The following is a 144,179-nucleotide window of genomic DNA, read 5'->3' as shown; positions in this document are numbered from 1 at the left end:
GCTAGGTGAAAGGTGTAAGTCTGGGTTGGCCCATGTTAACAGTTTACACTGTTTTGGATTTAGGCTTCAGGTTGAATTCATTAAATTTTTGACAAAACCCCAACGTTAATCCGCAAAGGTTGCACTAGATTAGGGTTAGGGATTGTTATGAGGAACCATCAAAATAGTTAACTGAATCTCGAGCTTGGCGGGTGAGTTGGGTTTATCTCACATTGCGTGGAAAGAGATTGTTGATAGGAATTTTGAACCGGGGATTCATGGAAAAAAAAAATAAAAAAGCCCATCGGATATATTTTTTTCAAGAGTAAGCCCTCGTTTGGTTTACAGGAACAGGGGTTCGGAGTTGGAGTTGGAATGGGCTATTCTGATTCCAACTGTTTGGTTGGATGGAATTGAAATCCCATTCCCATTCCTGCTGGAATGGCATTCTCCCATTTGAGGGAATAGCCATTCCCTGCCCCTCTCTTGGGAATGAAATCCTATTCCTGTTGAGTCCAATTCCTATTTCCATTCATGTCTGAACCAAACAGACTATCGGAATAGACTATTCTGGTTCCGATTCCCACTGCAAACCAAACACGGACCCTAAGGTAAAAATTTTATTACTAAAAATAAAAGGTGTACAAGAAGTACATGATAGACAGAATACAAGCTAAGCCAGCCAACTTCCCCGCCGGCCAACAAAACTAAAGTGAAGGAAGACCACCAAACTTCCTTCCGAACAGCTGGAACAAAACCACCCTACAAACTGCTTACAACAGCTAAGGTCGTGTTTGGTTCACTGCTTTGGGCCTTCAAATATAGTGGGTGGAGTTATGGGTGTCAATGACCGGGTTTGGGTTGGACTCTGTCCAAATCAAAATCTATTTAGACAGATTGGATGGACCAATAAGACATTAAATTTGGATGGACCAATATGACATATTGGATTGGACCTGGTCCGTATATTGGATTGAGCCAATATCTGGTCCATTGATGAAAGATAAGAACATAGGTGTCAATGGACCAGGTTTGAATTGAAACTAATCTAAATTAATAGGAATTTGAACAAATATGGATAGTCCCTGAACCGTTCCAAAATAGTTCAAAATAATCATTGGACTGGATTGGACCAAGTCCATTTATAATGGATTCATATTAGACTGGATCGGATTAGACCAAATCCAGTCCAATTGACACCCTTAGGTGGAGTTATGTACTAATTTAAGTAGTCCAATAGGCAAGTATTCATTTTGTTGATTGCAATCCAAAATGCCTAGCAATTTGTTAGTCTGAATTTTAGGGTGAATAAAAGAGTAAGTTCAATCCCCTTTTCACAGCTAGACTCTTACAACATATTCATTTCCCATAAATCCCTACAATTAACATTATGTTCGCAATACTACTCTTTATGTAATACCATGTTTCTACTACCACTCTTGATATTTCTAATTTATATCTTACAAGAGTCCCCTTAATGTTAGCGGTAATTGGAATAGTGTATGCTACTATTCATGGTTTTTAAAACTGACTTGAAGATCGAACTGGTCAGGGTCCGGTTACCGGGTCGAACGGTCCGACTGTTCGGTTGTTCATTCTGACAAAAAAAAAGAAAATGGTCAAAACCGTTCGAATGGTTAACCGCCCGGGTCAGCGATTTGCTGACCAAAATCAATGATTTTTTTGAGAAATCTCAGTTTTGGAGAAAAATGAAACCAATCATCTGACTGGTTTCTGGTTTTTTCGTCCGACCGTCCAGTCTGGTCCGTTTTTGAAAACCATGCTATTATTAACGAAGTATGACTGCTTACAAAAATTGGTTTGAAACTCCTCGAGTTGGACTCACTTTGGACTCAACTACTTATCTAGAAATACCTATCTCAAAATAACTTTTGAACAGCTCCATCATACTAAAGATTCTCTCATTGATTTGGAAAGGTGTTCTAGATTGTAGAAAATATCTTTAACATGGGCCATGCTGTATTATTGGTGATAGGGTCCTTCCAAGTTTTGAACCTCATAATACAATAGACACACTTCCAAGGTTTATCATGGTGGGTTTCATTGATGTTTAACTAAAGACAATGGACTGTACCTAAACTAAGAGGTTTCTTTGATCCAATTATAGGGAAAATATATAATGCAGGAAAGATATCATACTGCAAAGGCTTTTACCAATCACAACCCCCATAGTTTTGGTGAAACCCCATTTAATTGGTTCAACTTTTAATGCCGATTGATTGGTGTAAGTCTTTCTGGCATCATAGTTGAACCCCATTTGCAATTAATGTAATTCTCAATATCTATTTCACTCAACTTGATCTATATATTCTGGATTTTTTTCTTGTGCTTAAGAAAAAAGTCTAGACAAATTTTGGGGTAGCCTGTTCCCAATAGTCTAGACAAATTTTATTTTCCGTTTTGTGTTGGTATCATATTGCTTTACTAGCCAATTAGCTGCTTGGTTGCTTCTCTATAGATATGTTTGTAGTTGATATGAAGACCCTCTTTGCATACTATTCTTAGGCATTCTTATTTAAGGATTTCTATATTCCAAGGAAGTTGAACTTTTTGTTAAAAACTTAGGTCCTGTTTGGAAAATTTCCCACCTGTTCATGTTCTTTTATAAATTCTTTTTCTAGAACAAGAATTTTATTTCTTACTCTTTATGAATAATAGGTACGTTTGGCAAATTGTTCTTCAAGAACAAGTTTTTGTTTTACAAGAACAGACTTAGTGATGAGCTACTTGGTGGTGAACTGCCTACTGGCGAACTGCTTGGTGGAGAACTACCTGGGGGCGAACTCCTGGTGGCGAACTGCTTGGTGGCGAACTGCCTGGTAGCGAACTGCCTGGTGGCGAACTGCCTGGTGGCGAACTGCCTGGTGGTGAACTGCCTGGTGGTGAACTGCCTGGTGGCGAACTGCCTGGTGGCAAACTGCGTGGCGGAGAGCTACCTGGTGGAAACTCCCTACTAGGCGGCCAGTGACTTAGAGAATGGTGGAGCTCCCTGGTGCAGTGCAATTTGACTGCCCTCAGCATGAGGTGGTCTTCTTTCCTTTGTAGGTAGTGGGAGCTGAGGGACCTGCGAGAACTCCATCTTTTCCTCCTCTTTGTAGGTGGCGGGAGCTGAGGGACCTGCGAGAACTCCATCTTTTCCACCTCTTTGTAGGCAGCGGGAGCTAAGGGACCTACGAGAACTGAATCAGAGGTCTTGGGGGTATTTTCTCGGTGGGGGCTCTCCGACGCTTAAGTTAGCACTCTTATTGTAGAGAGCTTTGAAGATAATATGAGAGAGCTAGAGAGCAGGGGTTACTTCCCTTTTTTCATCCTCCTCCCCTTTGGGGGTGAGGTCTTTATATACCGGAGTCCTCGCGGGTTAGGTGGGTGAAAAGCCTCCAAACGGTAAGACTCGTCACATCCTATCAGAACCGGGGTACGGTGGTGAACTCCTCGAGGTCGTCAGGCTGGCGCTTGTGTCAGGCGGCCAAGTCGGTGCTTGGGTCAGGTTGTCAGGGCGGCGTCTGCGTCAGTTGGCGGGTCGGTGTCTGGGCCAGGTCGTCAGGTTGGTGCCTGTGTCAGTCGGCGGGTCAGTGTCTAGGCCAGGTAATCAGGCAGGAGATCTTCCTGCGAAACGCCAAACTACTCTTGTACCGAACTTCTCTACAAGTGGCGAGCTGCCTATAGCGAGCTGTCTGGGGGCAAACTACCTGGGGGCGAACTCCCTGTGGTGAGTTGCCTATGGCGAGCTGCCTGTGGCGATCTCTGTCGAACTGTTTTTGGCGAGCTCTGTCAAGCTGCTTGGCTCTTTGGTGAACTCCTTGGTGAGCTACCGAGCTCGTGGGCTATGTATGCCGCCGAGTTTATCGATGGGCGTCTTATGGGCGGCTTGGCCAGATCATGTGCTAGGCTGGTCCAGGTCGGCCAGGTCGCGCAGGCCGTGCGCAGGTCGTGTAGGCCATGCGTCAGGCTGCGCGCAGGTCGCGCAGGCCGCGCGTTAGGCCACGCACAGGTCGCGCTAGGCCGGCCAAACTGGTGCTCGGGTGGGTCACCAACTTCGTAAGTTTATCGGCTAGGCATTTGCCTAGTTGTCACGAGGTGCCACGTGTCACAATTCCACTTGAGGGCCAAATCTGCCCTCATCAATAGCCCCCCACTCTCGAGCTGATAGTAACTCAGCGAAGGGAGTATATTTCTTTTGGCCCGTAAGTCGATGAGCTAGTAAGTGCTGATCCAATTACTAGTGTGGCCCGTAGGCTTTGGTAGCGACTCGTAGTCTACTCTTCTTTGACTTTTGCCCGTGCCAGAGAGGCGACCGGGTCTTAAGTAGTAATGTGGCCCGAAGGCTTTGGGAGTGACCAGTGGTCTACTCTTTTCTAACTTTGCCCATGCCGGAGAGGCGACCGGGTCTTAAGTAGTAATGTGACCCGTAGGCTTTGGGAGTGACTAGTGGTCTACTCTTCTTTGACTTTTGCCCGTGCCGGAGAGGCGATCGGGTCTTAAGTAGTAATGTGGCCCGTCGGCTTTGGGAGTGACTAGTGGTCTACTCTTCTTTGACTTTTGCCTGTGCCGGAGAGGCGACCGGGTCTTAAGTAGTAATGTGGCCCGTAGGCTTTGGGAGTGACTAGTGGTCTACTCTTTTCTGACTTTGCCCATGCCGGAGAGGCGACCGGGTTTTAAGTAGTAATGTAGCCTGTAGGCTTTGGGAGTGACTAGTGGTCTACTCTTTTCTGATTTTGCCCGTGCTGGAGAGGCGACCGGGTCTTAAGTAGTAATGTGGCCCGTAGGCTTGGCCTGTGAGGTGCCGAGCTATGATGGTGCTGCATCAGCTTCGTAATGCCGGTCACCTACTCCTACAAGAAGCTACTAGGAGCTCGACCTTCGGGGGCAGCACTACTAACTTTAGGTTGCCAGCTCACATGGGAGCCTTGGAAGGCTCGACCGGTGAGGGCGCCTATGTAGTCAGTTGGTTGCCAACTCCCACGGAAGCCATGAAGAGCTCATCTTTGTAGGGGGGACCTTGCGGAGAGGACTGATGTGGCATTATCTGAATTGAAAGTAAGGTTGGTAGAGCTACTTAGTCCGTTAGCTCCCTGCATAGTTTTTGAGTTCATAAAAAATGTAAACTATAAAGCGATAGCTTCAATTTATAAAAAGTGAGGACTTAGTTTTGGTAAGATGAGAACTTAACTTTTGTAGGGTGAGAACTTAGTTTTTTGTAGCGTGTTCCCACAGACGGTGCCAATTGATGTAGCTGTTTTCGGCCATGTACCAATGTTTTGTGATGTAAAATTTTTTGGCTAAGTACCTCGTCATTTGACCCGGTGGTGGCGTGCCTTAGTGATGAGCTACTTGGTGGTGAACTACCTACTGGCGAACTGCTTGGTGGAGAACTGCCTGGGGGCGAACTTCCTGGTGGCGAACTGCCCGGTGGTGAACTGCCTGGTGGCGAAATGCCTGGTGGTGAACTGCCTGGTGGCGAACTGCCTGGTGGCGAACTGCCTAGTGGTGAACTGCTCGGTGGCGAACTGCCTGGTGGCGAATTGCCCGGTGGCGAACTGCCTAGCGGAGAGCTACCTAGTGGCGAACTCTCTACTAGGCGGTCGGTGACTTAGAGAATGGTGGAGCTCCTTGGTGCGGCGCAATCCGACTGCCCTCAACCTGAGGTGGTCTTCTTTCCTTTGTAGGCAGTGGGAGCTGAGGGACCTGCGAGAACTCCATCTTTTCCTCCTCTTTGTAGGTGGCGGGAGCTGAGGGAGCTGTGAGAACTCCATCTTTTCCTCCTCTTTGTAGGCAGTGGGAGCTAAGGGACCTGCGAGAACTGAATCAGAGGTCCTGGGGGTATTTTCCCGGTGGGGGCTCTCCGACACTTAAGTTAGCACTCTGATTGTAGAGAGCTTTGAAGATAATATAAGAGAGCTAGAGAGCAGGGGTTACTTCCTTTTTTTCATCCTCCTCCCCTTTGGGGGTGAGGTCTTTATATACCGGAGTCCTCGCGGGTTAGGTGGGTGACAAGCCTCCAAATGGTAAGACTCATCACATCCTATCAGAACCGGGGTACGATGGTGAACTCCTCGAGGTCGTCAGGCTGGCGCTTGTGTCAGGGGGCCAGGTCGGTGCCTGGGCCAGGTTGTCAGGGCGGTGCCTGCGTTAGTTGGCGGGTCGGTGTCTGGGCCAGGTCGTCAGGTTGGCGCCTGTGTTAGTCGGCGGGTCAGTGTCTAGGCCAAGTCGTCAGGCAGGAGATCTTCCTGCGATACGCTAAACTACTCCTGTACCGAACTTCTCTACAAGTGGCAAGCTGCCTATAGCGAGCTGTCTGGGGCGAACTGCCTAGGGGCGAACTTCCTTGGGGCGAACTCCCTATGGCGAGCTACCTATGGCGAGCTGCCTGTGGCAAGCTCTGCCGAACTGTTTGTGGCGTGCTCTGCCGAGATGCCTGGCTCTTTGGCAAGCTCCCTAGTGAGCTACCGAGCTCGTGGGCTATGTATGCCACCGAGTTTATCGGTGGGCGTCTTATGGGCGGCTTGGCCGGATCATGTGCTAGGCTGGTCCAGGTCGGCCAGGTCGCGCAAGCTGCGCGCAGGTCGCGCAGGTCGTGCCAGGCCGGCAGATTGGTGCCCGGGTGGGTCACCAACTTTGTAAGTTTGTTGGTTGGGTGTTTGCCTAGTTGTCACGAGGTGCCACATGTCACAATTCCACTGGAGGGCCAAATCTGCTCTCATCAATATTCAACATATAATAAAAGACATAACAAAACACAACGATGGGATTAGAGAAGAAGCCCCACCCATTCAGCATAACATATAACCATCGATGGGATTAGAGAAGAAACCACACCCGTTCGGCATAACATATGACCATCGATAGGATAAGAGAAGAAACCACACCCGTTCAGCGTAACATATAACAAATGCAAACAAAATAATATTAGAAAAACGATTTTAGATCGCATTAGTTAGAGATTGTTTAAAACTCATCTTTGTTGTGGGAACAAAAAAGAATTTATGTGAATCTAGCTGGAGAAAAGGTGAGTTTAAAACAGAGCACACAATACAAAACTAGGTATAGTGACGTGACGACATACCGATTGACGTGTTCCTGGCCGGAAATGTCGGTGGTGCTTTCTACCCTTCGCTTACCATCCAGTTGGAGCCAAAGGAGTTCCTCCTTCCTCTGATATTTGCAACGGCAAGTTGGATGAGTTTACTGTCGAACGAAAATGTTTGGTAGGGCTTCTTTCTAGTATTTAGTGTGAAATACCCAAAATACCCCTTCTCTCACATGGGAGTCATTAACATATATTCGTTAATAGGGGTTAACGTCGTGGGAACCGCACGTTCCTTGGGAACGTGTTCTTTGGGAGAGTTGATTTTTCACTCCCAAAGAATACGTCCTTTGGGTGTTGTTCTCATGCGAGAACACCTTGTTTTTTTTTTTTTTTTTGTATTTCTTGTACCAAATGTTTTCTGCTCCGTGAGAACACTAGGAACGTGTAGATTATTGAGCTACTTCTCTTAGCCATTTCATGAGCTTCCAATAAGGCAGCCAAAGCTTAAATTACATTAATGGTTGTCTTGAAAACAAGGTTCAAAGTATCGATACACCCAATACGCATGAACATGTGTATATCAGGTACTTTGGTACTATAAAAAACATTTTTTTTATGGTTTTTGTATTTTGAAGAGGGGTCAATTTAAATGTTATTTAACATTTAAAACTGACTGTTTTGAAAAATAACTTCAAAATAGCATATCACCACTTGGTGATACAATACAATACGGGACATATCTCATAGATACTTTGAACCTTGCTTGCAAATAACTTTTTAGTATCTATTATTTGTCCTTCCCTATTCCTCCAAATACACCCAAGTTGATCTATGATGGGGAAATTATCTATCTTGGGTAGGGGTTAGCAAATGGGTAGGTTCTACCTGGACTCAAATGGAATCGACCTTGAATCGGCCTTGAACCAATCCTACCCAATCTGTTATAGGGGCAGGTTTTGGTTTTAAATTCTTGAAACCGGTCCCCACCTAGGTTGGTTCTAGAGTCTAGGGGTTTATCCTACCTGAACTGGCCTTAGTTGGCATTGGTGGATCCAAACTTACCTTGAAATAAACTCCAAAATACTTTTTGGGATGTGAAGATCTGAACCCGAGCACTCATGGTTACAAAGGACATGGTCTCACTTGACTATTGAGTTATTCAAGTGATTTGATCATTTATTTTCATTTTAATATTTGAATCTGTACAATAAGTAATGTAAAAGGTAATATTTACAAAATTTAAATTTAAATTATAAGTTTTGAATAATGATAATCTACATATTAAGTTACTCAATTTAATCAATAAAGATAATATAAGTTTTAAACTATATATTATATTTATTGAAAATCAAGTTTTAAAAAACATGATTCTTTTCTTTTCTTTTTTTTTTAAAGGGAGAGAGTAAAGAAAAAATAGGTTCCATGGGTACACCTTGGAACCAACTCCGGAACCATCAAGGTTAAAACCAACCTTCACAGGATAGGTTCTGATTCCAAAAACATAGATCTGACCCTATAGGATAGGTTTCAAGTTCTGTCATGAAACCAAACCAAACTAAGCCCTGCTCACACCTAATCTTGGGTATTGACCAAACACGAAACATGGATGATTTATCAATTAATCTCTACTGAAACTCCCAACTTACTCAAAACATGGATTCAACTCATAACTTGCCTCTATGGAGCTATCACAAAGATCCAACATTAAATCATATATGATATAACATTTATTTGGTGATGTTTATCCAATGCTTTACCTTGATGTCATTTTTGCAAAACTACTAATTTCAAAGGATGCATCTTATCCCATATGCAATCTTAAGAAGTAAGAACACTTCTCCTATTGTAAATTCTCTCTTTCCAAATTTGGTTAGTCTCTAGATTGATTTATTCATGGATGAATACACTAATTCATACATTTATTTTGCAAGGTACAGATATAATCGATTCATACTTACAAAAAACATTGATAATTTATTCAATAATAATGACACATTTGTTCACATTTCTAATTAAGTTTTATATAAATTGTGTTTATTCTATCTCTAGATTGATTTATTCATGGATCAATGTACACTAATTCATACATTTTTTTTTTTTGCAAGCAAGGTATAGATATAATTGATTCATACTTATAGAAAACATTGATAATTCATGGATCAATAGACTAATTCAAACATTTTTTTAGCAAGCTAGGTATAGATATTAATTGCTTCATACTTATAAAAAACATTGACAATTTAATCAATAATAGTGACACTTTTGGCTACATTTCTATTTAAGTTGTATACAAATTCTGTTTCTTCTGTTACCTCTTTGGATCTCTCAGATATTTCATAAAATGGGCTTTCTAGAGACCCCCAATGACCAATCCTTGCATGAATTTACTTTACAAATTGTTTCCTACATGCACATGTGCATGTGTATACACAAATTTACTTGAACAGCCCTAACTACCCACATGTATATTTAATTCTATAATGCTAACTCTCAGTAATAGAATATTAGAATATTTAATCCCCTTGCTTGATTAATTTTGTTATACTACTCTAAGAAGTTGTTCATCACTCTGATAAGGATAAGCTTTTGACTTGTCTTTATACAACATCTAATGGGAAAAAAAAGTCTCTTGATCAAGTGTTAATCAACTCATCAAAGTCATTCTATGGGGGGCTTTGGAAGCTTGAATCCAGATTCTCAACCATAATATCCTTTTATTAGCACATTGGTTGGAATGTTGATTACAGATTAATTATGGGATATCCTAATCCCCTCTCTCACTTGTCTACTATATTTCTCTATCTTTTTCAATATCTTTCCCTTAAAAATGAAGAAGAATTGGTCTCACTGTGATCCTTGCATTAGTCATCCAGGTTGCTAGAAGCCTAGAACCTTGTTTTTCTAATCCTACAGCGTGCTTATTAATTTTTAGGTGATTACTTAGACACCCCCAGTGGTTTCTTGTATTTACTAGAACCTATTCTATAGTTTGGAACAACTTTACTTATCACTGCTTTTCCCTATATGGGGAAAATCTATGGTGCGGCAAATCATAGGGAGTGTTTTAGTAATATGCAAACCATTAGGTAGGTTTTAATAAATCCGTGAAACTATAGGGGGTATCTAAGACCCTTAATTTTAATATGAGATATTTTAATTGCATCAATTAGGTTATCTGAAAACCAAATTTCCAGAATATTCTTTGAATATACCTAAATATTCTTATTAATTTTGTTAGGATTTTGCAAAAATGAATGTAACCAAAATATGACTACTCATGAAAAAATGTTGCTGAAATACTAAAAAAAATGAAGAAAAAGTGTTATTTAAGGCTGTGTTTGGTTTGATAGAAAATATGAGAGAAACACAAAGCAGAGGCAAAGTTACTTGAAAAAAATTGTGAAATTTCTTAAGAACTTTACCTCAACCTTTTGTGTCTCTCTTATTTTATTTATTTTGTCAAGCCAAACATACCCTAAAAGGAACTAAGGGTGTTTAATACAAGGTTGACCTCTAAGAATGTTTCAAATATAATAGTTTCCAATGAAAGCTTGTATCAACTCAAGCGTGCAATAAGCACTTAATTAATCCAACTTGTTCATTCCTTGAAGTGCTAGTTTTACCTTCAAGTGTTGTCATTAACAAACCTTGATTCCATTTAAAATCCAACCAAATATCCGGATCCGGATATTCGATCCGACAACAAAGAAGGTCTGAATTACCGAGAACGATTCTGGTATTTGCATGCCATTAGACCTGTTCATGGGCCGGGTGGCCCGACAGGCTGGCTCGGCCCCCGGACAGGCTTGAACAGGTACAAAGGCCAGTGGGCTTAACCTCGGACTAAAAAGTCCGGCCTGCAATAAATTCGAGTTGAGCTCGGGATTTGTCAAAATAGCCCAGCCCAACCCGACCTATAACTAAACCTAAAAACCCTAGTTGAATACCCCTCTTTTTTTCACCTCTTTCCTTTCTTTTTCCAACCGAATTCTTATTCTCCACATCCTCTTTCCCTTTTTTATATTCATTTTTTAATATAAATAAATTTTGAATTTATATTTTTTAATGTAAATAAATTCTGATTTATATTGATTATTGAATAGGGAAAATTTCAATTTTTTTTTATTAGGTCGGGTTTCGGGCTCGGGCTCGGGCCTAACATATTTCTGTTAATGAAGAATAAAAACCCGGCCCGAGCCCGGCCCATGAATAGGTCTACATGCCATGCAAGTCGGATGGATTGGGCTAGATTTATGGTGAATTCAAGCCCAATCCTAAGATTTGGGTAAATATTGAGCCCGAGGTCCGATTCTCTCAATCTAAGCTTAGCCCGTACTATAATTTGATGCATTCAAGTTGGGTTTGGGTCCAGGTTAGGCTTAGGTTGGTTAATCAATCTATTCTAAAATTACACATGTATGTATGCATGTATGTGTATGAATGTGTATAGTTAGACCTAGGGGTGGCCACGAGCCGAACTCTTCACGAGCTACTCAAGCTCGGATATATATGTAGATAGAGAGAGAGAGAATAAAATATATAATAAAAATATTATAACTATAATTATTGTAATTCTTATTTTTTTAAAATATTAAATAAAAAATATTTTTATATATAATTTTTTCTCAAATCGAACTCGAGCCGAGTTCGAGTTCAAGGTTCTAATTCGAACTGAACTCGAGCTTGAGCTCGAGCCCTGTAATACATTGGCAAACTGAGCTCGAGCCTCATACTATTTGATTCGGCTCGGGTTGGGATAAAATTGGAATAGGTGTGGGCTGAGTTTGGACTACCTAAGGGCTAGGCATGAAACCCAGCCTGAAAAATAAAAAGCTCAAAATCTTAGGCCTAAACCCTAAAATCCAAACCCAATTCATAAAAAATTTCGGACTGGATCGGTCCGAGTTCAGGTTCGGCCCGCCCAAGTTTCACCCAGTTGGATTTAACTTGTTGGACTGCCGGACGGGGTCGTGGGTCCTCTCTGACATCAAGCCCGACAAGCTCCGCTCCCGATGCCGAGGCGCTCAAATCATACCAATATATATGCCTTATGGCCCTTATCCATTCAGAGCCTTATCTATTCTTCTTCTTAACCAACACGCATTATTGTTTTCTTGTTAAACAAAGCGTGATTCTCCTCGGAGACTTTACAATTGACATAGACCCATCAGATTGGAACAGGGCGAAGCCAAACTTACCACGTGGCAAACTATCACATGCAGAGGGTGGGACCCACGGAAACTCAGTTTGGACGGTGCAGAGAAGTTTTTACTGTGTACTAAGATGGGTAAATTATAGTTATCTTGATCGTCTATACTTATTTGTGTGGGACCCACATAAGGCATGGCCCTGATCATATTCTACACGTGGCTCGTAATGAGATCTCCAGGGAACAATGTCACAATGACGATAGGTACGCGATGGGAATGCTCTGCCTGCCTTTGCGAATTGCGAGTTTGCGACTCATGCCGTCTTGGTCCCTCCCCTTTAAAGAGTTAGATCTGAGATAATTCATCTGGTGGACCCTATCCATTTGAAGATCTTAATACTGCGAGATTCCAATCTAACAGTTGTAACATGGGATGTACGCAGGTCGTTTATCTATTGTTGCTATATAAGTGAGTGAGTGGTGATGACTGGTGACTCATCCCATCACCAGACACCAGTTCCCACCACCTTCATCCCTCTTTGCGCTGTCTGCTCGAAACTTGGAAGGAGAGAGAGAGAGAGAGAGAGAGAGTGAGAGGGAAAAAAACTCTGTAAATTTCTCTTATCTTTGTTTGATTCTTCTGGGTATGCCTGGCAGAACCAGTAGAAGGCTAATGGTTTGGGGCTTACCCAGTGTATCGGGGGTTTTCGGGGTCTCGGCCATGGACGATGGTTTCGATGACATCTTGTTGAACCACATTTCCTTTGCTACTTCTTCGTCACATCCATCTGTGTACTTGATTGAAGCAACTGGTTCTGCGAAGCTTAAGATCGTTACTTTCAACAAGGCCTCTCCCGAGCCCCCTGCTGCCGTTGTCTCTGCTTCCGACAAAGAAGACGCGTGATTCTTCTTCCTTCTCTTATCTTCCTCTGTTTCTTGACTCCTTCTCCCTTTTGTTTTTCTTGATTCTTCTATTAAAGGAATTCTGCGTCATTTTCCTCTTATCATTTTGAAATCGTCATCGCCCCTGGTCTCTCACTCGGCAACGATGGCAACAATGAATGTGGTTGCTACTTGTTTAATTGTATCCTCCGACTCTTCCCGCCTTGACGGTTGTAAAGATCGCTTCTCTCTCAGGTAAAACAAAAGAAAGCAACTGAAACTCTCTTGTGGGTGTTTCTTTATTTTCTTTGTTCTTTCTCTCTGCCAATTCTTTTTGTGAGCACTTCTACTGTTTGAGTTTATGTTTCTGTATGTAAATTTCTTGTCTGTTATAGTTTTACTAGTAGAGGTCGGACAAGGTTTTTTTGTGCTACCCCCCTTTCTTCTTACGATCAGGTATGATCGTCGATGGAATGGGAAGAAGACGCACAGGAGCCTTTCCCCGCTGGCTGCTGCCGCTACCCTTTTTAGCAGTCAGAGGAGGGCTTATTCGTCCCGCTCTGATATTTACCAGGAGGTCTGTTTCAGTTCCCCCTACCCATCGTTACAAATTCCGTTCTCGCGATTCCACACTTTACCATACAATTGTAGCATTCATTCATCTTAAGACCAGAATCAGAATCTCGCTCGGTGGTCACGATGATACGATGCGCCAGTCGAGAATTCGAGAGCTAATCGGCAGATTCTTCCTCTACCTCAATTTAAAATTTTTAATCTTTCTCATCCATCATCTCTGATTCCTTTGCTTGTCTGTGTAAAACTGTTGCAGGTCCTCGAGGCCGCCAGGGAGAAATTTACCCAGGAAATCTCCTTCCAGTCCAAGGATAAAGACGTTTCTATTGCTAAGGTATACCCTACTTTCTCTCTATTAGCGTCGGCAATTCTCTGGGGACCACTTTCTCTTTGACTTATTCGTCCATTTTCACTTGCAAGTTCTGACTTATCATACACACTTGCATTTCTGCTACTGGCTTTCTTTGATTCTAAAATCTTCCTGCATTGCGAACAATTACTTGGAATTCTACTCCAAATTTTCTTTCTTATGCTCTTTTTGAGATGACTGCGAGGCTTTGATTATCAACTGAAAATTGCGATTCACTTATAAAAAATATAAAATCAATATTTTGATCAATTCCACGCAGGTTTTTTCCTGAATCTTGATTTTCTAAATCAAACTTTGAAGATATTTTGGAATTTCAAGTTTCAATTGGAGAATGTTGTTCCTGTTAAGTGTACATATTTGTCTGTACTGAAGTTCCTCCTCCATTCCTTTAGGCTTTACTGTATGTTGCTACGGAAGATGAAGCATTTATGGGTTTAAATCGAGAAAAGGATGCCAAGTCATTCATGAATGAAAGAACGGATGCCCCAGTCCCATTTGAAGCACAAGAGTGGGATTGCTTGGAAGCTGTTTCTTTAGCTGGTAGGAGCATATATGACTGCTTGGATGAGCTGGATTCTATTGCCAAAGAAGTCGAAGCAGAGTTGGTTTCAAGGGATATAGGTTGTCATTTGGTGGAAGTTTTGGAGGCTGTGAATTTAGTTCTTTTCGAATCAAGAGGCTTCAAAAGGTTTCCCGTACTTCAAGACCCGAAGTATTCTTACTTGCCTTCGGTGCTAAGCTCTGGGGGTGGCAGTGGTAAAGCATTATGCTACATGTCCTTAAATATTGCCAGCTTGTGCACTTGTTCTCCTTACCATAATTGAATTCTCTCAAGGGCATATTCCATGATTTTCTCTTGGATAATTACATCATTCCTCTTTATGTGAAATATATTATCTTTTTCCTCAAGTGAACAAGAAATTTCATCTGATGTCATAATTACTCTGTTGGCACCGCAGCAATTTTGCTCAGTGTCATCTATATTGAAGTTTGTCGAAAGCTTGGTGTGACTATTGTTGGTTCTCGAGTTGGGGAAGATTTTTTGATTTGGCCCCAAACTGGTAACCCAGAGGTGTGCTAATTTTGCAAGTTTTATCCTTATATTGTCTCTATGTTCCTGTTTATTACAGTGAAAGTGGTTTATTTGGTTGAGTTTCACATTATCCCTTCGTGACTAACATATGTACCCATTTCTGTGGTTTATACATTTCAAACCATCCCTAATTACATTAATTTTAACAGGTTAACATCTTAATATTGCCTTCTCTTTCCTGCAGGAGCTTTTCAGGGTTTCATCAGGACATAGCATGTTTGCCACGGTTAATGGAAGGTGTGTGGAGGATCCTAGATCAAAGGCTTCTGACTTGACCAGCAATTCACTTTTAGGGCTTGATATTGCAACCAATAGAGACATCATTGGGATAGCTTTGGCTAACCTGATTGTAAGTTGTATTATTGTGATTTATAAAGGCATTTTATCTCTGTCAAAGTGTGAATATCTTTTGAAGATAATACCTCATATTGTATTTTTCATTATTGCATTCAATTATTTTGTTCCATTTGCAGAGGCTTCATTGGAAACGGGCCTCAAGGATGAACCGTGGATTGATGCTGACTTCTCCACTCAGGCCTGTTTATGATAAGAATGGAAAATCAGGCAATATTGATGGTTCAAAGGTTCTTTTGTTGCGCCCTCAAGATTTGAGGTAATTATTCTTCTGTTCTTTATCTTCTATTTATATTTTCAAAGTTTATTTTGAAAGACTTCACTGAGGTAATATTTTCATAGTTAAATAAATGTATGCAAGACTGAAATAACAATAGATGGGAACATGGAATTTGGATTCTACAGGTCATTTTTGTGCCTCAAATCTGAAGGGATGCCTAAAAATATTATCTTGTGGTTATCTATTGCATAATCTTTAGGCAACTGAGCAAGCTTACCTGTCTTTCTTGTGATATCATAGGCCATCCATGGTAGATAGTTGCATCTTTGTATAGATTTTCTGAAAGTCATTGGGTCATGCTCCTTTCTCTGTGTTCTAATCAGTTCTTCCAAGGACTCACCAAATGGATGAATTATCCATGTTGCGTTGTTTCTTTTGTGGTATCTCCCTTTTCTTTTTCTATTTTATTCTTACACTGCTTGTATACATCTAGCATATATGATGAGATCTATCAATCATTATTGATACTTTTTAAGTGTCAAATAAAGTTATTGTTAATTTATGACATTTTCTATCTAAATATCTGATTATTACCTTGTGCAAAAAGCAATATCAAGCAATTAATTGTGACAACAGTTTTGCTCTTCTAATTCAAGAGCTTTGTAATTGATTCCCCTTATAAATTTGTTTTTGTGATTATTCTATTGAAGTAAATGGTACATGCATTAAAATGCTAGTATCTATAACTTCTTCCTGTCTGTCCCAAAAATGAGTGGCAGAAATGCATATGCTGAGATGGACAAGTGGAAAAACTAGAAAGGATAGGATCAGAAATGAAGTGATTTGTAGGAACTTAGGAGTAGCTCCAATAGGTGATAAAATGAGAGGAAGTATACTAAGATGGTTTAGTCATGTGCATAGAAGACCATCAACATCATCTGTAAGAAAAAGTGAATTTGTTACAAGTTGAAAGGGTTAGAAGGACAAGGGGTAGACCGAAAAGGACTAACATTAAATAGAATGGACTGGTGAAACAGGATTCATGTAGCCATAGCCATAGTGAGGCTATGGTTAAAGATTATGCAACACAGGCGTTCCTTTTCTCTGTTCCCTCTGGGCTCCTGGTTCTATCCATGCCTCTGCAAAATCTGTTCCTGATTCCACCACAACACCCCCCCTCCCCAAAGAAAAGAAAAAGTGGAAAAAAGAGAAAAGTAACTATTCTCTCAATCAAAAGAAAGAAGGATATAGGTAAGCTTTGACCAAGAGCTGGTTTGAGTTTCTACTCTTAATCATTGACCACTGAGGCACAAAGATCAATTCCATATGAGAGTCTGGGATGCTCTTCTACTTAATATGGTGTACTACCTTATGATTTGGCGATCTCCAACCAAACTTGACTGGTGAAGTTATGGCAATTCAATGATTTAAGTGCATGCCCCTGGGGGTATTTGAGGATGTGTAATGAGGAATTCCTATGTTTGCTTAATTTGAACTATATATAATTTATCTGAGTTTTGAGGACTACCGACTTGGTAAACCTGCATTATCTTATATTTGAGGGTCAGTTGGATCCTTAATGTGGCAACGTGGTTATGGAATTAATAAGCTACAAGCCTTTTTCCAGTAAGAAGGCATTCCTAATTGATGAATCTTTAGATTGAGAAGCATAACAACTGGTAGAATTTATCCTTGTTAGTCAGGGTTTAGTCAGTAGCAGATTGTGGGACAGATGCGAGTAAGTGAGGGCACCTTCTACAAACCTTTTTCCAGTAAGAAGGCATTCCTAATTGGTGAATCTTTAGATAGAGAAGCATAACAACTGGTAGAATTTATCCTTGTTAATCAGGGGTTTAGTCAGTAGCAGATTGTGGGACAGATGAGAGGAACTGAGGGCACCTTCTTACACAAGTGAATCATTGTTGGTGGAAATGTCAGTCACACAAGTCTACCTTTTTCTCCTAGTAAAATTCTGTGTTGGTGTTTGTAGAACCATAAATATGTAAGCATTTTTGAACATGAGTGCGGATGGATGGGGTGGACCTTTTTGAGTGGCTTTGTGACTAAATGGATTTTGGTAAGATGTGATGACTGTACAAATTGGCCCTAACTGCCTTATGAATGGTTCTCTAGATATTTGGATGCAACTAGATGGAGTACACTGGCTTTGGTGATGACTGCTATCGATAATAGCTTATGGTCTTATGCTGCATTTGATTAGACATGCTCCACAATAAATGCAGTAGGGCATATTAGCCATAATTGCCTCTCATGTTTGCACTCAGCATTGCAATGTAGATAATGGATTATGTGGACCATGTTCCAGGGATTTTCTGATAAATGAGTTGACAAGGGCGCACTACTCCTTCAGTAAAGTCATGTCCCCACCTGCCAAGTTTGTCTAGCCCGGAGAAAAAGAAAATAACCTACAGTCAAGTCATGTATTGGCTTTTCTTTTTTCATATAGTAATATCCTAATTTTATAATAACTTTATCCATGATGAGTTTTACCACTACTTTTTTAGATGGCTGCCTAAAATATCCATGTTAGTTAATGCTTTTACCACTAACCTACAGTCAAGTTGTGGGACGTGACATTTGTTGTCATTCCTTGAGCAAGAACAAAGGGTAAAAAAGAGGCATTTGTTTGCTATGCCATATCTGCAGGGTTGATTTTGTGTTTGAAGGAAAAGAAAATAATACTTCTATCTTCTATTCATTCAATCTGCATATAAAAATGGTGATGACATTTGTTGTAGAATTTCTAATTCTTTCTTTTTATTTATCTGTTTCCCAAAAAAAAAAATGTTTTCTTCCTTTTTATGTTCTCATGTTCTCATGTAATGTAATTTTTTTTCTTATATATTTCTATAATGCAGGTTGGCTATAATGGCATCAGAAAGATTGTTGATTCTGCAGCCACATAATTGGGCTTTGAGGAGAGACCATGGCATGCTTTTATACTACAGCAGGTGTGTACATATCTCTAGTCTTGTATTGTAACTTTTAAAATTGGTTATATTGATTTCTCTGAAGGTCTTTAATTAACTCTAATAAATTGTGGTCGATGTAGGGACTATGGAGAGGCAGTCCAAGAGCTTAGCATATGCATGGCATTTGCACCTGTAGAGGAGGCAGAAATTCTCGAGTCATTTGTTGAGAAATTGCATTTGTTGCGGCTTGAGTCATCATGGAAGTCTTTGGATCACACTAACCGATTGGCAGTTCCTTGACTTCTTGTACACCAACTTTTTTTCTTTTCCTCTTTTCTTTTGAGTTTTTGTCATAGATATGCTAGAAGAAAAAGTGGAAAAACGAAGAGCTATATCATATATGTAATGGTCTCTGTAATTTTGGTATCAGTGAGTGAGTTGAGAATCGGCAGATTAAAATATAGGTCTTTCTTTCAATTACTCTAGAGACATGTAGTACAATGTTTTCGACACTTGAACCTAGACACCTTTAGTTGAGTCAAGAGAAGATGCTTCCCACTTTCCAGAACCAGAGAAATACGAGATTGAATCAGATTGCATGATGGATGGATGGCGCATACCAATCCTTGTCCTTTTTGACCATTGACGAGAGGCGAGAGCAATTAATAAATCCTATTCCAAGACACAAGGGGAGGCGGTTGCATTACAGTGAGCGTTAAAGTCAATTTATTATGCAAGCACACTTTCCGTCTGTCTGTGTTTAGATATCCGTCCTGCTGCCTTCACGAGTGCTTGGTCAATGACTCAATGGTCCAGACTCCAGGCCTCCAGGGGGGATGTATCTCTGTATATCCAATCTAACAGCCTTAAATAAAGGTAGGCATCCAATTCTGATTTCTGATGTAGACAATAGCCTATTGATTCACATTCCCCCAGTCCCTACCTACCCTTTGCTGGCCCTATGTTTCTCAAGTCCTTCACAGTTCAGAAGATCACATCACATCCAATGCTGGACTGTCGGGTAGAGGATTGTGTACAATTACAAATATGAATCATTGGAGCATGATTCATGCTCCCTGTGGTCGATACCCAATACTTTGACTTCTTCTGGCACTTGCTAAAATTTGTTAGAATCTGCAATTTATGTATCTCAGAGCTTCCTCAATCTTTCTCTCTCTTAGATCTATATAAAACTCTATTATTCTTCAATTAATCCCAACTTCTAAACCCATACTTTGATATCAGCGAGTAGGGTTTGGTTTGGTCTACAACTACAATCGTGAAATCAGAGCCTGGACTCTGTTTCATCGTGGGATTTGATGGGTGCATGAATCCAATCCAAGCCATGGGTCAGACTGTTGGACCATTAATTTAATTCATTAAAAGAGTCTTTTAAAGCTAGTTCACATCAAAACAGGCTTTTAAAGCTCGTTCACAAGATGTCCCCAGTCAAGAATTTTTGAAACATTAGGTAGCCGATGTCAGGACAAGTCCGGATCTGCTATCCACTAGAAAATTACCCACAAGACATTAGCCGAACATCAGGAACATCTCCCATGTAGGTAGTGTAGATCCGAGCAACTACACTCATCTGGTCCAACATCGATTAGATATGGCCAGGTGGAGATGGCTTCTCAAGTCAATCTATGCTGTGGGAACAAACAAATTGAAGTTGAATTCCAAATTGTGATGTTGCAAGTTGCAAAAACAAAACAAAACCAACCGGTTTGAAAGAAAATTGATTCTTAAAACAAAAACACATAAAACATGTGCAAGGGCACGACCATGCACGTGCAAATAGAGTTTACATTGGCACCTCACAGGGCCCAATTACCGTGTATTGGGAACATCTCCCAATGACTTCCTAATGTATGCTGAGATGTGTATGTGGGCAGTCTGTGAGGCGTTGATGTGATCTCGTGCAAATAAGTTTACATTATATAATCAAGTTTAACTTTATGACCTACGGGGAAACTCAGGCAAGTATCCTTTATATAATATATAGATGTTTTCATATGTTATTTAATATAATATGCTACAAATTATATAATTTCTACACTATAAAAATTGTTTAGTTTTAAAAATAATTATTTTGATGACTTTAAGAACATGTATTGTTTTTTAAAATAAATCAGCTTGTTTTATTTTTGAAAACAAAAACATGGTTCAAAAACATATTTATTGTTTTTCTTTTTTTTTTTTTCTAATGCGGCAATTTTTACAAAAATATGAAATAAAAAGCATTTATATCCTAAAACATGACCTCTACCTATACATCACTAGCTTTCTTCACAAATCTTTCAATTTGCACGAGTTTGTTGTGTTTGTCAACTTGCATTCTTCCCCTTCAGGATTGGCTTGAACCTAATCAGGGTGAAAATAATCAAGGTAAATGTGGAATTCAGTCCACTTTCAGACTCTAACCAAGCTGTCAATTGTACTGCAACATTAAGGTTGTATTTGGTGACTTCAAATCAGCCCCCCACGATGTCTCACAGCACATCCCCGCTGTGTATTGGAAACATCTTCCGATGATATACCAAAAATAATGATGTCATCATTGGAAGATGTTCCCAATACACAGCGGGGATGTGCTGTGGGACGTTGTGGGGGGCTGATTTGATCTCGTATTTGATACCATTGCTGATTTTAACTGAAACATTTTAGGTTGATCGATATAAATTTGCATATAATTGTTATTTGAAATTATTTATGATTGAAATAGACATACCTTAAAAATGCATATGTGAAAGGCTGTTTGTAGAAACATCAAATTGGTGTTTCAACCCAAATTGTTTTAGTTTTGGTACTTTTGGTGTTCCAACCTACATTGTTCTTAGTTGAAACATCGTTCATACTTGACACACAAATGCCACTGTTTGTAGTTGAATTCTATTTGGTGAAAACTGTGTATTTTTTATCCATGTCAGCACCATATTGTTGCCACATCAAGCAAAAAAAAACATCAAATTGATGTTTCTTAAAGCACCCCTAATTTATGTTTCAAATAAAAACATTTTATGACTAGTTTAACTTAAAATACTTGTAACCAAACAGAAAATTGACCATTAAACTCAAAACACATAAATGGCACACAATGTATATTACAAAGTACAAACCTCCCTTAATTCAAGAGTGGATAATTATGTGGATGGTTTTATAATTAATAAGTCCAGTCAGTTTTCTCATTTTTCTTTTCATGGGCAAGGAATTTGCAATCAAAGATTTGGGCTCATTACATTGTTTTTTAGGTGAAGGTGATGTTTTGGGACCAATGTGCCGTGTAAATGTTGGGTTCAAAATGCTACACAACATCATAACCATTAAACTTCAAATGGTGAGGCTTTTGAAACAGCCTATATGGCATGTTTCAATATAGGCTCTATGTACAATATATAGGCCATGTTTGATACCATATTGACCATTTTCTCAGATAACATTTACATGTTAGAGATGGTAAAATGGCTCTATGTACAATTTAGCCAGATAGGTACCACTAGGTGCCAGATAGACTAAAATGTAGAAAATGTTGATACCATTGTAAGAAGCTTTATTTTAGTGTTTTTTTTTTCCAATGATATATTTCACATAATCTAAGGTATTTAAAGGTACTTGAAATGCTTCAACCACACAATAAAGGTAAGTGATGGAACTACATGTCTACATGGCATTGATGTGATGCAATAATAAAAATATTCCACCACCTTGGTTGTTAGGAGTGCAACTTGGGCGGGCCCAGCCTAAGCCCAAACAAACTCAACCCGAAATTTTACATGGACTGGGCTTGGATTTTTTGTCCTTAGGTTGGGCTTGGGCCCAAGAAGTTGGGCTTTTTTATTTTTTAGGCCAGACCTATGCCTAGCTCTTAGGTAGCCTGAATTTGGCCTGAGCCTGGCCCAACTATACACATTCATACATATATATGTATATATTTAAAATTTTCATACATATTTACATATATACATAAATATGTGATACATATTTACATATATGCATAATTTTAGAGTGGGTTCATTGAATAACCTAAATGCATCAAATTACAATGCAGGTTGGGAAGATTGGGCTCGACCTCAGGCTCGGTCTAGGCTTGGGCCTTAAGCCAAAATTTTAGGGCAAAGCCCAGGTTGACCATAAATCCTGGCCCAACCTGCCCGAATTGCACCCCTAGTGACTGTTGCTCTCCCGATTTTGAAGTAAAAAAATTAAAGAAAACTCTTTGTCATCTTGCTGACCACTAGGAGTCCAGGACTGGAAAAGCTTCCATAATTCTAACTAGTAGTTGTTACTAATGTATTGTTGTCCACTCCACTGTACATCTATTGATTTTGGTGTTTTGTTGCTTGCATCCAACTAATACAAAACCCATGAGAGCATGAACTATTGCTGGTTTTGCACCATTATTATCCATTGTTTTTGGGCCATTGGCATATGTAAGTATGTTTCCCTCTTAGAAGTTAGAACTCTCCTTCTTGGATTTATAGATTGATATTGATATTCTTACATTGTAGTGAACTCTCCTTTTTGGAAACTAAAGGGAAATGTATAAAGAAAAGAAACAAGAGTGTCAAAGCAACTTAATAAATAGCCACAAGCCATTACATTTTAGAATTTTAATTTTTTAATGCCAAAAAAGTAAAAACATAAATACATAAACACAGAGATGACAAAGAGAAGAAACTTAGGATCATTGATTTCGATATCTAGGATTATGTGGTTCAAATGAAATCTTTGGTTCATTGCTTTTTCCAGAATGAACTCAAGGAATCATTTGAACTAAGAATACTTATTAATCTCTGTTTCTTCACCAAAAATATATTAATCTCTGACATGATTCGACTTAATCTCATTTTTTAAGCTTTCTTATCTTGTAGAAGAATAATTCAGATTCCAAACCAGAATTGTTTTATATTCATCTTTCCAATTAAAAAAATGTCCAAAAACCATAGGTTCTATAACTTAGATCCTCAATGCATCTCTGATTTGAAGGAGTAGAGTTTTTACATTTTCCATATTGAGATATCTTTTACAATTGTTTGATATTAGTAATAAAATTTCTTACAGTTTAAAACAAGTAGAGATGTTGTATGTTAGATATGCTAGAATTCCTTTTATCTTATGTAGATTCCGTGGATTAATTGCTCTGTTCCTAACATAAAAACAATGAAGATCTAAAATTTTTTCAAACAAATATTGAAGATCCATGGAGACATGGAGAAATCATGGATTTGTTGGGGCGCTAGCTATCTATAATATATGCTAGCTTCCGTTTTATGTGAAATGACATTAAAGTTTTATATTTTTTGTTGCAAATTAAATTTTTGTATTTCATAGAATTGAATATGTGTTAATGCCATTTTCTTGTTCATGGTTGGTGTGCAAATATTGTTTACTATTGATGATTAAATGCGGCACTGTGGCAGTTTTTATGTAAACTTTTAATTTTAGGTTATTCTAAATATGACATCACACTATGATGAGGGAGAGAAATCGTCACATCATATCACATCATAAAACAGGGAAATCTTCACACCAAGAGATGGAAACGTTGAACCATGGTGAACATAAAACCATTCCGTCCCAAAATGAGGATTGTAATCACATACCCACTTCATTATGTCCTTTTACACAACATTCAAGTGCAACTATAGGTCATGTACCTCCTCTACCAAGCTACACCTCTAGTATACTTTTAGGTCTTACAACTATTTAGTAAAATTTGGTAATTATTGTAAGACTTATCTTAAGGCTACTATTAACCATGAGACCAAGAGTTTGCATAATCACTTATCCTATTGCTCGAAAAAAAACAATGAAGATATTGAAACTTGTTTAAAGTAACAAAAACAAATTGTGGTAGATAAGAAAAATGATAGGAATGCGCAATTTGGTAACTTTACTTTTGACCCAAAAGTATTTAGGAAGGAATTTACATATGCCATTATCTCACATGAGTATCTTCTTTCTATTGTTAACCACATTGGTTTTATGAGATTTGTTACTAGCCTTCAGGCTCTCTTTAAAATGGTTTCTTGCAATACCATCAAGAAGGATATCATTTGAATTTATGACATTGAGAAGGAAAAGTTGCAAAATATTTTATGAAAAAATGTAAGGCAAATACTAGTGACAACTAATATGTGGACTTCTAACTAGAAAAATGGTTGTATCAACATCACGACTCACTTTGTTGATGATAATTGGGTGTTGCAAAGCCGTATTTTGAGGTAACACACTTCCTATATTATTTAATATTCATGGTATACTATTTTTTTATTCTTTTCACATTCAAGCCTTATTTTCTTTATAACTGAATATGCAATTTATTTTGTTTATGTTACAAAACTTAGGTTTGTGCACATTCCTATACATCACACAATGGTGGGACTTGTTGATAAGTTAATTAATGGTGGGCTTAACATCATGGCATATAAAGACAAAATTGTCAACCATTACTATAGATAATTGCATTTCAAATGATGAGATGATTAACATAATTGTTGACTAACTATTTCGGCATTGTTTGCTTAATGGAAGTGTTGTTCACATGTGATTTTGTGCCCACACTATTAATCTAGTTGTGAAGGATGGGTTGGTAGTTATAGAAGATGCCATTGAGAAAATTCGTGATAGTGTTGCATATTAGTTAGTTACTCTATCTAGGGTTAAAATTTTTGAGGAAATAATATGTCAAATGAAATTTAGTTGTTTAAGAAGTTGATTCTTGATTGTAAAATTTGTTAAAACTCCACTTATTTGATATTTTCAATAGCCTTAGAGTATAACGATGTTTTCTCTAGATTAAAGCTTAGGGAGAGACATTACTCTTGTATGCCTTTTAAAGAAAATTGGAACATGGCTAAGAATATTTGTGAGAAATTATAGTTTTTTTATAATGTTATTGAGTTTTTTTTTTGTTCAAAATATTTTACTTCAAATATTTACTTTGTTAAAATTTATGAGGTTATGGAGGCTTTGTATAAGTGGATGGCATCTTTAAATGAAGTGATCAATTAAACGACAAGAAAAATGTTTGAAAAGTTTGACAAATATCGGAGTGTTGTACACGTTGTTACAACAATTGTAGTTATTTTGGACCCTAAGTATAAATTAAAGGTTGTGGGTTTCTAATTCCCTCAATTATGGTAATTTTGCAACACAAGAGATTAAAAATGTTAGACATATTATGGCTTGATTCAAGAGTATCAATCTAAAGCTAATGAGGCGCATGCTATCCATCCACTTGATGGATCAACTTTGAATTTGAAAAGAAGGGAGTTGGATGGTGATGAGGAGGAAGAGTGATAATCCTATATCTGTACATATTTTCATACCTCTAACTTGATGATTTTGGGTAATAATGTTTTTGGAATTAGCATGGTATTGCTCTAATTATCATGAAATTGTCTTGCAAGATAATTTGGAGCTTAATTGTGCAATTTTAAGGAGGTGTTTGATTTAATTGATCAAGATAATCATAGAGGAAGGACCATGCAACAATGATACTCCATGATGTAGCCATGAAGGAGAGAATTCATTGAAATCGGATCTGGTATGTATGCACAAAATCGGGAAATTTTCTGTTTTGTTATAGTTCTCGTATTTTGGGCATAACTTTCTTCCTACAACTCGGATTAAGGTGATTAAAACGGATAATTAAAGATAAGAGATAGGGCTAAAACTCATGTGTTTATCACTCAACCTAATTCCGCCTCCAACAAAGTGCAATTCAAGCTTCAAGTTTCGGGTCTAGCAGTTGGCAGTGCAGAAGAGATAGAAATTCAATTGAGATAAAGACTAAGAGACATTATTTGTGTTGAATTAGGAGTTTACATTGATAAGCAATTGAGGGGAGGCTTCACTATAAAAATAACCATAGAATCAAGGCAAAGGGGCACATCATTAGAGAGAATTCAGTAGAGAAGAGAAGATAAAGCAGTCTCAGCACATCAAAAGAGAAGATGAAGCAATTTCAGCACGCCAAAGAGGAGAGGAAGAATCCAAATTCAAGAGGGACAAAGGCTTAGTTGATGCACTTGTCTTCTACTTTCAAAGGCTAAATTTTTTTTTTGTTATTCTATTCATTCTTTGATGTATTCTTTTTGTATTTCTCCTTTAATTTTCTTGAGTATGTTGAATTTAATGATGTTTAGTTAAAATCTCGTAGCTAGGGTTTAGATGGATTTTGATCTTAAGATCATATAGTTATTTGTTTAATTCAATTCAAGACCTTTATTATTTGTATGTAAAATTTTTATTGCTATGCTTAATGCTTTAAAATAATTGGTCAATCTTTTAATGATTTGATGATTCATGCATGACTGACCAAATGATTGTTATGAATTAGATCCCTAGGCAATAAAAATCGCATGATAGACTATGATATCGAAAGATGATTAGTTCATGTGTGGGAATCAATGAAGCTCAGTGAGTCAAATCTCCTTTTACGATTAGAGGTTTCCAAAGAAATTAATGCTTATTTTTTCCTTTTGACAACTACTTAGAAATTTGATGGTAGAATTGGATTAATAAAGGATTAATATGATTTGAGAAAGCTTATTAATTAATTTAGGGAAATCCACCATCACATGCAAATAACTTTAATATACCTTAGGGTAATTTCGGTCTTGAGTTGGATTAAATAGGTAATTATGTAACCTTGATTCAATGAAATCTAAACCCTAGCTGCATTCATCAATCAATTTAGTTTTTATTAAGTTCTTGGATTTGCATGAATTCTTTTAGTTTTTATTTAATTGATTCACGAGTTCAACTTAGGTTAGTTTAAAATTGATTTGGTACTATGATCTAGTCTCTGTGTGATCGACACTTTTTTCATCATTATACACACATTTAATTAAGGTACACTTGCTTGAACTAACTATGCATAAATGACACAACAAAGAGGAATGAGGCATAGCAAGGTTGGTTCAATTTCGTAAAACTAACTCTTCCTGTATGAATGTAAAATCTGAATTAGATCATTATTTAGAGGAGCTTCTGTTGCCATGGACCAAAAAAATTGACATTGTTAATTGGTGGAAGACAAATGGAATAAAATATCTCACTTTACAAAAGATTTCTCGAGACTTCCTAGCTATCTTAGTTTTTATGGTGGTATTTGAATCAACTTTTAGTATTCATAGGAGGGTAGTTTGTTTATATCAAAGTAGGCTTCACCCAGATACTTTGGAGGCTTTGATGTGCTCACAAAATTGATTATGGAGTGAAATGGAAGGTAACAATTATATCTTATTCTTATTCTTAAAAGAAAATATATGCAATAATATAAAACATTTAACTTTTTTTTTTCTTTCTTATTATAAAATATCTATATATGTAGGCTCTTCTTCAGTAGTTGATTCAATGTACATATCTTCAATTGAGGATGATATTCCAATGAAGGATTAGGAAGCAACAAGAGTTATTGAAAGAAAATTTTCATTCTTTTATATGGAAGGGTTCTATGTAATGTTAGTTCTTGTTGAATGTTGTTGGTTGATAATGAATATTGAAAAACTTTTGTTTATATACTTAATATTAAACTTAAAGAAAAGTTTAAATTGATCATATGATAATCAGGTGGGGTGAATCGAGATGGGTTTAACGAGTTTGGGACAGGAGGGGCTTAGGAAATTGAGAAGAAAAGTTAGATGGGTTTGAGATCAAGGGTACATAGGCGGATTTGAGAATGAGTAGGAAAATTTGCATGGGTACCTTACCTGTTGCCATTCCTATAAATGATAGCATTAAATTGTGTAGTAATTTGAGCCTAAAAAAACTTAAAAATTGGAAAACACCTTTGAGTTCTTACAAAGAAAATAAACCTAAGCATAACAAGTTGAGTCATCAATAAAACTCACAAAGTATTTAAAATCCAATCGCGAGAGAATTGAAGATGACCAAACATTAATGTGTATTAATTGAAAAGGCACATAAGCATGTTTAGAAGTAGGAAAGGGCAAAATATGATTCTTACTAAAGCAAAGCATTTGATGAGGGTGAACAAACAAAAGCAAACAAGTAATCCAGTTTCTTGGTAAAGGTTGACCAATGCACTAATATCATAAGTTCCAAACATTATTGCAGTTAGTGAAATCAAACTAGAATAAGTAGAAAATAAACATGTGTTGGAATAGAATGAAGCCTATTTATTTTCAAATTCTAGACCAAATAATTATCCCATCTTTAATAAGTTGACTAATAGAAATTAAGTTTGTAATTAGGTTAGGAACAAACGAGGTTTTGGGAAGATTGAAACATGATGATTTGGAAGTGGCAAAAAAAAAAAAAAAAGATCATCACAATAGAGGATATCAAAATTATCACCATTATTAGTAACAATATGGCTTATCCAAAGGACAAGGTTTAGGGATTAACCATAGAAGGCCCACCAGAGTCTATAATCCAAAGATGAGTAAGAGAAAAACAAAAATAGGAAGACTCACCAGACATGTCAATAGTAGAAAATGTAGGAGAGATAGTAGACAAAATCATTTCCTGTCATAACACCTGAATTATTACCTTTGGTAGCATAGTTTTCAAGGCGACGCCTATCACTTTTGTCATAACACCTGAAGTATTTGCTTGGATCGTGTAGGAGACTATTGCTTGTCCAAAAAAAATCTGAAACAACCATGCCAAAATGGTTCCTAATTATCACACCAAAACCTAAGGGTGTACAACCGGTCAATTCAGTTCGGTTTGGTTAGAACCGAAGACCTAACCGACTATTCAGTTTGACCATTTTCTCCAACCGAACCAAACTGAACTGATCCTATCCGAATTTGGTTTGGCTTGGTTTGGTTGGGCCCTAATTCCACATAAATGACAAACATTGATCAACAATTAATAAATAATTTATAATTAATAACTGTTATTAATTAAAAATTAAAATGGCTCCAAAACCCAATGGTTTTAATTAATTAACTATTATTAATTAAAAGCTATGCCTAAAGCCCTATGCCAATGGGGAATTGGCAAATTGGACATTTTTCAAAAATAATTAATAATTAATAAACTACTAAAGATTAGTCTAGGTTTTAATTAACAATTATTAATTAAAAGTTATTCACAAATAATTAAATCCCAATGGCAAATTGCCAAATTGGTTATTGGGAAATATAATAATTAATTAGCATAAAGTATTAAATATATCACAATAAATATTTAATATATTTCATCAAGTAAACACTAATTTGGTTTTTTGTTCAGTTCGGTTGAAAAGCCAAACTGAACCAAACCCAAAAATCAAATCGAACCGATATCCAAACTAACCAAACTGAACTTGCTTATTCGGTTTGGTTCAATTTGGCTTTTGATTTATCAACCGAATTTGAACACCCCTTACCAAAACCGGCTTTTCCCACTCCTAAAAAGCTTCCATCCACATTGATTTTCGGGTATCCCTGCTCTGGCTTTTTCCAAAAAAACCTTGTTTGCTTACTTCTTCAGCTAAGTGGGAAGAAGGCCACCAACCTTGAGGGGAAATCAGATTCCTCTTCTTCATCTTCCTACTAGCACGAACTGAGGTTGACAAAGGGTTAGGATTAATATCCTCAAATATTCTGCTGTTTCTATTTTTCTATATCATCCATAGCAGATAAACTGAGAAACAAAGGATCTCCTCTTTTCTATTACCCATATTACAATAGAAGCCATACCATGATCTAAACCATGCAACAAAGTTATTTGAAGCATAAAACATTTATGTTCTAATGTTTAAGTAGCTAGCAAACCATGCAGTTTTGGCATGGTCACAGAAAAGCAAAGCATGGAGCTTAGTCTCACCACTCATGTTACATATTGGACAAACTGGGGATTCTGCTATACCTCTCTTAGCAAGATTCCTTCACTAGTAGGGCATTCCAACAACATTTCCATAGAAAAGATTTGACTTTGGGATCAATTAGGGACCACAACTACTTCCAATGCTTTCTCTCTAGGTTGCACCCCGCATTTATATTTTGGGATTGGGCATCACATTGTGCTTCCCCTAAAGCTTTTGCAACAAAATATGTTGATTTGACCAAAAACATAGTATTACCTATTAGTCTCCAACTCAGTTTATCAGGCCAACTTTCAGCTGCTAAGGGGATATTAAGGATGTTTTGGGCAGAATTGTTAATAAAATTTTGTCTAATTAAAATTTCATTCCATCTTCTTCCATACTCCATCATGATATCCTTTACCTTGTTTTAAACTTACATTATTTGGTTTTTGCCCCTTGGATCTTAAAACCTGGAATTTTTAGAAGCTACAGGATTTCCCATATTTTGATATTATCTCTAGTGTTTACACTCCAGCAACAACCTTGTTCCAAGATTCTTCGAGTTTAAAGAATTCTTTATCATCCCCATGAACCTCTTGGGGTAGATTTGGATTAAAAAAAAAAAAAACTTATGTTTACTTCCCTATAATCACTCTAACCCATAGGTTTTCCTTTTTTTGTGTATAACCTCTAGGATTGCTTGCATAGCAATGCCAAATTAACATAATAAGGGTCTTTGAATCCTAAGCCCCCACTTGTCTTATTTTTGCTAATTATTTCCCATTTGACCCAGTGATTTTTTTTAGAACTATTTGAGTTGTTCCACCAAAATTTTCTTTGAAGTCTTTTTAGCTTCATGCACACTGATTTTGGTAATAAAAAGCAAGACATAGTATAGGTCGGTAGGGAGGAAGTGACTGCCTTCAAGAGGACTTCTTTTCCTGTAGGAGACAGGAGAGGTCATACCAATTTTTAGTTTTCCTCTCTGTTCTTTTCACCAAATAATTAAATAAATCTTTTTTTGATCCCCCCAGTTTCTATAGGAAGTCCAAGGTAAATAGATGGGTGTTCTACTTTTGTCATTTTTATTATTCTGGCCATCAATTTTTAAAGCTTGTAATGAAGATTTTTACTAAAGAAAATCTCAGATTTTGCAATTTACCTTTTTGTCCTAAGGCTCTCTCATAGGCCTGAATAGTGTCCAGTATGACTTGCTCTTTTCTTGGATCAGCTTTAGTGAATAGGTAACTGTCATCTGCAAAAAAAAGTTGTGAGATAGTGGGGCGCTCACTATTTATTTTAACACCCGTTAGCTGCTTCCATTCCACTAATCTATTTAGCCTTCCTAACAGAGATTTAAAGATGATGAGAAACAGGTATGGGGATAGGGGTCACCCTATCTTAAACCCTTTAAGATTTGAAAGAATCACAAGGGGCTCCATTCACTAGAATTCTATAAAAACAGTGGTAACACACTCCATTACCCAATTTATCAATTTCTCTCCAAACCCTAAGCATTGGAGCACTTGTCTTAGAAAAATCCATTCCATCCTATCATAAGCTTTACTCATGTTTAACTTCACAGCCATCCACTTCTTTTTGCCTTTTGTTTTTTTCATATAATCTATAACCTCATGGGCCACCAAAAATCATATTGAATGAATCTTCTTGGAGTAAAAGCACTCTCATGCTCACCAATTAAGTTTTTTAACAATGGTTTCATCCTGTTTACCAAAATTTTTGAAATTATTTTATACACTGTTACAAAGACTTGTTGGCTTGAAATGTGATGGAGACTCTAGAGTTTTCACTTTCGGAATTAGAGAAGTGAAGGTGTTGTTCAACTCTTTCAGAAGGTGACCCCTTTCGAAAAATTGCCTCATATTGCATTCATCACATCCGGACCAACAATGTCCCAAAATTTCTAAAAGAAGAAATTTGGAAGTCCATTTGGTCTAGGGGCTTTTTTTTGGGGCCATTTGGAATAAGCTGCCTTCTTCCTCTATGACTGCTCTCTCTAGATCCTCCATTTCCTCTTCATCTATTTTGGTTTCTAGACAGTTGAGGAACACTTCCATATTTGTTGGGTTTGAGCTCTTGAAAATTTTCACAAAATACTGATTTATAATTTGGTTTATTTCCTCTTCTTTCTCATGCCAAATTCCATTTTCATCTTTTAGCTTCAAGATTCTGTTCCTTGCCCTTCTCTTCATTGTAACAGCATGAAAAAAATTTGTGTTCTTATCCCCATGATTCAGCCAATTGATTCTGGCTTTCTGGGCCCACATAATCTCTTCTTTTTTTAGGAGGTCTCTCAATTCTTCCTCTAATTTTTTTTCCTCATATGGTCAATTAGGTTTTTCTGCTTCTTTTCTTCCTTTTTCTAACTGAGTTTTCAAAATCTGAATTTTCTTTTGGATGTTTCCAAAGACCTTTCGGTTCCAATTAATGAAATTAGTTGTACTTTTTTTTTTTTGTTTTTTTGACATAATTGGAACTAGAAAGATCCTTGGAAAAATTTTGTCCAATTGTTCTTTATCACCCTTCACACTGGTCATGTTTTAACCACATTTCTTCAAAACTGAAGGGCATTTTTCTCCATTTTGCTTCTCTCTCAGTACTAACTATGATTGGCAAATGATCTAATCCTAAAGTGTACACCACTCTATTTGATGCTTCTTCAAACATATCCCCCACTCCTTACTGCATAGAGCTCTATTTAATTTTGCTCTAATCAGATTGGTTCCTTCCCTTTTGTATGACCATGTAAACCAAGGCCCATGACAAACTCATTTTTGTAGCCTGCAATCCAATAGGAAATTTCTGTTTCTTTGTAAATTTGTCTGGTTGCTTATTCTCCCTCCCTTTTCATTTTGATAAAATATTAAATTCAAGTCTCCCATACACAACCATGGTTCCTTTGTTTTTTCTACAATTCTTTTCCATTTCAACCAAAAAATATTTCTCTTCTCATTTTTTTTTGGCTCCCTATAAATAAATGGGCAACACCATTTCCTTGTGGCCTCATCTTCCACTCTTACATGTATGAAGTTTTCATCAGCATAAAGAATATCCATTCTAAAATCCGGATTCTAGAAAAGAGCAAGACCTCCACTTAATCCTTTGGAATCCACTCTCCAACAACTCCAGGATCTCAGATTTCTTAAGGTCTTACTACAATTTATTAAATTCATTTTGGTTTCCATAAGAAAAAGGGCATCAATTTTTTCTTTGTTGAGGGTCTCTCTCAGGGCCTGAACTGTCAGGGAGGACCCAATCCCTTGATAGTCCCAGCCCATAAGCCTTATTTGGCACCTGGGCCCTAATACGGGTTAGGACCCTGAACCCACTTATTTTGAATTGGGTAGATTGGTATGGTGTTGTTTTGACTAGCACTGTATAAATGCCAAAAATACAAATATTTTCTTTTCCTATTTTTATTAGAGACAAGGACTGAATTTTTCACTCCTTTTTTTATTATTTTACTTTCCCCTTTTATTCCAAAATTATTTCAAAAGCCCATATTTCCTCTCCGCTTTTTTCCTTCTTTTCTTTACACACACACACACACTATATTCCTCCATTTTCCTCATTTTTTAACATTACTCTAAAATTTATACTAGTTTTATACTTTGGACTCTTGTTTAGTATTCTTTCCATCTGAGTTCTCAACATATTTGGGCAATGATAACTAAGATTAACAGAGACAACATTGTATTTCAAATCATGTTTATTGAATTCCTTCGGGTCTGGGTTCCCGTTCATTCTGACCCGCTTTGCTGGTCCTGCCCCATCAGTCCATGTCTCCCCCTTATTTCTTCGATTATTATACCTTTTGGCCTTTTCCTTCCGCTTATCCATTCTTCATTAAACTTCCTGTCATGTCCTCCTCCCCTGGCAATATCTTTCCCTTTATTTTTCCTCACCAGATTTTCTATATCTTCCCCTTCATCCGAATCTATAACCGTAACCTTTTGTTTCTTTGTACTTCACTTTGGTTCATACCTAGACTTTCAGTTACACCTGTCTCGTGATTCATGAACTGATGGTGTCCCTTCTCTGACGAGATTATCACCCAAAATTCTCTTTCTCTGGAAAGGAGGTTGCAGAAACTCGGATTTAGGCTACTAGAGTCTTCTCTGTGTCTGGCTTTGCACTTGTCGGAAATATTGCCTGTATTCTAGCCTTTTTGGTGAGTGGGCATCTTCTTCTCCATCAGGTCAACCACATTGAGTTGGAAACTTTGGTCCCATCAGAGTTTTCCTTGAAGATTCAGATGCTGAATTTCTTCAAGTTCATCTGTGTTTTCCTTTCTATTGATGAATTTGAAAAGATCTCTATCCACCTCCGCTCTCAGATTTGAACTATACAGTCCTTTCATTGACTGGCACCCTAAACTCCTATAACACTTGGCTATCAGTAACACTAGAGTAACTCCTTTCTTTTGTTAAAGGATTACCCACTTTAGTTCTGGTTCTGATGCTGAAAACTCGATTCCACATTGGTTCTGTACTATCTTCATCTTCTTGCTTTTTTGTATCCTTCACCGGTTCTCCCGCTATGCTAAGCATTTTTTTCTCCCCAATCCCAGGACAATTTTTTTCTGGGAGGACTCCCAATATTCTTATGGTTATGCCAAGGTTAGTAAACTAGATTGATTTTGTGTCTGCTCCAGGGAACCATCTGTAAAGCAGTAGCGGATACCCCTTAATAAGCCAAGGTTCTTGGCTTTTGAAAACTATACGGATAGACACATTTTAAAGTTTAGCAAAATCCGTTGATGCCAAATCCCTTTGAATCAAAGCCAAACCCCGCTTATCCATTGACATGGAGAAAGAAGAATCCGTTGATGCCAATTACAAGAGTTTGGCAAAATTTGAAATACCTTAGGATTCCATTGGAATTTTGATTTTTGAAATGTGTATCCTCATGGATTGGGTTACATAAGTAATGCCCAATTTGCTACCCGTTTATGTTGGGTCGGAATAGAAAATAAAGTTGGTATTACATTAGTACCCAAACTTCCAAATGTGTGACTGTAATATCTAAACTTTCAAAAAGTATCAAGTTGGTCGCTACCATTAATTATTTTTTGAAAATGTCAAAACTACCATTCAAAAGAAAACACTATTCTTCTATCTTAAGACTAAACAGGTGAATAGAGCAACAACTAACAACTGAATCTTTCTTTTTTTAAATAAGCAACACTCATTAAAAAACACCAATTGTTTTATCAAGGATGAAGAAGGATATCGCTGCACATTTGAAAAAGGTTGGAGAAACACCCAATTTGAAACGGTGAAAGTGCGTTTATTTTTATTTTTTTCAATGCGATAAAAAGAAAGTTATTTAAAAAAACAATAATATTGTATAAGCAACGGAATAAATTTAGCTTAGGAGAGAGATCATATCCAATGGCATTAGTCCCCACCCCAGACAAAAGCAACAAGGGGTGATTTCTTGGAGGTGCCTATTGACGAACACAAACCAAAAATTCCAGAATCAAAACAAAAGTACTACGAAAATACGAAACAGAAAATGTTAAGGCTGTGTTTGGTTGCAATCCAAACACAAATATATACACTACATATTTACTATTTTTTTCTGTTTATGAATGCAAATATGGTTCACATTTTAAAACTTTTTTGCACTCATCTTGTTTGTTTGAAATCAGTGCAAAGTGTGGATTCATCATTAAATTCTCCAACTATCTTCTTTAGTATCCAAAAATTATGTACAATAATGCTCTCTTCTCAGAGTACAAAATTGTTACAAAATACATTTTTGATAATCATTACTTTTTTACATATCAAATGAACACAAATCAAGGTACATAAATACTCTGGTTCACGCTTATATTACAAACAAACAAAATCTAAAGGAATCGAAGCAATGACAAGACTGACCTTAGGTGAAGGAATGTAGCGCCAAGAGAGCGAGCTTCCACTCAGGGTTTGGGGTAGTGGTGTAGCGAAGTTGAAATCAGCCCCCCACAACATAATTTTCCACAACGTCCCACAGCTTAGCCCCGTTGTGTATTGGGAACATCTTTCGGTGATGTCTCATCATTTTTGATACTATCATCGGGAGATGTTCCCAATACATGGCAGGGATGTGCTACGGGATGTTGTGGGGGTCTGATTTGAACTCAGTTGTAGTGAAGCTCGTCAGCTATATATATGGGCGGTTTGGTGGTCCTATGGGCGAGTACCTCTCTTCCAACTAGGGCTGTTCATAACAAGATCCAAACCGACCAAATCGACCAACCCGGTTTGGTCCAACTTGAGTTGGCCGGTTTATCTTCAGCATTGATTGGTTTTGGGTTACAAAAAACATAAACCGATGGTTCGGTTTGGTTTCGGTTTTGTGTATGAAAACCGAAACCAAACCAACCTGAATCGACTTATATATATATATATGATATATTTCAGTTTTAATATATATTTCAACTTTATTTCAGAAATATACATATTATATATAAAATTTCTGATAAATAAAATATCAATTTTAATTCATCAAATTATTTTTAATTTCTAGACATCCAGCCTTTGCTTTCTTAGACTTGAATCTTTTATCGTTGACACCAAAAGAATCATTTACAAAACCGATCCAAACAATTCAAACCGACTAAATCGATTTTACTTAGTACTGGGTCGGTTTAGTTTTATTTCTAGGTAAACCAATCAAATCGAATCGATTGGAAAAACGCTAGTAAACCAATCTAACCCGACCCATGAACTGCCCTACTTCCAACAAAAGAGAAAGCCTTTACCCTCAGCCCTAATCTCAACCTCAACGACTCCACATGAGTTGCATTTCCTTCGTATGAGTTGCATTTCCTCCGTACATGGAAATGCGGGACTCAGGCTTCGAGCTCAAGGGAATCGGGTTAAGGTAACGAAAATTGGAGGCAATTTGTAGTACCAACCGGAGGTCTGACTGAACCATAGTCATTGATCCTTCCATCTTCTGACTTCCTTATTTCAAATTGCTCTTTTTATCTTATTTTGAGAGTTCAGACATGAACCATCATTTGGTCCATTTCATTCCGTGTTGTTCTTGAACAAGACAAAGCTGAGGAAGTTGAGTTTAAAAAGCAATTCAATTTGGGGAGTTCGAGGGTAGTCTTTATTTTTAAAGGATAGTTTTGACATTTTCAATAGGTGGAAACTTGCTAAGATCAATTTAACATTTTTTTGAAAATTTGGATACAACATTGACATATTTGAAATTTCGGGTACTAACTTAATGCTACCGCAAAGTTCAGGGTATAAAATAGAATTTTCTTTAAAATTTTATACACTAATCAGAGTATTTATGTACTTCCATTCACGTTTGCAAATTTTTGTATAATATGTTAAAAAGTAATAATTATCAGATAAAAATGTATTTTTTACACTTATAAATGAGCATTAATATAATATAATTTTATATTTTTTTAATAATTAATTTTTTGATCAAAGTTAAAATATTGGATTATAAGATAATTGGAGCATGTAATGATAGACCCACACTTTCCACCATTCCAAAAAAAAAAAAGATGAGTGCAAAAACGATTTAAACACATATATTTGCATTCATGAGCAAAAAAAAGGTAAATATGTACATATTTGCCTTTAGATTGAAATCAAACGCAGCCTTAAATAAAATAAATGGCGAGGTAACGGAGCAGGAGAAGCACTTGGAGAGAGAGAGAACAGAGGTATGGCCCCTTGGTCGTTCTCCATTTGGAGTGGGGGATTTGCTGGTACAACTGTTACCATCTCTTTTACTTGCGCGCCATCTCAGAACTCTCGCTGCTGCTACTGCTATGGAAATGGCAAAGCACTCTTACCGGTACCAAGAATAAGAGGTTCTTCTATCTGTCGACTCTCTCTGAATTTACCCCTCCAACCTCCTTCACTTCCCCCTAAGGATTCCGAGTCCAAATTTCTTTTCCATGGAGTTTGGACGCCCACAACCATTACTGCACCATTTTTCTCCACTCCCACCAACACAGACTCCTTTGTATATCGTTTTCTCCTTCTGGCGCTGCCTCAACTAGGCGGCGATGGCACCGGTGGTGGTGGCGGCAGCAGCAACAACAACAACGGTCATGGGTGGAACTTTTTCAATTTTGATGGATGGTGGGATTGGTCCTCTTTCGCTCCCTTATACCTTTTCTGCTCCCGTGTGCTGGACCGCCAGAGCGACAGAATGAGTTTGGCTTCGATTCAAAGGGAGATATTCCTCTTTCTTCTGACAGCGTTGGGTTCCTTCTGGTACTTCCAATTGGGTTCATTTGCATTTGCAAGAGCTTCTCCAGAGGTCGTCTGGGAAATAAGAGGTGGCAAGTGGACGAGGCTCGTTCCTGATTCCGATCCTTCAAAGGATTCCTTTGTCGTGTCTGGAACATCGTCATCCACGTCTCCGTCCATCCAACTCGGTGACCCCAAGTCGTCCTTGTCTCTTGGACCCAAGTTGTGGATGCAGTGCAGGGATCTTTTCCTTCAGTTAATGCTTCCGGAGGGATATCCCCAGAGCGTTAGCAGCGATTATTTGGAGTATTCTCTCTGGAGAGGGGTCCAAGGTATCGCTAGTCAAATCAGTGGGGTCCTTGCCACCCAGGTATTTGATATATATCCTCCTTATCTATTTCTATTTCATTCCTGGAGTTGCTTGCTCCAGCATTAACATTTCCATGTTGGGAACGCATGGTGGTAGGCTGTTATTCACACAGATTATTCCTGGGATATGACCTGTAAAGAAAATGGGTTTTTACCATTCAAGCGTTTAATTTCTATAACACATGCTGCTGTATCTTCTGTTGTATAGGCATTACTTTATGCTGTTGGGTTGGGAAAAGGTGCTATTCCAACTGCAGCTGCTGTTAACTGGGTGCTTAAGGATGGAATTGGGTACCTCAGCAAAATTATGTTGTCAAAGTATGGCCGCCATTTTGATGTGCACCCTAAGGGATGGAGGTTATTTGCAGATCTTCTGGAAAATGCTGCTTTTGGGATGGAGTTATTAACTCCTGCATTTCCTCATCTCTTTATTTTAGTAGGTGCAGTTGCTGGAGCTGGTCGTTCAGCTGCTGCTTTGATTCAGGTACTTGGTTCTTGGAAACTGTATTTTTAATCACCTATCCCTAGGTAGTGGTCATCTTTCTGGCTCAATTTGTTACTGTTTTCATAGTGTTGTCTTTGATCACAAACATTATTGTTTCATCAGTAACTACTGATGCTTCTCAGATTAAAATTTTTCTAATTAAATTTCTGTTTATGCTAAATAATATTATCTTTCATCTAATAAATACTCCTTGGCACCGTAAACTATGCTAACATGGTGGACTCCTAAGTTCTGTTAATGATATAAAAATATAGTTATCTCTGGACCATATACAGAACTCATATTGCCAATGAATCAGAGGTAAATGGGTTCCTTCGGAGAAGGGGTTAACCACATGAAGTGTATTGGTGTCAGCTATTCCTTGAAAGGCTGTGACCATTAAAAGTTTAAACATTTGGGCTAGGGGGATCCAAGTAGCTCTTTGTATTTGATGCAAGAAATCTGAGAAAAGAAGAGAGAAGAAAGGAAGAAAAATTAGAGAGAATGGGCTGAGCTTGTCTTACTCCACTGCCGGTTCTAAGCCTGGGTAAAGGAGGAGGGTGCGTCAAGTTGGCAGCTGGTACTAAAACTTTTGCCAAACTCTCACGATATGGATCTTGATTTGTTTTTCCATGTTCATATTAGGGCGTTTTCCAAAAACAATGTGCTGCACTCTAACCTGAGTAGTGTTAAGTGGGCAAAGGTTTGCTAGGATGGTCCCTGTACATGACTCACTATGGCAACACCTAGTTGTAATGTCAAATAGGCAAGGGTTTCTACATTCTTTTGGATGGGGGCGGGTAAAGAACCTAGTCCAAGAAACATAACTTCGCTTAGCCACTTGGTTGACATTATGAAGAGGAGAAGGGTTGATTTTGCATTCCTACAAGAAACTAAATGGAAGGGTAAAAAGCCAAAGAAGTTGATGGCTACAAATTAGGGTACATAAGAGAGGTAAATAGTAGAAATTGTGTAGTGTTGATAGTAGATAAGGATTTAAAAAATGGAATTATAAGTATTAAAATATTGGGGATGGAATATTTTAGTTAGACATGTTTTAGGTGAGGAAATCATTAACATAATTAGTGCTTATGCGTCTCAAGTGGGTCTTGAAGAAAACATTAAAAGATTGCAAATGTAGAGAAGATTTTTATAGGGGGAGACTTAAATGGACATGTAGGAAAAAGAAGTGTAGGATATGATATGATGCATGGAGGATTTGGGTTTGGGGAGAGGAATGAATTAGGAGGTACAATATTAGATTTTGTAGTAGCTTATGATATGGAAATTATAAACACGTTTTTTTACAAGAATGATGAACACTTAATAGTTAATACCATTTAAAAGTGGGTCAGACATAAGCCAAATAGATTTTTTTTTTCTTATTAGCGGAATAGAACGAATGATGTGTAAAGATTGCAAAGTTATCCTGAGAAAGCTTAACAACACAACATAGACTAGTGGTGGCAGATGTGTGCATTCGGAAATGGAAGAGAAATGGGAAAGAAAATAGGTGTCCAAGAATTAGGTGGGAAAACCTGAAAAGAGAAAAACTAGCTCAATTTAGAAACATATTGATAATAGAAGGGAATTAGAAAGACTTTCTGATTTATCTGAAGCCATCTAAAAAAATATCAACAACAGAATTTTTTTTTATTTCCTTCTTCCGACGAGTAAACCTGGTTAAACCAGCCTCTACACACACTTGAGCACTGCAGAGCTTTTGAAAAATCAACTCCTTTGACCATGGCTCTGATATGATGTCAAGTTCATGCACTCAATGGCTTTAGATGTAGAACAGTAAAGAAACTGAGGATGTTGTGGACACCTTAATGGCTGTACCTGAAGTTAGGCTGAATACTATATCCTTAAATATTTTTATATCTAATTATTTTATTCACTAAAGGACAAAGTGGTAAGTCATTACGTTTAGCCACTTCAGCCATTATCAAATGACTCCTAGCTCTGGGAAGCCTCTATATTATTCTTATTTGTACTCTTATAATAATGTACAGTTGTTAAAAGACCCCTGAGGGGGCTAAACAGGAAAACAGAGAAGTAATATTTACATAAAGATACATGTGAATGATCCTATGCAGCACACCGTAAATACTGTTCTATTACCATGAATCATCAGATTTGATTTCTCTACATATATAACCATTTATAGGACCGCTTTCCTATGGTTAACTTTACATGACATCTTTACCATTTTGTGATTCTAAGAGGCTGTTTGCAGCATTCTAAATTATGCCACAAAAATGTGATTATTAATTTCACCCCTGCCAGTGCATATCATTATCCTATAACCTAAAATTTGAAAATCATGATTTTTTGCAGGCTGCAACCAGGAGTTGTTTCTATGCAGGCTTTGCTGCTCAAAGGAATTTTGCTGAGGTAAAGCTTGAGTCCATTTAGCTATTGTAAGTTCTAACTTTTAAGAGTTGTAGAAGGTGATTGTTTCCATGCCATAGGAGGCACAAGGGCCTCTTGGACATGGCATGGAAACTAATGCACTTTTTATGGTTAATTTCAATTTCAATTCAATTTCATTGCTCTTTTAGCTTTGTAAAGTTAAGCCTTTACACTCCTAAAGGAATTTTCTATGTCAGGTGATTGCAAAAGGTGAAGCTCAAGGAATGATGAGCAAGTCTATTGGTATCATGCTTGGTATAGGATTAGCAAACTGTGTTGGATCCTCCACATTGCTAGCTATTGCTGCTTTCCCTGTAATATCTGGAGTGCACATGTTTTGCAATCTCAAGTCGTATCAATCTATTCAATTGAGGACTTTAAATCCTTATCGTGCAAGTAATTCCTTTTATCTCTTTATTCACTCCCTATGTTTTGAGGAATAGAAGTTATTCCCCAAATTTTTTATAAATGATTTTTTGTATTGCTTACAGATCAAGCAGATTTAATTGATTGGTAGAAAAAATGAGATATTCACAAGTATGCCAAGCACTAAAGACATAGGAAATAAAGCTTTAAGAGACACAAAAGACAAATGACTAAATCTATTGTGCCAACACATTATTAGAGACCTTTTATAAAAAGACAAAGTAAGACTTGGACTATTACTACTATCCTGACATGACGCCAGGTGTTCATTTGTATCTTTTAAAAAATATACCCCATTTGTTTCATGACCACTTCCAATTGTCCCTAACTAGATCCTAGAAAACATGGTGTTACGAAAGAATGTTACACAATTATTTGGTTATAGTTAATGGGTTTGGAGAGAGGTGGTGTGGTTGGATAGAAGGTTGCTTGAAAACCTGGCATTATCTGGTTATAGTTAATGGAGTTGTGAGGGATTTCTTTCCGGCCTTTAGAGGTTTGAGACAAGGGAATCCCATCTCTCTCCTCCTCTTCACTTTTATAGCAGATGTCTTTAGTATGCTTATCTTGAAAGTTGATAGCTTGGGTTTGATTAGAGGTTGGAGGGTAGGTAGAGAGGGTACAATGGCTGCACATTTGCAGTTTGTGGATGACATGATCATTTTTTGTGAATTTGGAGATCCACAGAAAGCAAGAAACCTGAAACAAGTGATCAAGCTATTTGAATGTATTTCGAAGTTGAAGATTAAGTTTGAAAAGAGTTGTGTAGTGGGGCTAAATTTGGAGAAAGAGGAGCTGAACCGGGTAGAAGATTTTGGAATCCAGTGGTAAAAAGGTGTACAAAGAAGTTAGTAGCTTGGAAGAGAAATTGCATCTCTCTTGGGGGTTGTATTACTTTAATAAAGGCTGCTCTAGCTAGTCTTCCAGTTTACTTCCTCTTGATCTTTAGGATGCCCCAAGGGGAGGTTCTAAAGATAGAGAAAATTATGAGGGGTTTCTTGTGGGAACCTTGGGAAGGAAGGAAGGATCATGTAATAAGGTGGGAACGAGTTTGCAGGAGGAAGGACAAGGGGGGTTTGGGTTTAGGCAATTTAAGGAAGAAGAACACAACTTTGTTGGGCAAATGGTTGTGGAGATGGCCTCTGGAGAGGGAAAGACTTTGGCACAAGGTTGTGACTTGTGAGAAGTTGGTGTATCTCGGCATGCTACATTGAACTCCCCTTGGAAGGCTATTCATAGTATTCTTCCTCTCTTCTTGAGCCTGATCAAGTATGATGCTTGTATTGGAAATAAGGTTTTGTTTTGGAAGGATATTTGGGTTGGTAACTTGACCCTCAAGGACCTTTTCCCTTCCTTGTATGCCCTCTCATGTTTTAAAAATGAGGCAGTTCAGAAGTTTGCATCATTTTCTTCTTCCTTCGGTCTTAACTGGAACTTGGGCTTTAGAAGAAACTTGAGAGATTTTGAGCTTGACCAGGTTGCCTTGCCCCTTAGAACTCTTGAACTTGTTTGCTTGGATTCCCCCTCCCTTGATAGTTGCATTTGGGTGCTGTTAGAATGCTCGAGTCAAGGGTATTTTGGTCATTCTGATGTATCTTATTGAAAGTGAAATGTCTATTGTATCTGAGTTTAAGTTATGTGTCCCATCTTCTATGAGGGACAAAATTGTCTTTCTTGTAACTCAAGTTTTATGAATAAAAGTCATGTGGGTCAGCTAGGAGAGTGACTTTTGAACATCCTCTCTTCTAGTCTGGCCGAACACTCTTCTCCTCTCCTTCTTCTTTCTCTTTTCTTTCTTCTTTCTTCTTCTCTACTTTGACCTAGAATCAACTAGGGTTTATTCACATGGTATCAGAGCATTAAGGTCACGTGTTTTTTTTTCTTGCTGCTGTCTTCTTCCTGGGTTCGCCGCCAGCTTCACGGTAGGTTTCATCATCCTACAGCTGACCTGATTGAAGACTCGATAAAGGGCTGAAAAGGAGTTGCCGTTTTGAGGGCCTGGAGGTGAGAATGCCTCTGGCCGGTGTTGTGGTGGTCGTTGAAGTGGTATACTAGATCCTCTATTCAGTGTACGAAGAGGGCTGGACGTATACAGGTATGGACACTGCTGTCGTGTGTTCAGAAATGGACTGTGAATGCTGATTTTTTTTTGTGTGCTTCAAAAGTTAGTTGTTGTGGTGCTGGGTGAAACTGATACACATATCAGTCATGCTTTTTTTTAGTGTTTTCTTGCTCGCATGTGTGCTGAAAGAAGAGTAGTAGATTGCTGATGTCCACGACAGCAGTGGTGTGGTGTTGATTGTGTTGTGGGGCTGACATATCTATGACTCTAAATGCTTAAAAGTGAACCCCTAGACCTTGTGTGTAATCAGTTCTGCAGTATGAAGAACAAGTGTTCGATGAAATGACTGAGTAATTTCAGTAGTGGTGTGTTGATGGTAAATGGTCCTGCAGTGTGCAGTCCAAGTGTTTGATGTGTTGACTGAATGATTTCAGCTTTAGAGTGTAGTGTGTAATGTGCAGTTGAAGAAAGTAGGTTGGTGGTATCATAAGTGAGATAAGTCTTGTGACGAGTGTGAGATTGTGGTGTGTATTCAAAGGAGAAATAATTGAGATGGCTACAACTGTAGTTGGGAATGACAACAAAACATGCATCATGCTTTCTTCAGATTATCTAAGTGTTCAAATGACATCTATCAAGTTGAATGGTGAGAACTATGTACCATGGGCAAAATCTGTGGAGGTGTTCTTGAAGGCCAAGAGGAAAGTAAAACATGTGAGGGAGGAGAAACCTTCCTCTGATTCTCCTGGGTTCAATGATTGGGAGCAAGATGATGCACAAATAATGACATGGCTTTGGAACAACATGGAACTAAAGGTTAGTGTGAACTTCATGTTCCTAGATACAACCAAAGAGATCTGGGATCATGCGAAAAAGTTGTACTCTGGACAAGACAACACAACTAGGGTATATCAGTTATACCAAGAGTACTTCAATTTGAAGCAAGGAAGTCAAAGCTTAGAAGAGTATTATGCAAGTTTGAGGAACATTCGCAATGAGCTAAATGTGTATCACCCTCTAACATTAGATGTTCAGATCCAACAACAGTAACGTGAACAACTTGATGTGACTAGGTTTCTTGTGGGCTTGAAGGCTGAGTATGAGCTTGTCAGAGCACAGATATTGGGGGGATCAGCTCTCCCCTCACTTGAAGAAGTTTTTGCCCGTCTTAAGAGAACATCCATTGAGCCAGTGGAACATTCTTCCTTCTCTGATAGATCTGGTTTGGTAGTGACTAAAAGGAGTGGTCGTGGAAGTAGAAGTGGTGGTGGCAGTAGTGGCCCTCCAAGCAATCGTGGTGGATACATGTTTAACTGGGCTAGTGGCCGGACTAGAGGCCGGACTAGAGGCCGAGAGTCAGGGGGAGGCCGTGGAAAAGGAAGGGGTAATGCTTAGAGAAAATGTACACGTTGTGGCTTAGAGGGGCACACAATTAATTTCTGCTATGATTTGCGTGGTCCACCCAACACTTGGGCTAACCATGTTACATCTAAGAGTAGCAGCACCATTACTGAAAGCCAGCAAACTGCCCCAACCCCCTCCACACCCACTTGTGCTTCCGGGTAGGAAATGGTGAGTGTACCACGGGCAATATATGAGCAGTTCCTTCAAACATCTCAGCAGAACACAGCTACATTTGCCCATTCAGGTATGACTTGTTTAGCTTCCAAAGCCTCACCCTGGATCATTGATTCTGGAGCCTCGGACCATATGTCTGGGACTCTTGATGTATTTTCTTCCCTTTCTCGCACCTCCACATCTCAGACAGTTACACTTGCTAATGGTTCTACATCTCCTATTTGTGGTGTTGGTGATGTTGATCTCTCCTCATTGTCTTTAGCATCTGTTTTATATGTTCCTAAGTTCCCTTTTAACCTTGTGTCTGTTAGCAGATTAACCAAGTCCCTTAATTGTTCTGTAACGTTCTATCCTTCTTCTTGTGTGTTTCGGGATCTCAAGACGGGGACGAAAATTGGTGGAGGGCATTATGCCGGTGGTTTGTATTACCTTGATGGTGGTGGCCCTCTAGTGGCTTTTCAGTCGTCTCTTACTCCTCTCCAATGGCACTGCAGACTTGGTCATCCCTCTCTCAAGGCTTTGAAGCTACTAGTTCCTTCCTTGAGTCATCTTTCATCATTAGATTGTGAGTCATGTCAGTTGGGAAAACATCATCGAGTCTCATTCAGTCCAAGAATTGATAGTCGTGTCTCAAGTCCTTTTGCTTTAGTTCATTCTGATGTATGGGGTCCAGTTAAAGTGGTGTCATACAATGGTTTAAGTATTTTGTAATCTTTGTTGATGACTTTTCAAGGATGACATGAATCTATCTTATGAAAGACCGTAGTGAATTGTTCTCTATTTTTCAGAAATTTCATGCTGAAATATGCACTCAATTTGGTGTTCATATGAAAATACTTCGCACCGATAATGCCAAAGAATACATCTCCTCACCATTTCAGCAATACCTAGAACATCATGGAATAATTCATCAAACTTCTTCTGCCTACACCTCGCAACAAAACGGTGTAGCTGAACGGAAAAATAGATATCTTCTTGAAACTACTCGGTCCTTGATGATCAATATGCATGTCCCAAAGCATTTTTGGAGTGATGCTGTTCTTACATCCTGTTTTCTGATAAATCGGATGCCCATATGTCAATCCTTGGAAGTCAATCCCCTTTCTCTGTGTTGTTCCCCACTTTGTCTCCCTTTCCTCTCACCCCAAGAGTCTTTGGTTGTGTTTGTTTTGTTCAACACTTGGGGCCTGGAGTAGACAAGCTAGATGCTCGATCTACGAAGTGTATTTTTCTTGGATACTCAAGGACTCAGAAAGGGTACAAGCGTTATAACCCTAAGTTTCATAAATCGTTTGTGTGCCTTGATGTCACCTTCCTTGTATCAGTTCCTTTTTTCACAAATGCCGGGGTCTCTTCTTCTCCCTCTGTGGTTCCTCTTTCTGTTCCGATTGTGGACCCCCTTCTCGTAGCTCCCATTCCTACTGTAGATGCACATCATATGCTTGTTACTACAGAGAGGCCGCCAATTACTCAAGTGTATACCCGCAGAAGTGCTTCGGTTCCTCCTCCACTTCAGCACCTGTCGATAGATCCTACTAGTGCTCCTTCTCCCTCAGATCTTCATCTCCCTATTGCTTTGCGAAAAGGTAAACGTACTTGTACTTCTCATCTCATTTCAGACCATGTTTCCACTGCTCATCTTTCTGCTTCTCATTGCAAATTTATATCATTACTCTCATCGGTTCCCATTCCCAAGAATGTACAGGAAGCCCTTACCTTCCTAGGGTGGCGGCAAGCCATGGAAGAAGAATTCTTTGCTCTACAACATAATCATACGTGGGAACTAACCACCCTTCCTCCTGGTAGCACACTGTTGGGTGTAAATGGGTCTATATAGTGAAGCATCTTCCTGATGGCAGTGTGGAACGATTGAAGGCACGGTTAGTGGCCAAGGGCTATTCCCAGTTATATGGTGTGGACTATATGGAGACATTCTCTCCTGTGGCTAAAATTGGTTCAGTTCGGGTGTTGATCTCACTGGCTACTATGTATGATTGGCCTCTCCTACAACTTGACATCAAAAATGCCTTCCTACATGGTGATCTTGTTGAGGAGGTGTATATGGAGCAACCACCAGGGTTTGTTGCTCAGGGGGAGGCTGGTAAGGTGTGTAGGCTCAAAAGGGCAATCTATGGACTGAAACAATCTCATCGTACATGGTTCGGCAAGTTTAGTGAAGTGGTGAAGGCCTTTGGGATGAAACAGTGTCAAGTTGATCATTCTATGTTCAGCTATAACTCAAAAGATGGAAAAATCTTGCTAGTCGTGTATGTGGATGATGTTGTCATAACTAGAAGTGACGACAATGGAATTGACAGGCTAAAAAAATTCTTATAGGACCACTTCAATACGAAATATCTGGGGAAGCTAAAGTATTTCTTAGGAATAGAAGTTGCGAGGTCAAAACAAGGGATCAACCTATGTCAGAGGAAATATGTTCTTGATCTACTTGAAGAAACATGGTTGTTAGGTGCTAAACCAGTAGAGACTCCTATGGAAGATACAGAAGGTTGGTGAGAAAGTTGAACTACTTGACCATTACCCGACCAGATATATCATTTGCTGTGAGTGTGGTGAGTCAGTTTATGCAACATCCCCAGGTTCCTCACTGGGAAGCTGTTCTGAGAATTGTTAGGTACCTAAAGGGTGCTCCAGGTCGTGGTTTGTTATACCAAAAGGGAGGAACTCTTGAGATAGTAGGGTACGCAGATGCTGATTGCGCTAGTTTTATATCAGACAGGAGGTCAACCACAGGGTATTATATCTTCCTAGGTGGCAATCTTGTAACTTGGAAGAGCAAGAAGCAAACAGTGGTGGCAAGAAGTAGTACGGAAGCAGAGTACAGGGCTATGGCCCATACCACATGTGAACTAGTATGGCTGAAGAACCTACTACAGGAGATGGGTTTCTCAATTGACAAACCCATGAAACTATACTGTGATAACCAAGCTGCTGTTTACATCTTGATGTAGCCGTTTTCGGCCACATATCAATGTTTTGTGATGTAAAATTTTTTGGCTAAGTACCTCGTTATTTGACCCGGTGGTGGCGTGCCTTAGTGATGAGCTACTTGGTAGTGAACTGCCTACTGGTGAACTGCTCGGTGGAGAACTGCCTGGGGGCGAATTGCCTGGTGGCGAACTGTCCGGTGGCGAACTGTCTGGTGGCGAACTGCCTGGTGGCGAATTGCCTACTAGGCGGCCGATGACTTGGAGAATGCTGGAGCTCCCTGATGCGGCGCAATCCGACTGCCCTCAGCATGAGGTGGTCTTCTTTCCTTTGTAGGCTGCGGGAGCTGAGGGACCTGCGAGAACTTCATCTTTTCCTCCTCTTTGTAGGTGGCAGGAGCTGAGAGACCTGCGAGAACTCCATCTTTTCCTCCTCTTTGTAGGCGGCGGGAGCTGAAGGACCTGCGAGAACTGAATCAGAGGTCCCGGGGGTATTTTCCCGGTGGGGGCTCTCCGACGCTTAAGTTAGCACTCTTATTGTAGAGAGCTTTGAAGATAATATGAGAGAGCTAGAGAGCAGGGGTTACTTCCCTTTTTTCATCTCCCTCCCCTTTGGGGGGTGAGGTCTTTATATACCGGAGTCCTCGCGGGTTAGGTGGGTGAAAAGCCTCCAAACGGTAAGACTCGTCGCATCCTGTCAGAACCGGGGTACGGTGGTGAACTCCTTGAGGCCGTCAGGCTGGCGCTTGTGTGAGGCGGCCAGGTCGGCGCCTGGGCCGGGTTGTCAGAGGGGCGCCTGCGTCAGTCGGCGGGTCAGTGTCTAGGCCAGGTCGTCAGGTCAGTGCCTGTGTCATTCGGCGGGTCAGTGTCTAGAACAGGTCGTCAAGCTGGTGCCTGTGTCAGTCGGCGGGTCAGTGTCTAGCCAGGTTTGTCGGTGGGCGCCTTATGGGCTGTTTGGCCAGATCATGCGCTAGGCTGGTCCAGGTCGGCCAGGCCGCGCGCGCGCCGCGTAGGTCGTGCAGGCCGCGCGCGCGTGCCGCGCAGGTCGCGTGTGCCGCGCGCAGGTTTGTTGGCTAGGTGTTTTCCTAGTTGTCACGAGGTGCCACGTTGTCACGGGGTTAATCAGCGAGGCCCCGTGCGGCGCTCGATGGGGTCGAGAAAGCCTAAGAAAGCAAGCAACAACACACACCAGGCAACAAAAATGCACACAGATTAGACAAAAGGTAACTTGTATTGCATTAATCAATGGTAAGCACAAGCACACAGTATAGTGTCGAGGGGATCTCGTGCTTAACCTTTACACGCTCCTGAACTCACTCGACTGCCTACCTCCCCTCAAAGAGTACGTTAAGCTTTTGGGGGAGTGACAGTAAGAAACATCAAAAGAATGAAAATTCATACTATGTATTTACAATAACGCCATTGGCGGTCCCCCCTTACAAAATACATGCGTAGCCCACCCATGACACTAATGCTGACACCTTGAAGGCACGCGATTGGCACTTTGATGTCTCATGGTAGGTGCTTGATGGCGCGGCAAAGGAGTCACTCGTGACAACGTGTCACAATTTCACTAGAGGGCCAAATCTGCCCTCATCAATAGCCCCCCACTCCCGAGCTGATAGTAACTCAGCGAAGGGAGTAGATTTCTTTTGGCCCGTAAGTCGATGAGCTAGTAAGTGCTGATCCAATTACTAGTGTGGCCCGTAGGCTTTGGGAGCGACTCGTGGTCTACTCTTCTTTGACTTTTGCCCGTGTCGGAGAGGCGACCGGGTCTTTAGTAGTAATGTGGCCTGTAGGCTTTGGGAGTGACCAGTGGTCTACTCTTTTCTAACTTTGCTCGTGCCGGAGAGGCGACCGGGTCTTAAGTAGTAATGTGGCCCGTAGGCTTGGCCTGCATCAGCTTCGTAATGCCGGTCACCTACTCCTACAAGAAGCTACTAGGGGCTTGACCTTCGGGGGCAACACTACTAACTTTAGGTTGCCAGCTCACACGGGAGCCTTGGAAGGCTCGACCAGTAAGGGCGCCTATGTAGTCAGTTGGCCGCCAACTCCCGTGGAAGCCACGAAGAGCTCATCTTTGTAGGGGGGACCTTGCAGAGAGGACTGATGTGGCATTATTTGAATTGAAAGTAAGGTTGGTAGAGCTACTTAGTCCGTTAGTTCCCTGCATAGTCTCTGAGTTCATAAAAAATGTAAACTATAAAGCGATAGCTTCAATTTCTAAAAAGTGAGGACCTAGTTTTGGCAAGATGAGAACTTAGCTTTTGTAGGATGAGAACTTAGCTTTTTGTAGCGTTTTCCCACAGACGGCGCCAATTGATGTAGCTGTTTTCGGCCATGTACCAATGTTTTGTGATGTAAAATTTTTTGGCCAAGTACCTCGTTATTTGATCCGGTGGTGGCGTGCCTTAGTGATGAGCTACTTGGTAGTGAACTGCCTACTGGCGAACTGCTCGGTGGAGAACTGCCTGGGGGCAAACTGCCTGGTGGCGAACTGCCCGGTGGCGAACTGTCTGGTGGCGAGCTGCCTGGTGGCGAGCTCCCTGGTGGCGAGCTGCCTGGTGGCGAGCTCCCTGGTGGCGAGCTGCCTGGTGGCGAATTGCTTGGTGGCGAACTGCTTAATGGCGAACTACCCGGTGGCGAGCTGCTCGGTGGCGAACTGCCTGGTGGCGAACTGCCTGGTGGCGAATTGCCTACTAGGCGACCGATGACTTGGAGAATGCTGGAGCTCCCTAGTGTGGTGCAATCCGACTGCCCTCAGCATGAGGTGGTCTTCTTTCCTTTGTAGGCTGCGGGAGCTGAGGGACCTGCGAGAATTTCATCTTTTCCTCCTCTTTGTAGGTGGCGGGAGCTGAGAGACCTGCGAGAACTCCATCTTTTCCTCCTCTTTGTAGGCGGCGGGAGCTGAAGGACCTGCGAGAACTGAATCAGAGGTCCCGGGGGTATTTTCCCGGTGGGGGCTCTCCGACGCTTAAGTTAGCACTCTTATTGTAGAGAGCTTTGAAGATAATATGAGAGAGCTAGAGAGCAGGGGTTACTTCCCTTTTTTCATCCCCCTCCCCTTTGGGGGGTGAGGTCTTTATATACCAGAGTCCTCGCGGGTTAGGTGGGTGAAAAGCCTCCAAACGGTAAGACTTGTCGCATCCTGTCAGAACCGGGGTACGGTGGTGAACTCCTCGAGGTCATCAGGCTGGCGCTTGTGTGAGGCGGCCATGTCGGCGCCTGGGCTGGGTTGTCAGAGGGGTGCCTGCGTCAATCGGCGGGTCAGTGTCTAGGCCAGGTCGTCAGGTCGGCACCTGTGCCAGTTGGCGGGTCAGTGTCTAGACCAGGTCGTCAAGCTGGCGCCTATGTCAGTCGGCGGGTTAGTGTCTAGCCAGGTTTGTCGGTGGGCGCCTTATGGGCGGCTTGGCCGGATCATGCGCTAGGCTGGTCCAGGTCGACCAAATCGCGCAGGCAGCGTGCCGCGTGCAGCTCGCGCAGGCTGTGCGCAGTTCGCGTAGGCCTCGCGCTCGCCGCGCGCAGGTCGTCAAGCTGGCGCCTGTGTCAGTCGGCGGGTCAGTGTCTAGCCAGGTTTGTCGGTGGGCGCCTTATGGGCGACTTGGCCGGATCAAGCGCTAGGCTGGTCCAGATCGGCCAGGTCGCGTAGGCCGCGCGCGCGCCTCGCAGTTTTCCCGGGCGCGCGTTAGGCCGCGCGCGCGCCCCGCAGTTTTCCCGGGCGCGCGTTAGGCCGCGCGCGCGCGCCACACAGGTCGCGTGTGCCACGCGCAGGCGCGCGTCAGGCCGCTCGCAGGTCGCGCCAGGCCGGCCAGACTGGTGCCCGGGTGGGTCACCAACTTCGTAAGTTTGTTGGCTGGGTGTTTTCCTAGTTGTCAGGAGGTGCCATGTGTCACAATTTCACTGGAGGGCCAAATCTGCCCTCATCACACCTCATCCAATCCTGTCTTCCATGAAAGAACTAAACATATTGAGGTGGATTGCCACTTTGTGAGAGAGAAAGTGATAAGTGGGGTAATGACTACATCTCATGTGAGCTCAAGAAATCAGTGGGCAGATCTCTTCACAAAAGGATTGTCTCGGGGAAGAATAGATTACATTTGTAACAAGCTGGGACTAATTGATATATACTCTCCAGCTTGAGGGGGAGTGTTAGAATGCTCGAGTTAGGGGTATTTTGGTCATTCTGATGTATCTTATTGAAAGTGAAATGTCTATTGTATCTGAGTTTAAGTTATGTGTCCCATCTTCTATGAGGGACAAAATTGTCTTTCTTGTAACTCAAGTTTTATGAATAAAAGTCAAGTGGGACGGCTAGGAGAGTGACTTTTGAACATCCTCTCTTCTAGTCTGGCCGAACACTCTTCTCCTCTCCTTCTTCTTCTTTCTCTTTTCTTTCTTCTTTCTTCTTCTCTACTTTGACCTAGAATCAACTAGGGTTTATTCACAGGTGCCTAATTCCCAATGTTCCTTTTCATGTGCCTCCTTTTTTCTTGTCTTTGTGTTCAACTCCAAATCCTTAGCCGCTTTATAGCAAGGAGGTTTGGCCAAGCCTATCCCCCCAAAAGTGGGAGCCCTTTATTGGGAAGTGTCTCTTGGAAAAATAAATACTTCGGATGTATTGCCAAAAAAAAAGAAGACCTGGTCCTTGTGTCTCCCCTAACTGGTGTATCCTCTGCAAAGCAAATGAGGAAAGTTGTTTCCATTTACTAATCTCTTGCCCACTTGTTGTAGGCCTTTGGGAGAAGCTTTTTGATCTCTTTGGGTGCAGGTGGACAAAGCCAAGGCAGATCGGTAATCTTTTTGACCCAACAACTTTTAGGTGTCCAAAGAAAAGAGGTAGTCTTGTGGAGGTGTGCAAGAGCTACTTTGGTGTGGATTGTTTGGGAGGAAAGGAATGTCAGAAATTTTAATGACAATGAGAGGGATGGGAATGATCTGTGGGAAAGCATTTAAAATAGAGCCATAAGTTGGGCAAAGACATTGGACCCTTTTCATCACTGCTTCTTTGATGACGTGTGGAGGAATTGGGAGCAAATTGCCAAAAGTTCTGTTGTTAGAATCAAGCCTATGGTGGAGTGGAAACCTCCTGAAGAAGGGGTTATTAAATTAAATTTTGATGGCAGCAGCCTAGGTAATCTGGGGCTGTTTGGAATTGGGGGAGTGTTCAGAAATGCTGTGGGCCGGATCTTAGCTTTATATTCTGGTCCTATAGGTCTAGTAGATTCAGTCAATGCAGAAGTTCAAGCAGTTCTAAAGGGAGCAGGGATTGCTAAGGAGATGGCAATGGAGCACTTAATCATTGAAGGCGACTTGAAACTGGTTGTTGGGTGTTTAAAAGAGCCGGAAGTGACAGCATGGTCCTACAGAGGGGCTTTGATAAGGTTCAGATGGTTAAAATCAAATATGTCAGTGCAAATTCAATGGGAAAGAAGATCGGCAAATGGGTTGGCAGATTCTTTAGCCAAACAAGGGGTACATGGGAATCAGTTTTTTGGGGCTCATTTGTATGCTTTATGATATAGTTTAGAGGCGGCATCTAACACCTCTTTGTGGGGAATTTGTAGTATGTATTCTTTGTGCTGATTAATAAAATAACCTTTATCTATAAAAAAAAAGAATGTTACACAATTTGTAGTATGTTTAAGTAAAACCTTTGGTAACCAAGTGAGCCTTCAAGTCTTTCCACTGTCCTATCAAGCTAAAACTTCGTAGTATAGATCCACTGACAACCAAGAACCTTCTTACTAGAAGGGAGACAAACCAAATCCCAAGTTTCATTTTGATGAAAAGCTAACATCTCTTCTTCCATATCTTTCCTCCAACTAGGATTAAATAAGGCTTCCTAATAAGTTAAATGTCCGGAAGTTGATTATTGAAGGTGACTCAAAGTACTAATAAGTTGGTTGCAAGAGGAGGAAGTGGGATGGTGGAATTATGTTAATGAAAAAGGAAATTAAAGTGGGTGACACTTGGAATGGAAGTCAGATTCCAATGAGTTATAAGAGATGTGAACTCCTTTGCTGATGCATTGGCTAAACAAGGGGTGGGAAGAGATCATTTATTTTGGGCTGTGTTGTAATCTGTTTTTCTTTGGGAGAGCTAAGATAGTTTTTCTCACCCATTTATGATTTTATTGTATCTTATTCCTTTTAATTTTTAATGAAGAATTCCAATTATTGATAAAAAAAGACTAGCATTTGCACCCTTTTTGTAAAGAATATACACTCAATTGCCTAGGGTTCATGTTTGTCTTCTTGTCATTCAAAAAGATGAGCATAATACACATTCAAATATATATAGAGGCAAGCAAAACAAAGAAGAATTAGGAAATAGAAAAGAATAAAAAATCTGATTATGCAACATTGGTGAAGGTATCTGATTAATAAGATAACAAGCTGTAGGAACTGCATCAACCCAGTAGATTTTAGGAACATTCATCTAAATGAGAAGAGCCCGTGTTGCTTCTAACAAATGATGATTCTTGTGTTTAGCCACACCATTTTGTTGCAGTGTGTGAACACATGATGTCTAGTGTCAAATGCCATGCTGATCAAAGAAGCTAGTAAAGGAAGAAGATGTGTATTGTTTTGCATTATTAGATTGAAAAGCACAAATATTAAAGCCAACAACCAAGTGATTCTTGAAAAATCAATAACACAAGTAACAAAATACTTGCATCCCAAATACGAACAATTGGGACCAATTGGACACGGACCCCTAACATTAGAATGAACAAGTTGAAATGGTTTTGACACACGGCTGATAATTCGAGGAGGAAAAGTAGCCCAGTGGTGCTTTCTGAGCTGACATGTATCATGGTCAATAGTTGTGTCAGATTAAAGAGAAAGAAACAAAAGACAGACTTTGCAAGGAAGGATGATCTAGTCGCAATGCAGCTAGAAAGGAGAAACATTAGTAGAGGATGATTGAAGAGCAGTACTCCCTAAACCACCTTGTTGATAGTATAGACCACTAGATTCAAGTCCTCTACCAATCTACCTCTTCATCTTAAGGTCTAAAACCTATAATAAGAAGGTAAAAAAGTAATAGAATAGTTAAGTGGTTTGGTAAATTTACTCATAAACGTAAATGGAAATTGAGGGGCATAAAGTACATAAGACAAAGGAAATTGAGGAGTTGGGTTAACATTTCCAACTCTAAACACTGGGGATGTGGCACCGTCAGCAAGAGTAACATACTCTGAAGAGGAAGATAAAGGGCTAAGCTGAGTGTAGCAAGTTGGTACTTATCATGTGATTTGTAGCTCCTAAGTCAATGACCCATTGAGATGTGGTAGAAAGAAGGTAGGTGGAGCAATTATGTAGCTTCCAATTGTCCCAAGTCAATAGTATGCCCCTCATGATGATAATGTGTGCAGAACCTAACTCCATATAGATCTATGCAATATCCAATTATGTGGCCTCCGAATCCATAATGAGTGCAAAATCTAGAAGATGTGGCACTACAACATCCAGGATCACCTCTAGCACTAGAATCACCTCTACCACCCTGTTTTGTCTAGATAGGCCATGCCCACCATTATCATGTCCCCTTACAAAGACACCTTGATTTCCTCTACCATCACTACCAGAAATAGCAAGTGCAGTGCTGCTTGATTTGAAATGGATCGAGTCTCTGATATCTTGTCTCTCCAAAGCCTAGAGAATACCTCCTCCAAATCTAGTAGTTCTGGGCAGCCCAAAATTTGTGATCTAACTGATTCATATTTAGGTTTAATCCCTAACAAGAACTTAGAAACATAAAATTCTTTCCTCTTCTTCTCCATAATTGTAATATCACTAGTGGTTGGTTGGTTTTTATCAAGTTCTTCACATAGACCCTCTATATTAGAATAATACTCTTTAATAGACTTATCTCCCTGCTGAAGATTAAACAATGAAAGAATGATTGAAACGATTGGTAAACATGAGCAAAATTGTTACTACCTGAATACATTCTCTTCACTTGATCCCGTATCTGCTTGGGTGTATTAAGGAAGATTAAGGAACTGTTAATTTTAGGTTCCATAAAGTTCTATAGCCATTTTCTGATCTGGGCATCTTCTGTTCCTCCTGAATCCAATTTGAATGGGTAGAACTTTCAGCCTCAGGCACCTTTTCGGCAGGGTACTTCACTTTTCCTTTGTCCATAAGAAAGACCTCAACTGACTTAGCCTAAACAACGTACATATTTCTTCCATTCAGTTTTATAAAGATCATCCGGACAGACATAAGTTTGTAGAAACCAGGATTGCAGGTATGGAATTCATTACTTTTCACAAATATGTAGATGGAACCCAAAACAAGCCTTACAAATAACGCTAGAACTATCATTTTTCCTTTTTTTTTTTTGAGGGGGGGGGGGGGGGGTAGGGGGCGATGGCCCCTTGTTGCCCATGCCCATGGTTCCACCTCTTCCTAGAACCATGTATGATTGGATGTGGAAGAAATAGTTAAATTATTTAATGGGTCATCTCTAGCTTTCTTTCTAAGAAATCTCATTCCCTTGATGAACTAGATGCTGAATATGCTACTTGATTTTCTTGGTTCCATGGCAGGTCTTGTCTTCAGTGAATATTTGCTTAGTGGTCAAGTTCCTCCTATTAAAGAAGTCAATGATGAGGAACCACTTTTTCCAGGCATAAGAATTCTAAATATAAATCCCATAGATAAAGTAAGTTGCTTTCTTCCTATATATTGTTCTATAACATGATTTTGTTTTTTCTCTGATGTAACTTTTGAGGAAATGGTTTCAATTATTATAATGGGATATATTGTTGTTCTATAACATGATTGTATTTTTTCTGGGATGTAGCTTTTGAGGATATGATTTCAATTGTTATAATGAGAAATATAGTTTGGGCTTTAGGTCAAGTATCTATCTATTGCTTTCTAAGAGCTTCATCATTATATTTTCTTAAGTAGTCTTGCCTTTGTATGTAGCAGGGTTGGCAAGTATTGAGATATTTAGAAGTGTTATACATGTCTATTAGAGATTACAGCATGAGGACATGACAGTTGATATATGTTAAGTTATGCAGGAATTATAGAAAAACTTGCAAAATTCAAGTGTTAGAACCCTTTTTAATCTATGCTTTCTCATGAAAGGCTTTATACAAGGGTGCTAAGTACCGATGATTTTTCTGACATCACTTGTAGGTACCATTGTCAACATGTGAGAATTATTTTTATTTTTTATTATTTTTGATAAATATGTGAGAATTATTGTGCAAAGTGCCAGGGGTGGGAACAACTCAACACATTGTTTTTTAGGTATCTTAAAATCACTTCTTGTAAGTGACAAGTGATTCTATTCCTAGATGGCTTTCTTCAGGTGCAAGTGCCAGGTGAGGGAAGAAAGTGTTGACTGGACAAAATTTTAAGTTCTTCCTTTGTTGTTGTAGGAGTGTAAACAGAACCCAATTATCCAATTTTGAATTTGAGATTCAATGTAAATGAATTGAACTCAGATAAATTGATTAGTTTGGCAGTCGAATTTGAATAATTATTTCATACTGATTGATTTTTGGAGAAAAGTGGTGATTGAAAAATGGAGTGCTGGGATTTGAATGGGAGGGAGGGAGGGGGGGAAGGAGGGATTGAGAGAGAGAGAGAGAGAGAGAGGAGGGAGGGAGAGGCATTTTGGAGAAAAGTGGTGATTGAAAAATGGAGTGGTTGGATTTGAATGGGACACTAGAACAGTTTCTTCCTTAGATGGTTTTTGTGTTTGGAAACTGGAAAGGATTCATGAAGAGGGAGGGAGGGAGGGAGAGATGCATTTTGGAGAAAGGTGGTGATTGAAAAATGGAGTGGTGGGATTTGAATGGGACACTAGAACCGTTTCTTCCTTAGATGGTTTTTGTGTTTGGAAACTGGAAAGGAATCATGAAGTTCCAAACTTTGTCAGATCTGTCCTAGATTATGCAAATTAAATTCCAAGGATATAATGGTGCGAGTCAATGTTTTGGATAAGGGGTGACCAGATTTTATGGTGTCCTATGTTTAGAAGACCACTATTGGATAGAGAACTTGAAGAGTCTGCTGTATTTTTTTCAGTGTTGGAAGCAATGAAGCTGGATACCAGAAAACCTGACATGAGTTGGTGGAAAGTGTGCAAGGATGGGAAATTTTATGTAAAATCCTTTTATGAAGTTTTATTTAGGGAGCGGGTGGATGGTACTTCTGTTGGAGGAGTTTGGGGCAGAGGTGGAAGCATTTGCATGGCTGTTGGCAATTGATAACTTTATGACCTTGGACCTTTTAAAACCAAGAGTCTTTCAGTTACCTTGCATTTGTGTTGTGTACAATGATAATGAAGAGGATGCTTCACATTTGTTCATCCATTGTAGCTTTGCAGAATTTATATGGAGGTTTTGCCTATCATTGTTTAAGGTTTCTTGGACTGTATGTCAGCCTCGAGAGATCTAAGCATTGTGACCAAGGATTGATGGTGGTAAAAAAAGCAACAATTTTCTCAGGTATTGTACCTTTTGCAGTGTGTTGAGGTATTTGGAAGGAAATGAACAAGCATATTTTTGAAGGAAAAAAATGGCTGAAAAACTAACTTGTTGCTGACATTAGATCTTTGGTCATGGATTGGATGCTTGCACACCCTGATTTCAAGGAGACTAAGAGGGAGGATGGTTTTGGGGATAATTTGTGGACAATTTTGATCTTTGTAACTTTTTCCCTTAAGGATTATGGCTTTGGGATCTGCTTATGTTGTTATTCTCTTTGTGGTGAAAGCTCTTAACCAAAACTTGCAAGTTATTTCATTTTCATTCAATGTAATTTTATCTTTACTATCATATATAGAAAAAATAAAAAGAAAAAGACAACTGTATACTAGTAATACATGTTTCTTCAGTTCAAATGATTGTTGATCAACAACTTACTAGCTGCATAATACTGGTTGAATGATCCCATAAGCTGTTTCAAATGCCCAATTTCGTATCCGTATTCATAGATATGTTCTCGACAAGTGCATGGGAATTTTATTTCCCCATTGCAATTTGTCATCTAACAGATTAGTCAACAGTGATCAAGTCCAGAATGTTTGAGATGATTTCTAATATTATCATTTCCCTTGAAGTTTTTGACCTATTCACATTGGGCATTCTATGGGGTGCATGAATTTGTTGTGAAAAATTACAACTTGGAGAAGGCACTAGGTAGATAATAGAAAGTATTCTCAATCCTAATTTACATGCACCTTACTCCTATGACTTGTGGATATTTGTTCTCAGGTATTGTCAGAAGCACTTTCTATAGAAGCTAAAGAAGCAGCAGCTCAAATTCAGCAGCGTCTGCAGTTGGGATCCAGGCTTAGTGAAGTTATTAATTGCAAGGAGGATGCAATTGCTCTGTTTGATCTGTACAAAAATGAAGGATACATGGTGGTTGAGAACATGGATAGATATTGTGTAAGTACATTCTCATTTTGTCCTCTGAAACTTGAATGGTTGTGGTACCAAGTTGTACGAAGTGCTTTCATGCTGTTGAAATTGATGCTTAGGTCAGGTAATACTTAAGGAGGGTTCATCTCCACAAGACATGCTCAAGTCGTTGTTCCATGTCAACTATCTGTACTGGCTGGAGAGAAACGTGGGGATCAAGCCAAGAAGTGCCACTGATGACTGCAGACCTGGAGGAAAGCTGCAAATTTCTTTAGATTATGTGCAGAGAGAATTCCACCATGTTAAGCATGATGGGAATTTAGCTGGCTGGGATACTGACAGGCTAATTGCTAGGCCATTGGCTAACAGGATTTCTGTAAGCTATGCCACCTCTGCTCCTATAAGTTGATAATGAGAGGCCATGTATGCTTGCATTTACTTCTGTGTCTCTTAACGGAGCAGGAGAATGGTAAAATTTCTTATATATATTTTTTTCTGTTTCATTCTTTCTTGTTATGCCAGCTAGCGAGGTGTCAATGGAACCCTAGCAGTTGGGAATGCTTAGTGGATCAGTTAGCGCTCTCTCAGAACTCATTTAATGTTTCTTATATTTCTACCTTTTTTTTCAGTGCAAAAAGGGTTGGAGAACTCGGGAAGAAGGCAAAATGATTCTTTTGCAAAAGTTACATGGTTGACCTGTTGAAGATCTATAACTCCACCCATCACCAAATTGGTGAATGAAGTGAGGTGGTGCAGGATATCTATGTTGGAGTTGAGATGAGTGTTTCAGCAGTCTCATGAATTTCACTTCAGTGAGGTATATGTCCGAGATACTTTTCAACAGAACGTTAATGAAGGATGTCTCTAGTTTACAATTAACTCGTAAACACAATAATGGGAAGTCTTGTGTACTTTTCGGCATTCTTGAAGTATTTGGTACCTGGCTCATGAAAGAAACTGCTTAGTATACGGTACCCATGTATAAGGTATTGTGAGGCACACGGGTTGATGTACGACACTCGTGTGCCATATAAATTATCAAAAACGGATCTAATTGACCCTATTTTAATTAGTCTTAAATTTTCTTTAATTGATTCCGAAGCTATAGGAGTTATCTTACATGGTACTTAAATGGGGATCTTAAATCTTAATTAAATGGAATTTAAACATTATTAATTTCAAGGGAGGTTTAGGTCTTTTACCATATTATTTTTATTTTTTGTTTTTAAAGATGCAATACAGGCTTAATATTTTGATTTTAGCATGAAGTGAGCAGTTCAGTTGTTACACAATAAATTAGCTTGGGCTAGCTCAAGAAAAAAGAAAAAAACTCACTATATACAATCCCACATGATGACATAAATGCTCATACCCATCTAATTGCTTGAACTTGTGAACAATCGAATTCTTGTTCATATACAATTATAGTTAATAGATTCAATTCTCAGTGGCGTCCTTCTCTCTCACAAAGTGCCCATGATGGTTGAGGGTGCACCAGGGAGCCAGCCAGATATAAATAGGTGCTTTATGGTGGTTATGGTGTAGGGATGGGCGTAGATGATGCGCAATGGATTTGGGCTTCTGAGCTTGCCCCTAGTCTAGAGGTGGAAGGAATGGTTCTGGTGTTTGTAGGGTTGATGGCGAGGGAACCAAATGTGAAGCGGTTTCCCTCAGAGTAGTGGGTATGAGTTAACTTGGGCTTGTTGGTTTTTATTTTGTGTCCCTTGCAAATGATGGGGAACTTGCCCTTAGCTTAATAGGTTTGTAGTAGACGAGTGGGTCACCAAGATTGGGCTCTTGGTTGATGGGTTTACTGGTTCAAGTATTTGCCTATTCAATAATGGGGTTAGGTGAGATAAGGGTTGGGCTTGGTCTTTTGCCCGAAGCCGACTCATTTCAGAACGGAGTTGTTCCATTTGTGTTTGGAATTGATCTATTTGTTTTTGGTGAAGTTGCTCCATGACTCTTAAGAATTGGGTGAAATCCATCCATTGACTTTGGGTGGTAGGGGTGGTTATTTTTGGTTCATGAGTTGTGGGCTACAGGTACTGGCTCAACCACCGATCTACTCTCAAGGGTCCTAAGGGACAGTAGGGTCACCTTTGGATCAGTTACAAGATTTAGGGTCTCTGGTTCCTCTACCCTAGTTAACCTCCTACCAATTTTTTTTCCAATGAGTTGTGGTGTGACTCTTAGGGTGCAGAATTAACTAAAGATAAAAGGAGAAGAGTACCTGTGTGGGCCCGTTGTAATCCAGTTAAATTGCTTTAGCTAGGACAAAATAAAGCAAGGAGAGAGATAACAAGTAAATGAAGAAGAAATTCTATGAGTTGGGCATATAGAAGAATGCAATGAAATGCTTTAATAGGCCACCTAGGGGAGATTTCTAGGGCTTTATAAGCAATGGTTAAGATTTGTTTTTATAGGCTCCTAATGGGTTTAGGGAACCTCAGTTGGGTCAGACTACTCATATACTTCAAGATAAGTCTTGGGTACGTTGCTAAGGCCTCACATTGTTTATCTAGAGCCACCAATCTTATTCAAACGGTGGTTAGATGTACCGGATGTAAGAGAGAAGGGTCCTCTTTTTAGGACGGTTATCCCTAAGCAATCATATCAGGGGCCGCTTATAGTCGAGTTAGAAGGACAAAATGCAATGCAACATGTGTGAAGTGCGTGTAGCCCAAGTGAAGCCCAAAAGTTAGAAAATAATCCTTGGAACTCGGTGTTTCAAGTTAGGCCCTCTTAGAAATTCTCCAATGTAGTTGCCATCTGTGGCTACTCGACTTGGAGAGGGGATGATGAAGTATGGAGTCAACACCTAAGCTTTTAGGAAATGGGAATTAATGAAAATTTAGGGTTTTTCAAGAAAACCAATTTGTTTGGGTGACTCGTTGCCCAAAAGGGATGAAATTCTTAGGGTATAGGGACCAAGGAACAGTGTGGGAAGGTGTTAGGCACCCCACACACGCCGGTTAAATTGGCCTTTACTTTACCAATATTCCAAGGAAAATTTAAAAATTTTTTGAGCTTGAAATAAAGTGATAAATAACACACTAAATTGATAAAAAACTATATATACTAAATTAAACAAGAGAGAAAAACTAACTATGACTTAACAATTAACGGGAGAATAATAATCAATAGGCATTAAATAATGAAAGAATGCCTTAATAATTGGCTAGAAAATTCAAACGAAAATTCAGGTGCACAAGTTGTAAGGTAGGAAACCACAAATAATAATTTAAAAACAATAAGAAAGGGACAATATGCAAGGAATTCTAATTTGACCTAATGCATATGCATGAGATGAAATGAGATTAGCTACTAATTTGATCAATGCTAGTATAGAAGAAGAAATAATTGAAGATGATGTTTTTTTTAAGGCATGCTTAAGGATGTAAAATAAAAGATGAAGTTTGAAGTCTAAGAAATTAAATGCTATATAATGCAAAAATGGAAAACACGACAACTTCCTAATCTAAAAATGCTGATTTATTGAAAATGAACCCTTGAATTGGGCGATTGAAAAAAAAATTTAAATGGAAAACAATGCCCCATACTTTAATTCCTGCAATATGAAATAAATTTTAATTGACAAAACACACTATCAAAAAAAAAAAAAAAACCTAAATGCAGTTGCAAACAAAGAATCTAACGGTTTGTTGATAAACTTGAAAAAGTGAGAAATTATGCCACTAGATACTAAATAATGTAAAATTAGAAAATATTATTAAGAATAAGGGTTTTTAGTGTTCAGTCCATCCAAACAAATCTTAGCTCCCCCATTTAGTTGGGGTAGGTGTCAGTTCGGAATTGATGCCCATGCACAGGTGGGTATTGGTGTTACTGGTGGAGCTCTTTTAAATTTTGAATTGTTATAGGTCTGCATAGAATTCAGAATTCTTAGGTGGAGTGCAGAGTAGATGGGACTAAAGCATGATACGTGCAACAAACAAATGGGAAAAAAAAGGAAAAAAAAAAGAAAAAAAATTAACACTTAAAATTCAAAATAAAAAAGCGACCAAAGCAACCTGATTTTTCAAACAAACTAGCAATATTCGCCCTCGGACAGGCCATAAGTTATCCTACGTGGCTACTTAATAGGAGAAATTAAACAATATAGAATGGAAGACAAGAAAATTTAACCAAGAAAAATTGAACGGAAAACATGAAACTAAATAACAAGACAAAAGCAACTAAATAGTTTGACAAAAGCCATATCTCATAGAAAGTTTCATCCAATTGAAACAGCCATGTTTTTTCCACTGATACGTGCCTTTTAATTAGAAGCTTTTTCTCCAATTAACACAGTGAAGGCACACAGTACGCGAACATCCTCTTGCATTTTGAAACCTTCTTTGCTGATGAAATGTCTCCTGTCAAAAGCCAAAGATAAGAATTTCGTGACAAACCGGTTTTCAGCTACACTCTTTCAAGCGTATTCCAAGCTTCTCTTCTTCAACCCACGACCTCTGGGATGATTTTAGGGAGCTGCGGTGGGATGATTTTATGAGGTTTAGGATGTTTGGGGGAGATGAAAATAGTTTCAAAAGGGTGCAATGAATATAGAGAGCTTCTCAAGCATGTACGTGAGAGAGAGAAAACAAGGATTGTTTCGTGGCAGAGGCATTTTCTTTTTATAGGTCCAGGGTATTTATAAATTGGGTAAATCTTTTAAACTACCCTTATGACTAATTGACTAACCCCTCACAATTGACTAGTACTTTTCTCACTGTTAGTATCTTAAACAGAAAGACGAAAAAGATTATTTTATCTTTTATTTTTCTTCAAATTTTTAAAATAAAATAGAAAAAATGAGAAAAAAGAACTGATTCATCAAAACCCTAACCTTTCAAACCCAGAAGCTCCGTTAAATTAACCATCTTCCATGAATGCTTCAATATTATCGGAACTCTCTCCCTCTGTGTAAAGCGAAACAATTGTTGTTCGTAATGAATCTCGATTGCTTCAATTCCATGAATGCTTCAATAACCAATTCCGCTCTGGAAATCTTTAAATCTTCCTATCCCTTCTTTGTGCTTTTAGTCGAATTCTTTCTCTTCATTTACATCTGGGTTTGGAATTTGGAAATAACAAATGGATAGAATGAAGATCGTCTGAATTTTCAGATTTGTCTAGGCCTCTTTTCTTTTATCTCAAGCGGCTCCAAAATTGGTTAATTCGTCTTCTTTCATGCCATTAAGGCTCGTAATTTTGGATTGGAAGAGTTCCATGTCGGTTCTATCTTTCTATTTTATGCTATTCGATTTGTATCTCGAACTTCAACTTCATCTTTCACGGGGAGTTTTGAGGAATGTCTGGGGCGGGACAGGCTGTCAAACACGTAGATTTTTAAAAAATGGAGACGAAGAAGACATCTGAAGATGAACGGCGTTCAGGTTGTTGCAATCCTGTCAAGACGTCGGGCCTGTGTCCATGGATCATGTCCTAGTGCTGCGTGAAACCAAGGAAGAGAGGGAGCTGAGGATCCGTAGTCTTTTTAATTTCTTTTATGATACACATTTGAATGGTATTAGTCAATTGTTAGAAACATAGAGATAGTATTAGTCAATTTTTAAATAGCAAGGGTACACTTAGTCGATTAGCTAAACCATAAGGATAGTTTAAGAATTTACCCTTATAAGTTTTTTGAGAGGATGGAGGTTTGAGATAGGAGACAAGGGAGATCAATGGATGAAGTTTAAAGGGATTTTGGAAGAAAATTGATTGAGAGAATGGGCTGTCAAGACAGCTTTGGGAGAGATCCTCTCAATCCATTAAGACAATGAACGGAAAATTTCACTAATTTACCTAAATTGGTCATTCCAAGTTTAGGTGATTAGTTTGATTGATTGGAGGCTCCTAACTAGTCAGATCTTGGATTTTAAGATGGTTCTAGAGGCTGGGAGAAAGGTTTGGTCGTAAGATGCCCTACATTCGAAGATATAGTAAAGAGGGTTCCAAACGGAAGGCCCAGATCAAGTCTAGCTTTGGGTCTCAAGATGGAGGGATTAACGGGGTTAGAATTGGGCGTTCTTGGTATGTTGGACTCAGAATTTTGAGATCTATCCATCTATAAGGTTGGATTTCAGATTTTGTGTGGGATATGGTTCAGGATAAAAAATGGTCTTGATCGGACGATCAAAATTGGTTCTAGCTTCAGGTCTTGAGATGAAGGGGTAATCGGTGTTGGATTTGGGAGATCTTGGTGTCATCAGATTTGTATTTTTTGCCTCTACGTACTTATGATTTTGGAGTTCTGATTTGGTGTGAAATAAGGTTTATGATCAAAATGACTCCAATCGAACGATTGAAATTGATTTCGATTTCAGTTCTTAAGATGAAGAGGTCAACGGTGTTGGATTTGGGTGATCTTTGAGTTATTGGATTTGAATTTTTTATATCTATATACCTATGGCTTTGGATTTCTGATTTGAGGTGAAATGAGATTCAAGATCAAAATGACTCCGATCGGATGATCAGAATCGGTTTCGGCTTCAGGCCTTAAGATGAAGGGGTAAACATCATTGAATTTAGGTGATCTTGGTGTCATTGGATTTGAATTTTTGTAATCTACATACCTATGGATTTGGATTTCTGATTTAACGTGAAATGAGGTTCAGGTTCAAAAATGACTCTGACCAAATGATCAGAATCAATTCTGAATTTGTGTCTTATGATGAAGGGGCAAATGGTGTCAGATTTTGGTGATCTTAGTGTGGTTGGATTTGGCTTTTTGGGCTCTATGTTCCTATGGTTTTAGATATTCGATTTGATGTGAAATGAGGTTTATGATAAAAGTGATTCTAATCGGATGATCAGAATCGATTTCGGTTTTGGGTCTTAAGATGAAGGGGTAAATGGTGTCGGATTCAAGTGTATTGTTGGATTTGGATTTTTGGGATGTAAGTATCTATGGTTTCGGATTTCTAATTTCACATGAAATGAGGTTCAGGATCAAAATGGTTTCGATCGTAATTGGTTCCGGTTGGGTCTTAAGATGAAGGGGTAAATGGTGTCGGATTCAGGTGATGTTTGTGTCATTAGATTTGGATTTTTGGGATCTATATACCTATGGTCTTGGATCCTTGAGGACCCAATGTTTTTTAAAATTAAAAAAGTACCCTTAGGTTGATTGAGAGGTCAGCTAAAGTATGCTTGAAACTCAAAAGTGTTACATAAAGACTAAAGAACGCAAAAATGGAGTATTTACACCTAGGATGAGCATTAAGCACTAGAGTAATCGGGAGGTGGTGTTCTTTGAAGACATGGTTGCTAGTGCACTAGAGAGAAAAGAAACATGAGGCTTTTCGTATTAGTTCCATAGATAGCATAATCTGATGTTGTTAGGACCAAGTTCGAGCAAAAAATGGGAGTTTAGATCTCCTGCCCACACAAACTCTGCCATTGTTTATCTTAGCCACACATGGAGGACATCTCATCCTCTACATAGTATTGTATGGGGAGAGATGTTCCCAATTCATAGGGATAGTGTGTTGTGGGTAGATGTGGGCATGAGATCCAAACTCCCAAAATGGACAAATAGTAGATAATCCTAGCAACTTGGATGAACTGAGGTGGTGTAGTGTTCACTCTTAAATCGAACTAAGACCTTATTATTTTGTTGTATGATGTAATTAGACAAAGACCTCCCCTCAATTAGCATTCCGTCAAGATGAAGTTTTTCTTAGAGTCCAAATTTACCCCTTCAATAAAATGACCCATTCTTCTCACTTGTGGAGTGTGGACAGCTAATACCTTTTCCCAACAACCCAGCTGCTAGGAATACCTCTACAATTTTGGTCATGGGATTCCCAACAACAATATTAATAAAAATAAAAATTATTGCATAAAAGTTACTAAGAAATAAAGGAAAGAGATATTAATCTGATATATAATGTTAACGTACAATCAAAGATCGTAGTGTGGCCGGTAACTCTGATTAATTACAGAACTGGTGAGTAATAAAGAGGCAGCCTATTGCAGTGGTTACTGTCATTTTCCGGCCACCGGTAGTGGTGATAGTGGTAATGGTTTTAGTGGGTGACGGGGAATTTCTTTGTACTCTTGACATGAGCTATTGGTGCAAAAATTTCTTTTTTCTATCTATTTTATAATCGTGTAAGCTCCAACTTTTCTTTCGATTTTATAGATTCTTAAAACTTTGAGCAATGTCAACATTGAGAGGTTCTAAACTGGAAGCAGGAAATTAAAATCCCATCTTCGTCTTTATTTACGACCCTTGAAAGAATGGTAGGATCCATCGTATGGACACCAAAAATGTTGCGGAATAGGTGGGCGAATTTCAAAAAAAATTTCCTACATTCTTCCAACTGGCAATCATATTCCCTAAATTTAGAATACAATATTCAATGATCCTATTTGAACCATAACCGAACCAGATCTGAACCAAAAGACAAGGGAGGAATTATACATGATCCAGAGAAGTAGTATCTCCCAAAGTTGGTGTTCACGCCCAAAGAAGACACCAAGAACCGCTCCTGCTGAAGATGACACAACAATCTATAGAACGGTACCAGCAGAGTGCATCCTACACACTGGATCCTTTACAAGAATCCTCTGGAAACACTGAGCACCAAATCTTTTCAGTTCCTTCTGCGAAACTGATATCAAGAATTGATTTCTTGATTTCTTTTCTCAAAGATCGAATCTTTTCAGAGAATGGCGGCAGCTGGAGGAGAACTCTTGAGATGAAGATGGCGAATGTTGCTTCTCTTCTCTTTGGAGTGTATGAGATCTTATCTCAATTCGCAGGAAGATTTTCTTGCTCAAAACCCTAGGTTCGAATTTTATTAATTCTCTTAGGATTTCTCCTCTTTCTTCTTGATTAAGAAATCTCCTAATCCTATTAGGAGTTATCCCAATCCAAGTCAGCATCTAGATAGGGGATGATCTTAATTCTATCTGTAGATTATGTTAGCTTACTCTTGATCTTATCAGAAGATTATTATATTCAAATCTGATTAAAATTTGGTCTCCTGGAGTGGATTAGGTTAAAGGCTCAATCCTTTTGCTAACCTTAATCTCAGATCCGCCCCATAAGTGGGTGATCATATCAGCCCAATTCGAAATGGGCTTTTGGCCCATTAAGTAATCAATGCTCAATTGGTTTCCAATCTGCTGCCCGGTTGGGTTTCTTTGTATGGTGTGGGACCCAAGCATTGATCTACACACCAGCCACATGGGTTCGGCCCAGCCTTTATTACAAGGCCTAGCCGAATTCACTGAGAAGCCCAGTGAACCCCTGAGCCCATCACATGGACCCTATGGGCCCAACATTTACACTAAGTGGTCCCTAGGCCAAGCTATCTAATAAAAACCCAGGGACTGTGGGTAGGTGCAAGATTAACCCATCAAGTATTATCCTAAATGGCCTTACACTTAACCTCTCAGCCCATAATGATCAAGCACTACCCAACAAGAGAGGACCTCTCTCTCGGCTGCAAGGAACAGTGCTGCACTCTCTTCTCACATGGATCCCGGGAATTAAAACCATTTGCAAACAACTTGAAAACGAAAATACCTATATATCATATATATAAATTTTACAAAACAAAATTCCAACGATTGAAATCAACTGCCGACAGTTTGGTTTCCATCAGAGAGAGTGCATTTTCGATCATTACCTTTGTCCGACAAAGGGGTTGATCCTGTCACTATGATCACTCACTTAGATGAATTCTCAGATTGTCCCAACATACCCAGGTTTTGATCATCGCTAAGGATTTCACTGATTGGCATATCAAAGACAGCCCAATCCGACACCTAGTGAAATATTATAATCGATTCTAAGGGTCGGTGTAACTTTCCAGTTTTGCTCATCTGTCTCTAAGGTCCAGGGCAATACTGAAAATCCGGTCCGGTTCAAGGATTCGAATAATCCCATATTGCATGTGCCTCGGATCTTACCCTGGTGGCCGAGACAGGCCATTCAAACACTTGGCGGCACACCAATATCAGCCTTGGCAGGATAAATCTCCCTAGACTTATCCAATGGCTATGGACATTTAAAACTAACACGAGTCTCATTAAGTGTCCAGTTTTAAGGTCTTATAGAGAATCATACCATACAACATGAATCAAACATGCACTTTATTTATTTACACTAAATGTCAAAAGTACATCAAGTCAGATTGAAGCTAAGGGCATACAAAATTGTCTAACAACTCTTACATCTGCATCTCATAGATTCTTCATAATTTTGATAATAGGGGGTTTAATATTCTGATTTAAGCATAAGGCGATCAAGCAGTTTTGTTCAGTTGTTACAGAACAAATTAAACTTCTCGCTATAAGCAATCACACATGATGATGACATAAATGCTGATCAAACCCATCTAACTGCTTGAACTTATGAACAATCAGATTCTTGTTCATATATAAATATAGTTCATCGATTAATCAATTCTCACCGAGGTCCTTCTCCTTCACAAAGTGCCCATGAAATCCGTAGGGTACCCTTTGGGGAAGCTTCACAGCTGCAACCACATCCAGATTTGGGGATTTGGCATCCATCACCATGAATTTGGACTCGCCGGTGGATTCATCATGGACGTATGATACAAGATAACCGTCATCCTCGTCCAACTGATCATCAGGAACACTGACATCTCTTGCCACGAAGAAGGGCTCTCCCCCAAAGCAACCAGGCCCATAGAACCTGCTGGAAACCTCACGCCCCAGTTCCAAATCAAGCTTCACAACACCTGACATCTTTGGGACTTGATCAGCCACGCCGAAGTAGGCATACCTACTCTTTCTCCCTACGTAAGTAAGATTGATTCTACCAAACTCTAGACTTGTTGGAGACAATGTAGCTCTAGAAACTGAACCATCTCTCATGTCAATTCTCACCTTTTCCACTGAGAAATGAACAGTCTCTAATTCATGGAAGAAGTGCTCTATGGAGAGGCCATTGGTTGCAAGAAGGTTGATGACATTTTCATCGTGATCTTCTCCCCAAGCGTTGATGATGTGCATGGCATTGAATCCTGGAACTGAAAACCACTTGATTTCTGACTCACTCGTTGCATACCGTGGAATGACACCAATCCGTGGCACCTTGTCTGGATCAAAGTCCAGTGGCGTTCCCCTAGCCATCACCAGTTTAATTGGCTTCATGACTAGCTGTGTCTCTGCAAATACTGTGTACCTCTTGGTTATGGCGAAATCATGAATGAATGTGGGGCGCTGCACAGAGACGATGGGTAGGTTTGATACCTTGGTTCCATTTACATCGAAGTGGAATAACGTTAGAAAAGGAGGTACTACTAGGCTGCAGCGGAATGCGAACATCTCTCCTGTGGAAGCATCCACCTTTGGGTGAGCAGTCATGTTCATGAATAGTTTCTTTTCGAACTCAAAGCGGCCTATGGTCTGAACATCACCTTCATTCGTCAAATGGATGACATAAGGGAGGTCTGATTCACAGAGGGCGAGGATCTTATTGGCAAAGAAAGTTAGGCTTGTATTAGCTGAGCCAAAACCTTTTCTGGGTTTAATCTCTCCTGTAACTATCCTTCCAATGAAGGCGGCACAACGAGCGATGTCAGCGAAACTGTAGAAGCCTGAAAGGAAATTAGGGAAAGCTGGAGACCCAAGTCTTTGCTCAAGGCTGTATTTATATGTCTTCACGTAGCGGCTGCAGAAGGTTGCACAACCTTGGGATATACGGAGAGAGTGAAGCATGCCATCTCCTTCAAACTGGTGGTAAGGCCCATGAGGTTGGTGCTGAGGGTTGGGACCATTGCGGATGTAAACGCCATTAAGGGAGGGTGGGAGCTCTCCATCCACCACTGGGCATTCGGTTGGGGGTATCTCGTCGACGGGTGCAAAATTTCCGGTGAGGATTTGCTTAGGGTCAACAGAGGAGTGGTGGGGAGGCATGAATAGGGTTTTGATGAGTGATGAGTTGGTGGCTTGGAGGCTAAGTGATTTTGCTGATAATTCAGTAGTAATGGTTTTCCAGTAATAATTAGTTTTCTTTTGTTTGATACAGCTGGATTTGGATCTAGAGTGGTGGTGAAGAGGTGCTGAGAGAGGTGAATCGAATACCACCATCGTTTTCCTTTCGTTTCGCTGGGAATTCGAAGAGAGGTGTTGGAAGGTGTGAAATGATTTGACGGATGGAGAAGAATTGACACTGGTGTCCATTTTACACAGGGTTTCTAACAGAATTGTAACTTTTTGCTCTGAATATTATTAAAAGGTAATATTTTTATAAAATAATTAGAATAAGATAACTATTTTTTAAAAATATAAAAATAGAGCAATATTACTGTTCATCGTTTTCTTATGCTTGGCCGGAGGCTCGAGAAGTTGGAAAAGAACATGCCTTGCCCACGTCCAATTTCATTCAATATCAGCAACGTCCACCCTAATAAACACTCACGCAAAGAGTATGGATCACATTTTCTGTTTGGCCCCACACTTTGAAGGAGGCGTTTGCCCCCACGCTTCTATTTGGTAATTGCTAGCAATTGGGATCGGTGGGTTGGGTTCGGGTTGGGTCAAGACACTTTGGGTTGATTTCGGGTCGGGTTGAATTTTAGGTTGGATTGTCAAATGCTAGATCCTAACTCTAATTTTGGTTAGGGTTGACCCATGGGTCAATTCGAGTCATTCCAAAAAATAATTAAAATTTAAAATAAAGAATAAATGCATGAAAAATGCCAAAATTAAAGGAATTAACCTTAAAATTCCAAATATAAAATAAAAAAACTTGAACATTTAACAATTCAAAGAGTAAACAATAAAGAGTAAAGATTAAATAGTAAAAATTAAAGAGTGGAAGCTTCTAACAATATGACCCAACCCAACCTAGTTTTTTCGGGTCGAATTGGGTCGGGTCATTCTAAAATTCAGGTAGTTCAATATGAGACCCTAACCCTATTTTTTCAGGTTGGATTGGGTCCGGTCATTCTCAAATTCAGGTAGTTCAATATGAGACCCTAACCCTATTTTTTCGGGTTGGGTTCATGGGTTGGGTCAATTTTTTGCTAGGTCTAGTAACTACTTATTGTTATTGTTTTTCCCCTCTTATAATTGTGATTCGGTGCTAGCTTTTTCATGGTAAATTCCATGCAATATACCTTTCTATTTATCCATCTAATGGTCCAGAATTAAACCCCATCTCATTTTATTATTTTTACGTCAATAAATCCAATGGTCCAATTTGGTCATATAATTATTTGAAAATTAATTACAGCAATAATTTTTTGTAATAATTTATTATTTCTATTTAGAATTAATTACACTGATAATTATTTTTTTGGTTTTTATAGTAATAGTTTCCGGTAATAACTTACCAAATAATGTATAGTAATAAATTAATAAATTGTGATAATTAAATAATTTTGAGAATCAAATTAATAATTTCTGATAATATAATTGTTCAGAAATTAATTGTGGTAATAAATTATTTGGAAATTAATATTTTTGGTAATATATTATAATATTTTTGGTAATAATTCAATAAATTATTTGAGAATTGATTATAGTAATTATCAAGTAAATTAGTAAATTATTATCATCAAATAATGTTTTACAATAAGAATTTACACAAATAATTAAGATATAAATTAGTAGAAATAGCATAGGGGTGGTAGATCTGTCCTAAAAGTTCATATTCGGTCATCTTCTTGATAGTTATTAGGAATGACAATGAGGTGGGGAAGGGATATAGGGAGACTCTCCCCATCCCACTCCCGTGAAAATCACCATCCCCTTGTTAACGAGGACAAGGTTATCCCCATCCCCATCCCCGTAGGGATCCCCATTCCTTGTGATTTTTTATAATGTTAACCATATTATTTTTGTTTTTATTTTATTTTATTAAGAAATACAAATAAAGTAATTAAAATTTATAATCCTATTAGAAATATTAAAACATATTCAACCATTTTTTTAAAATATTAATATATAGATGTATGTGTGTGTATAACATATACATACATATATACATATATATTAGTGGGGATCCCATGGGGCGGGGATCGGGGTCCCTGCACGGTAGGGAGTGCTCTCCTCATCTTCACGGGGGAAAAATCATCCCCATCCCCACCCCATTCGGGGCGGATCCCCACTAGGGTCGGGGAAATGGAGAAAATTGCTACCCCTAGTAGTTATTATCGTTGATTGATAAAGAAACGCCTATAACATATCAATGATACTCTAATTGCAAAGAAAGCTATTCAGAGTAACCTCCTCACGCTGATGATAAGGAAGGGCTGCACTTGATGGCGAAGCCGCAACCTTCTTCTTTGCCGCGGCTTAGAGGCGACAAATCCTAGCCTCTTTGTTGGAGTCCATCTTTGTGTCTGCAAACTACGTGATATTATTGGCGATTAGCACCTAGGGAGTCTTTAGGCGTTCTGGGCTATGATGCATGATAAGGGCTCAATTTCAACACAAAGATGGCATCCATTTTTATGAACCCTTTAAGGCTTTCATTGCCCCTTATCTAAGGAGTATGTGGTCGACTCTAGGATTCAAGGGATGTTTTATATTGAAGAAGGAAAGGCTAAGGCTCAATCATGGATTTCAAGGGATGGGGGTGTAGAAATAGGTGGCTTGGTATAATAATCGACCAAAGATGGCCTCCCCTTTTATGAACCACAATCAGCAGTTTTGCCCCTAGTTTCTAATTTAATGGTAGAAAGGAGCTTACTTTTTCTTTTTCTTTTCTTTTTTTACACCCTAACTTTTGTCTGAGCTACCCTTTCAGATTTTCAACTCAGCGGGTTATGCATAATATTTTTTATCCTATTAGCATTGGTAAGCCTTGGGAGTTCATTTCCATCAAAATCAACAAGTGGAATACCATAACCAGGCAATACTTCTTTGATGGCATAGGGCCTCTTAGTTGGGCTTAAACTTGCTCCTAGGCCCTAGCATCATGACGGTCTCCCATGATGGTTTTGGGTACTAGATTTCCCGGTTGAAATTCCCTTGGTCGGACCTTCTTTCCAAAACCTCTAGCAATTCCTTTCTAGATTAAATTTGATGTGACACAAGGCTTGTAGTCTCTTCTCATCAGTATTCAGCAACTCCTTTACTCTAATTTGCAACCAATCTTTTTCAGATAGGGCATCTTCCATTAAGATCATTCTAGTCAGGATCTAGACTTCAATCGGAAGTATCGGTTCCATCCCATACACCAAGGAGTAGGGTGCAACACTAGTCGGAATGCAGATGTTGGTACAATAAGCCCATAAAGCATAGGGGAGTTTCTCATGCCGGTCTTTATATGTCTCTATGATCTTTTTCAATATACAACCAATTGTCTTGCTGGCGGTTTTGACAACTCCATTTGTTTGAGATCTGTAAGGTGAAGATTTATGCCTTTTGATCTTGTACTTTTCAGAGAGGGAGTCAAGACATTAGTTGTCAAAATTCAATGCATTATCAGAAATGATTTCATGTGGCACTCCAAATTTGTCGATTATATTATTCATGATGAACTTGGCCATATACTTTTGGGTGTCATTCTTGTAGGTTACTGTTTCGACCCATTTTGTGAAATAGTCAATTACCACAAAGATGTATTCATGTCCATTAGATACCTTAGGAGTTATCCCACCAATGATGTCCATCCTCCATACAAAGAGTGGCTAGGGGAAGGCTAAGTTATGAAGTTCAATAGGTGGTGCATGGATGAGGTCTCCGTATATTTGACATTGGTAGCATTTTTAACAAATTTGCAATAGTCCTTAACCATGATGCTCCAGTAGTACCCCATTCATTGTATTTTCTTGAGGAACATGTGTTCATTCATGTGGGGTCTACAATCACCCATATGGACTTGTCTCATCATCTCAATTGTTTTTTGCTCAATTAAGCAAAGTAGGTGAATTCCATATGAGACCCTTTTGTGCAATTTTCCTCTTCGTATATACAAATATCGTCATCTTGTCTTTTCTTGAAAAATCCTACCTTCCAAGTATAGTTGGACGTCGTAAAATAAGTTTTAATAAATATGGCAACCCTTCAATAAAAACAGATAGCTGCTCTAGAATAAAACCAGATAGGTTCCAACACGTCTCCCTCTTGAATAAACCCAGTCACCAACATAACTGCAGATATAAAGAATTAATTATTACTGACACCTTGCTTTCACACTCAAGAAGAGTGGCTAGCTACTGATTAGCATTGGTAGAAATTAATTATCTTTAAAAGCAGTTAATTGTAATGATCACATGGCAAATATTTAATACACGGCCATTTTCTCTTCCTATAAATCAATGAAAGCATTAGGACCAATTGCTTTCTTAATTGTGAATACAGATTGTTTGTTAAATGTTAATGTTGGTGATTAGATCTGGTGAGATTAAAAATCCTGCTTCCAATCCAAAAAGGTGACGAAATTGTCAATAATCGAGCTAAGATTTTTTTTTAAAATTCTTTTTTCATAGTTTAACAAAAAGATTTACTTGACAAAAATAAAACAGGATGGAAAAAGGATATATACAAAAAAAGGGTCATTTACTTAGACACTCACTATAGTTTAAGGTATTTATTAAAACCTACCATTAGTTTGCAGTACTAAAACATTCTCTACAGAGCATAGATTGTAGTTTGCTTATATTTTACTTAAACACCAATATTTTAAAAACCGACTTGGAACAGGACCCATTTTTACAATTGGTTTTTGGGTCAGCGGTTTAATAGTCCGATTTCAACAGATGACCCATTCCAACTTAAATAATAATTAAAATAAAAATGGTCAAAAACTGTTATCCGGGTCGAATAGGTCAATGGTTTGATCATATAGGTCAACAGGTCACTGTAACTAAGTTAACGATTTTTGGCCAATGAACAGATTAAGGGTGAAACAGAACTAGTTGCCTAAATGGTTTCTAGGCCGAATGGTCCGACCGTCTAGGTCAATGATGAATCGAAAACCATGCTTAAGATCCAGTCAGGAACCATTTGCATTTCTATATGGAAATGGCCATATGACCTCTTAAGACAAGTCGGAATATGAAGGGGCATTGGTCCAAGGTTTTTATTCCAAAAATAACCCTAATAGTTCTCTTATCAACCTTTTAAGAATAAATAAACTAACCCTCTCCTCACATTATGGCTTTTTTTGGAAAAGGGGTAGACTAAGTGTGATATATGAGAACTGTTAGGGGTATTTTTGGAATAAAAACCATTGAGTCCATTCCCTTTAACATTTTCCACTTTATATCTGGTCATTCCCGAATAGAAAACAAATAGTTCCTGATGGAGGGCTAAATAAGTAAGGCAATTGCAAACTATTAAGGGCGTATAGTAATATATACAAACTAGAGAGTAGGTTTTAATAAAGAGGACCTTAATCAATTCCAATTTAAACCAAATTGCTTGCTTACTAATAGTAAGAAAATTATCAAATCAGGCAATGTTGGTGATTTGGGTTTTTCACATCAAATGGTGATTTGGGTTTTTCACGTCAAGATGGATCAAGTAAAATTACAACACTTATAAGCCTGCTTAACATGCTGGACTAAGTTAACGAAGGGGACCGACACAGGCCCAGTCAAGCCTTTAAATCCGAATAAATTTCTAGCTTCGAGTGTTATTGGTGGTAGTGTTAGACCCAATTATGTTGAGGTGTTAGGTAGGGGTGAGCAAAAAAACCGAAAAACTGAACCCATCGAAGCCAAACCAAAATTTTGGTTATCTAAACTGACTAGTTTGGTTTCGGTTTAATATTTTAAAAAATCGAAGGTATCAATTTGGTTTTGGTTAACCAAAATAGAAAATCGGTAGTTAACTAAACTGATCGGTATACATATATTTATATATATTTTATATTTTTTATACATTATAAATTAATAAATATGCATTATATCTATAAATTTATATATTTATAATATATAATATATTATATATTATTTAATATTTAAAACATAATATTATATACATTTCTAGTATTTTTATATATTTATATATTTTTTTATAATAAATATTGTAAATAATAAAAAACCGAAAAACCAACCAACAAAACCGACGATTAACTGATCGACATCGGTTACCCCAATTCGGTTCAAAAAATTAGCCCACGGTTCAGTTAACCAAACTGTGAACACCCCTAGCATTAGGCTCAAAGAGTAGGGGTGCAACTTACGCAGGCCTAACCCCTAACCTGAACTCGAATTGATCCAATTCAAAATTTTGAACGGGCTGGTTTTGGATTTTCTGTCTTTAGTTTGGGTTTGGGTCCAAGAATTTGGACTTTTTATTTTTCGGGTTAGATCAGGCCTAGCCCTTAGGTAGCCCAAAACCAGCTCGAGCCCAGCCCTATATTATCCCAACTACAGTAATGTTTTAAAAAATGATCCAAAACCGGAACTGTTTTTTTGTTCGACTATTTGACTGTTCAGTTTAAAGTTCAAACAGATGGCCTGTTTTGACCAAAAAAATTAAAAAACAATAAGTTAGTCAAATACTGTTGAATGGGTTGATAATTCGACCGCCCGAGTCAATAGGTCATTGACCAATTCAACGATTTTTGGCCAGAGATCGAATTTGGGGTAAAATGAAACCAATTGCCTAGATGATTTTTGGTCCAAACGGTCTGACCATCCGGATCAATGGCAATTGAAAAACATTGGAAAGAAGATGTAAATTGCTGAAACCTCTTTCAAATTTCTTATTGTTGCTGAACCTTACCCCTTGTTATTGTTGTTAATGGCAGCTTCTGAACTTTTTTGATACCATGGCAGTTAGACCCCTGCCATATATTTGACATTATAAACTTAACTGAAAATGCTGTTGTCACACTATTTTTTTAAGGGAAAATTTATGATGCGGAAAAGATACGGTATGTGAAGAGTTTTGGTCATGGTTTTCAAAATCAGATCGGACTGGACGGTTGGACCAGAAAAACTAGGAACCGGTCAGGTGATCGGTTTTGGTTTTCTCCAAAACTGGATTTTCTTCAAAAACGTTGATTTTGGTCAGCAAACCGCTGACCTGGGCGGTTAACCATTTGAATGGTTTTGACCGTTTTTTATTTATTTTAAATTAATTATTTTTTATTTTTTGTTAGAACAGGCCGACCTTTCGGTTTGAATGGGCGGACCATTCAACCCGGTAATCAGACCCCTGACTGGTTCGGTCTTTAGGTCAGTTTTAAAAACCATGGTTTTGATCAATCAAAACCCACCCATGAATTTTGATAAATAACACTTGACTGACTACCACATTTATGATTCCAATTGATTGATCAAAAGTTTTTCAAATATGATATCTTTTTTCATATCATAGCTGAACGCTTTTTAAAATGTCAAGTCTGCTCTTATTTGACATGAGTGGGGCTTTTACTGAGAAAAATACCCTTGATCAATTCGATGGAGATAAACAATCAATCTCTTTTTCATTCTTCAACTTGCTACTGTAATTAGGGATGTCAATTGGACTGGACTTGGTCCAATCCAATCCAATACAATATGAATCCATTACAAATGGATCAGGTCTAATCCAATCTAATGAATATTTTAGATTATTTTGGATCAGCCCAATTCAATGTTTAGACCGTCCAATCTATTCAAAATCGTTTTAATTTAGATTAGCTTTAATCCAAAGTCCATTGACACCTTTATTCTTATCTTCTATCAGTGGACCTGCAGATTTTAGCTCAAACCAACCCAATCCAATATATATATTTATTTTGAAAATGCAACCCAATCCAATATAAATCCATTATGGATATACCAGTCCAATCCAATCTAATAAATACTTTGAACTATTAAATTTGAACCGGTCCAATTCAATATATATTTTATAGGTCTGTCCAATCCATCCAAATCGATTTTGGTCTGGACAGAATCCAATCCAAAACCGGTCCATTGACACCCTAACTGTAATCCAAGAATTTCTTGATCTCATGGTATAAACACGTTTGAAACTGCACCACGATAGAAAGAAGCTAACCCTTCCATGCATCCATCCTGTAAATCTTTCTCCAGCAGTCGAGTACTATGGTACGTTGGCTTCTCCAAACTAGACTGGATCATCATCTGCCTCCATACAATTTCAAAAGGCTAAGACAATAAGCCTACCAAGGTTAATTGTAACCGCTTGTGCCACCAACCAACGTACCAACAGTTTCACCGACTCTTTTGACATAGTCTCCAGGTTACAATCTATTATAATTAAACCCATTTAATTGATGGAAAAAAGTGCAATCTCTCTCTCTATATATAAAATAAAGTGGTCATGAATATGCACTTTCCCAATAAGCTAAATAATCTATTCTATTAAAATTTATCCTAAACTACCTCCCCCACTATTCTTCACTTTTTCCTAATTTAGTAGCGAGTTTCTCTCTTAAATTATCTCTAATTCCTATTTATCCTTTCCCCTACTTTTATCTATATCTATATAAAGAAAGTTCAGATTAAAAAATTAAGAATTATTTAACTATTCTAACAAAATTATATAATAACTTTAAAATAATTTTAAAAACACAAAAAATAATTTTATATTTTTACAAAATATATCACGGAATTATGTACTAACAATTTAAATTATATATTTTTTTCTGGATTATCAATTTAAGTGTTTCTCAAATATTTAATAATATGTAATAGCTTTAAATAAATAAAATTAAAATAATAAAATATTTAAAATATTTTATAGATTATTTAAATATTTAAATAACTAAATATTTATCATAACTAGATTTTAAATAGTTAAAATAACGAAGTTATATAATAAATTTAAAAAAATTCATCAAAGTAGAAAAATAATTATAACATACATACATACATACATACATACAACAAACATACATACATACATACATGACATCATTTTATACAATTCTGTTGTTACATATTCATCATATTAAACAAAAATAAATGTTAAAATAAGAATTACTTTTATTGATGATGAAAATGGAATACATGATTTAAAATCAACCGAAAAGGTAAAATGGTTTTTCCATCCAAGTGACGGGTTAGTGGTTAAACTATCCATGTCAAATGGATTTATTATTAAATAATAAAATACATACAATTCTAGAAAATGTAGAAATTTTTCGATAATTTTGGGTGCATTCTATAATATTATATATTCATCATATAAAAAAGTATGATTAATGAAAATTATTTTCATTAATGATAGAAATGAGATAAACATTAGGATAAAAAATAAAGAGCATTAATGTCTAACACATGATACGACTAACCATGTCAAATGGTTCAATAATTTAATTAGTTAGGTCATCATAGGCAAGTGGTTTAGTAGGGATGCAAACATATCAGATCATATTTGAATTAAGGTATATTCAATCTGATTTGGTCCAAAGATTCGATCAGATCTCATAAATATTGATTTGAATCCGAATCCAATCAAAATGTCAGATATTTGAATCTGAGATGATCAAATTTAATTTTTTAAAAAAGTAATAAATTATTACAGGAAAAAGAAAAAATAACAGTTGAAATATTGAATTGGTATTCTATAATATAGAGTATCCTCATCTACAAAAAGGGGATAAGAAAATGTGTTGGGTTGTGGGGTCTAAATGAGTTAGAGTTCACATCTCCGCCGTGTATTGGGAACATCTCCTGATGATGATATTATCGGTTCTAGTACTATCATTGTGGGGCAGAGATGTGATCTCGATGGGCTGATATGGGTCTGCATACAAAACACAATGGTCAATGACTTGGCCTTGGCAAGCGAGTGATTTCATCCTTGTTCACATGGATTCATTGCCTATCAAGTGATGATTAAGCTTAATTTGTAATTGCATATATATTATTATACTAGCAGACACCCATGCAATGTACGAGCTTTGCTAAGTAAGAGCTAAACAATAGAAATACATAAAAACATACAATTGTTTTATATTTTAAATTTTTAAATAATTAATAATTACTTATATTTTATATACTATTTTTAATAACCTTTTTTATAATATAAAAATAACAATAATTAATTTCAGCCAAGATTGTTTATCAAATCGTTGAAACTGATCAACCCAACCCATTTTTTGGTCTTTTGAGCTTTTTCTACATGCCAAAAGAACATGTCAAAACCACCTAAATGAATTGAGTTACGTTAAGGGTCAATCCATCCCCAAATCTAAATATGGACCTTAACCTAAACCCAAGTTGATGCCCAAAAGCTAAATTTGTCAAATAAACCTAATCTGTGCCCAAGTCTAAATATGGACATTAGCTTAAACCCAAATTTATGACAAACCTAAATTTTCCAACTAAAACCTAACTTGTTCTCAATTGTAAATATGGACCTTAGTATAAACCCAAATTGATACCAAAACCCTAAATTTGCTGATCAAACCCCAGCTTTTACCCAACTGTTAATATGGACATTTTTTTCCTAAGGCTCCATTTGGAAGGAGTACAAATACAAATATGTACAGTGCAAAACCTTATATTTTGTATTATTTTTGTATGGATTTGTATTGTACATATTTGTATTTGTACTCCTTCCAAACTAAGCTTAAATACAAATTGATGCCAAAAACTAAAATTTGCTAACCAAAACCTTACTTCTGCCCATTTCTAAATATGGACCTTAGTGTAAACCCAAATTGAAGCCAAAAAACTAAAATTGAAGTTCATCAATAACTAAAAAATAAAATAAAAACTATTTTCTACTATTTTATATGTAAAGAACTATAAAGAAATAAAAACTATGGTGAATCACTATTACTTCATTTTCCTTTAAAAAATGCATTTTTGAACAATAGCTCACACGAACCTCATTCTCCTCTCATTTCTTACACATGTGGTTATTTATTTTTAAAATAAACGATAAAAACATAAAGAATTAGAATTAAAAACCTCTTGAGTCTCGATTGTCTCTAATAAAGTCGAGCATTACTCTCTTCAATAAATAATTCTTAAAACTCTCTCTCTCTCTCTCTCTCTCTCCCCCCCCCCCCCCCCCCCCCCACAATTCTCAACCCTTTCAGCTCTCAAAAAATTAAATGGATTGGGTCAAGTTAAGGGCCAATCCATGACCAACTCTACATATGGACCTTAGCCTCAATCCAAATTGATGCCAAAGGCATAAACTTGCTCACCAAAACCTAACTTGTGCCCAACTCTAAATATGGACTTTAGCCTACTCCTAAATTGATGCTAAAAACCTAAATTTTCCAACCAAAGCCTAACTTGTGCACAACTCTAAATATGAACCTTAGCCTACACCCAATTAATGCTAATAGTTGAAACTTGTCAACCAAAACCTAACTCCTGCCTAACTCTAAATATGGACTTTCCTAAACCCAAATTGATGCATGAAACCTAAATTTGAAACTTAATAAAAATTTTATTATTTCTACTATTTTATATCTAAATAACAATAAATATATATAAACATTTGGTGAATCAATGTTACTTCATTTTTTTCCTTAAAAATACATTTTTCAAACCCATAACAAATTACATGAACCTCCTTCACTCATTTCTCAAACATGTGGTTATTTGTTATTTCTCAAACATGTGGTTAAGGGCCAATCTATGACCACCTCTAAACATGAACCTTAACCTAAACCAAAATTGATGCCAAAGGCATAAACTTGCTCACCAAAACCTAACTTGTGCCCAACTCTAAATATGGACCTTAATCTACTCCTAAATTGATGCTAAAAACCTAAATTTTCCAACCAAAACCTAACTTGTGCACAACTCTAAATATGGATCTTAGCCTACACCCAATTAATGCTAATAGTTGAAACTTGTCAACCAAAACCTAACTCCTGTCTAACTCTAAATATGGAATTTCCTAAACCCAAATTGATGCATGAAACCTAAATTTGAAACTTAATAAAAATTTTATTATTTCTACTATTTTATATCTAAATAACAATAAATATATATTAACATTTGGTAAATCAATGTTCATTTTTTTCCTTAAAAATACATTTTTCAAACTCATAACAAATTACATGAACCTCCTTCACTCATTTCTCAAACATGTGGTTAAGGGCCAATCTATGACCACCTCTAAACATGAACCTTAGCCTAAACCCAAATTGACCTCAACCCAAATTGATGCCAAAGGCATAAAGTTGCTCATCAAAACCTAACTTGTGCCCAACTCTAAATATGGACCTTAGCCTACTCCTAAATTGATGCTAAAAACCTAAATTTTCCAACCAAAACCTAACTTGTGCACAACTCTAAATATGGACCTTAGCCTACACCCATTTAATGCTAATAGTTGAAACTTGTCAACCAAAACCTAACTCCTGTCTAACTCTAAATATGGACTTTCATAAACCCAAATTGATGCATGAAACCTAAATTTGAAACTTAATAAAAATTTTATTATTTCTACTATTTTATATCTAAATAACAATAAATATATATAAACATTTGGTGTATCAATGTTCATTTTCTTCCTTAAAAATACATTTTTCAAACCCATAACAAATTACATGAACCTCCTTCACTCATTTCTCAAACATGTGGTTAAGGGCCAATCTATGACCACCTCTAAACATGAACCTTAGCCTAAACCCAAATTGATGACAAAAACCTAAATTTTCCAATCAAACTAATGTCTACTCAACTCTAAATATGAACCTTTACCTAAAGCAAGTTGATGCCAAAACCTAAATTTTCCAACTAAATCCTAGCTTCTGCCTAACCTTAATTATGGACTTTAGCCTATATCCAAACTAATGCCGAAAACTAAAATTTTCCAACCAAAACCTAATTTTTACCCAACTCTAAATATGGACTTTAGCCTAAACCTAAATTTATGCCAAAAATCTAAATTTTAAGCTCAATAACTAAAAAATGAAAAGAAAATATATTTTCTACTATTTTATATGTAAAGAACTGGGAATATATAAAAACTTTATCAAATCACTATTGCTTCGTTTTTCCCCTAAAAATACAAATTTTTTGAAGAGTAGCTCACATGAACCTCTTCGTCTCATCTTATGCATGTGGTTATCTATTTTTAAATTAAATAATAAAAATATAAAAAGTTAAAAATAAAAACCCTCTTGAGTCTTAATTATCTCTAATAAATTTGATAATAACTCTCTTCAATAAGATCATTCTTAAAACACACACACACACATACATATTCTCTAGATGTCTCAATTTTCAACCCCTTCTTGCTCTCAATAAGGCCATGTTCGTTATTTGGATTTTGAAGATGGGGGGGGGGGGGGGGGGAGTTGGTTAATGGGATTGTGCTTCCCATTAACTGATTTTCCCATATTCTTTTTTACAAATTAATACAGGACCCATAAAAAAATCACTTTCCTTGGGTATTACTTACTTGGGTAAGTGATAATGGGTAACTTTCCCACTTGGGGAGAAAGTTGCCAACACATGATGGGATAATATTGTCCCTTATAATTCTATCTTTTTAAGGGTAAAATGGTTATTATCTCACTTGGGAAATAAAATAACACAAGTAAATGTGTTGGGTAAATAGCCAAAAGAAAAAGAAATTGAGCCAAAATTAAATGGATAGGGTGAGGTTAAGGGCTAATATATCCATGAGGAACTCTAAATATAGACCTTAGCCTAAACCCAAATTAACACCAAAAACCTATATTTGCCAACCAAAACCTAATTTGTGCCCAACTCTAAATGTGGACCTTAGGCTAAACCTAAATTAATGCCAAAAACCCAAAATTTTCAACCAAAACCTAACTTATTTTGAGCCCATGCATTGAATGCATGGCTATAATACAAAGAATTTGAACATACATTAATATTATAAAATTTGAACATACATTAATATTATATATTCTTTATATTAAACAAAAATATATTTGAAAAAATGAGAATTATTGTTAATAATGATAGAAATGGCTAAAATACAAAGAAAAAATGAATTAATGTCTTAATCATGGTCCATTTTCTTGGTTAAATAGGTCAATGGTTCAACCAGTAAGGTCCTTTGGTTACTAATTATTATTATCATCATCATTTGGTACTGCCACGTGCAAAAATAAATGTGGAAATAAGAATTACCTTTATTGATGATGAAAATGTAATAAATGATTTAAAAATCAACCGAAAATAGAAAAAATAGTTTTTCTATCCAAGTGGTGGGTTAGTGGTTCAACTATCCATGTCAAATGGATCAACACATGATGTTATTATTAAATAATAAAATACATAAAATTCTAGAAAATGTAGAAATTTGTAGATAATTTTGGGCACATTCTATAATATTATGTATTCATAATATAAAAAAAATGTGATTAATGAGAATTATTTTCATTGATGATAGAAATTGGAAAAAATTAGGATAAAAAAATAAAGAGAATTAATGTCAAACACATGACCCCACTAACTATGTCAAATAGTTCAATGATTTAATTAGCTAGGTCATTGTAGGCAAGTGGTTTGTAGGGATGCAAATAGATCGGATCGGATTTGAATCAAGGTATATTTGAATTAGATTCGATCCAAAGATCTGATTGGATCTCATAAATATTGATTCAAATATGAATCCAATTAATATGTTGGATATCCAAATCTGATACGACTTGATTTAATTAAAAAATAATAAATTATTGAAAGGAAAAAAAAATATAATAATTGAAACAAAGAAAAACAAAAAAATATAAGTATTTCTTCAACTATTTTCATCATATAAGAAGTTTACAAAAAAGCAATATAAATAACATATTTATAAATAAATAATAAATAACATTTATATTATATTTAAATGATATATATATATAATTGATTTGACCACAATATTAAAAACCAATGTTCAAACAATATATTGGAATTGCATTTCATCTTGGTAAATAAGTAATTTTTATTATCTCATAAATTAAATAATAAAAAATAAAAAATAGATTTTTTTATAAATTTTATAGAAAATTTTGAAAATGCATTTATATTATATATTCTTCATATTAAACAAAAATATTTTTGAAAAATAAAAATTATTGTTAGTAAAGATAGTGACTAAAATACAAATTAAGAAAAAATTTGAATTAATGTCTTAATCATAGTCCATTTTCTTGGTTAAATAGGTTAATGGTTCAACTAGTAAGGCCATTTGGTTGTTGACTATTATCATCATCATCGTTGGATATTGCCACGTGAAATGCACGTAGACTTTTACTAGTATATATATATATATATATATATATATATATATTGCATAGATATGTGTATTTATGCAAATATTTATACATGTATCTATACTACTTTAAAAAGTACAAATGGCCTCAAGAATATTCCTAGAATTTTCTAAGGACAATATTTACCCCTCTATATTTAAATTTAACGATAAAAAATGAGGGCAAATAGTGTAATTGGTTCTTGATATTAAATGAATTGAAAAGAGGTAATTTAAAGATATTCAATGGATTCAATCCTCTCTCATTAAATCCAACATTTAATTTATTAACTTGCATTCATGTTCATTGAATCATATATATAAGTTATTTTTATTTCTTATCATCATTAAGTTCTATTAATTAAATCCATACTTAATAAATTAATAATTTCAATAACATGAAAGCTTATACCTTTAAAATCTACCTAGCAAAAATAGTGTTTTCATCTAAGTGGTGGTAAGAAATTAAACCATTTTGGGTCTAATGGGTTAATCCATGTTGCCATGATTAAATAATAAAATTAAAAATTAAATAAAATGAAAAAAAATAGAAATTAAAAGAATTGGGAATATTTCTGGATTTTTCTAAGGACAATATTTACCCCTCTATATTTGAATTTAATGATAAAAAATGAGGGCAAATAGGGTAATTGGTTCTTGATATTAAATGAGTTGAAAAGAGGTAATTTAAAAATATTCAATGCATTAAATCTTCTCTCATTAAATCCAACGTTTAAGTTATTAACTTGCATTCATGCTCATTGAATCATATATTTAAGTCATTTTTATTTCTTCTCATCATTAAGTTCTATTAATTAAATCCATACTTAATAAATTAATAATTCCAATAACATAAAAGCTTATACCTTTCAAATCTACCTAGCATAAATAGTATTTTCATCTAAGTGGTGGTAAGAAATTAAATCATTTTGGGTCAAATGGGTTAATCCATGTTGCCAAAATTAAATAATAAAATTAAAAATATATAAAATAAAAAAATTGGGAACTTTTTCAACATATATATTAAACAATAATAAGTATGTTAAATAAAAAATATTTTTATTAATGATGAAAATGGAATGTAAAATTTAAAACCAATTGGAAATAAAAATATTTTCCTATTCTCTCTCATTAAATCCTATATTTAAAATATATTTTTCTAATCATTAAATTCTTGTAATTAAATTCACAATATTAATTTGAATAGTATAAAAATAAATATTCTGAAAAGTAATTTGAAAGCAAAACCATTTTCTTCCCTCCCGGTGGTGGGCAAGGAATTTGACCATGTGGGGTCAAATGGATTGATAAATAATGCCATAATTAAATAATAAAAAATTAAAATAAATAACTATGAGACGTAAGAAGTATTTTTATTAATGATGAAAATGGAAAGCCAATTTCAAAATGTACCTAGAAATTAAATGATGACATAGTCAAATAATAAAATTTTTAATAATAGAAAATACAATGAATCACAAAAATAAATAAAAAAAAAAGATAAAAGAAAACTTTGTACACATATCTAATGTTATATATTTATAAAAAATAAAATATTGGGTACATCTCTAATATTGTATATTCATTATATTGAACAAAAATAAGTTTTATACATAAGAAATAATTTTATCAATGATTGAAATGTAATACAAAATTTAATGTCAACTTAGAAATTAAACAATTTTTATTTTTAGATGGTGGATTAGTGGTTTGAGTAAAATGATACCATAGATTAACAAAAATTAAGTGTGATAAGTAAAAAATATTTTATATAATGTAAATGAAATATATAATTTAAAGGGAAAGTTATAGTCAAAGTTGATTGTACATTTAAAATTAGGTTGCAGGTTGGTCTAGAAACCAACCAAACTCTAAAAACTGCCTCTACATTTCAAATTATAAAAACCCTCGCCATGTCATCAGAGGCTTATGTGGTTGTTGCCAACATGGGACTCTTATTCCCGATCTCCCACTCCCTTTGTCTCTCCCACTCACTCTGCTTCTTCCTCAATCTTTCTCATTCTTCTCCCTCACTCTCTCTCAGTCAAAATCTCCTTCTCCCTCAATCTCTATCATTCTCCAATTGGTGTAAATTTAATAGCCAAGAGTTTTTGTGAATTTTATCAATTTGGTGTAAGAATTTTTGAACCATACCAAGTTGGTCTCATATTCTTTTATATGATATGATTAATACCATATAAGTGTGTAAGAAAATAAGAAAATAAAAAAAAAAACGAGAGAGGGAGAGGGAGAGAAACTGAGGGAGAACGATAGAAATTAAGGGAGAAGGAGAGATCGACCGAGAAAGAGATTGAGGGAGAACGATAGGTAGAGAGAGAGAATGAGAGAAATTGATATAGAGAATGTAAATATAGAAACCAAAAACCATTTTTGTTTTTCAAATCACATAGTTGTTGAGAAGATAAAGATGACTGTGAGTGATAGAGTGAGAGGAAGATTGAGGGAGAGAGAAACTATAAACCATTTTTTTATTTTCTAATCACCCAACATTAAAGGGAAATTTCAGTATAAGCTTTTTATTGTGTCCAATATGGATTAAGAGTCCCATGTTGGCAATAGCCACATAACCCTTCGATGATGTGGCGATAGTTTTTATAACTTGAAATATAGAGTCGTTTGTTAGAGTTTTTTTGGTTTATGGACCAACTTGTAACCAAATTTTAAATGTACAGCCATCTCTGATTATAATTTTCCCTAATTTAAAACTAATCCAAAAGCAATGCTATTTCTTATCTATTTAAGTTTATTTAAGTTTATTTTTAATCATATTGTTATTTTTTTTTAATTTTCAATTTCTATCTTAACTATGATATATCTAAAATTCTAGTAATTAATGTGAAGAAAAATTTCTCACGTGCAATGCATGTGCTTAATTACTAGTTTATATAAATATATAAATAATTAAGGATGGGCTCTATTAGTTACAAACATCTTCTAATAAAGTTTGCAATGCTACGACAATAGTAGGTGCATGCACTTCCAATATAACATGGCATCATCGGTTTGGCTATCGCAATTCGAAGGTCAATTCATTTGTTTTGTCCACATTTCATCTCCTGGTTTCAGCAAGTAATTTTCATTTTCGTAGTTCATGCCCTATGGGCAAGAGTTTACCATTTTCTCATATTACATCCAATGTTAATGGACCCCTTGAACTTGTCTATTCTAATGTATGAGGGCCTTTTCCAACTTCTACACAGTTGAAGGCTACATGTACCATCTTTTATAGATTTAGTAAATTTATTTGATTGTTTCCCATAAACCTTAGGTGCCATATCTTTTCATGATGTTTAAGAATAATGCTGAAAACATGTTTGACAAGCGTATGAAGATACTACAAACTGATGAAGGGACAGAGCACAAGCCCCTCTTCTCATTTTTCATTGAAAATGGGATCATCGATCCACCAATGCAGCAATGCTATTGCCCACATATACATTCCCAGAGTGGTGTTGTTGAAAGGCGCCATTGTCATAACTTCTATTCCTAAGCACCGCTGGTGTGATGCATTTGCCACTATTGTCTTCCTTATCAATTGGATGGCATCACTTGTTCTTCATATGAAATCTCTATGGGAGGTACTACATGGTTCCCCATCTCAAGGTTGAAGAATAATTTTTTATTCTCTAACTCGCATGCCCTCACGCCTCCTTACACAAAAGCCCATCGGGCTTGAAGCGTGGATAAGCACAAACCCATCCATACCTTATGTTTAAATTTAATTAATAAAAATGAGGGCAATGAGGATCAAACACTAGACCACTTGGTCAAATAGTCTCTAATACCTTCAAAAGGAACCATTCAACATAAAAGTTTAAGTTATTAGGTGAGGTCCCTAAATAGGTTTTTTTTCTCTTATAGAAACTTTGTAGGGCTCTTCGCTTGACAATTCAATCTCCATTGCAGCACCATCAGAGAGAAGAAGTTGTCCACCCTAACTAATGGGAGTTTGCAGGAAAACATAGCCAACCACCACTCTGAGTACTCTAATCCATATATTCAATCTAGCATGCACTTTCCTTGGACTGGCAAGTATCTTGAAGAAGGTTGATAAGTTGAGGCTGAACACACTTAAGTTGATCAACTCGGACAATAGTTTCCAAGAAGCTTCACCTCTCCCTTCACGAGTTGGACTAAAGAAGCGATACCATCTTAGACGACCATGAAATAGGTGGCTAGAGCTAGAAGAAAGGTGTTAATGTCCTTCAATTGAATATGTTGTAATAACTATAATAGTATTGTGTATATATGGACATGTGAATCTGGTGATCTCTTCTTTCTCTACCACAAAATTTGGCTTCACAATCAATCCATCTATCCATCTCTCTCTTTTTTTGCACAAAAATATCAATGGATTTAGCTGGTCACTCAAGAGCTACAATATTAATTGTGTTAGACAGTTATTCCCTTAGGCCCAATCAAATTGATGTATCTTTTGACATTTATTGTAAATGAATAAAATACATAATTAATTCATGTCATTGTGGTGTGTTTCTATGTAATACTTTTAAACTGGACACTTATGAGACTCGTGTTAGTTTAGAATCTTCACAACCGTTGGATAGATCTGGGGAGATTTATTCTGTCAAGGCTAATAGTAATGTGCCATCAAGTTGGTTGGGGTGGCTTATCTCAACTGCTAGGGTGAGACCTAAGGTATATGCAGTGTGGGTTTTCTTGAAACCCTGAACCAAACCAAATTCAAGTATTGCCTTGAACCTTAGAGATAAATTGGCAAAACTAGAATGTTACACTTAACCCCTAGACTTGATTATGGTATTATACTAGGTGTCAGATTGGGCTGTCTTTGATATACCAATTAGTGAGATCCTTAGAGGGGATCAAAACCTACGTATGTTGGGGCAGTATGAGAATTCACCTAAATGGGTGATCATAGTGACAGAATCAATCCCTTTGTCAAATAAAGTGAATGATCGGATAATGCACTCTCTCCGATGGAAACTTAAAGGTTTTAATTCCCGGGATCCATGTGAGTAGAGAGTGCAAAGCTTCACCTTGTAGTTGAGGGAGAGGTCCTCTCTTGTCGGGCAGTGTTTGATCATTATGGGCTGAGAGGTTAAGTGTAAGACCATTGAGGGTAATACCTGATGGCCTAATCTTGCATCTACCCACAGTTCTTGGGTTTTCATAAAGTGGCTGGATCCAAGAACCATTTAGTGTAAACGTTGGGCACATTAAGAGCCATGTTGATAGACTCAGGGGTTCACTGTCTCCTATAGTGAATTCGGCCAGGCCTTGTAACAAAGGCTGGGCTGAACCCATGTAGCTGATGTGTAGATCAATGTTAGGGTCCCACGCCATATAAAGAGAGCCAAGTTGGTAGCAGATTAAAGAGTAAATGAGCACATAAACTTAATGGGCCTAAGGCCCAATTCAAACTAGGCTTAAGTTAGTTAATTAAAAGGGGGCGAATTCAATTTTAAATTGATTAGGATTAGCTGAAGGATAAGATAATTCTTATCCATTTAAGAGTCTAGATCCAAATATAAGATTTGGATTAGGAAACTCTCTCCTAATTAGATTAGGAGGTGATTCAAAAAGGCTATAAATAGGGGGCGAAATTCTCAAATTTTAACAACAGCAAATTGTAGAATTCTTTCCCAGTTCTTGCCGCCCCTACCTAGTTCGATCTCCACTTGTGGATCTGATCAAGAAATGTTCTTTATATTGTTTCTTGGAAGAAGAAACAATCTGAAGACGTGTTCACCAGCCCTTACTCGATTCTTGCTGAAGAATTCAGGTTCTTGTTGAAGAACCATCCTACTGATCATGCTTTACTACACACTGTGTCATCTTCAATGGAAGTGGGTTTTGGTCTTCTCTTTGGGCATGAATACCTGCGTTGGGAGTTACTGTTACTTCATATCAGGTGTATCCCTTACTTCCCTTTGGTTTCAGATCTGGTACGATTTTGGATTCAAGAATGAACATTGAAAATGTATTTTTCTAAATTAGGGAATGCGATTCCCGGATGGGAGAGAAATAAATTTTTTGAAATTTTGCCCAACCTTCCTGCAGGGCTTCAACCATCCATATGATGGATCTCCCATGCCTTCAAATTGGTCCTACTTAGAGAGGAGTTTTAGTTGTGGATTAATTCACCTGAGTCATTTTGATGTTTTATAACATAGATATATGGAGAATGAAACAATGAAACAACTTGAAAGGAGTGGAGGGTCATGGAGGAAATGGAGCATTACTTGAATTGGAAAGGTTCCTTGCCTTCGGCTTGGGTTTCATCATTTAGGTATGCTTGATATGATGTTGCTTTAGTGTTAAACCTTCTCGACATGGTGTGAGTGGGAGAAGCAACAATGGTTGTAGTTTTAACCATGGTTTTAGAACCATTGTCGATCCAGATGGTTAGACTGTTTGGTCTGGAAACTGTCCAGGGTACCGATTCCATTTAACTCCTGACCCAGTCTTTTGTCAAAAGCCTTTGATTTAGTTAGTGACCTGCTGACCTGGGTGGTCGAACCATTGACCGGCTCGGTCAATAGTTTTTGGCCTTTTTTGTTTTAATTTTGAAAATTTTAAATTGCAATGAATTGTCTGTTTAGACTGAACAGTTGAACCACTGACCTACAAAACAATGGCCAAAGCAATTCCCATTTCGCGTTGGTTTTTAAAACATTGGTTTTAACAGTGGTGGTTACAACCATGTTTAAGGTTAAATATGGCTCCAACTGACTACAACTGTTTCAGTGTTCTGGATTATACAGGTTAAAGAAAATTTGATTAATATGAGGTGATTCTTGTTTTGAATAGAATTTGATATTTCCTTTGCCATCTTATATAGTTCAATCTTGTGACTTATCCGATTTTCATTTTCATGTTTATAATTTTATTGTAATTTCCCATCTTTCAATCGTGAAGCCATGAATATCTCTTGTACCAGTCATAGTTTTCTCTCTTTTTTTTTTTTATTTTTGCTTTTAGTAATTGAAACGGGTGCGGAAGAATCTTCCTGATCATGAATTTCTTTTTTTTTTAACTCTAATTTATCATATATAGTTAAGGATCGAAAAGCATGCACATGTAGAAAGAAAGATGTAAACAAATCCCAACTTGATTTGTTGTCTTTATCATTAGCTCTCTGAATTCCATCAAGAAACTCTGCAACTATTGATCAAAAATATAGTTTAAAACTTATATTATCTTTATTGATTAAATTAAGTAACTTAATATGTAGATTATCAATATATGGTTCAAAACTTATGATTTAAATTTAAATTTTGTAAATATTAACTTTTACATTACTTATTGTATACATTCAAATATTAAAATGAAAACAAATGATCAAATAACTTAAGTAACTCATTGGTCAAGTGAGCCCATGGCCTTTGTTACCTTGAGTGCTTGGATTCAAATCTTCACATCCCCAAAAATATTTTGGGGTTTATTTCAAGGTAAGTTCAGTTCCAAGGTAGGCTCCACAAAGGTCAGTTCGGGTAGAGTAAACCCCTACACCTTGGAACCTGCCTGTGTGAGGTTTGGTTCCAAAAATTTAGAACTGGACCCTACCCTATCATAAATTGGTTAGAATTGGTTCAAGGCCAGTTCGGAGTTTGTTCCATTCGGTTCTGGGTAGAGCCTACCCGTCGCACACAATTCATTGAGTGAACGAAGGTGAAATAATACTCTTGCAAGCAGTAATGATATGGAGCGACCGCCATAGTTTCAGCCATAGGAGGGCTCTCACACTGAATAGGGAAAGCTCTAGCTAACGGAAAAGCACCATTATGGTCCCGAAGAACCAGCCCAACAGATCCTGCACCCACTAACCCACTTTGAATGCTGCATCTACATTCAATTTTTAAAAAATTAAATGCAGGTTTGAACCACACTTCTTTCAATCCATGGTCCAAGGGTGCAGAAGATGGAGAATTCATGGGTTCTGAAAGGCTCAAACACCAAGCAATTTCAGCATGAGCCTTGCATATGACAAACAGCAGGATCAAAGGGATAATCTCGGCATTTTAAAATTTTTAGAGCATGACATCATAACTTTCGGTAATGTTTTTAACATCAACATAGTGGAAGGGATTTAGAAGCAATGGTGTCAGAAACTTAAGGTGAGCTGACTGCTATTAGCAAAAAAAACAGGGATCATTTCAGAAGCTTCAGGGGAGGTTTCAGCAATTAACCCTATTTTTTGGTTGATGAGCTACATGTGTACATGTAGCACGTGCTAGTACACTAAGTGTGTGGGTAGCAGACAATACTCAAATTCATATCACCATCTTAGGCTCCAACTCCCCAACTCCTTGTTACTTCTGCAGAGGTTAAGCAATAACTGTTTATTTGCATCATCATTTAACAATCTCTCCTTTCCTTTTGCATAAAATAGAACAAGAACAACAAACGGAACAGTTAACAACTTAACATCAAGTCATCAACTAAGGCAAAGGTGAAGGGAGAAAATAAGGCTTTTATGCCTATTTCACCCCCTCGGCGGTGGTTTGAATCCACCAAGTTAGTAGAAAAAGCAGACGGGGATTTGGAACAATAATGAAAAGACAGAAAAAAGAAGACTAGTCACTATATAACAACCAATAGGACTCAGTTGCTCTGAAATGGAAAGATGATGGATAATTATATCTAGGGAAAATCTATGATGCGGGAAAGATATGGTATGGAAAGAGTTTTGACCAATCAAAACCCACCCATGAATTTTGATAAATAACATCTTATTCGCTACCACGTTTATGATTCCATTTTATTGGTAAGTTGTTTTTCGGATATCATATCTTTTCCATATCATAGTCCTTATATCTATCCAAATAAAGCTTAATCATAACAAAGATATTATCGAAAAGAACTTTTCAATTTAATGAAAATCCATCTTATGTTTCTTCAATCAATTGCCTTCAGAAGTGAGGTGGACGGGGCAGAAAAATTATGTCCTCTCTGGTATGAAGACTTCTTGCGTGGTGAGTCCCTGAGAATAAGAGGTTCAGCTGACAGACTCACATGAGTAATGATCCCATCTTCCCTTTCTCTGTAGGATGCCCAAGTGACCGTATAAAGTCCAGAGATTATCAGAAATCCCCCTAAAATGCTGTTTTGACATCGGTAATCACAATTCACAAAGTTAGCTCCGGTTCTATCACAAATGAGCTTTTCATTAGTATAGCCATTAACAAATTTCATAAACAAAACAGTTCAGGAAGGAAAAATGTCCCACTCGAGTATTAAAGAAAACCAGGTTATAACATAATGAAGCAAAATAGGGTAATTCTGTTTCACCATAAAAAGTTACTTGTGTTCATATTTGTCATGTGAGTGAATGTAGATCAGTTATTTAAAAGGCACGCCTGAGGCACACCTAGGTGCACAGGCAAGGTGCATTTTAGGGTATGCACCTTGCCTAGGTCCCAGGTACAACATTTTCAAAAGGTGTGCGCCTGGTGCACGTTACGCTTAAGCGCAAGCGTGTGCCTTTTGAAAATCTGTGCATTTTTCCGAGAACCCCATATTTGCTAATGTTGCTCATTCATTTATCCTAATAAAAGATATTTTTAAAAGACACTTAAAAGTATAAAACCTTTTTAAGAATTTAAGTCCCTGATATAGACTTGTTTGAACTTGCCTCGAGGGGCTTGGTACAAAGGCGGCTCGTAGAATCAGGAATTCATAATGTTTAACATCACATTAGCTATTTGAAGTAATGCAATTGGGAAAAAAATAAAGAGGTTAAGAGTTTGCATGCTTGAATATGTTTTATATGTTATGCTTGATTTTATTTTTAAATTTTCATTTTAAATATGTTTTGCATGCTATGCTTATGTATTTTGATTTGAGATAATAAATTTTTTAAAGCATTTATTTAAAATTTAAGTTTATATTTTTTAATTAATAATGTCTTTTAATATTTTTAATATTTTGCATTTTCTAAATTTTTTGGATTTTTTCTAATTTTTCAGGTTTTTTTTCGTGCCTTGCTTCAAAAAGGCATACGTCTTTTTAAATTTTCATTTTAAATATGTTTTGCATGCTATGCTTATATATTTTAATTTGAGAAAATAGATTTTTTAAGCATTTATTTAAAATTTAAGTTTATATTTTTAATTAATAATGTCTTTAATATTTTTAATATTTTACATTTTTTATTTTTTTTGGAATTTTTTTTTTTAATTTTCAGGTTTTTTTTTCTGCCTTGCTTCAAAAAGGCACACACCTCGCCTTGTGCGTTGCACTTTTAAAACACTGATGTAGATTAATAACAAATGTGAAGAGAGTCCTGAATAAAACCTTCCCAGATATATAGGGTTTCCTAGGAAAATCCTTGATAGGAAGGCAGATGCAGCAGGCTGAAGAGGATTATACAGAGATACCAATGATGGTCCTAGAATCTTGTTGGACCATGTCAAGAGTCCATAGTTAACAGCAGATGTAATGATACCCTGCAAAGACAATGCACAAGATTCAGTATGTTTACTATGTAGCATCACTGCATGAGATTCTGCATATGACTAGTCGAATCAAAGTCATAGACTTAACATTCAAACCATGGGAGTCAGATTGATGCCAATACCTAATGATATCATTGAAACCAATTTATACAGGTAGCAAGAAAATACTTATTGTGATGACTGAAAATATAACAAAATTGCATTGACTTGAATTCAAATAACTCCAGAAGATAGGAAGAGTTCTTTTTGTACAACAAGCTTCTTTGAATGCTCTTTTGCACTGGTTTGCCAAATGATTAGCTTCATTATGATGAAATAATTGATTGAAGCCCTTAAAAGTTACAAATTCCTAAAATTATCAAACCTAATAGAAGCAAGCACTACTATTTACACTACTCATGGAATAAAGAGGACCTACCTTGCACTGTTACAAGTAAAATATCTGGATTGTACAGGTACCAAATAACAGATCTGTAAATGGATTTAATAATAAGATAATAAAAATAAAATATTAATAAAATAATAATAAAAATTAATATAACAAAAACATTAATTAAAAATAAAATAATAAAACAAATCTTGGAAACAACCTCTCTGTATGTGCAGGGGTAAGACTGCGTACATCCGTCTCTCCCCAGACCCCACATTGGCAGGGAGCCTCATGCACTGGGCTGCCCTTTTTTTAAAAAGCTAATACAAAACTGAAAGTTTCGATTGATTCCGATTCCAGATCCAGATACAGATGAACCAAACAAAAATGATTGGCATCTGACTCCGATTCCAGTCTGAAAGACTCTAAACTAAACAGGCATTGGGAATAGGTGTTTCTGAATCTGATTCCAGAGGATTTCAATTCCAATCCTGACTGTGAACCAAACAGACTGTAAGACAATTCCAGTTCTTAATTTCTCAGAAAGGAACTTATGTAAATGTACACAAAAAGAGCAGATGCATGTCAATGCTGGTTTATATTGTACAAGCAATAGCAGAAAGAAAAATAATTATAAAATCAAGGCAATTTAGGAGTGACACCAGAATCTATAGCATACCAATTTGTGTTAAATGTAGGTAGTAGGTACTTAATCAATTAAAAGTTGAATTAGCCAATGCAACATGATGAAATGCCTTTTCCCTCCAATTGGTGAAGAAAATTAATAGGGAATAGCTCCACATGCCCAAAAGAACCACAAGCAGGCTATAGGATGGCCTGCATGCTTATTCAGTTGAGTTGAAGTGAGTCTTTGCTCTGTAACTCGTTCTACTTCCTGAATCCAACTGCAACTAATTTCTTCACCTTCCTCAATCTTCTGTTTCTTCAATAGTTTTTAGACCTTCAAGACCCAACCTTGTTATCCCTGTTTTCTACTACAACCCATTTCTGAACTGTTAACATCCTTTTCCCATGTTTTTCTTCTTTCTTCCCAACCTCTGCAGTCTACAAACCCTTAGTTGTAGGTTCTCCCCATGCTTTTCCTATTTCTACCTCAAGTGGTCCCGTCCCTCTTTTTCCCATTACTTCCCACTTATCTTAAAACTCTTCCCCCAGAACCTACTATTTGATAACCATGGCCGTTTAACCTGGTTCAGCTGGAGTTAGAATCCCATAATATTTTATTCACCCTACCAGTCAATTTGTTTCTCTCTCTCTAAAAGATGACTGCTCTGGCCAAAAAGAATAGTTGGGATCAGCTTTTGGAAAGCTTCCATTGTGTCATGGCGGATTCCAAAGGGAAAGAAAAAGTAGTGGAAGATCATGACAACCAACTGAGTCTAAAACTGGCTCACATGTTGGCAGAGAAAGCAGTGGTCAAAGGTTCTCATGTTGAAATGGATATGGAAAAGTGCTTGGAGGCAGAGGATGTACTCAACCATCTTCTCAAGGGAAGAATCTTTCCACGCCTACAAGTCACAAAAGATTAGAAATTTATTTCGAAGATGTTATGGAGAAAGAGACAGTACTGAAAGGAGGTCAATGGTTTTATAAGCCCATTTGGTTTATGGTGGATCTGATGTAACCGTTTTCGGCCACGTACTAATGTTTTGTGATGTAAAAATTTTTTGGCTAAGCACCTCGTTATTTGACCCGGTGGTGGCGTGCCTTAGTGATGAGCTACTTGGTGGCGAACTCCCTGGGGGAGTATTGCTTGGTGGCGAACTTCCCGATGGCGAGCCCCCTGGTGGAGAGCTACTTGGTGACAAACTGCCGGGTGGCGAACTACCTGGTGGTGAACTGCCTAGTGGCGAACTACCTGGTGGTGCTCCCTGGTGGCGAACTGCCTGGGGGCGAACTGCCTGGGGGCGAACTGCCTGGGGGCGAACTGTTTGGTGGCGAACTGCCTGGTGGCGAGCTGCCTGGTGGCGAACTGCCTGGTGGCGAGCTGCCTGGTGGCGAACTGCTTGGTGGTGCTCCCTGGTGGCGATCTGCCTGGTGGCGAACTGCTTGGTGGTGCTCCCTGGTGGCGAACTGCCTGGGGGCGAACTGCTTGGTGGCGAACTGCCTGGTGGCGAGCTGCCTACTAGGCGGCCGATGCCTTAGAGAATGCTGGAGCTCTCTGGTGCGGCGCAATCCGACTGCCCTCAGCATGAGGTGGTCTTCTTTCCTTTGTAGGCTGCGGGAGATGAGGGACCTACGAGAACTTCATCTTTTCCTCCTCTTTGTAGGTGGCGGGAGCTGAGAGACCTGTGAGAACTCCATCTTTTCCTCCTCTTTGTAGGCGGCGGGAGCTGAAGGACCTACGAGAACTGAATCAGAGGTCCCGGGGGTATTTTCCCGGTGGGGGCTCTTCGACGCTTAATTTAGCACTCTTATTGTAGAAAGCTTTGAAGATAATATGAGAGAGCTAGAGAGTAGGGGTTACTTCCCTTTCATCCCTCTCCCTCCCCTTTGGGGGGTGAGGTCTTTATATACCGGAGTCCTCGCGGGTTAGGTGGGTGAAAAGCCTCCAAACGGTAAGACTCGTCGCATCCTGTCAGAACCGGGGTACGGTGGTGAACTCCTCGAGGTTGTCAGGCTGGCGCTTGTGTCAGGCGGCCAGGTCGACGCCTGTGCCGGGTTGTCAGAGGGGTGCTTGCGTCAGTCGGCGGGTGAGTGTCTAGGCCAGGTCGTCAGGTCGGCGCCTGTGTCAGTCGGTGGGTCAGTGTCTAGACCAGGTCGTCAAGCTGGCACCTGTGTCAGTTAGCGGGTCAGTGTCTAGGCCAGGTTCGTCGGTGGGCGCCTTGGCCGGATCATGCGCTAGGCTGGTCCAGGTCAGCCAGGTCGCGCAGGCCACACGCTGCACGCAGCTCGCGCAGGCTGTGCGCAATTCGCGTAGGCCGCGCGCGTGCTGTGCGCAATTCGCGCAGGCCGCGCGCGCGCCGTGCAGGTCGCGCGTGCCGTGCGCGCGCGCTGCGCAGGTTGCGTGTGCCACGCAAGCGCGCGTCAGGCCGCGCGCAGGTCGCACCAGGCCGGCCAGACTGGTGCCCGGGTGGGTCACCAACTTCGTAAGTTTGTTGGCTAGGTGTTTTCCTAGTTGTCACGAGGTGCCACGTGTCACAATTTCACTAGAGGGCCAAATCTGCCCTCATCAGGATCCATGGAAGGATAGTGAGGATGGTACGATTGAAAACCTCTATACTCAAAAAAGTCCATTTATAGTTGCATTTAATCCCATGATCCTTGGTTGAAGATACTAGAGTCAAGGCACTAGGATTAATGGCGGGAATAGTAAAAGACCAACAAAAAATTCCTAAAGGTCAGCCAATACAAGGCTTGTATATAATAGTCCAGGTGATCATTGATGTTCGCCAGTCTCTTTCACTAGTATGTTCATAAACGTGGAAGGGAGACAAAAATGGGTTTGCCACCAATATGGATCATTAACAAAATTTTGTGCCTACTATAGCCTACTTGGTCACTATTGGCATAGATGCAAGTGCATTGACAAGCTGCTGGAGGAGATTAAAGCTGAAATTGAAGATAGGGATTCCAAGTGGAATTCCAATCGGAGAAACCTAATTCTAGTGTATAAAGGATGTAGAGAACACTGATGTGGTCCCCACTGTACTGTACTCGTATGCTATAGTCAGCAGTTAGTTGTTAGTTGATAGTTATTTCAGTCAGTTTATAATTACGAATCTTTTATTAGTCTTTTATTTTTGCCATGTAAGCAGCAAGGGTATTTCAGCCCTTTTACCTTTATTTGAGATTTAATATAAATAGCAAGAGAGGGGCGGCAGATCAATAATCCTCTCCTTTTCTAAATCTCCCCTTCAAACTCTTCTTCTCCTCTTCTCCTCTCTTCTCTTATCCTCTTCCTCTTTCTCAAATTTTTATTGTTAATTAAACACTAAAACTAGGACTGATTGTAGTCTTATTCGACTACAATGTGGAAGGATGTAAACTAAAACTGATTCATATGAGCGACACTAGCTCAGACGAGGTCTCAGAAGATGTGGGAAGAAAACACAAACTAAGTTCCTGGATGACTCAATCAAAGCAGGGAGTCAACTTACAACTCGAGAAGGCAAAGAAGAGTTAGCTCGATGGGACCTGCATCTACACCTGTGTCCATATATCAATACATGCAAGGAGAGATTCTGGATTAAGGTACATTACTAAATCAGGTGGGTTTGGATATATGGAACCAGAGCTGGGCCTGAAGAAGTTGGGTCAACCCAAAAAGACAACACTAGACCCAAAAACAAACTCGATGCTGCATATAGAAAAATGTTGAAATCCTCTTTGCTGATGGTACGAGAATGAAGTTTCCACTGGAAACCAATACACAGGCTCCTCAAGCAGGGCAACAGGTTGAGGTAGTGGACAAAAGTTCGGCACATGAGGTGGAAGAGTGGATTGATGTTTTTACATTTGCACAATTACTTCTGAATGGCCAGAGCAGTTCACCGATCGTTAACCCTATGGAATTAATAATGGGCATAAATGAAATGCTTGGGCTTCTAACTCCATTAGATCTGCATTCAGGTATCTCTCATATTGCTATCCCAACCCTTGGCCAAGTACTCACCTTTCTTTACTCTCAAAATTCATATTGTAAAATTGAATATACTTTCTTGCCTCACTATTGTATCTTGTTCCTCGTGAATTTCTTAGTATGGAATACAATGGATCAACAACTCACATCTATCTGTTATCTCAGGAAACAGGGTAGAATATTCAACCACGATCTCTTCCTTTCTGAAACTAATATCCTCTTAAAAATCACATAAATCAGGGAAGATCTAAGGTACACAGATGGTTGCTTTGTCTCAAAAAGGGGAAGATCGGGTGGTCTCTTCTGTAGCTGGAAATGGAATTTACTCATACAGATAATTGACTCATTAGATAGATGGATTAAGCTACAGACTGAAAAGTCTATGTCTGACCCAGTCTGGATTATAACTTCTGTTATGGTCATCCAATTAAGCAACATCAGGCTAGAGTGTGGAAAGATTTAGATGAATCAATGAGAAAACATGATGATTGGTTATTAATAGGGGACTTAAATGGTATAGTGGATGCCTCTGACTACTGCGGATCCAGAACTGAGTCATCTTGAGTATCCAGATCTTTGAACTCCCTCATAATGAATCACCCTTTACCAGAAGTTCCCTCAATTGGGGCCTAGTACACATGATAAAACCATAAAGAGGGTAAGAGGGTGAAGGAGAAATTAGATAGAGGTCTGGCAACTTCTGGATGGTTTAATTACTTTCCAGAAGCTCAGATTACAGCAATTCCCACTACATTTTCAGACCATACCTTGCGACTCCTAGATACCTGTCCTGCAAAAATTTCAAGACCAAAGCAATTTCATTTCTCACCCATGTATGCTGATGAGGCTGAATGTAGAGAAACCATTGAAAACCAATGGAACAACTCTCTCCCTCTTTACATTCCCAACAAGCTGAGGAAGTGTCAGAGATCAATTAAGAGAATGGAATGTGGAGAGGTTTGGGAAGATTTATTAGAACAAATTCTAATCTTGGATGAGGAGGGTCATGCAGACAATTCCAAGGAAAAGGATTTTCTTAGAAGAGAATATGAAAAGAGGCTCCCCAGAGAGGACCAACTTTGGAGATTGTTAAAATGCTGTATCATATTCAGTTTAGTGCTGCAGGCAAGGTTCAAAGTATTGACACAGGCTGATATGGGCGTATCGGCCTGTATCAGTGCTTTTTTTATATTTTATTTTTTTCAAAACCGGTTTAAGTCCCGGCTACCCTCTAAACCATGGTCTAGCCCGATACAACCCCTGTAGGGGCGTATCGGGAAGCTCCCGGCACAATACGTATCGGCTGATACGGGCCGATACATATCGATACTTTGAACCTTGGCTGCAGGGACAATATTGTATTTTTAACTCTTTTTATGATCACCCTAATATATATATATAAATACAAAAGCTGGTGCCACTAGCACAACTTTTGGCCTCTTATTCTTTCTTTCTTCTCTTCCCTCTCTTCTCCTCTTCTCTTCCCTTCCTTCTACTATTTCTTCCAGGACAATATGGTATCAGAGTGGGTCTGTTAGCCTAGAGAACAGAACAGATCAAGTGTTACATTCCTTTTTTACTGTTTTCTCACAAAGGAACTTGGGAATACTGATCGAACAGGTTTGAGAGTCCTTTCCAGCCTTCTTTCTCTCTTGTTCTTGGTCGTGTACCAAGAAAACAACCTGTAACAGGTTCGTGTGATTGATGTTAAGGGTTTAGAACCTGTTTTTTAATTTTTTGTGGATCGTGTGATCCTTTGTGGTGTATCCGTAGGTCAGGGGATGACATGTGCTTGTTGTAACAGCAGTTAAGTGAAAGTTTGATGATCATAGGGCCAGTTTTGTCCTAGGTGGTGACTGTTTCACGATTATCTGATGTTGTATATGCTTTTCAGCAATTGCATTGTGTGTGAACTGGAGAAAATCATCGGAAATTATTTCCCCCTCTAGTGCTAGACTGTGTGTGGACTAAGAAGAAAAAAAAGAATATAATAATAATAATAATAATAATAATAATAATAATAATAATAATAATAATTTTCCTCTTGTGACAAATCAAGTGTGACTGAAAGTGAACTTTATGGCTTCTGAGAACTTTGTTACATTTGGTGTATCCTTTATTCATAGTGGGGGTATTGATTTGAACTTCTCTATGGCTATTATTCCCCTAGATGGGCTTAACTATTTAGAGTGGTCGAAGAGGAGCAAGCTATATATCACTGCAAGGGGAAAGATAAGGTATATAAAAGGGAAAATTAAAGAATCTAATTCTAGGAGTGCAGAGCATGATAGATGGAACCAGGAAAACACATGGTAATGTCATGGTTTTTAGTATCTATGCAGCCTCAAGTGAGAAGAAATTTTGTGGGCTAAAATAGCTTATGAAATTTGGGAACAAACTAAGTCAACCTATTCTGAACTGCGTCACTATGCAAAGATTTATCAATTGTAGGCAGGGTTGTCTACTTGTAAACAAGGGGAGAGAAGTCTTTCTGTGCACTACTCATATCTGACTTCCATCTCTCAGATTCTGGGGAGAGATTAACTCCCTAGCTTACAACATGCTTTCTACCTACTCAAAAATGAGGAAATTAGAAGGAAAGAGATGAATGTTAAGGCGTCCACACAACAGACAGAGCACTCAGCTCTTGCTTCAGCTACCCAAAGGAGTGGAAATGGGGGAGACAAGAAAAATCTGAAGTGTTCTCATTGTGGTAGAGAGAAACACACCAAAGATACATGCTGGATTCTGTTCCATCTAAAACCAGCAGCATTAAAGAAGGATAAGGAGCCAAGCAAAGGTCCAAGAGCATACAGACATGTAGCAAGCTCAAATACGGTGGATGGAATGCATAAAACTGGAACTACTAGTGTTTCTTCTGGTACGGGACAGACCACTACTCCTTCAAATATCTTTCCTGAGTTCACAGCTGAAGGGGTAGACATTCTCAATTGGGCTATGGGTTGATTGAAACAATCCTCAATTGCTTCCTTTTCTTTTGCCAAGACAGGTATTACTTCTGCACTTGGTGCTATAATGTCTTGTTTCCCAAACCCTTGGGTTATTGATTCAAGAGCTTCTGAACGCATGACCGACAACTCTTCCTTATTCTCATCTTCTCATCTGGTTTTTGGGCAAGATAAAGGGTGGATGATGGCCCTTTATCTCTTATTCATGGGAAAGGGGATATCCAACTTGGAAAAACTCTCTCTTAAGTCTACCTTGAATGTTCCTAATCTTATTGCCTACTTACTTTCAATTTCTAGAATAACAAAAACTTTGGATTGTGTTGTAACATTCTTTCCCACCCATTGTGTTTTCCAAGATCGGTTAACGAAGCAAACGATTGGGAGTGGTCGTGAGTCTGGAGGTCTTTACTATCTCAATGAAGACATGGGTTCAGCTCTTAAGGCAGTGTCTACTAATATCAGTGAATGCAAGGAGTCTAGTACTTTGGTTTATCTCTGGCGTACTAGATTGGGTCACTTGTCTTTTTCATTGTTGACAGTCTTGTTTCCAAAGTTGTTTGAGAAGGTGTCCTTTAAAAGCCTTTTTTTGTGATGTGTGTCAAATATCTAAGCATAGTAGAACAAATTATCCAAGTTCCAAAAATGAAGTTAATGCTCCTTTTGATTTAATTCATTCTGAGGTTTGGGATCCCTCACCCATTATTTCACTAGAAGTTCAGGACTGTTATCAGTCTTGAACCCTAATGAATCTCAGGATCGAAGATAAGCAGAAAGAAAGAGGAGAGAAGAGAAAGAGGGAGAAGAAGCAGTAGAACACAAGGGTTGAAAGGAGGAGCAGAAGCTTCATGTTCTGCCACCGCCACTTTAATTAATATTTATAGGTTATGCTCATTACATGGAAAGGACAGATCTGCCCTTAGTCTTTACATAACAAATAGAGTAAAACAAAGACTGAAATAAATAACAATTGAAACAACTAAATGACCAATAGCTAACCCTAGGCAGACTAGAATATCTTCTACCCTACGAACACAGTGGGGCCGTAGCTGTGGGGCCCACTTCAGTGTTCTCTACAATTTCCATGGATGAATACCGATATTTCATTAGTTTTGGTGATCACTTTACAAGATACACTTGGATTTATTTGATGAACGAAAGAGAAGAAGTACCTAGAATCATTATGGTGTTCTGTAAGATGATTGAGACACAGTTTGGAAAGAAGGTCAAGTCCCGTTCAAATAATGCAGCTGAATATTTCAAGAGTTTTCTAAATGTGTTCTTTGAAGATGAAGGGACCTTACATCAGTCATCATGTACTTATATGCCACAACAGAATGGAGTTGCAAAAAGGAAGAATAGACATTTACTTGAGACTACTCATGCTCTAATGATTCAAAGCAAAGTCCCAAAGAAGTTTTGGTCTCATGCTGTTCTGACAGTTCCTTATCTCATCAACCGAATGCCATCCAAGGTTTTGGGGATGAGAACCCCTTTTTCTGTCTTGTGTCCAAAGCAAGTTGCGTTCTCTTTACCTCCTAAGGTTTTTGGTTGTGTATGTTTTATTCATGTTAGTGATCCTAAACGAACAAAGTTGGACCCAAAAGCAACCCATGGGGTGTTCTTGGGTTATTCTCTTACCCAAAAAGGATATAAATGTCTTGATCCAACTACTGGAAGGAAGTTCATCACCAAGGATGACACCTTTCGTCAGTCACAGTCCTTCTTTGAGACTCCTCGAAATCCTTTTCAGGGGGAGACTAGTGGAGTGGAAGAGACTTCCTCAAAGGATAACCCTTTTGTCTCAGCTCTTACCTCTCCTACTTCTTCCTCAGACGCTCCTCATGTTGAACCTTCTTCCTCTTGTCTAGTGGAGACTACAAGTGATTTGTGGTACTACTTGTTCTGAGGAAATTGGTCCTGACCGTAATGATGACCTTGATGATGAAAGGCAGCTAAGTGTTTATCATAGGAGGAGAAAGAGAGACCTACCAGTAAATGGCTACAACCAATCAGAAACTTTAGATTCCGACCAAGGTATTGCTCCTCCCATTACTTCCTCTAATCTCGATTCAAATCTTCCTATTGTCTTGTGGAAACCAATTCGTTCATGCACTCTTCATCCTATTAATAGATCTGTTTCATATTCTCACTTGTTTCCTACCTATTACTCCTTTGCGTTGGCCTTGTCCCCTATCTCTACCCCTTCCAGGTACTTAGAGGTTATTGTTGATCCCAAATGGAGGAAAGCTATGGATGGGGAAATGAAAGCCTTGTTGAAAGCTAACACTTAGGAGATAGTGGATCTACTAGTCGAGAAAAGCATTGTAGGGTGCAAGTAGGTATATACAGTCAAACACAAGGGTGATGGTTCCATTGAGAGGTATAAATAAAGATTAGTTGCAAAAGGATTCACCCAAAAGGAAGGGGTTGACTATAAGGAGACCTTTGCTCCAATTTCCAAATTGAATACTATACGAGTGTTACTCTCTCTTGCTACAAATTTTTCTTGGAAACTACATCAGTTAGATGTTAAGAATGCTTTCTTAACATCAGGAGATCTACAAGAAGAAGTCTACATGGACCCTCCTCTAGGGTATGACATGAGAGGAAAGGTATACAAGCTAAGGAGGATCTTATATGGCCTCAAACAATCTCCAACGGCTTGGTTTGAAAGATTATGCAAGGCAATGAAGGTTATTGGGTACAAGCAGAGCAATGTTGATCACACGTTGTTCTATAAGAGAAGTGAAGGAAAACTAACAACATTGATTACTTATGTTGATGATATGGTTGTTACGAGAAATTATTCAAATGAGATTCGAAAGTTGAAAAACTTCTTAGCCTCAGAGCTTGAAATCAAAGATATGGGACTTCTAAATTATTTCTTGGGAATAGAAGTGGCTAGATCTAGAGAGGAAATATACATCTGCCAAAGGAAGTATGCATTGGACCTTCTAAAAGAGACATGGAAGCTAGGAGCCAAACCAGCAGACACTCCTATAGAGCAAAATCATTGGCTATAGGAAGAGAATGGAGAACTATATCCTGACAAAGAGAGATATCATAAATTAGTTGGAAATTTGCTTTCTTTCACGTGTTCTCTTGTAAATGGCATCGTGCAAATAAGTCAAGATAAGAAGGTGTGGAGGGATCAAAAACCATACAACCAACACTTCCAAACTCTTAGGAGGCAAACCTAGAAGATAGCACTTGTCCTTCTCAATCAACAATGTTTGTTCCTACTGACACCCCTAATTCTATTTTGATGTCTCTATCCTATGAATGATCTTGATCTCCCCATTACAAAACGTAAAGGTGTACATGCATGTACTACTAAACAATCCATTGCTGACTTCACCTCCTCCAAGCATCTTTCACCCTTATATTGTGTTTTCCTATCTACCATTTCTAATGTCTCAATTCCTAAGAATGTTTCAGAAGCTTCAACTATGCATGCCTGAGAGGATAGATGCTATAAGGGAAGAAATGGATCCTCTTCCCAAAATAATAAAATGTGGAGACTTGTGGATTTTCCCAAGGGAAAAGAACCAATAGGGTGCAAATGAGTTTTCAATAAAACATCGGGCTAATGGGTTAGTTGAAAGGTAGAAGGTGAGGCTTGTTGCAAAGGGCTTCACACTGATTTATGGAGTTGACTATGTTGAGACCTTTGCCCCAATAGCCAAGATGAATTCCATAGTGTGCTTCTCTCTTTAGTTATAAACTTTGACTGGAGTCAACATCAACTAAACATTAAAAATGCTTTCTACAATAGAGATTTGGAGGAGGAGGAGGTATACATGGTTCAACCACTGAGCTTCCACATTAAGGTAGCGAACAAAAGGTATGTCAGCTGAAAAGGTTTTTGTATGGAATAAAACAGTCCCCACATGCCTGGTTTATCCAATTTAATAAGGTGGTTTAGTAGATTGGATTCAAATAGTGCCAGTCAAATATTACCTTGTTTGTTAAAGGTAAAGTAGAAAAAAATTGTTACTCATTGTGTATGTAGATGACATTGTTGTTATTGGTGATTGGGAGACAGAGATTAAGAGATTGAAAATGTTCTTATCCTCTAAAGTGAAGGATTTGGGTCTTTCCGTTATTTCCGTAAATTGAAGTGGCCCATTTGAAAGGGGAAATTTCCGTGTCTCAAAGGAAGTATGTTCTTGATCTCCTACAAGATATTGGAAAGCTAGGGGCCAAATCAACTAATACTCCCATAGAGCAAAATCACAAGATTGGAAGTGATGAGGGACAAGTACTTGAATATGTGAAACAATTCCAGAGGCTGATTGGCATGTTGTTATATCCATGCATGACCTGTCCAAATAATGCATATGTTCTTGGAGTTCTTAGCCAATAATGCATGCCCTCAAAACATCACACCTTGCAGCAGTGGAAAGGGTTCTTAGGTACTTGAAGAAACATCGTGATAAAGGTCTATTGCTTATTAAACATGACCACTTGAGAGTTGAGGTCTACACAAAAGCTGATTAGGTATGCTTAGTTGATGATAGAAGGCCTTCAATTGGTTACTGCACCTTTGTAGGGGGTTGTTGCTAGATCAAGTACTAAAGCTAAGTATAGAGCTATGGCTCATGGAGTAGCTGAGGTACTATGGATGAAGAACCTCCCAGGAGAACTTGGATTTGCAGTAAGTAGGCCTATGTCTTTGTATTGTGACAATAAAGTAGCTATCAAATAGTGACTAATCTAGTTTTCCATGACTAGACTAAGCATATTGAAGTCAATAAGCACTTTATTTGGGAAAACATTGAGAAGGGAGAGGTGTGCACTCAATATGTTAACACAAAAGAGCAATTTAATGTCCTCACAAAAGGGTTCAATACTCTATTGCATAGTGAAATATGTAACAAGTTGGGTATGATTGACATTTATAGCCCAACTTTAGGAGGAGTGTTATAATAGAGTTGCCACAGGGGTAGAAATGTCTTTTTTACTTTATGTTATGTTTTAGTGATGTGACCCTAATATAAATATTAATAAGGGCACTGACAGCCTGTCTTTTTTGAATTTTAAACATTCAATTCTCTCTCTTCTTGCTTTCTTCCTCTCTTCTCTTCTCTGCTTCTCTTATTTTTTCATTGGATTATAAGGACTAAAGGAGCTCCTTTCCCTGGAGTGCTCTTGTATCACATGGTCAACAAATAAGAACCAATATAATGCTAATTATTACAATTACCTAAGTAGGTGGGAAAGGCTGTTACTCAAACAGAATTGTCTCCATTACACTGTAGTCAAAAAAGAAAAATAAATGTAATCCATACATCAAGCATATTCAAACCGATTACGCTAACATCTTTTCCAAGTCAGTTAGGATAACCAGAGAAGTCAAACACAATTTAGCTAGCTTCTGACCCAAAATATAACAGTGACTAAGGACTTACAGCATATAAGACTGCAAGTAACTCAGAATGTGTCAAGCTCCAGTCTGTAGACGCATTGGTTGATAAAAGTCCCACAATTACCATAAGAAAAGCACCAAAAGCATATGAGTATGCTGTCAGTGAAAGGCTGGCCGGATACTTCACTAAAACTGTAGACTGAAATATTTTGCAACAGTAAATGTCATATTTGTACAATAAAGCATTCTTCAAATAAACAAGAATTGATTCCTAAACATTTTTATTATATATCTACCATATATTCACTTAAAATAATAGAGTTTACTACTTGTACATTAAAAGCCTAAGATGATAAAATTAAGTTCGACCTGAAAGAGAACTAATGCACATAAAATGGCTGTTTAACTGATGTATGATGGAAAATAAACTTGATACAGTTTCTAAAACCTCTTAAGTAACCTAAAAAATTTTAAAGAAACATGGAAATGGCAAAGTAGAGAACAGAGCATCAAGTGAATTGATTAAAATTGCATGAATCATATAAATAGTGAGATTCATACGTTGAATCATATGATTCAAACAATAATTGTAAGGTTTTACATAAAAGGATTTAGGCATCATATTAGCCATTGGATTCATGATTTAAAACTGAATTATATCATAAATCATAATATTTTGACTTCCACCATTTCCAATATAGTGATAGATCCTATAGAAAGTCATTCTCATCCTCTCCAATGTCCTAATGCAGTCACTTCCATAGAGTAAAAATCCACTCCTAAAAACCTAATTTCACACTCCAAATTTTTGCACAACCTAAGATAAGGAAGATTCTTCCACGACTTATCAGATTTTAGGGCATACATGTACATATATATATACTAATTCCATACTGAACCGTCTCTCAAATGGTTCATTCTCAGATTAGAACTGAAAGGTCATTTTTCCTTATCTAAAATGGAGATCAATATCAAGTAGAAATTAATTCTAACTGATAATCTGAAGGTATGAACTAATAACTTACCTTCTTTAAAATGATATATTCACAGTAATCTATTAATACGGAAACTAAACCCTTCTAAATCAATCTAACCTTCTTAATGGTGATTACTATTTGCATCTTTTTGTTTTCAAAAGATTGTCTACCTAAAGGCAGATTAATCTTAAGATAAGTTTCAAATACCTGTATGGCTAAATAAGCTGCCATGCACATGCAGTTCCCTATCAAACATAACACACCAATGTGCCATGGTTGAAGCCCAAACTCCAGTAGACTAGATGTCAACCATCCAGAAGGCTCTAGTTGAGCCTTTGCACTTATCTCACTTTGCATTCCAAAATCCAATCCAGAGTACCCAAATACAGCTGGACCACGGAATAAAACCATTAAAGTGGCTCCAGAAACACAAACAAGTGTGCCACCGATCTTCACCTGGCCTTCATTTGTGGCCAAATTCACTGTTTCTGTACTGCATGGTAAAAATTCTTATCATACTGAACAACCAAGAATCTTCAAGATAACAATATGAAAATATAATCAAATCAGAAATGAGTAGAGATTCATCACACTCACCCCATCATTGCAGCCAACAGAAATGTAAAGACAGGAATTGAAGGCTGTATGGCTGCTGCATAAGTTGGATTTGTGTACTTAAGACCAATAAGAAATAAAAGCTGATTGCCAAATATCCTGTTCAAATGTTAAGAAGAAAACAATCAAAGCATACAGATCAATCAAAAGGGCATCTTCTCAGTTCAAATGGTTATAAATTAAATACATTATGCAAATAGCACGTTTAAGTTATAGGAGTTTTACCCAGTTAACCCAAGAAAGAATAATGACATGAGAAGCCGGATAGTTATTGGTGTTCTGACCCTCCTGAAAAGACAAGAGAAGATGAGCTCACGAAACAGTGATTAATGCCAGTAGTTATGCCATCAATAACAACAGATGTTCAGTTAAAAACCCAGGAAAAATTAGCACATGGCAGAGTTAGAAGGACAGTCAATAATCGATACTGTTGCATAAGGGAATTACATTTTCATTCTAAACATTACTCATGGAATAAGGAAGGATCTCTCAGCACCTTGTAGTCAACAATCCAAGGAACTTGGTTCATATGGTCTCGATTGAATTGAGGACTTAATTACCTAACTCCTCCATGTCTCATGATTTCATAGACTAGTATTGAAGAATTTAATTTCTCAACTCCATTTCTTGTAGCGAAAAAAAGAAAAAATCTCAACTCCATCTCCAAATATTTGGCCAACTAGCCTATACTAGGAAGGGTATTTTCTTTGGTATTGCCAATGGAAGATTCCATTTAATTATGTCTGACAAGCTAATGCATCCATGCACATGGAACTTTTAAGTGGCGATTTAAGAAATGCCCATGGCAGCACAAGTTCAACTAAAATTATTATGGTATAAGTTTAACTTTTCAGGACTCAAAGCCTAAAACACTGGAGGTAAGAAAATATTATTTATATTTTCAGCTTCCTTTCGAATTTTAAATATTTAATTTGCTCTGTTTTATGATTCCCCCACCACTAAAATAATCAGGGGCTTTTTCATGACCATGAAATGGAATAAGGGGAAATTTACTTATGCAAACAGTAACAGCTATAAGTTCCAAATGCATATATACAGAATTACAGATTAATCCAATTTATGAATATGCTGATTAGCCATCTGATTAATTGATACACTAAAAAGGGCATCCATTATTTCAAATATAGTTCTTAGAAAAAAACGAAAGAACTACTAGTTAGATGTCAAAAGAAGTCTAATTTAGCAGATCCTCACTATATTAGCACCCGTACATAATTCAATTTACATAGAGATAAATATTGACATGAATTACTTAAATTAATTTGAGAGAAACAAGCCGAGTAATTGGACCTTGAAAAGAGAAGCTTATGAATACAAACAACATAATTACAACGGAAAGAAACACACACACACATACAGAGAGAGAGAGAGAGAGAGAGAGAGAGAGAGGCTAACTTTTCACGGAAATAGGCAACAGGGGCGAGGATGGAGAGGGCGAGCACATCGCGGAAGACGCAGAACACGACCTGATTCATACCCACGTTCAAAGCAACCTTGGTGATTACATGGTATCCCCCATTGAACAGCTGCACCATCGCCATTGCTGCGTGTGCCCTTTGCATTTCTCCTCCTCCAACTCCTCCCACTCCCGCCATTTTCTTTTCCTATCAATCATACAACAATTCAATCCAATTAATAAATTCTCTCATCACCACCTTCGCTTGTCCACGACGATCTGCCACTGCCTGGCCTACCTACTGCCATCGGTAGTTCGGTTGCTTGTGCCCAAAGCCAAACTCCCTGACTTCCCAACGATCAAACAAAAACAAAGGGAGGGAAATTATGTAAACTGCCCCTGTATTTCTGACAAATACATAAAGTACTCTGTTTCAAGAAATTACTTAAAAATACCCCTGAGGTTTTGGAAACTTCTTCATGAAATTGGATTAAAATGGATAGACAGAATGAAAAATCCATTTTGCCCTTGATTATTCTTTAAATTTTCTAATATCAAAACCCAAGATGCCCATTGACCATCGCCGATCAAAGTTCATGAATATATCGAGCTTTGTATCGAATCACCTTTCAAACTTGAACCCAGGAGCCCGAATGAAGATTGAAGAAGAAGGAATAGGAACCGGTGGTGTCGAGCGTTGACGCGGATTCCGATGATCCCCAACTGAGATGATTTCTACCACTATCTCCGTATGGAGTTCTGGTTGTTCTTTTAGTACTGTTTTGGCATTTGCGATTTTGCAATCCGGTTGTTGCTTCATGTGGGAGATGGTTTTATGGGTTTATCGTTTATTGCCATGATTGGATTTGCATATGGTTCATGCCAATTCACATACAATGTTTCTCTAGTATGTGGAGAAAGGACACCCTTTCTCTACTAGGAGATGGTTGGTTGAGGTTGCAGGGGAATCCAAGCCAGTCTCAGACACCCTTTATCTCAACGTCTCGTACATTGGTAGATTTCTGTCCTCAAATTTTGTTAATAGGCAGAGATTATAGCTTCTGGCCCTTTCCATTTAATGAATGTCCTTCAACTATTCAGAAGAAAGCAGCTTAAATTATGAGAAATCAAATTTTCATTTCTCCTAATACAGAAAAAATCTACACAGTCGACACTTTGAACCATTGCTCAAGCATCAATCAAGCTTGAACATGTCTTCTATGGTAGCTCCACGGTCTGGTTCCTCATTGTAAAGGTGACTGATAAGCAATAGTTTCAGGAATTCTTCGGTGAAGTCGAAGGAAATTGCAGCACCCCATTTGGATCCTGCTCCTCTCCATGGAAAATCTTCCTACTTCGTGCAGGATAAATCTTCCATTATACTGTAGCTACCAGTAACAGATAATATCCATATGCTCAGCTGCCCTACTTTGCATCATTATTATTCTCTGATTATCCTCTTCAGTTTCTTCTTGGATTCAAATTCAAAGCATGTTAGTTTAAGAGGTTCTGCCTAACCTTCTCCTTCAAAACATACGGAGGACACCACACAAAACCCAAAAAATACAAAGCAGAAAACAGAACAAACTGTAAACACCACTCTAAACATACTACGGCAGCTTCCACAGTCAAATTTGACATCTCAGCATCTCCTTTCAAGTTTCAATAATAAGGATAGCCACAGAATTCTGGGATCTTTTAAATGGAAATCCTCTAACGCATACAAGTCTTGAAGCAGGGGCCATAACAGAGGAGAACAATCAAAAGATTCCTTTCTTTTGAATTCAGAGTTTGACATGTCGAAAATCTGTTTTGACCGGAAAAGGGCAGAACATTAAAAGAGTCAGGATGTCACATTCCAACAGCTGGGACGGACAATTACACAAGGGAAGTATTTGTCATATAACTTCACTCTACAGGGGGTACTTTAACTAATTGTAAGAAAACTTCAGGGTAGATTAAAGGTTTTGATTTGTGTCTGTTGCCCCACCAAGATGTCAATTTATTTAAATTTAAGGGTTTCTAGCAGATAAGGGCAACTTATCTGCTAGATTAAAGGTTTTGATTAATTTCTAGTTTTTTTATTTATTCATCTTTGTAATTACATTGTCATATTTATTTTTTTTATATATAAAACATAACTGGCCTTACAATTATTTTATGGAACTAGTAAATATATATCTATGCGTTTCACATGGTAATTGAAAATAAGTAATAAAAGCATGGTGTGTTGAGGGTATTTAAATTTAAAATTTTATTTTCATTAATAAAAATATTTCTTATTTCTTATATTTATTTTTGTTTAATATAATAAATATATGATATTAGAGATGTGCACAAATTTTATAGACAAATTTTTATGTTTTCTATTTTTTATTTCTATATATTTTTTGAGTTTTTATTATATAATTAAGACACCATGTATTGCATTCTATTTAAAAAATATAAAATTTAATTAAATTATTAAAACTAATAAAGACCTAATTATAAATGTCTTAAGCTCCTACTTAGGGATGATCATTTATAAATTAGCCTAAAACTGGCTAAACCAACAAGTTTTCAGGCTCAAGCAACTATTTTCTTTTGAGCTAGGTCTAGCTCAGATCTACACTAACCCCACACAATGTAGACAATAAGACTATAAATAGTTTGGATTCAGATTTGAACCAACTACATCCACATCTGCATTCGATTATGAAATTTAGATCCACATTTTGCATTTAATTATTATGTTGGGTTTTAGATCATCTTCGCATTTAATCTGCAATTGTCTTATTGTGTTTAAAATGACAAAAATTAAAAAAGTTTTAAAAAATCAATTATTTTTAAAGCATGCATGTATAATAAATGTATATAAATTAAAATATTAAATTTATCAATTATAAACTTTATATAGTTATACATAATATATATATATATATATATATATATACATAATTATTGGATTGTAATTGCTATTGTTTGATTCATTTGGAGTTGGAATTGGAATCAACTAACAATTTTATTAATATTTTATTATTTTGTTAGTCTTTGATAATTAACATCTTAGTATTTATAATGAACATTTTATATTAATATTTTATTTTTAATCATTAATATTAATATTTTTATTTTATTATTTACTTATTACTTAGTTAGTAGTAATATTATTATAACTCAAATTAGTTTTCCTACCCGAAAATATATTGTATTAATATTTTATTTATACATTATTATTATATTTAATAATTATTATATTTGTTTGCTATTATTATTTAGTAATATTTTATTATTATCTTATTATTAATTTAATAATATTATTACTTTATTAATATTAGCATTTTTAGGGTTTTGTATCTTGAGTTCTTAAGTCCTTAAGGGGGGCCTAAAATACCCAAACATCCTTACATAACCCCTTTTCTCTCTTTAATAATATAAATGATATCTCTGTTTCTTATTAACTCTCTTTTAATTGTCTCTCTTTTGTAATATAATCTCTCTTTCTCTCTCTATAATAATATAATATCTTGGTAATAATGTGCAACTTTAAATATTAATGATATATAATTTTGTTAATGACAATAATTGTTATTTTATATTTTTAAAATAAAATAAAATAAGAAAAATACAAAAAAAGGAGAAAATAGATAAATACCTATGATGATTTTTGTAAATACAAGTATAATTATTATTTTATATTTTCTAATAAATGGTTATTTTATTATTTTTATTTATTATTATTAATTTTAATTATCCTATTAATATTAATTATACTAATTCTTCTAAATGGTCATCCCGGCCGAAGTACAAATTAATACTAATTCTTTAGATAGATAAAAACTTACCAAATTTTAATTTTGTATTAACTTTAGTAATTTTTATTAATTATAGTTATTAGGTTTCAAATTATATATAAATTATTATTATTATTTATTATTATTATTACTATTATTATTACTATTACTATTATTATTATTATTATTATTATTATTATTATTATTATTATTATTATTATTATTATTATTATTATTATTATTTGTCGTGTATCACACGTTACGAGTTTCTATGTAGATCCGTTAGCTTGTCTTCATGTAAGTGATAAAACATGTTCTACATTTTAATTTTTTATTCATTTTTTATTTTTATATCATTTTTAATGGGTCTTCTATGTTGTATAACTCACTTGTGTAGTATGGGCACTATGCACAATAAAGGTCTCAATTCATAAAAATTATTAATTTTAGCAATATTATTAGTTAGTTAATTAAAAATATATTAATAAAAAGTTATCTAATAAAATAAAAAAGAATAAACAAAACAAAATACAACATTATAACATGGGTTCTATTTGCAATATAACAAACCCATATTTAAATCATAATATTATTAAAACTATCAATTAATGTTTTTTTAATTTAAATTGATTATTTCTATTAGTGTTTATTAAGTTTTATTTTTATTAGCATTTTTAATTTTTACTAAGTTTTGTTAATATTTATTAGTTTAAGTGGAGGTTTAATGGATTTTTAAATTAATATTTTTATTTTTGTTGTTTTATGTTTAATTGTTTAACCTCAACCTATTTATATTACTTGACTTATTAATATTTTACTTTATTATATTGTTTTACTACTCCCTCTCTCTCTCTCTATCTCTCTCTCTCTCTCTCTCTCTCTCTCTCTCTCTCTCTCTCTCTCTCTCTCTCTCTCTTAAATGCCTTTTTTAAATGTAATAATAACATGCAATAAAATAAGAGGCATTGGAAAGCCCAAAGGTCTCTCTTTCTCTTTCTAAAAGTATGCAACTTTCTTAATCTAATCAAAATAGGTAATGATTACTTTTTACATTTTTAAAACAAAAGAAAATCAGAAAAATGCAAAAAATGGAGAAAATAGATAAATAGCTTCTCTAAAAGGAGAGACATGCTAAAATGGATTGTCCAATTTTATTATATATAATAATATTAGTGGATTTTTAAATTAATATTTTTATTTTTGTTGTTTTATATTTGATTGTTTAACCTCAATCTATTTATATTATTTGACTTATTAATGTTTTACTTTATTATGTTATATTACTACTCCCTCCACTTCTCTCTCTTTCTCTCTCTCTCTCTCTCTCTCTCTCTCTCTCTCTCTCTCTTTCAATTGTCTTTTTTAAATGTAATAATAACATGCATTAAAATAAAAGGCATTGGAAAACCCAAAGGTCTCTCTTTCTCTCTCTTTAATAGTGTGCAACTTTATTAATTTAATCAAAATAGGTAATGCTTACTTTTTTATATTTTTAAAAGAAAAGAAAAGACTAAATTATATCACTTGTTTTTTTCAATATATCATTACTTTTATAGAAATAACTAGGAATGACCCTTGTACTAAGTATAGGATGATTTATCTGAATTATTTCATATTTTAAATTATTTATATTAGACACTTAGGTTAGGCTTTTTATTTGATTTAAGAGACTTATCATGTTTTATCTTGAGAATGACCCCATACTAAGTAAGGGGCAACTACAATATCATTTAATTTGAAATTTACTATTTAACTATAAAGAATTAAATTAAAAAAAAATTAACGTGAGTCTTACATCTTTGTAATTGACAATCTATTCTGACCTACTTTGTTTGAAAATCACTATTAATTTATGTTGTTTTTAATATGATTTAAGAGATTAAATGAGGTATTATTTGTAAACAATAACCAACTTTAATTGGTATTTACTATTTATTTGATAAATTTATTTTTAAAAGGTAAATTAGGTTACACTTCAAAATAAAGTTAAAGCTAGTTTGCAGTTAATAAACTATTTCATCTAAAAGAATGAAACTCACACCATTTGTATTAATTGTTTAGTAATTTTTATAGATTTCATATATTTTAATTTTTATCCATTTGATGTTTTGAATATTTTTATGTTAAATTAATTGTTTATTCAATTACTATCATAACATTTGAAGTGATCACTTTTTAGGGATTAGGATCTACATGTGTGTGAATTTTAAGAGAGTGGAGTTATCACTTTTTTTGTGAGTGGATAGAATTTTTTAAGAGAGTTTAACATCTTCTAAGATTCTATCTATTGAAATTTTACAATACCACGTGTCTGAAGGGTGGGGGGCTATTACCTGACTACCTTCTACATTTTGCTGATTGGGTAGAGCTTCAACTCGGGTGGGATGTGTTGTGTTTATCGACAATCTGGCTCGCCAACCTTAAGTGTAAAGGGCTAATCCTACTTGCCAACCTCAAGCTGATCTGACCAACCCAAACACAACAAAAATTCAAATTTCCCTAGTTGGGTTTTTTTAGCTAGAGATAATAAAATAAATGTGATAAATGTTCAGATCTTTATTAACACACTCAGTTAATCAACACTAAAATCAATCAATTTTACATGCCATATGGACATATGTGTGCTCATATACAGGTCCAGCCCAACTGACGTGAAGCCCAAGGTTGTTCAGCCCGAGGTAAATGCTAACATACTTGGGTTGGGCATTGGGTTGTTGGGTTGGATTAGGTTGTCTACTTTTTTTTTTCTTCCTTTATTGTATCTTTTGTTCTTATGGTTATGATTATATAATATAGATATACATTATGCAATATATGTTTAGATTATGTAATATATATCATGTATATGTATATGGAGATCAAATCAGCCCCCCACAACGTCCCACAACACATCCCCGCCATTTATTGGGAATATCTCCCGATAATGATATCATCATTTCTGATATTATCATCGGAAGATGTTTCCACTACACGGCAGGGATGTGCTGTGGGACATTGTGGGGGGCTGATTTGAACTCATGTATAAAAGGCCAAGCTCAGCTTGCTTGAAACCTCAGCCCAAACTCAACCTGAGGAGCACAAAAGCTGTGTATGGCCGGAAAAATCCAACCCAACTTATGCACAAACTCTGATTAGTTCAAGCTGTATTCAAGTAAAACCTGCCCATTTGCACATGTGTTTAGGGTGTGAGCCCAAAGCCCAATCTAAAAGCTTTAACAAGCCAATCCAATGATCCATTTGGCTGCGTTTGGAAACGATGCAAATAGAGTGTAAATCCCGGTTCAGGGTAAATTTTGCACTCTAGTTCAGTTTTGCTAGTGTTTGGCAACATTACATTTATGCATTGACAAATGACAGATCAATGCATATTTACATTGATAACAAGATGCAAAAGTACATCAACAAAAAAGAAGCAAATTTGCATTCAACTGGGCTTTTGATAAAAAAAAAAGGCATATATACTTTATTGGAATTCATGTTTGCATCCATTACAGTTAATGGTCTATTTGGTAAGAAGGTAAATTTGTCAGTGCAAAACTAACCCAACTTTGCAATTTATATGAACCATTTTACACTCTACATATTTGCATCGCTTCCAAACACAGCCTTTAGGATCAGCCTGAGGCCGGAAAAATCCAAGCCAACCTATAAGCAAACTCAGTTTAGTTCAAGCTCGATTCAAGTAAAACCTGCCCATCTGCACCCTAAACACATGCACTGTGTTTAGGATGCAAGCCCAAAGCCCAACCTAAAAGCTTTAACAAGCTAATCCAACGACCCATTTAGGCCCAACCTGAGGCCAGAAAAATCCAACCTAACCCAGCCCAACCTATGCACAAACCCAGCTTTAACAACCTATGCATGGGAGGTGCTCCCAATGTACAGCTGTAGTGTCATGTGGGTATGTGGGCAGATCTGAATTGCATAACAGGTGTTTGAAGCAAGTGAAACTCTTAAAATCACTACTTCTCACGCCAATAATACAGAGGATGAGAGAATCCAAGAAAACAAGGAAGAAACATGAAGATAGGACTAATGTGCAGCAGGAGGCTGTTTTTAGTAAGGCAAAATATTCATTGATGTGGGTGTGAGTGCAGAGTGGTCCACGTTCGTGCTGACATGAATGTTGGATCCCATAATGAATCACTCACTCACCATCTGTGGCCATGTCGAAGCTAGCCCAAAATGTGGCAGAAAGGATGCATGGATGCAACGAACTTGGTCTAGCCCATTTGGGTATTAAGCTTTGTGCTATTGAAAGCAAATGACTGACCAATAAGGATGCCTGGTCCAGGTGCTCAGGCTTCTTTCAATGTGACCCCCAGTTCCCATCGAAAGCAGCGGCACAGAAAAAAGAAGGATGTGGCATCCCTTTCACCATATGGAAGCTATTATGGTGTTACTGCTGCTGCAACAGCCATTATTCTTTCAACTGAAGAGGAGAATGAGAACCTGGACCAGGCATCCTTGTCCAGTCTTCACTATCAAAGTTGTTCTCCACCAACTGAAGACAGCCTTTCTACTATCAATAAAAGAGACTGTTTTCAGTTAGTGGCAGAACAATTTTTGGTTCAATATACAATGGTTTGTTCAACAGTACTGCTTTTATATAAAACATAGTTGTAGAATTGTTAATTTATTAAGGTGCAGTTTGATAAATCTTTTTAGAAAGATCTTTCAACAGCTTAGATGGTACAAAGATGTGTTAAGTTTTTGGGGTGGTGTCTTTAAAGATAAAGGCCATTTGGAAAGAGGCTCGGTTTACCAGGCTTTTAAAAACACATTTAGAGGCTATCTATCACGCAGAAAGATCAAAAAGTTCCATTTGAAGCTTTCCGAAATTCAACGTTTTTGGGTTTTTCTGTGCACATGGAAAGACTTGCCAAATACTGCCTAAAAATATTATCAATATCTAGCCTTTTCTTTTTTATTTTTTTTAAACCCTAAACTTTACTTATTACAATTATCTAACTGACTTGCAATTGTAGTTGTAGAACAAAAATCTCAAAATAAGTATGTTGGAAAATGGTAGCAGCTGTAGTTCATTACTATTAAAACTCTAGGTAGTCTAGGGGTGAGTATTCGGTTTATTCGTTTAAAAACCAAACTGAATAATCCAAATTTTTAAAACCAAAATAAAAAAAAAATGAAAACCAAATTGAAACCGAATTACAATAAAACCGAAATAACTGAACCAAAATTTTTGGTTCGGTTTTTAGTTATTTCGGTTAAAAACCAAATTTAATTAATATATATATATATATATATATATATATATATATAATATTATATATATTATATAACCTATAACATATATATATATATATATATATATATATATTATGAAATTTAATTTCATTATAATACATTATATATAATATATCATATTATATATTAAATATTAAATATTGTACATTATATATTATATATTATATAATGAATTTTAGTTAATTCGGTTTTTTCAGTTAACTGAATTTCTAAATCTGAAAACCAAAATTGCTAAAAACCTAATTAACCGAATCGAATAACCGAAAAATGGAAAGAACTGAAACCGAAATTTTCTGTTCAATAATTCGGTTTTAATCGAATAATGCTCACCCCTAAGTAGTCCACATTTTTTTTTCTCTTTTTCTTTTTTATGAAAAGTATTCTGTTTCATCAATAATAGGCTGCCCTCTTTTCTGATTCTCTTTTTCTGTTACTAATTGTCTCATTAATTGCTAAATAGCATAAACATTTGGACTTGGAAATTATAGGTTGGAGTGTACAAGTGGTTGTCCAATTCTAGATGTTATTGGATTCCCTTGATCCTCCTTGGATAAGGCATACTATTGCTGAGTGCAAAAAATTGTTGAAACATCTCCTAGTTTTGTTTTCTCTCATTGTTGTAATAGTGCTGTTCATAATTTAATAAATTTTGCTGCTCTAAATAATGGGTATTATGGGTATTTTCATGGGAGAGTCTCGCTTCTTTCTCTACCCAATTATTAATGACAAGATATAAGTATTATTTTGATGAAGTGAAATCAGCCCGAGGGCTTTCAGGGAAGAAAAAAAGACAACAAAAAAAAAGGCTTAATTGAAGGTGCCAGCTAGCTTGCTAGTAAGGTGTTTACAGTAGGGCAACTCACAAGGTCTCTTTGGTTTGTGAGAATAAAGGTTTGGAATTCGAATCGCAATGACCATTCTAATTCCAACCATTTGGTTGGATGGAATTCAGAATGGGATTTCGATTCTCTTTTCTAGTGGAATGGCATTCTTCCATTTGTGGAAATAACCATTCTAGCCCTCTCCCTTGAGAATGAGAATCTCATTACAACTGGCTGAATTGTTTATTTAGATTCCAGTCATTTGGTTGGGTGGAATAGGACTCCAGTTCTCATTGCTAGTAAAATGACATTCTCCCATTTGAGGGAATGACGATTTTGGCCTCCTTTATTGAGAATGAAAATCTCATTCCAGTTGGCCAATAAAAAATAAACAAGTGACTAAAAATCCCCTAAACCCTATTTCTCTTTACTTGACACCAACCCTCCTTGGGAGGGTGGGAGTACTTGTGCATATCTTATGGAATTTGGTTCTGATTCTAGTCTAAACCAAATGGGCCATTCCAATTATGGTTCCAACCACAAACCAAGCAGACCCTTAAACTTGAACCAACATTCTCACATTTATTGGTCTAAGATTTTATTATTACACCAAGCAATGGGCCTTGAAATAGGCAACCATGATGAAGTATGTATAGGCAACCATGGTTTTCAAAACCGGATTGGACTGGACGGTCAGACCGGAAAAATCGGGTGACCGGATCCGTTTTCCCCAAAAACTGGATTTCCCTCCAAAACTATTGATTTTGGTCAACGAACCACCTGGGCGGTTAACTGTTCGAACCGTTCAAACGGTTTTGACCATTTTTTATTTTTTGATTTTTTTTTTATTTTCTTGTCAAAACGGGCCGAGTGTTTGGTTCGAATGGTTGGACCATTCGACTCAACAACCAAACCCTTTACCGGTTCGGTTTTAAAAACCGTGGAGGCAACTTAATAAATAGGGTAAAAGATTTAAACATACCCTTGAGTTTTTAGTAATTGACTACATACCCTGAGTATGGTTTTTAAAACCGATCCGGTGATTGAACCGGTTAGGAGTCCGGTTACCAGTTCGAATGGTTAATCGACCGGTTCAGTGGTTTGCTGAACAAAATCAATAATTTTGGAGAAAAATGGAACCGGTCAGGTGACCTATTCCCGGTTTTTTCGGTCCGACCATCCGATCTGGTCTGGTTTTGAAAACCATGACCCTGAGTTTTTAAAATGAACTTAAACATAATTTGTGCCAGTTAGATTTGACAGAATCAATTGAAAAGCTTCCTTTACCCTTCATTATACTTCAAATGTTCGAAAGGAATCAGAGAGAAAATACATGGACACCAAGCACATTAAACAGAGAGAAAATACTCTCACGTTTGTTGATTGTGAGAGCCTATGATTTTTCTTGCAACACCAAGCACTCAGACTGACTAACGTCATTTTGATTCTACTCAGACAACATTAGTTTGAGTCTTGAACCGTTTGATGTCTTATTTGGGAGTTTGGTTGAAACTCCCAATGTCTTTTTGAAAATGGCCATTAACTCATAATTAACAAGAATGTTATTGAAAATGCCAAACACCTAGACCCTCTGTTATTTTGGTTCTTATTCTAATCTGACTATTGAAAGCCAACAAGACACATTAAACAGATTTGACTAGACGTCAGACGTTAGTTTGATTCTACTCGGACAGATTAATGGGATTTGCCAAACTCCCAACGTCAAGCACAAATTGACGTCTCTTTCTTCCTTGCATTTGAAATTGGATTTGGTAACTCCATTTTGCAACTGTTAAAGAAATTGCAAGCACCCACACCCTTTTTAAGCTGACGAGGGTTGCAGAAAACAGGGTAAAATGAAGGAGCACATATTGAACTTGTAAGTACTTCGAAGGGCTAAATAGGGTTTTTAAAAATATAAATGGGTCACGTTAATAGTTTTTAACATTTTACTGACCAAGCGTATGTTTTGTTGGAGAATGAAAACTTATTTAGGACTTCACCTAATAGTTTAAGCTTTCAGGTTGAATGGTTCTTTGGCATGGTATCAGTGTTGGGAATAAACTAAGTTTATCCACAAACTATTTCTCTCCAAAAAATAAAAATTTGTAGATATTCAGCTATCATAATTCCAAGCAAGATATCAATAAAAACAATTATAAGCCAAGCAGAGAAACACATGATATTTAACGTGATAACCCCCTCTAATGTGAAGGGTAAAAAACCATGGGGCCAAGGAGACCCAACAAAAAATCTCCACTAATAACTTAAGGTAACAATTACAGCAACTCAAATACTGCAATATTCTTACAAACTTAGAGCAAATACAGATTCTCAAACATACAAACGAGAATAACAAAAGAGGTGAAAAATAACAGTTAGAAAAACTCACAAACGCGACTACTGTTCAGGTCACAACATAGAGACCTTCGCTAGTCTAAATCAGATCTTCACCGTTCAGATCGCAGGTCTGTAAGTTTCGAACAATCTCACCAAATTTCAGCCAAATCGAACCACAAATGACCCTTGATCAGAATAATTGATGAAAATTGCCGCGAGATGATTTCTTTTCCCGAACAACTACGAGTTGCTTCTGTTCGATCTTAAATAACCGGTGATTCAGAGCTCTGATCAAAGATCCGACCGTTCAGAATGAAGAAAAATGAATCATCCACTTACTAACTAAATTTCTGCTCGATCGGACGGTGGATTGGAAAGTTCCGGCCGTTTGATGAACTCTACGCACTGAGAAATCTGCACAGTATTTCGATTTCTCTCTTTTCATCTCTCTCTTCAACAGGCCGCGCGCAAAAAGGATCTAACCCTAGTTTCTGTTTTTCTTTTTTGAAAAAAAAAAAACAAACAGTTGGCTGAAGGAGAGTGGGCTATAATATGGGTCAATATCCCATAATGGGCTGGGCCCAACAATTAGAGCCTGTTTTGATCATGTGGTCTAGTGCTTTATCCTTATTGCCCTCATTATAAATTAATTAAATTTCAATACAAGGTATAGATGAGCCTGTGTTTGTCCATACTTCTTTCACATGAAGAGGTGTGTTAGAGAATGAAAATAGCTTATTTAAAGACCTCATGTAACAACTTAAGCTTTTTGGTTTAATGGTTCTTTAATTCGAGTCGGATGGGGTTAGACCACATGATATATTTAATTCAATTTCTAAAACTTCAAGGTATCTTTTAAGTCTTTTGGCCTAATCAATAAATAAATACTTTCATTTGAATAAAAAAGACCATTATCAATTGTTTGTCCCAACTACCTGGGGTTAAGGGTGTCAATGGACCGGCTTTGTATTGGACTCCGTCCGGTCCAAAATCAATTTGGATGGATTGGACGGACCAACATGACATTGGATTGGACCAATCCAGTCCAAAATATTTATTAGATTGGTTTGGACCTGATCCATCCGTAACAAATTTATATTGGATTGGGTTGGATTAAGCCAATATTTGATTCATTGATAATAAGATAAGAATATATATGTCAATGGACCAGATTTGGGTTGAAACCAATCTAAATCAAAATGAATTTGAACAGATTGGACGGTCCAAAACATTCATTAGATTGCATTGAACCTAGTTCGTTTATAATGGACTCACATTGAACTGGATTCTGGATCGGATTGGGCTAAATCCAGTGCAACTGACACCCCTACCTGGGGTCTTTGAAGGGATGGATTGGTTCAACATTCAAATATATATGTTAAGCCATAATTGAAACATGATTTGGCAGTCTGAATGGAGTCGGGATCTGCTCCTCACAAATGGGTGCCTCATAGGCACATCCACCGTGGATTGGAAACATCTCTACTCCTCACAAATGAACACCTCATGGGCACATCCACTGTGCATTGGGAACATCTCCCGTGAATAAATAATAGATAACATGTACGGGAGACATTCCCAATCCATGATAGGATGTGCGTGTGAGGTGTGACTTGTGAGGCGCCCTGTTTGAGTAACAGATCCGGTCTCGTTTGGATGGTCTGTCATCTGTCTGTTTACTTAACATTTGTTAGTTTAACATCCAGACCGTGTCTGCTCCGGTCATTCATTATAATCCAGTTGCAAAAATAGTATGACTTGAAGAAAATAAATGCAAAAAAAAAAAAGAAAAACTATTAATCTTTTAGTGGCATTATCAATCAGAAGATTAATTTATATTGCTTGTATGAATCATTATTGGTTTGATAACAACAATGGCAGTCATTTCAATACGTCAACGATAATAGAAAAATAAAATTAATTAAGACCTCTCTCTTCTCCAGTGATAAGTTTCATAGATGAAAAGTCAGTTCAAAACACTTTAATGCTGTATGTTCTTCTACTATTTGATTCCACTCAGGACACGACATTGCATAATGAAAAGAAAAAAAAAAAAAAAAAAACAAAAGAATATAAAAAGAAACGATGCCTAGCAATCAGAGTTAAAGAAATACCAGATCAAATCGAACACTTTTTCTTCATAAAGATGTAGTTGAAGCCTCTGGCCTGTCAGTCATCAGCTGGTCTCTTATAGTGCAAACACAATAAAATGCTCTTGTACGAAGAAGAGGGGCTTATGGGTAGTCCATTCCTTTAAATGGTCGAATCAAAGAAAAGCGAAAACCTTTTCTTTTTCTGCTTTTGAGCTTTGTGTAGTTGGGTGAATCGGTCCTATGATGATCATTAATGTATAGCCTAGTGAAAGTGGCAAGGCAGCACCTTCTGTTTCTCCTTACACATTGAATAACCAGCAAGAGACGATTGGAGTTTGTCCATGGTGAATGGACAACCCTACTTGCATGATAATGGTGCTCCAGAGAGACAATCCCTCATGCAGAAGATCTTTAGGCTCAGACAATGTTTACCATTATGAGGTTTCAATTGGTGGTTCAAGTGGCAACTCAAAATGGGTCCATGTGTTTTGACATCTTAAACACTTTAAATGATTCCATATGTGTTTAATTCAATATTATTATAGACCCTCTTTTTAGCTAGGGATAGAAATATGATAGATCTAGAGGTTATCCATGTTGATTATCTGGATCTGAATGGGAAGATAGATGAATTGATTTACATCCAGTCAGGAGGATTCATATCTTCAATTGAGATTCCCTATAATCCAAATTTGACCAGAAAAATGAATTAATTGTTCCCAAGTGAGAGTCAACTTGATAACTGGTTTTGTTTCTCTTTTCTAAATTTTACCAATCCCACTCTAATTAAGACTACCCTAGTAGAAGTGGAATCCAGATGCCTCCCTATCTCAATCCAATTAACCTTCTCCACTAGATGCTTTACTCTTTTTCAGGAGGCTAAGAGTGGCCTTCTTTGATCTTGTTTATTTAGGGGCTGTTTGGCATCGTTGCCGTTTTCTGGAGTAACGGCGCCACATTAGAAAAAATGGTGCTCCAGGAAACGGGTATTTGTTTGGAACTATTTTTTCATAAAAAATGGTGCTTCAAGCCACGCCTCGGAACTCGGGAAGCCATGACTTGGAGCAACGCCAAATTTGGCGTTTCCTAGAGCTGTAACTCATTGCTGCCAATTAGGCAGTGATGTGGCACTAGATAATGGGTACCAGTGCTGAAAACGTTTCCTGGAGCAATGGTACCAAACATAAAAAGTTGTTGTTGCTCCAGGAAACGTCCTACCTGGCAGCAACAATTCCAAACAAAAATAAAGACACCGTTTGGTGCTCCAAGCCACATATCTGGAACTGCACTATCGATGCCAAACATATACTTAAAGAGTTAAAGCCAAATACAAATATGAAATATACGGGCTGAAATGGAAATAACAAGGTTTTTAAAATCGAATCGGACAACGAATCGATTAAGGGTCCGGTTCTCAGGTTGAACGATTTGACTGTTTGAATTGAATGGACGGCCTGTTCTAGCAAAAAATTTAAAAAATATAAAAAATGGTCAAAACTGTTGAATGGTTTCGATGGTTTGCTGACTAAATCAACGTTTTTTGGCAAAATAACGGTTCTAAGGTAAAACGGAACCGGTCACCTGACCAGTTCCCAGCTTTTCTGATCCGATCATCTAGTCTGGTCTGATTTTGAAAACCATGGGAAATAGTATACGGGATTAATTAGATTATCCTTTGTCAAAGGGATGTTCTGAAATTGCTATGTCATAGCATAAGAGTGGCAATTTCTGACTCAATCCACCCATTTAGTTAGCGGGTCAGAAGTGGACTGAGTAAACAATTGGGTGGATTTGAGTGGGTTAGGTTATAGATATCCGTCTGGAAATACATCTCTCTCTATCCTCTTCCAATTCTTTCTGATGTTACTCAATCCGAGGTGGTCTATGGATTGAGGAGAGCAACTAGATAGTCCTTGCTGACAGGGCGAGGCTGAGCTACAAGGATGAGGCCATGCTTCAAGATCTGTGATCAAGAAAGAAGTCAGAGGCCCGAGGAGTTATCCCTGGGTAAGTACTCCGACGCTCAAGTCAGTAAGGGGTGGTGGGTGGTTGGGCCGAGCTATGAGGATGCTGGTTCGAGTTAAGTAGCAGTACTAATCTTAGAAGTTGGATCCCTTACCTCGAGCATGGAGTGCCTTTTTATAGCAGAAGATCCATGTCCTGGTCGGATTGGGCTTCCGGGGTTGTTGGGATGAGGTTAGCCGTCGAGGTACTCGGGATAGAGTCCCCTTCCCTAGCGGAGTCGTCTTTCCTTACTCCTTATCTGTAGTTGTGCTCATCTGCATGACGTGTAGTTGTCATTGATGGAAGGATAAGACGGAGGCCACAATAATAGTATAGCTCGGTCGAGCTAGGATGACATGGTAGGGCAATAGCTAGGCGGCCACGTGTCTCGTAGGACCAGCTCAGCCATGACCCGAACACCACTCCCCCAGTTTTGAAGTCGAAGGATGAAGTAGTCCAATTCGTTCTTTGGCTGAAGAACTTCAAGTTGATGTCTGGATAGGCGTCTGGCCCTCTTGGTGTTCCTCAGTGACTATCACAATCTTGAGAACTGGGCAATATGGTGAATGGCCGAGGAATCTTCCCATTGTCAGCTGCAGAACTCTAAAAGCTCTAACTTCAGAATCCGAACCACTCCCCTAGTCTTGCAGCTGAGGATGGGGAGTGCCTGGCTCGAAGTGTTGTGCAGTTGCATACCTTGGCAGAGAGCCAAGGTGTCAAAATGAGCTTTCGAGTTCGTCGTAGTGGAGACAAGTAACAACTTTGATTCCAAGTGGAAGTCGAGCTTTGGTTCTGTGGTGATGCTCAGCCATGGTGCACCGAGCTTTAGAGTTGGATCCTTATTTCGGAGTTGGGGTTTGTGTCATGCTCGGATTTGAGGTTGTGATGCTCGACCGTATGCCAAGGAAAGGCCTTTTGCTAACGGTCGGAGACCGAGCTCCGGAATTGAGGGTTCCTTCGGGGTTACAGAGCTGTGAAACTGAGGTCGTTGCGATTCATCCATGCCATGTTAGTCGTTGCTGAGGAGTCTTTCGCTCGTCGGATGCAAAACTTAAATGAGAACCGAAGTTTCGGTTCCCGAACCACTCCCCCAATTCTGCTGTCGAGGAGGGGGGGTGCTCGGCCAGATTACTGCACTGCCTTGTAGCCTTAAACGGCCTAGCCAAGAACTTGAGTGGCCTAGCCGAGGGTCCGCGTCGTAGGTTGGACCAGAACTACGGGTCTCCATGTTGAAGGTTGGACCGGTACTGTAGTCGAACCGGCTTAATTAATAGGCATAACCGTTGCCTGTAGAGGATGCCACTTCAATTTCTGAGGCTTCTCGTCGTACGTTATTGGTCGCATCGATTGGTTTTCCGAGTTTGTTTGAGGTGCTTCATCTGCACCGTTGATCTCTCCTCGGTCAATGCCCCTGATGGTTATAAAAGGGAAGACGTGGGGTGGGGGGGGACACCCCCTATCCTCAGTATTGCTTGCAAGAAGGTGTTTGGCACTCACTGCTCGGAAGGTTGTTTGGTAGATAGCACGACGGAAATCTCGACAACTAGCATGGCAGATAGCTTGGTGGTCTTTGCTCCTCAGTATTTGTAAATTGCCTAGTATGTCCTTTTCATCTCGTCAGTCCTCTTCCTCTGCTTAACATGTCGGTAGCGGGGGTCGGCGTTTAAACGGTGTGTGATGACTTCGGGGTCGATCCTCGGCATATTTGCTACCGACAAGGAAAATACATCGGCATGGTCTCTCAGTAGCGATACAAGCTCTTCCCGGAGGTGGTCATTTAAGAGAGAGCTGACATGGACTATCCTCTCGGGGTCTCCTTCGTTAAGCGATACCTAGATAAGGTCTTCTATAGGTTGGCCGCGTTGTGTCCTCACCTCATCTTAGAATTCATAAGCTTCTATCATTAGTGTTTCTACGGCCGACCGTGGTCCTCGGTAGGAGAGCAGGTAGCACTGCCACACAGTTCTTTGATCTCCACGTGCTACCCCTATACCATATTCGGTGGGGAACTTCATAGTGAAATGGAATGTGGAGACTACAGCTTGCAGAGCATTAAGGATCGGCCTACCAAGGATGGCGTTGTTTGAAGAGGGGCAACGAGCCACAGTGAAGTCCACCATGGTCGTCATAGTAACGTCACCGTTTCCAATTAGTAGGGGAAGAGTTATTCTCCCAGTGGGCAGGAGGGACTCCCTAGAGAAGCCCATTAGGGAAGTGTTGACTGGGGTGAGGTGCTCTTTGTCGATGTCGAGCTTTTCAAATGCGTTCTCGAAGAGTACATCGGTGGAGTTGTCCGTGTCAACTAGGATCCATCTTATCTCGAGGTTGGCCACCTTGGTCGTGATGATCAAGGCGTCGTCATGCGGAGTCTGAACCCCCTGGAGGTCATCGTCGGTGAATGTGATGGTCTAGCCGCGCTTCTTCTTGTGCCCCCAGTTGTTGATCTCGCATAGTCGTGCATACTTCTTGCGCCCCAAGCTCTCCCCTCCTGTGGTGATTCCACCTGATATGACGTGGATCACACTAGTAGGGAGAACTCGGGGCGGCGGTCGAGCATCCTCCTTGTGATGTTCTTCCTGTGCTGGCTTCTCACTCTTGATGAATCCGCCAAGGTATTCACGCCTGGTTAGGTCTTCAATGTGGTTGCACAGGTCAAAGTAGTTCTCCGTTTTGTGGCCATGATCTCTATGGAACTCGCAATATTTGTTGCAATTCCTCTTGTTGCTCTGCAATTTCATCTTCTCGGGCCAACGAACATAGTTACCTTCGTGGATTTGCATAAGGACTTCAGACTGTGGCATATTGAGCGGCGTAAAGTTCCGATAGGTCAGCGCAGGGTGTCCGTGGTCTATGGTCAGGTCGGCGGTCATGCTTCTTATGGTCCCGGTCTGATCTTTTTGACTTTCGCTCCTCAATATCTCTCATCTTCTTGTCGGGCCTCTCTTCGTCATCCCGTAGTTGTATTTGCACTTATTCTGCATTGATATACTTCTACGCATGGCTCAACCACGTAGTCAGGGGTTGCGATGGGTTTTTGGAGATGGAAAAGTTGAATGGGGATGGGTAGAGGCCATGCTGGATAGCTGTGATAACCACGGACTGGTTCAAGTTTCGGACCTATAGTGCTTCCTTGTTGAATCTGGCCAGGTAGTCCTTCAAGGACTCGTTTATTCCTCTGTCACACCTACATGAGGTTGGCCGAGGTCTTCTAATGCTTTTGACTCGCTATGAACTAAGCGTGGAACTGGGTCTCTAGGTGCTCCCACGACACTATTGAGCATGGAGGTAGGGAGGAATACCAAGTTAGGGCTTGACCTGCAAGAGTGGCCACTAAGGTTTTGCACATCAAGCCCTCGGGGGACCCGTGCAACCTTAACTAAGCCTTAAATGCTTCGATATGGTCGATAGGATCAGTGTTTCCATCGTACTTGTCAAGCTGGGGTGCCCGCCATCCTATGGAAGGTACCTTGTCCACAATTTCCTAGGTAAAGGGTGGCTCCTTGGCTATGGGCACGATTGGTGGCGCGGGCCGATCTTCAACTGGCGCCGTGCTTCTCTGGCTACGCTCTAACTCCTCCAAGTGCTGGCAAAGTTCTCGAATCTCGTCATCCCTTTGCTCCGAAGCCACAATGTGCATCACCCTTTCCTTCTTGGGGAGCGTTGTGCGGTGCTTTACGGAGCTGGACTCAACGACAGAGACCACGTGAGGTGGAATCCGTCTACCGAGCCTCTCTTTGGCCGGGATCCACATGGTTTGGTGCGTACTATTATGAGAGCGGGCAGAGGGGCCAACCTTCTTGTTATATCTTACTTTTCTTGGTTGGAACGTGCTATGCTCTTGTTTGCTCAGCGCGCTTTGGGGTCCTCAAGACGAGGGTCATCCTTCGTGCGCGCCAGTGCGTAAGGGGGGACGGTCTTGCTAGGTGGTGTTGTGGGTCCTAGGTTCTGCATCATTCAAAGATATTGTCGACTTTTTCTTGCATTGCTTAGATTTTCCCAGGATCAACCGCGACTGGGGGCTGTGGAATTTCTTGATGCCGAGAACTGCAGTGGCGACTCCTGAGATGGGGATCAGCCTGTTGAACGCTCAGACTGGTTCTTGGGCATCTTGATCTCTTTCTTGATTGCGCGAAAAGGAAATATTTTTGGGGTGGCTTTCTGTGCGTTCCCATAGATGGCACCAATCTAATGCTGCTCAATCCGAGGTGGTGCACGGACTGAGGAGAGCAACCAGATAGTCCTTGCTGATAGGGCAAGGCCGAGCTACAAGGACGAAGCCACACTTCAAGACCTATAATCAAGAAAGAAGTCAGAGGCCCAAGGAGTTATCCTTGGGTAAGTACTCTAACGCTCAAGCTAGTAAGAGGTGGTGGGTGGTCGGGCCGAGCTATGAGGATACTGGTTTGATCTAAGTAGTAGTACTCATCTCAAAAGTTGGATCCCTTACCTCGAGCATAGAGTGCCTTTTTATAGCCGAAGATCCATGTACTGATTGGATTGGGCTTCTGGGGTTGTCGGGATGAGGTTAGCCGCCGAGGTACTCAGGATAAAGTCCCCTTCCCCAAAGGAGTCGTCTTCCCTTACTTCTCCTTATCTGTAGTTGTGCTCATCCGCATGATGTATAGTTGTTGTGGCTGGAAGGATAAGGTGGGGGGCCACAATAACAGTATAGCTCGGTCGAGCTAGGATGATGTGGCAAGGCGATAGCTAGGCGGCCACTTATGTCGCAGGACCAACTCAGCCATGACCCGAACACTTTCCTTCCTCAAGATTCATTCTCTTATTTCTCTTTCTAATTCTCTCTTATTCTCTTGTCTTTTTCTTTGCTCCTGATGTCTCTCCTCCCATTCTCTCTTCTTTCCCTCATATTCTCTCTTCTCCCACTCTCCTCACCTCTCCTCCTAATTTTCTCTTTCCTCCCCCTTCTCTCATCTCTCTTTCTACTCGATCTCTTCTCCATTCTTTCTCATTTCTCTTTCTCTCTCCTCTCACTCGCTCTTACTCATGTTCTCTCCTCTTTTTTCCTTAAAATTGTATTCACCCCTACGGTTCAATAAACTCCTTGCAGATGTGTGTAATTGGTTACTAATCCTCCTTGAATCACTTCAAAAGATGATTAGATTGTAAAAGCAAGAACATGAGTTGAAGATCGTAGAAACATATGTAAGGGAGGTCTGACTTTATATTTATAAAAAGTTCAGAAACTTGAGTAGACACAAAGAGAGGATACATCTACCTAAAACAAGACATAAGAACTTGTTTAAAGAGACAAAATTACATTAAAAATTTAAATTAAATTAATAATCGTTAAAATATAATAGAAAAATATGGTGTTGCGCCCACAGTGGGTTGGAAAACCAATCACAAGTGAACATACTAGCGTGTTTCATTCATGACAGATTTACTAGCTCGGTGTAGATGATTTTTTCTCTAGTAGTCCATCTACTTTACATGGAATGTGTACATAAAAAAGCATGGTTTCCAAAACCAGACTGAACCGGATGGTTGGACCGGAAAAACCGAGAATTGTTAGGTGACCGGTCCGTTTTTCCCCAAAATCGAATTGTTTCTCAAACATCATTGATTTTGGTCAGTAAATCATTGACCCAAGCAGTTAACCGTTCAAACGGTTTTGACCGTTTTAATTTTTTTATTTTTTTGTCAGAATGGACCGACCATTCGGTTCGAACGATTGGACCGTTTGGCTCAGAAACTGGATCCCTGACCAGTTCGTTCTCTAGGCCGGTTTTAAAAACCTTGCAAAAAAGCACCCTAATTCCCCAAGCCCCTATATCTCGCACCCAAAGCATGTGAGAACAATTATACTATATCATCCAATGAATGTCTACCCAAATGTAGATCATAAAAAGGTAAAGTATCACTATACCAAAACAAGAGGTAAAAAAGACAATGGGGCAAAAAAGGCCAACCCACAAAAGATTAGGCAAAAAACATTCATGTATTTTGAATATTCTCTCTAAAACTTACAATTACCCTTATTAAGTACTTTAGAAAGCAATGCTAATAATATAGTAATGATTATTTGAAAGTTGTATATGTACCTAAATGGAATGGGTGAAACAAGTCATCCAAAAAGAAAAGTTAAAAATAAAAAAACCAAAATTCTACTTAAGAGATGAAGCACATCACTAGGAGCTATGATTTTCTCCATGCCATGCATAGATCAAAGATGGGGTTGGACCATAAAGCTTCATACCCAAGACCAATTAACATAAACTCATACCTAATATGGGAATCCCATACAAGTAGTGCAGTAGGGCATAAGGCTGTGTTTGGAAGAGGTGCATAACATCATCAGTGTAAAAATACATTGATGACGTTTTACACTGAACCGTATATATAATTGATGTAAAAAATATAAAGTTTTACATTGATAAAAGCGATGCAGTTTTTATATTGATTATCAATGTAAAATTTTAAACGTGGTGAGGTTTTACATCTTTTATCGACGTAAAACTACATTCCATCCAAAAACATACAAAATTAAACTGAAGTATAGTTTTATATCGTTAATAATTACACTCTTTTATCAAATACATACAAAACCGAACTGATGTAAATTTTAAATCGATTCTTGAATTACATCGCATCCAAATGCAGCTTAATGGTTTTCACACCCAAACTATATATCTGTAAGCCAATGAGGATAAGGATGCTATGAGAATCTTGAAAGCGGATCAAGAAATGATTCCATAAATGAAAAAGTAGATTGGTGGAAGGTTTGGAAACTAGCAAAGTTTGGGTGGAGGGATTGGGACATTAGGGAATTGTAGAGAGTTAGTCTACTAGGGAATAAGTGGGATCAAATTGCTCAATTATATCGGAGATTGATCCATTTATTTATATTTATAGAAGAGAGGGGGAGAGTAGGCTACGTGCATGCATGGAGGCATAGAAGAGACGGAATAGATCCTGCCTTTCCTCCCCAAAGACCCATGTCCATTAAGGATCTAAAGCCATTAGAGCATTAATCTCAGGGCTCCTTTGAGGAGCGACGCATGTCAGTACAACCACATGAGTACTAAGGCTCTAATCCTGATACGGCCCGATTGGGGTCAGGGTCGAGGATATATATGTGTGCTATTTATATTAAACGTATATTATTTATATATATCAAAAAATGTTTAAAATATTATTTATAATTTAAAATTTTATTTATTTTAAATAAATTTATTTTTTAAAATATTATTATTTAAAAAATTTTTAAGAATCTGAGGACAAATTTTATCTTCAGGGATCAGGGATGGGGATGGGATTAATTTCAAAATCAAAGGCGAAAAAGAGAAATATAATCCGCGCCCCGAACCCGCCCCAATGCCATTCCTAAGTGAATTGTTTTGCCTTATGAGGTTTTTCTTCTCGTAACAGTGTGTTACCTTGTCTGATAACCACATTCTACGAGGCAGCCCTCACTTTATCATGTGAGCTTTCTTATGAGGCTAAAAATCATTAATGTGAGATATCGGTTTCACCATCTAACATTATACTCTATGCATTTTAGATAGAATTTTATGTTTTATCCCTTTTATATATATCCACTATCTCACACTAGCTTCCTACGTAACTATGGATAATAGCCATTGTTAAGCAAGAATTGGGTCAATATTTTGACTATTATATTTTTCCTTGTTATTAGCCTCTATTTTGGGAATGAAATGGGTTGATTCATGAAGTTTCCAAAATTAATTTTATTCTTTGAAGAATATCTAATGGGGATTAGCTCCAAAATCTTGAGGAGATTACTTTCGAAAGATTAGTCCCTAAATATTGAAGAATCTTACAAGATTTTCCTCCAAAGTTCCGAAGAGATTATCGAAAGATTAGCCCTTAAATATCTGAAGAATTTTCAAAAGATTGGATCCACATAATTCTAAATAAAATTTTCGAAAGATTAGCCCTAAATATCTAAAAAAGTTTTGAAAGATTAGTCCCCAAGTATTTAAAAAAATTTGTTGAAAGATTATCCCTCAAAATCTGGTAGGTATGATTTTTTATGTTGCAAGGTTAATATTGTGTGGGAGTATGGATTGGGGTCCACATATATGAGACAAGAGATAGAGATCGACCACTACTAGCTAGTATTACACATTCTAGAACCATTCTCTATACTCTCTTGCTACCCAAAACCCTATTTCAAACCTGCATTTAGAACCATTGCTTTTTCTTTGTTTCTATTCTGTTTTTTACTATTACAGAAATTAAAGTGGTTTCACAATTGCAACATTCCAAGCTTATTGGAGTTTGGCTGAAATTAGTTGTAGGATCGACTTCTAAAGATCAACTATGCCATCTTCAGTTGGAGTTTGGCTGAAATTAGTTGTAGGATCGACTTCTAAAGATCAACTATGCCATCTTCAGTTGGGACGATGGTTTGGTTGAATCTTGGGCATGGTGAAACCACTTTGGGAACTTCAATTTTTGGTTTTCATATCACGTATACTTATATTTAGTTTGAAAACCAAATCTGGTTTGATCCAATGATAGATTGATCCTAGCAGAATTTCATTCTCCAAATTCAGAGAATTTGATTCTTGGGTTCGGACTGGAAAACTTTTGAAATTTGGCCAATAAACACTAGTTGGTTCAACCTACATATTGATGTTTACAGTACGTTTAACATCCAACACATCAGCCATTCAGTCATTGAATCGAATGAATAAATAATTCACAATTATAGTAGAAAACATTCAGATTATATGCCCATCAAAATGAGAAAATCGAATTTTCTAAATTGTCATAAAACAGTGCAAATTGCTAGAACACCTTCTAGCCGATTTCATATCCCCAAAGGGTTGAACCTTGTTTGGTGGAATGGTGCAATTTTTTAATCTTGAATCAGCCCAAGAATGTTGAAATTAAATTTCCATGAGAGAACAAATTTCTCTCCTAGGGTCGGTCTAGAATAATCGCCATGCACATTTTAATTTAGAGATTGGATAGAATGTTATTGATTTGGATTTCACAAATGCAACCCCCAAAGTGGTGTAACACGCCCAAGAATTTAGCCAAAATCGAGTTGCAAGTTGAAGATTCTTTTAGACCCTAAACTTTACTCCCGATGGAGGGACGGCCACCAAAATTTATTAATTTAAATTCAATAAAAACACCTAGGAAGGGCACATAAAAATCTTACCTCTAGAGAAAATCATTGCAAGCTGAAGATGGCACAACCCAAATTGCAAGAATTCAATATAGTCTATATGTGTTAATTGATGTGCACTTCAATTCTCCAATTGAATGTAACTATTGATCACTTAAGAGGTCTATGTCTTTGCTAGAAAAACTCAAAGAGAAGAGTGAAACAGGACTCCTTTCAGTCTTGGTGGAATTAGGGTTTGAAAGAACAAATCTTGATGAGAATTGTATCTTTCAATTTTCCTATACTATCTTATAGAGTTGAACTCCTAGAGTCATAAAACGAGTATCCAAATGAGATTTCTAACTAAATTAGAAGTTTATAATTAGGGGGTAATCTTAACTATATTAGGATCAAGAGCGAAAAAAGCCTCTGCCAATCCAACCCATATTATCCAACTATCCAACTTCCTAGTCAAGCTAGACAAGTAACTAACAAAAGTAGTTTTGTTAGAAATAAATCAAAACTCTTTGGTCAGCCTTTTATTTTATAACTTTGACAAGTCAATTTGTCCTGAACCTTGTAAGGAATGAGACCTACTAAGTGCCTAAATTAAACCATGTGGGTTTGGCCCACATATTAAAACACATGGGTTGAATTCAGTAGTTAAACCTATTGAACCATCCAACTAATCTTATTGGGCTTGGGACTGGACCAACACTTAAATATAAGTGGGGTTTAGCTTTTAGCCATCCTATGAGCCCAAACCTAATGGTTTCACCTAAGAAAAGTGCCCATCAGGTTTTAGCCCAAGTAGATACTTTGCTCTCAACATCTCAACCAATAATATTAGTACACGACCCATAAAGAATGACCTCTTCTTTGATTACAAAATGTAGTGTTACACCCTCTTATCCTAATATTAAAATTTTTTGTAAATCTTTTAATTAAGGGTAAATTACAAAGACCCCCTGTACAGTGGGGTCTGTGACAAAGACCCCCCTATATCATGACAGTGAGACAAATACCCCCCTCCATTAGCATTCACCCTTACATTATTTTTTAATCCCCATAGTACCCTTACAATAACTATTCACAATGTTGAAAAATATTGTTCTTCTTCCCCGGCACCTGCATAGAACGAAGCATTTAATGGGAGAGAACAACCAAAGTAGATCTTTCCAGGAAAAATAAGAAAAAGAACATGGACCTTAGAGATTCTCACCTTGCTAATCTTTGGAACAGCAAACCTAAGCATGTAGACCCTGCCATTCAATTCCGTCTTCCTCCTCTTCTCCTCTTCTTCCATGTAGAGCTTGTCATTCAATTCCATCTGTTGCTAACCTTTGGAACAACAGACCCAACACCTCCTCGTTGTTTTTCCTCCAATTCCGTCTTGCCCTTGCTCCCCTCAACCTTAGCTGAATCTTGACCACCTTCCGAACCAAAAAAACCTCAAGTTGCCCCCTTTGTCCGCTGCCGCTGAATTCTGCCGGAGAACAGCTCTCTTCTGTAACAGGTGGGCTGTGCGCCGATAGGAGGGAAATTTTCTCTCAAAACTTTAGACCTGTTGAGGAACAGGTTATTAGCAGAACCCTCAAAACCTCTGAAATCAGTCGTAGTGAAACCGGTACCCACAGTGGTGCTATCTCTGCCAAGGGCAGCAATCGAGTGGTCGGAAATTGTGAACTAGAACAAAAATCGGGAGTATCCATCTGACCCTGCGAACTCAACACGCCGAACCCATTCAAAACACCTGCTCCCCGTCTCATGAGAATAGAGGAACTCGAAGTCTGGTTCCCTGCTCCCTTGCTCATGAGAACAGAGGAATTCAAACGCGCCGGAAATCGAGCACAGGGTCGTAACCATTTCCGAAGATGGCAGCTTCCTTGGCAGGATCGTCCTTGGAGTTGGGAGAGAGAAAGAATGAGAGAGGACGGTGAGGAAGGGGAAACGAAGAGAAGAAAGGGAAAAAAATAGGCTTTAAGAGAAAAGGGCAGAAAAAGAAAATAGAAAAAAATTAGTAAGGTATTTTGGTAATTCACCGCATTCCGTTATCTGACTTAACGGTTAAGGGGGTCTTTGTCGCAAAACAAAGTATAGGGGGGTCTTTGTCACAGGCCCCATAGTACAGGCGGGTCTTTATAATTTATACTTTAATTAAATAAACTATTTGTAGATATAAATACATTTTACAAACTAATCTCAAAACCAAATTGAAATCTTTTGCTAACAATTTTAGGTTTCCATTAAAGAGAGTATACGGCATGATATTTTCTTTGTCTGACGAAGTAGCTAATCATATCACAATGATCAACCACTCAAATGCTATTCTAAACTACTCCAACATACTTAAGTATTTGGCCCTATATGGATTTCATTAATTGGTATATCAAAAGAAGTTCAATCTAACATATAGCGAAGTATCATTATCAAGTTTCGGGTTAAGTGCAACTTTCTAATTTTGCTTATTTATCTCCAAAGTCTAGGGCACAACTAGAAATGATCATTATTCAGTGTTTCACCAAACAACCACTCATCCCGTTATTGTACATTGACAAAGTTGCCCACATCACCATAAATGCAATTTTCATGACCAAATTGCCTTTGAATGGTAACTCAGCCTTATTAAACATATTTTTGTGACTAAAATGCCCTTAAGCACCCAACTGCCTTATATATAAGATTTCTACTCATTGAGAGACATTTTGCTCTCATTGTGTTACTTGAAAGTATTCTAAGATAGCTAAAAAAATGGGTTTTAGGTCGAATAGTAATAGGGTTATTTTTGGAATATTGAAAAATGGGTCAAATATAGCAAAGGGTAAAATGATAATATAGTAACAACCATTAGTTTGTTTAATGTCAAGTTGCTGGCATTGACATGGGGTTCCTTGGATATGTCTTGAAAAGTTTATGGTGAGTTTAAGAGAAGTGCTAAAAAGTCAAGGTGAGTTTTAGACAATTTCCCTTTAATAAAATATTGTTGCCATTACCCAATGTTGATCACCTATTGGGGTCCTAGCTAACGATTGCACCAAAGGATGGCCAATATTATCAGGTTTGTTTAAATCCACACTTTGCATCACTCAAAGAGAATTGCTGAAAACCTTGTTGCTCCTTAAGCTTTTGAAGATATGTCATTTGGCTTTTTATTAGTCCCACGCCTGTACTTGAGATCACCAAAATTAATAATAACAATGTAGTGAATATCAAGGTTTTAAAAATCAGACTAGACGCAGAACCATTCTGAGGACCGGTTCCCGGGGCAAACGGTCCAAACAACCATCCAATTTGAACATACAACCCATGCATTTTACTTAGAAAAGTAAATAAAATAAAAATGACCAAAAACCGTTTTTTGATTTTTTTAGGGTGAAACGGAACTGATTATATAACTGATTCCCAGGTCAATTGATTCAACCGTCCCATCTGATCCTATTTTCAAAACGATGACCAATATACCTCTGGAGTGTATTGATGGGATAATTTGCACCATGCTCCATCCTAATCATCTAATTAATATGCAGTGTTTTCTCACTAGCTCAAGAATTGGATTCATTTTCGGTTAGTGCAAGAGTGCGTGCTATAAGTTATAAATAAATATTATGAATATATGATATGATATTTGAATTTAACTTTTATAAACTATTCAGAATCCAAGGCAAATATCCAAATTATTGACATAGATAGATGAAATGAGCGCTCTCTACGTTGAAGGAGATGGGTAGTTCGATTGACTCATGAGCTAGTTCGTCGTTAATGCTGATCAAGCTGTGATCACTTCCTCATGATAGTTTCCTGTTTCCCCAATAATGCATGTGATGATGAGTGTTTAATACTTGTAGAGCAAATGCGTACACCACTTCAGTCCGGTAAATGGTTAATCAAAGCCAGGCAAATAAATGATTGAAAAGAAGCTTTGTGCACTCTGTGTCGGCACTTTATAAGTTGATTGACTTTGTCTTAGGGGAGTCTTGGTGTGGTCTTGCGATCAGAAGACAATGGTTGGAAGGATGATACGGCTTCATAGATCTCAGATGAATTAGCATGCACCCCCAACCAATCAATATATCAATCAATCAATCAAATCACAATTTCTTTTTTCTTTTTCTCGATGATGGAACAATCAGAATGCATGCTGCCCTTTTCTTTCTTCTTTCTGAAAAGAAATTATTTGAGCACCACTTGCCTCCCATCTTTACGATGGACGACTCATCACAATATAAAGTGTGGGTGGGCTCATGACGTGCATCACAACTCACAGTAAGGGTCTGGATTTTAGCTAGAGATATAAAGTTACAACGCAGTTGGGAGCCAAATGGGCGTGTGAAGAATATAAATGAGGAGATAAAGCGGGTTATCAATATTTAGTTTCAATAATTAGTTTGAGGAAACTTTTTATTATGGGTTTGACTATGATGCCCAAAAGAAATGATATTAATTAGAAAAGATTACAATCAATCAACAACAACATCATAGATTAAAGTAGTAACCAATTGGGTGGGGGAGGTTGTGATTCGTTAAAGCCATTCTGATATTATATCTTTTCGGCATTACAGATTTTTCTCGATTATAGTAATCATTATTATAAGGGATATTTATGTTTGCATCTTCCCTCCAAGC

General features: G+C 37.7%; 3 protein-coding genes, 2 long non-coding RNA genes and 1 pseudogene across 9 annotated transcripts; 2 read left to right on the top strand and 4 right to left on the bottom strand.

Annotated features, from left to right (window-relative positions):
• The first annotated feature begins 12,477 nt into the window (after positions 1-12,477).
• Positions 12,478-19,060, top strand: LOC148845840 (uncharacterized). 2 transcript variants are annotated; one of them, XM_088954215.1, is made up of 9 exons: positions 12,478-13,313; positions 13,515-13,635; positions 13,888-13,965; positions 14,394-14,757; positions 14,961-15,073; positions 15,279-15,443; positions 15,568-15,707; positions 18,548-18,640; positions 18,742-19,060. In XM_088954215.1, the coding sequence occupies exons 1-9, from the start codon at positions 13,225-13,227 to the stop codon at positions 18,899-18,901; spliced, it is 1,323 nt and encodes a 440-aa protein (XP_088810341.1). In that variant the 5' UTR covers positions 12,478-13,224; the 3' UTR covers positions 18,902-19,060. The 2 variants fall into 2 exon arrangements, with proteins under 2 accessions (XP_088810341.1, XP_088810342.1); XM_088954216.1 differs by lacking the exon at positions 13,515-13,635 and having other exon boundaries at positions 12,664-13,313.
• An 18,864-nt stretch (positions 19,061-37,924) lies between these two features.
• Positions 37,925-64,913, bottom strand: LOC148845838 (uncharacterized). 2 transcript variants are annotated; one of them, XR_016102187.1, is made up of 2 exons: positions 64,562-64,913; positions 37,925-39,106 (listed from the first exon to the last, which is right to left on the bottom strand). It is a non-coding gene; the product is annotated as an uncharacterized LOC148845838 (long non-coding RNA). The 2 variants fall into 2 exon arrangements; XR_016102186.1 differs by lacking the exon at positions 37,925-39,106 and adding an exon at positions 59,933-60,530 and having other exon boundaries at positions 64,562-64,911.
• LOC148845839 (protein root UVB sensitive 1, chloroplastic-like) lies at positions 38,073-61,345 on the top strand. Of its 2 annotated transcripts, none has more exons than XM_088954707.1 (8): positions 38,073-38,975; positions 39,183-39,458; positions 41,799-41,855; positions 42,071-42,269; positions 57,445-57,560; positions 60,133-60,309; positions 60,407-60,751; positions 60,912-61,345. In XM_088954707.1, the coding sequence occupies exons 1-7, from the start codon at positions 38,073-38,075 to the stop codon at positions 60,689-60,691; spliced, it is 2,013 nt and encodes a 670-aa protein (XP_088810833.1). In that variant the 3' UTR covers positions 60,692-60,751; positions 60,912-61,345. The 2 variants fall into 2 exon arrangements, with proteins under 2 accessions (XP_088810833.1, XP_088810834.1); XM_088954708.1 differs by having other exon boundaries at positions 60,402-60,751.
• Positions 64,914-70,381: 5,468 nt separating the features above from the next.
• Positions 70,382-72,658, bottom strand: LOC148845837 (putative carotenoid cleavage dioxygenase 4, chloroplastic pseudogene; annotated as a pseudogene). The gene has a single exon (XR_016101940.1). The product of XR_016101940.1 is annotated as a putative carotenoid cleavage dioxygenase 4, chloroplastic pseudogene (transcript).
• Positions 72,659-96,096: 23,438 nt separating this feature from the next.
• Positions 96,097-115,143, bottom strand: LOC148845836 (WAT1-related protein At4g19185-like). Its single transcript, XM_088954038.1, has 7 exons — positions 114,157-115,143; positions 112,966-113,028; positions 112,723-112,839; positions 112,333-112,618; positions 111,192-111,347; positions 97,678-97,829; positions 96,097-96,484 (listed from the first exon to the last, which is right to left on the bottom strand). The coding sequence occupies exons 1-7, from the start codon at positions 114,354-114,356 to the stop codon at positions 96,280-96,282; spliced, it is 1,179 nt and encodes a 392-aa protein (XP_088810164.1). The 5' UTR covers positions 114,357-115,143; the 3' UTR covers positions 96,097-96,279.
• A 25,308-nt stretch (positions 115,144-140,451) lies between these two features.
• Positions 140,452-141,508, bottom strand: LOC148845835 (uncharacterized). The gene is made up of 3 exons (XR_016102607.1): positions 140,910-141,508; positions 140,779-140,855; positions 140,452-140,684 (listed from the first exon to the last, which is right to left on the bottom strand). It is a non-coding gene; the product is annotated as an uncharacterized LOC148845835 (long non-coding RNA).
• Between the last annotated feature and the right edge of the window lie 2,671 nt (positions 141,509-144,179).

Source organism: Nelumbo lutea, chromosome 7 (genome assembly GCF_056320005.1).
Source record: "Nelumbo lutea isolate HS-2025 chromosome 7, American lotus-T2T, whole genome shotgun sequence".
NCBI classification, from domain to species: domain Eukaryota; kingdom Viridiplantae; phylum Streptophyta; class Magnoliopsida; order Proteales; family Nelumbonaceae; genus Nelumbo; species Nelumbo lutea.
The sequence above is the reverse complement of the archived record's forward strand: the minus strand, read 5'-3'. Positions and strand labels throughout refer to the sequence as shown.

Coding starts and splice junctions, on each gene's coding strand:
- LOC148845840 (XM_088954215.1), top strand. CDS start 13,225: ATGGCAACAATGAATGTGGTTGCTACTTGTTTAATTGTATCCTCCGAC. Junction 13,636..13,887: donor GCTCTGATATTTACCAGGAG/GTCTGTTTCAGT, acceptor AAACTGTTGCAG/GTCCTCGAGGCCGCCAGGGA. Junction 18,641..18,741: donor ATGCTTTTATACTACAGCAG/GTGTGTACATAT, acceptor TGGTCGATGTAG/GGACTATGGAGAGGCAGTCC.
- LOC148845839 (XM_088954707.1), top strand. CDS start 38,073: ATGGCCCCTTGGTCGTTCTCCATTTGGAGTGGGGGATTTGCTGGTACA. Junction 41,856..42,070: donor CTCAAAGGAATTTTGCTGAG/GTAAAGCTTGAG, acceptor TTTCTATGTCAG/GTGATTGCAAAAGGTGAAGC. Junction 57,561..60,132: donor ATATAAATCCCATAGATAAA/GTAAGTTGCTTT, acceptor ATTTGTTCTCAG/GTATTGTCAGAAGCACTTTC.
- LOC148845836 (XM_088954038.1), bottom strand. CDS start 114,356: ATGGCGGGAGTGGGAGGAGTTGGAGGAGGAGAAATGCAAAGGGCACAC. Junction 112,840..112,965: donor TTCTTTCTTGGGTTAACTGG/GTAAAACTCCTA, acceptor ACATTTGAACAG/GATATTTGGCAATCAGCTTT. Junction 112,619..112,722: donor CTGTTGGCTGCAATGATGGG/GTGAGTGTGATG, acceptor TTTACCATGCAG/TACAGAAACAGTGAATTTGG.